Source organism: Jaculus jaculus, chromosome 11 (genome assembly GCF_020740685.1).
Source record: "Jaculus jaculus isolate mJacJac1 chromosome 11, mJacJac1.mat.Y.cur, whole genome shotgun sequence".
NCBI lineage: Eukaryota > Metazoa > Chordata > Mammalia > Rodentia > Dipodidae > Jaculus > Jaculus jaculus.
The window spans coordinates 67,158,414-67,302,592 of record NC_059112.1 but is presented as its reverse complement, the minus strand read 5'-3'; the positions used below and the strand labels follow the sequence as shown (position 1 = coordinate 67,302,592).

The window sequence follows — 144,179 nt, the reverse complement described above, 5'->3', positions numbered from 1 at the left end:
GATTAAAAAGAATGTTCTTGGGCTGGAAAGATGGCTTAGCAGTTAAGGCACATGCCTGCAAAGCCTAAGGACCCCAGTTCGATTCTCCAGGTCCCAAGTTAGCCAGATGCACAAGGGGGTACATGCATCTGGAGTTCATTTGCAGTGGCTGGAGGTACTGGCATGCCCATATTCTCTCTCTCTCTCTCTCTCTCTCTCTCTCTCTCTCTCTCTCTCTCTCTCCCTCCCTCCCTCTCTTTGTCTCTAATTAATAATAAAAGTAAAATATTTTTAAAAGTTATTTTAAAAAAGAATGTCTACCAGGACCCTCTGTTCTAAAACAAAAACTAAAAATGAGTGGAGTGAGCTAAAGAGGAAGCAGGCCTTATGGAGAGAGGCAAGTGTTACATAGCTTGTGTAGTGCCTGGGAAACTCTAAGGAGATAGCCCTGCATAGACCCTGTATTCCCAGGGTTCTAACTCCCTTGTTTATCATCTTCATGTTCCTGAAATGTACCAGTGATATGCCCACATTAACCTGGCTGCCTTTGTTTGGCACCTTCCATACAAACACCCAGAGATGAAAAAGATGGCTTTCCGGCACCTCACTGGCAACACCTTAAACCAGAGCTTCTTGAATGCTGGCTCACAGACCTCGACCATCACCATCAGGATTACTGGGAGCCTTGCCAGAAATGCGTGATCTCAACCCATGCCAGACCCAGTGACTTAATACACAGAGTTGAGCCTGGCAGTCTTGTAACCAGCATGGTATGAAGAAAGATATTCTAAAGAGACACTTTTGTCCTTCTTTGGCTACTCTACTTACTAAAACAATGAGCCCCTAGAAGTTGAAATTTCCTTAGGAAACTCATGCTGTAAGAAAGAAAAGGCCAAATCTTGGGGCCCATGTAAAAGGAAACTTATCTCCCTCCAGAAAGGCATTCCACAGTGCTTACAACTTGTCAGACCGCCTTGCAGATGAGACTAGAGCCCAGACAGAGATGGAGATGACGATACTTTGGCCAGGACTCTTAGCTTTGCACATCTCTGGCTCTCTACTTAAACCTAAATCTCATGCCAGGACCCTGAAGATGGACTTGAGGGGATCTCCACACCTTTTTGAATCTTTATAATGTGGTCACATTGAATAAATCTCCTTTTTTATGTTTTTAATTATTTCTTTTAATTGGCATATTGAGGATGGATAGCTGAGCCTGGTATGTTAGTCCTGTTAGATACAGGCTCTGACCTAAACTCCAGAAACAGCCTGTGCTTTTTAAATGACTCTGGTGCACATTCAAGTCTGAGAAACACCAGCTGAGATCTATGTCTTATTTGCAGAAAAACATACAATAAAAGTAACAATTTCTGTGGCCTTCTAACACATAGCACAAAAAATATCAAATCCAATAGAAACGTAAACCAGTCTTCTGAATTCTCTAATGTCTGTTGTGTTCAGAAACAGCTTAGCATGTGAGAAAAATTAAGAAAATTGTCCACATGCCTGCAATTACACTTTTATCTTTCCATTGTAATCATGACATCCTTTCTATCTGCCCTAAAGGATATCACAAGACAAGACTTATGACAGCTATTGCAGCATGTTGGACACCAGAGATGCACTTGAGAGGCGAGTGGCAGACACCAAAAGACTGAGAGGAGAACCTAATGGAAACAGCAACATAGTCTGCACATGTGCTCTTTGTGCAAACTCAGCTGAAGGAGCACAAGAAGCACCCAGATGTTCCATTTCACTTCTCAGGGTTTCAGAAAATTCTGGAAAGAAGTACTTAGTAAGATGAAGACCTCATCTGCTAGAAAAAGTGAAATTGTTTAAGGGCTACAGGGAATGCAAAAGTAAAAGTATGGAGTGTCCTTGAGCTTGTAAGGAAGAATCCATTTTGTCTTTTCTTCTCTCTTTCTCTTTAAAGACCTCACCAGAGGATGTGAATAGATGCCTAAACATATGCATGGGGCCTGGTCATATATAAAGAATGTAAAGGGATTACTCCCTTTCCTGAATACCTGGCAGCACCTAGACATCTGGTGTCAGGACTGGACTAACCAGTTCAGTCCCCATCCAGTAAACTCCAATGAAATATACCCAATCTAGGTCCTGAGGTGGGCTTTTCTATTTTCAGGACCGAAAGAGTGAGGACATGAGACATCAGGGCCTCCTGCCACTGCAAACGAATTCCAGGTTCATGTGCCACTTTATGCAGGTGCTGGGGATTTAAATCTTGGCCACCATGCTTTATAAGCAAGCACCTTTAACCACTGAACCATCTCTCCAGCCCCGTATCTCCTCTCCATCTCTCCATAACTATCTCTTGCCCTCTATTTAAACATACCTCTCAAGTCAATACCAAAAAATGGACTTGGGGGATCACTGGGCCTCTTCATTTGTTCCTATTACCAGTGTGCTCACATGGAATAAATTATCTTTTCTCTTCTTTTCACTATTATTTGTCTCTTTAATTGTTATGTGTGGGACAGGTGGCTGAACCTAGCTTGCCCGAGCTTTCAGAGACAAGGCTCAACTCCAATAACAATATGCCATGCTTTAATAGCAGGTAAGCAGAAGCAAGTATGTCAGTACTAGCCAAGAACTTTAAGAACATAATCATGATTTGCTAATTTTTTGTCCCTGGGTCATAGCAATGAGCTATGCCCCAGAAAAATCTGTTCCATCAGCCTGCCCCATAAAATCAGAATCATGATAATGCTAAATACAATAAAGCCTCCAGCCAACATGTAGCCTTTGTTATTAAGCCCTATGCATAGACACTGTTGTTACTGCAGTATATCCTAGCTTGCCCTGACTCACATCCATTTTTTCAATTTAAAATATGAGTCATATCATTTAGCAACTTTGTAACATTCATAGTTTTATTTAGTTCAAACAGTAGACATATCAAGCTATTGTCCTTTTTACATTTGGAATTTTAAAGACTTAAATTATTTGCTAATGAAGCAATGTATGGTACCTGCATGGTGGTAGGAGGACTCAAGCTTCTTTTGAAAAAGAAGAGAGGTTGTCACGAAAGTACTTCAGTGAAAGCCAAGCTCTCTACAGTGGATAAGCACAGCTAAAGGAAGACGTTCCCTCCAGTTATTATGTAGTCCATCCCACACCCGTTATTTTGCACAGAAGAGACAGAGGCATTTTGAAAAACTAAGCTGGGACTAGAATCCATTCCTTCTGGTGCTTAAACCAGAACTCTTTGCACTGTGCCATACTTATTTCTTTAAGAATTAAAAGACAGGGTTTAATTTTACAATAGTCTTTACAATGATTCTTCCTTATAATAGCTTTTCTTATCCTAATTCCATCATATATAAAGGAAACACTTTTCATTACCCTTCATTTTAACAGTAATAATAATATAAAATAATTTTCACAGCATCCAGTTCATCTTGAGCCCTTTTCAGCCCCATATGCAGAAACTTCTAAAACACCAATAAGAGCAAGTGGCCATGGTGGGGTTTGGATTTCTTTTATCTTTTATTTACCCTCAGAAAGCCAACACCACCATTCTAGTCAAATTCTACTTAGTATTTCTTATAATTCATTCTCTTAGACCACCCTTCAGCCTGGAAGCTCTTGTTTTTCTCATAACTCACTGCTTCTTCTGAACCCCTATAAATCCAGCTTTGCTTGATTAGCTCCCTGAGTGTGTAGTAAGGGAGAGACCCACCCATGGCACCATTACATTCCAAGGAACTCAACCAACTACCATTTGCATGTTTTCGTGTTTTAAGTCACCTAGGAGACTGTGTTATCTACTTATCATTCAGGGTGATTTTCTTATCAGCACTGAATTTTATTCTATCATATGCATGTCCTGTCAGGCACCCAGTGGAAAGAATGGCAAGAAGCAGAAAAACAGACTGTGGGGTTTCTAAACCATTGTCCTATTATCTAGGTCACAGTATGTAGGCAGTGACTTTCTCTGTGGCATGAGGAGTTGGCTTTGGTTTGCCTTGATAACATGTGATGCAAATTTGACTGATATGTGCTAAATGTATAGAGAATTTCTCAAATCAAACAGTCTAGGAAGCTTGTAGCATACAAATATTAGCAATTGTTAATGGACTTTTTCTTTGAAATATTCTTTGAGGAATTTAAAATTCTAAGTGCTAGTACCAGAACAAAATAAAATCCTGTATTTATCTTTGTAATGAACATAATGATGGAGAATTGGAGCAAGATAGCTTTTCATAGGCAGTCAGGACAGAGGCCTAAGGAGATGCCATCTTGCCTGACCTGTAAGTACTCAAACCCATCTCCAATACTGTCTCATGCAAGATGGCTTAATTTTTTTTCTTTTTTTTATTTTATTGGCAATTTGTACACCTGTTTATGATGTATTTTTCAAAATTTATTTATTTACTTTTATTAGAAACATTGTTGTATGGACAAATCATGTGTTGGTCCCATTCCCCTCCTCCCTTCCTCCATTACACTGAGGGTCCTCCTCAGTGGTAGTACTATTACTGATATTCACCACGGGCTTGTGGGTTGTAAGTTGGGACAGCAGCAGTCAGTCATTGTGGGGGTGGGCAATGCCTCTGGATACTCCTTCCTGCCCTGTGGCTCTTACAATCTCTCCACTCCTTCTTCCACAATGTTCCCTGAGCCTTGGTGGACAGGTCATAAGTCTACTTTAGTGTTAAGCTCTCAGCAACTTCTGGATTTCTGCTTTGATACATTTTGAGTGTTCTCAGTGTCTATTACCATCTCCCTGGTGCAGGTTGTCAGGCTCACTGTGAGAGCAGCACTCATGCTGTCTTCCTAATTCCTCTGTGGTGTCACCTGGATCCTGGCTGAAGCTCAGCAGTGCTTCTTGCTTCTTCAAATTTTCATGCCTGTGGCCTGGACCCTTCTTAGTCAGCCTCTTGAGTCCAACAACCAATCACATCTCTCTCTCTCCCTTACTACATACCTGAATGTGATGATGAGACTCATTGTAATTGGATGTTTAATCCATAAAAGGAGCCTAAACACATGTGTAAATCTTTCTTCATTCTTCCAGCCTCTGATTCTACTGGTATTTGTTTTGATAATATTTGTTTTGATAAGCTCTACCACTTTCCAGCCATATTGGGAAATGAATCAGGATTTGAGGGTTCAGGAAGGGTCCCCCAAGTTTATGAACCTTTGGGTCCTATTATATTTTTAACAAAAAATTGATTTAAAAAATGAACTCAAGAAGTATAATGAATTATTAAGTTTATTTAGGGAGAAATCAAAATTTGTAGGGATATTAGGATCTAGGAAGAAGACTAGAGCAGAATCATAAGCACATGGGGAGCAGGAAACACACTCATGTGGAAAACAGCACAGTCCATGAGATTCATTTAAGAGAAATTGGTGATTTTTGGAATAAACATGTGGAAGAGAAAATTTAGGTGCTTATGTAGGGAGATTTAGAAGGAACACTCATAGCATCCACTCTGACTGTCCCCATGGAAGAAAGTTAAAAGAGAAAATTGTAGTGGCTTAAAGAAGAATATCAGAGAGAAAATATTCACATGAGTAATGAGTAGTAAAGAGTGTTGTACCCATGGTTACCCCAAGTTTAGAGTACTTACGCAGGTAACAGGTCTAGAATTACAGAAAGCATTCGTAGGGTAGATCTAGAGTGTAGGGAAAATATTCATGTGTTAGATTCAGTGAGCAGAGGAAAATCACACATGTAATTAAACTGAGAAGTTACCCTAAACTATAAAGCAGAGGCAAGCAGAAAAACCATCCAGACCAAGAAGCAGTATTCTGTTCTCTCCCCCTGGGTGAGTGAAGTAGCCACTAATATACTCCTGTGTATCTAAGCAGAGATGAGAAAGAATCCAGAGAAAGCAACAGAAAGAAGGCCACAGCCTTTGTAGTATATAAAAATGTATTTTTTCATCAGACTCAGATTTGTAAGAGAAATACCTGATTAGTTTGTAGATTTGGAGGGCAGATCCCAAGGCCCTCTCACCAGGGCCATCTATCTAGGCAATGTGCTACACTGTGGACCTCAGGGGGCCCTATAGATCAGTCTTGATCAGACAGGAATTTAATTCCTGCCAAGAGGTCCATTCTTGTGCCAAGGTGAGGTAGTGTGTGGGGTGGCATCTCCTGTTTCTCTCTGGGCCTCAATTTCTAACTGAAACCATCGTATTAATCAAAGAAGGAGGAGGAGGAGAAGGAGGGGAAGGAGGAGAAGAAGAAGAGACTTTTATTCAAGTTCTACTTAAATAGTCTTTGATTAGAAAATTGAAGCAGTTCTAATTTATAATTTATTTGACATTTTGGTTCATAGATGGCCAAGAATAATGTTAATTAATTATTGGCACAGAGAATGCCCTACCTTAAGTGACTGATGGAAAACCAAATACAATGCCAAACTCAACACAAGTGTTTAATTAAGCTATAAAGACATGTATTCTTAACTACAATGACATGCCAAAAGTGAGGGCTAACTTTGGAAAATTATACAGTCTGACACAGAAGGGGCTTAATATTTCCATTTAATTTCATTTGAAAAATAAAAGCTTCTTTTAGCAACTATACTTCAAAATGGGTCTATCTCACCTCTGTAAGAGAAGCAGTTTTTAAAATCCATATCACTTAAATTACATTTCACTTCAAATATGAATTGTTAAAATATATATATATATATATATATATATATATATATATATATATATATATATGAATTGTTTCAGGGCCTGGGGAGATATCTGAATGGTTACAAGTGCTTGTTTGCAAAGCCTGCCAATCCAGGTTTGTTTCCCCAGTACCCACACAAACCCAGAAGCACAAAGTGGCACATGCATCTGGAGTTTGTGTGCAGTGGCAAGATGTCTTGGCATGTCCACAACCTCTACCCCTCCCCATTGTAAATAAATAAAATTATTTTTAGAAAGGAATTGGGTCTGAAGAGATTGCTCAGAGGTTAAGGCACTTGCCTGCAAAGCCTGATGATCCAAGTTTGATTCCCCAGTATCCACGTAAAGCCAGATGCACGAGGTTGCACATTTCTGGAGTTCGTTTGCTATGGTTAGAGGCCCTGGCATGGCCATTCTCCGTCTTCCTTTCTTCTATTTTTCTCTGCTTCTGAACAAATAAATAAAAATACTTTAAAAAAATATGTAAAAGCATTGGCTGGGTGTGGTGGTGCACACCTTTAATCCCAGCCCTGAGAAGGCAGAAGTAGGAGGATCACTGTGAATTTGAGGCCAGCCTGAGACTACATAGTAAATTCCAGGTCAGCCTGGGCTATAGTGAGACCCCACCTCAAAAAAAGAAAATGGGCTGGAGAGATGACTTAGCAGTTAAGGCACTTTCCTGAAAAACCTAAGGACCCAGGTTTAATTCCCCAGTACTCATGCAAGCCAGATGTACAAGGTGGGGCATGCATTAGAGTTCATTTGCAGTGGCTGGAGGCCCTGGCATGCCCCCGCCTCTCTCTCTCTCATAGATAAGTAAAATAAAATAAAATAAATATTAAAGAAATAAGCAAAAAAGTATTGTTTTGCACACACAGCTAAGTGAAGCAGAAAATCACCTAAAGTTCTATGGATCTGTTTGCGTTTAGTAATAACTCCACAGCAAAAACAGTATAGAGAGACCTTCTCCATGGGGTACTTTTGCTAACAATCAATATTGGGGTTGGAAGATAATCTGAATATAGGAAAGTTGATGTTTTCATCTTCCACAGAAGCCACCTCTGGTTAGTCCAATGCAACTCACAATATCCTAAGGGTCATGCTCTTGAGGTGAGGAGGCCTCATGAAGATGTGAAATCTAGGCACACTTGTTACCAAGTACTTGACCCAGTATTTCTAAGTGTCCCAGAACTCTCTCCCTGTCCTAATGTCCCCTAATGGCCACCATACTCTAACTAGGCCAAAGGTTCTGGAACTACCTCCTGTTGTGATAATTTGAATTTCCCAAAGAGAATTACCTTTCCCTTCCTCAGGTGTACACTCAGACTAGGTTTGGGATGTCAGAATGTCTATCTATTGTCATGGTAATTGACTAAGCCTTTCTGCACCGGAGCTGAGAGGAAAACTTCCTCCCAGCCACCTACTATTAACTCTTCCCCAAAAGAGTTCAATAGATTGTCAGCCGATTGGATAGTTCCATAGATTGACTGCTTCCAACCTGGCTGAAGCAGCCAACCAGCCCCCACCCCAAGCAATACAATGTGGGATCTTCCACCTTTCCTTCCTTCTCCCAAAGGGCTTGAAAATCTTTGCCTTCTACTAGCCAGCTTAGAGTTTTCTTCTTCCTTCCACCTTTCTCTTTGCTTCCTCTGGTTCATAGTTTTTTTCTGGTTTGAGGTATCTTTGGGAGTGATGGAGCTTTCCTCTACTCTTGGGTAGGCAGTAACTCAAGAGCTAGGCTGCCAGGCACTCAGGGACACACAAAGCCTCCACTGAATTAGTGGTTTCTGGATACTTATTTTATGGATTTCCATGAATGAAACCCACAGACCAGAGGATAAAGTTTAGGAAGATTTTATTATATAACTTATAGAAAGAGATGTTATAGTGCTTAAGAAATGAAAAGAATGTAGAACTCCTGATGAAGAGAAAAGGCAGGAGGAGGGCTCCCAGAAATGAAAAGACCTACCTGGAGATACAGATTGGGATTTTTCATGGGAGGTTACAGGATGGGGACAGAATTGGTTGGTCCAGCCCTGACTCCCGATGTCCAGGTGCCACCAGGTTTTCATCTCTTGAGAAGGGAAAACTAGATTCCTCCTTACATCTGAGTTTTCTTATTATTAATTAGTTTTTCACTCAGCGAATACAGTCAATTTGATACCATTGTTAGGCTCATCCATGACCTGCCCCCTCCCCCTGACCCCTCCTTGTTGAAGTATATGGGTCGTGCAAGCCCACATTTATGGGTAGGATAAATGTCTCTGCATATCATGACCCCACATGTGGCTCTGACATTCTTTCCACCCTATCTTCCACAAAAAACATTTGAATTTTTAAGAAAGTGGAAGTAGCAAGAACTTTGTGGGGAGGAGACAAGGAAGAGCCAGCATCTCTGATATAGGCTCAAGGACATTTATCACTTTTACTTTTGGGGACCTGTGAATTCCCCAGTGAGCCGCAAATATTTTCATGGCAAAGACTGGGGGGGGGGCGTATATTTTTAAAAAGCTATTGGCTCTTTTAAGTAGGGTTGTTGCTTCTCTATAAGCAGCAAGTGCCTTCCTACAGGAGTTTTGGGACAGATACTATAGGCTAGGAACACAGTATAAAAATGTGTGCATGGGACTTCCGGTTAAGATGGCGGCATAGGTACCACACGAAAGCAGCCTGGGGGGGATAAAAGACCATAAAACCTCAGCAAAATACACACTTTTACTAAAAAGTGAGCTGTATAGGAAACTGAAGCGGCAGCGGAGAAGTAGGAGAGATCCAGAGCATCCAGAGCACGCACAGGCCGGCAAAAGCAGCCCCGGCAGCTCTGCCAACCGCGGCGGCAGCGGGGCGCACCAGAAAGCCACCAGACTCAGCTCTAGCCGCAGGAAAAGCCAGGTGCGGGATTTTCCCCTCACTCCGCGCTCTCCGCAACTCAGGAAATGTGAAGGGAGAGCAGCAGTGAGCAGCGGAGGAGCAGACCACGAGGTAGAAGAACACGTGGAGCAGCGAGAGAACCGGAGCAGCCGCGGCACCCTCCCCTCCCCCACTGCCTGAGCCCAGCTCCAGCGAACAGAGCAGCGTCCCGGGACCGGCCACGCCAACTTGACCCGACAGCGGGACCCAAGCAGGAGCAGAGTTCGGCAGCAATATCAGGGCCTCCGGAACCGGTACCAGCGGCCCCAGCAGCAGCAGACCCAGGAGCGGCAAAAACAGCAGACCCAGAAGCAGCAGCAGTTCCAGCAGCGGGGGTGCTGATCTGCAGGGTCACAGTTGCCAGGCTTGGTTTGCCCCACACGAAAAGCCAGTGCCCAGCTCCAGAAATCAGAACAGCAGCCCGACGACCCAGGCAGCAACTTGACTGAGACCAAACTCATCCAAGGTAACTGGGTTTGCACCAGGGAAGGGTCTCACTTGGTCACAAGCTGACTGAGACCCCTCAACAGACCAGAATCTTAACCTCTGTGTTGATAGAGGATCTGGTTGTTATAATAACTACTCTGGCATACATACTTGGGGCTGTTTTTGACTGAATGGGTACAATGTTTAGTTAACTTTTAGAATCTACCGGTGTTTTATTCCACTCAGCCTACTTGAATACTCCCATAGCAGGGAAACTCAACCCCTAGGAGCACCTTTGTAGATACTCTCAGAGTCTTAAAAGCCACATCTAACACCTTAAGCTCCTACCCTTAAAATATATAACATCAAATCAATTGATACAGCTAGAATACCCAGCTAGCTAGAAAATCCAAGCATTAACTTACTCCAAGATGCAAAAATATATACATTATAACACAACAAACACTAAAAAGCAGGATGATATAAATTCACCTAAAAGTATTAATGCATCAGAAATGATCTCCACTGAGAACGAGTTAGAGGAAGTGCCTGAAAAAGATTTCAAAACAATGATTGTGAATATGTTCAAAGAAGTCAGAGAACAAATCAAAGGAGTCAAAGAGGAACTTAAAGAGGAAATCAAAGGAATCAAAGAAGATGCAGGACACCAATTTCATGAAATAAAGAAGGCAATACAAGACATAAATAAGGAAATAGAAATAATAAAGAAAAACCAGTCAGAATTACTAGCAATGAAGAACACAGTTAATGAAATAAAAAACTCTGTAGAAAATCTCACCAGTAGAATAGATGAAAGAGGACAGAATATCTAAGCTAGAAGACTAGGTGGTAGATCTAATATAGGCCAACAAAGAGAAAGACAAATTTATAGAAAAGTATGAGTGGGAATTTCAAGATATTCGGGACACTATGAAAAGATCAAATGTGAGAATTCAGGGCATAGTAGAAGGAGAAGATTTTCACTCAAAAGGCATAGTAGGTGTCTTCAACAAAATCACAGAAGAAAATTTCCCCCAAATTGGGAAAGAGGTGCCAATACAGATACAGGAAGCCTTTAGAACCCCAGCCAGACAAAACCTGGAAAGAACCTCTCCTCGCCATATTATAATCAAACTTCCAAGCACACACACCAAAGAAAAAATATTAAAAGCAGTTAGAGAGAAAAATCAAGTTGCCTACAAAAGTAAGCCCATCAGGATTACAGCAGATTATTCAACACAAACTTTTAAAGCCAGAAGGGCTTGGGGTGATATATTCCAAGTTCTGAAAGATAACAACTGTCAACCAAGGTTACTTTACCCTGCAAAGTTATCCATTCAAATAGACAGAGGAATAAGGACATTCCATGACAAAAGCAGGCTAAAGGAGTATTTGAAGACAAAACCAGCTCTACAGAAAATACTTGATAGAATCCTCCATGCTGAAGAAAAGGAAAAGCACACATATAAGGAACCTAGAAAAAACAAGCAATACTCAAAGACTAGTTAACAGAAGAGAGCACAGGTAGACCAGAACCACAAAAAATAAAAAATAAAAAAAATAAAAAATGGCAAACATAAATACACACCTTTCAATAATCTCTCTTAATATCAATGGCCTCAATGCCCCAACGAAAAGACATAGATTCGCAGACTGGGTTAAAAAGCAGGATCCTACAATTTGTTGTCTCCAAGAAACTCACCTTTCTACAAAGGATAGACATTACCTTAGGGTGAAAGGTTGGAAGACGGTGTTTCAAGCAAATGGGCCTAGAAAACAAGCAGGGGTTGCTATCCTAATATTGGACAGGGTAGACTTTAGTCCAACGTTAGTTAAGAAAGAAAAAGAAGGTCACTTTATATTGATTAAGGGCACACTCCAACAGGAGGACATTACAATCCTAAACATATATGCACCTAACGTGGGGGCTCCCAAATTCATCAAACAAACACTATTAGAACTAAGGTCACAGATAACACCAAACACAGTGGTGGTGGGTGACTTTAACACCCCACTCTCATCAACTGACAGGTCATCCTGGGAAAAAATAAACAGAGAGGCATCTGGACTAAATGAGGTCATAGAAGGAATGGACCTAACAGATATATACAGGACATTTCATCTAAAGGCTGAGAATATACATTCTTTTCAGCAGCACATGGAACATTCTCTAAAATAGACCATATATTAGGACACAAAGCAAATCTTAACAAATTCAGGAAAATTGAAATAATTCCTTGCATTCTATCTGACCACAATGGAATTAAACTACAAATCAGTAGCAAGAAAGGCTATAGAGCATACACAAAATCATGGAAACTAAACAATACAATACTAAATGATGAATGGGTCAATGAAGAAATCAAAAAGTAAATCAAAAAATTTAAGGAGTCAAATGATAATGAGGATACAACATACCAAAATCTCTGGGACACAATGAAGGCAGTTCTAAGAGTTAAATTTATAGCCTTAAGTGCCTATATTAAGAAATTAGAAAGGTCACAAGTAAACGACCTAATGCTTCGCCTTAAAGCCTTGGAAAAAGAAAAACAAGGCAAACCAAAAATCAGTAGACGGGAAGAAATAATAAAGATTAGGGCAGAAATTAATGAAATAGAAACAAAAAGAACAATCCAAAGAATTAATGAAACAAAGAGTTGGTTCTTTGAAAGGATAAACAAGATTGATAAACCCTTAGCAAATCTGACCAAAAGAAAGAGAGAAGAGACACAAATTAATAAAATCAGAGATAAACAAGGTAACATCACAACAGATTCCAGAGAAATTCAAAAAATCATAGGGACATACTATAAAAGCATATACTCCACAAAGTATGAAAATCTGAAAGAAATGGATGATTTCCTTGATCTATATGACCTACCTAAATTAAACCAAAATGAGATTAATCACTTAAATAGACCTATAACAAACATGGAGATCCGAACGGTTATCAATAATCTCCCAACTAAAAAAAGCCCAGGCCCGGATGGATTCACTGCTGCATTTTACCAAACTTTTAAGAAAGAGCTAACACCATTGCTTCTTAAGCTCTTCCAGGAAATAGAAAAAGAAGGAATTCTACCAAACTCCTTCTATGAGGCCAGCATCACCCTGATACCAAAACCAGGCAAAGATAGAACAAAAAAAGAAAATTACAGACCAATCTCCCTCATGAACATAGATGCAAAAATTCTCAACAAAATATTGGCAAACAGAATACAAGAGTATATCAAAAAAATCATTCACCCTGACCAAGTAGGCTTTATCCCAGAGATGCAGGGATGGTTCAACATACGCAAATCTATAAATGTAATACATTACATAAATGGGTTGAAGGACAAAAATCACATGATCATCTCATTAGATGCAGAGAAAGCATTTGACAAAATCCAACATCCCTTCATGATAAAAGTCCTACAGAGACTGGGAATAGAAGGAACATATCTCAATATAATAAAGGCTATTTATGACAAGCCTACAGCCAACATATTACTAAATGGGGAAAAACTGGAAGCTTTTCCACTAAAATCAGGAACAAGACAAGGGTGTCCACTGTCTCCACTTCTATTTAATATAGTTTTGGAAGTCTTAGCCATAGCAATAAGGCAAGAGACACACATAAAAGGGATACAAATTGGAAAGGAAGAAATCAAGTTATCATTATTTGCAGATGACATGATTCTATACATAAAGGACCCTAAAGACTCTACTAGCAAGCTGTCAGAGCTGATCAAAACCTACAGCAATGTAGCAGGATACAAAATAAATACACAGAAATCAGTAGTCTTCATATATGCTAACAACAAACACACAGAGGATGAAATCAGAGAATCACTCCCGTACACAATTGCATCAAAAAAAATAAAGTACCTTGGAATAAACCTAACCAAGGAAGTAAAGAATCTCTACAATGAGAACTTTAAAACACTCAAGCGAGAAATTGCAGAAGACACTAGAAAGTGGAGAAACATCCCTTGTTCCTGGATTGGAAGAATCAATATGAAAATGGCAATCTTACCAAAAGCAATGTACACATTTAATGCAATCCCTATCAAAATTCCAAAGGCTTTCTTCATGGAAATAGAAGAAACAATCCAAAAATTCATTTGGAATCACAAAAAACCTTGAATATCTAAAATAATACTGAGCAACAAAAATGAGGCTGGTGGTATCACCATACCTGATTTTAACCTATACTACAGAGCCATAGTAACAAAAAAAGCATGGTACTGGCACAAAAACAGACATGTAGATCAGTGGAACAGAATAGAGGACCCAGATGTAAGCCCAAGTAGCTATAGCCACCTGACTTTCGATAAAAATGCCAAAAATACTCATTGGAGAAGAGACAGCCTCTTCAGCAAATGGTGTTTTGAAAACTGGATATATATCTGCAGAAGGATGAAAATAGATTCTTCTCTCTCACCATGCACAAGAATTAAGTCCAAATGGATTAAAGACCTTAACATCAGACCTGAAACTCTGAAACTGCTAGAGGAAAAAGTAGGAGAAACCCTTCAACATATTGGTCTTGGCAAAGACTTTCTGAATACAACCCCAATTGCTCAGGCAATAAAACCACATATTAATCACTGAGACCTCATGAAATTACAAAGATTTTGTACTGCAAAGGACACAGTGAAAAAAGCAAAGAGGCAACCTACAGAATGGGAAAAAATCGTTGCCAGCTATATATCTGATAGAGGATTAATATCTAGGATATACAAAGAACTCAAAAAGTTAAATAATAAGGAATCAAACAAGCCAATCAAAAAATGGGCCATGGAGCTAAACAGAGAGTTCTCAAAGGAAGAAATACGAATGGCATATAAGCATCTAAAAAAATGTTCCACGTCACTAGTCATCAGGGAAATGCAGATTAAAACTACATTGAGATTCCATCTCACTCCTGTCAGATTGGCCACCATCATGAAAACAAATGATCATAAATGTTGGTGGGGATGTGGAAAAAAAGGAACCCTTCTGCACTGCTGGTGGGAATGCAATCTGGTCCAGCCATTGTGGAAAACAGTGTGGAGGTTCCTAAAACAGCTAAATATTGATTTACCATATGACCCAGCTATAGCACTCTTAGGCATATATCCAAAGGACTCATCTCATTTCCTTAGAAGTACATGCTCAACCATGTTTATTGCTGCTCAATTTATAATAGCTGGGAAATGGAACCAGCCTAGATGTCCCTCAACAGATGAGTGGATAATGAAGATGTGGCACATTTATACAATGGAGTTCTACTCAGTGGTAAAGAAAAATGAAGTTATGAAATTTGCAGAATAATGGATGGACCTGGAAAGGATTATACTAAGTGAGGTAACCCAGGCCCAGAAAGCCAAGCGCCACATGTTCTCTCTCATATGTGGATCCTAGCTACAGATGACTGGGCTTCTGCATGAGAATGAAAATACTTAGTAGCAGAGGCCAGTAAGGTAAAAAGGAGACATAAAGGGTAGAGAAAGGAAGGGGGAGGATACTTGTTAGGTTGATATTGTATATATGTAATTACAATGATTGTAATGGGGAGGTAATATGATGGGGAATGGAATTTCAAATGGGAAAGTGTGGGGTTGGGGAGGGAGGGAATTACCATGGGATATATTTTATAATCATGGAAAATGTTAATAATAATTAATGAAAAAAATGTGTGCATGCCCAAGTGTGAAAGTTAATCTCTGATTATCAACTTGACGGAATTTAAAATCACCATGGAAACAAATTTCTTGGTATGTCTAAATGCGGCAGTTTGATTCAGATGTCCCCAATAAACTTGTGTTCTGAATGCTTAGATCCCCAGCTCGTGGTAATTTGGAAATTGAAGCCTTCTGCAGGTAGTGTGTTGTTGGGGGCTGGCTTATGGGTGTTAGAGCTAGCTTCCCCTTGTCACTGCTTGGCACACTTTCCTGTTGCCATTGTCTGCCAGATGTTGACCAGGAAGTGATGTCCACCCTCTGCTCAAGCCATCATTTTCCCCTGCCTTCATAGAACTTCTCTTCAAGTATGTAACCTAAAATAAACCCTTTCCTCCCACAAGCTGCTCTTGGTCAGGTGTTTTCTGCCAGCAATGTGAAGTTGAATACAACAGTCTATTAGGGATTTCCTAGGTTAGGTTAAATAAAGTGTGAGGGCTCACTCTAACTATAAGCTGTGCCATTCCATAATGTGGGGGGACAAGTCCTAGGCTGTATAAAAAGGAGAGGGATAACTGAACACCAGCTTTCATCATCCTTCCCTCACAGAATGTGACCAGTTTCTCCCTGCTCCTGCTACTATGCCTTCCCCACCATGATGGACTCTATCACTACGAACTATAAGCTGAAATAAACCCTTCCATCCTTAAGTTTCTCTTGTTAGGCATTTGGTCAGTGCAATGAGAAAGTAACATATAACAGGGTCTAACCTAAACAAACACTAAGTTCCCTTTGAACATGTGAGATACAAGCCCATATAATCAGGTGAAGTGCATACGTGTCCTTGGTTCCAGAGAACTTAAAAAAGTTTATCTCCATTCTGTCTGAGCATTGGCTAATTAACTTTCTTTTGACACAAAGCTTTATTTATTCATTCATTTTTATGAGAGAGAGGGAGAAAGAATTGGTGCGCCAGGGCCTCCAACCACTGCAATCAAATTCCAGATGCATGCAGCATCTTGTGTGCATATGTGACCTTACATTGCATCATCTTGCATGTCTGGCTTATGTAGGACCTGGATAGTTGAACATGGGTCCTTAGGCTTCACAGGCAAGTACCTTAATGGCTAAGCCATCTCTCCAACCCTGGCTAATTAACTTTCTATAGTAAAGGCTGGATTATCTGAATTTTTTGTGCCAACTTACCTATCTTCACTTTTGCAAGAGGAAGAAGCCAAAAGTGAATATAGATTTATGTATGTCTTAATTGCTAATATCTCTTATTAATTTGAGATCCATCTGACTCTGCTATGAAGGTATTTAGTGCCATATATTTTCCTCTCAGGACTGCCTTCATTGTGTCTCATAAGTTTTGATATGTTGTACTTTCATTATCATTCAGTTCAAGAAATTTTACAACTTCCTTTTTGATTTCTTCCACACTCCATCATTTTTTGGGAGTATGTTATTCAGTCTCCATTAAAAACATGAAACAATAAATATTGAACCTCAAAATGAAAACACAATCAGCTATGTGAACCTGATGAAGTGAACTTGAAGCAAATCATCAAAAGAAAAAAATATGGGCTGGATAGATGGCTTAGAAGTTAAGGCACTTTCTTGTGAATCCTAAAGAGCCAGGTTCAATTCCCCAGTACCCATATAAAGCCAGATGCGCAGCATGACACATGAATCTACTGGAGGCCTTGGTGTGCTCATTAACTCACTCTCTCTCTCTCTCTCTCTCTCTTTTTCTCTCCATCTATCAAATAAATGAACAAAATATTTTTAAATAATTCATTATTTAAAAAAACAACAATTGCATAAACAAAATTGAGCAGAATCATTTCTCACAGCACACACCTTTGATCAATAGGATTAACTTAATTGAAGAAAACCAGAGACCTCAAAAGACAGATAAATGAATTGAAGGTGAGTCAACAAATAAAGGATCTCAATACCAGCTGACTAAGCTTAATAAAGACGTGATCAAATGGAAGAATGAATTCTAGGAAGTATCAAGAAACTCAAACCTCAAACTGAAATGCAACCTCAAAAAAGAGATGAACAGACTTCCGGTTAAGATGGCGGCGTAGGTACCACGCCAAAATAGCCTGGGGGGGGAAGACCAAAAAAAACTCAGCAAAATACACACTTATACTAAAAAGTGAGGTGTATAGGAAGTTGAGGCGGCAGCGGAGAAGTGGAAGAGTTATAGAGCATCCGGAGCCTGCACAGGCGGGAACAGCGGCCCGGGGCGGCTCAGCTACCCGCCACAACCGCGGAGCGGCAGAAAACCGCCAGACTCTTGGCTCGAGCCGCAGGACAAGCCAGGTGCGGGAATTTCCCCTCACACCGCGCTCTCCGCAACTCGGGAAACGTGAGGGGAGAGTGGCAGTGAGCAACGGAGGGAGGAGCAGACCGCGAGGTAAAAGCACACGATACAACCAGAACAGCCGCGGCTCCCTCCCCTCCCCTGCCGCCTGAACCCAGCTCCAGCGAACACAGCAGCGGCCCGGGACCCGGCCACGCCAACTTGGGCTGACGGCGGGACCCAAGCAGGAGCAGAATTTGGCAGCAACTTCAGCGGCTCCAGCACCGGTACCAGTGGCCCCAGCAGCAGCGGACCCAGGAGAGCAGCGGCTTCGGGGTGAGCAGCAGCGGTGGACACGACAACGGCAGCTTCAGCAGTGGTGGGGGCTCCGGCGGTGACACCTACAACAGCTGCAGAGGCGGCGGCAGCGACTCAGTTTGCCCCGTAGGAAAAGCAAGTGCCCAGCTCCAGAAATCAGAACAGCAGCCCGACGACCCAGGCAGCAACTTGACTGAGACCACAATCACCCAAGGTAACTGGGATTGCACCAGGGAAGGGTCTCACCTGGTCACAAGCTGACTTGGATACCTCAACAGACCAGAAATCTAAACCTCTTTGTTGATAGAGGATCTGGTCATTATAATAACTACTCTTGCATACATACTCGGGGCTGTTGTTGATGGAATGGGTACAGTGTTTAGCTAAATTTTAGAATCTACCAGTATATTATTCCACTCAGCCTGCTTGAATACTCCTATAGCAGGGAAACTCAACCCCTAAGAACATCTTTGTAGATACTCTGAGAGTCTTAAGAGCCACACCTAATACCTTAAGGTCCTACCCTGAAAATATTTTACACCAAATCAATTGATACAGCTAAGAATACACAGCTAGCTAGAAAATCCAAGCATTAACTTAATCCAAGATGCAAAAATATATACATTATAACACAAGAAACACTAAAAAGCAAGACGATATAAATCTACCTAAAAGTATTAATGCATCAGAAATGTCCTCCAGTGAGAAAGAGTTAGAGGAAATGCCTGAGAAAGAGTTCAAAAGAATAATTATAAATATGTTCAAAGAGGTCAAAGAACACATGAAAACAATCAAAGAAGAAATCAAAGAGGAAATCAAAGAGGAAATCAAAGGAATCAAAGAAGAGGCAGGACACCAATTTAATGAAATAAAGAAGGCAATACAAGACATAAATAGAGAAATAGAAATAATAAAGAAAAACCAGTCAGAATTACTAGCAATGAAGAACACAGTTAATGAAATAAAAAACTCTGTAGAAAATCTCACCAGTAGGATGGATGAGGGAGAGGACAGAATATCTAAGCTAGAAGATCAGGTGGCAGACCTAATGCAGTCCAACAAAGAGAAAAACAAACTTATAGAAAAGTATGAGTGGGAATTTCAAGATATTCGGGACACTATGAAAAGATCCAATATAAGAATTCAGGGCATAGTAGAAGGAGAAGAATTCCACTCCAGAGGCATAGTAGGCATCTTCAACAAAATCATAGAGGAAAATTTTCCCCAAATTGGGAAAGAGGTGCCAATACAGATACAGGAAGCCTTTAGAACCCCAGCCAGACAAAACCCAGAAAGAAACTCTCCTCGCCACATTATACTCAAACTTCCAAACACACAAACCAAAGAAAAAATATTGAAAGCAGTTAGAGAGAAAAATCAAGTTACCTACAAAAGCAAGCCCATCAGGATTACAGCAGATTATTCAACACAAACTTTTAAAGCCAGAAGGGCCTGGAGTGATATATTCCAAGTTCTGAAAGATAACAACTGTCAACCAAGGTTACTTTATCCTGCAAAGTTATCCATCCAAATAGATGGAGAAATAAAGACATTCCATGACAAAAGCAGGTTAAAGGAATATCTGAAGACAAAACCAGCTCTACAGAAAATACTTGATAGAATCCTCCATGCTGAACAAAAGGAAAAGCACACATATAAGGAACCTAGAAAAAACCAGCCATACTCAAATACCAGTTAACAGAAGAGAGCACAGGTAGAACCAGTAACACACACACACACACACAAAAATGGCAAACATAAATACACACATTTCAATAATATCTCTTAATATCAACGGTCTCAATGCCCCAACGAAAAGACATAGATTTGCAGACTGGGTTAAAAAGCAGGATCCTACAATTTGTTGTCTTCAAGAAACTCACCTTTCTACAAAGGATAGACATTATCTTAGGGTGAAAGGTTGGAAGACGGTGTTTCAAGCAAATGGGCCTAGAAAACAAGCAGGGGTTGCTATCCTAATATCAGACAGGGTGGACTTTAGTCCGAAGTTAGTCAAAAAAGATAAGGAAGGTCACTTTATATTGATTAAGGGCACACTCCAACAGGAGGACATTACAATCCTAAACATATATGCACCTAACATGGGGGCTCCCAAATTCGTCAAACAAACACTATTAGAACTAAGGTCACAGATAACACCAAACACGGTGGTGGTGGGTGACTTTAACACCCCACTCTCATCAATTGACAGGTCATCCAGGGAAAGAATAAACAGAGAGGCATCTGGACTAAATGAGGTCATAGAAGATATGGACCTAACAGATATATACAGGACATTTCATCCAAAGGCTGCAGAATATACATTCTTTTCAGCAGCACATGGAACATTCTCTAAAATAGACCATATATTAGGACACAAAGCAAATCTTAACAAATTCAGGAAAATTGAAATAATTCCTTGCATTCTATCTGACCACAATGGAATTAAACTACAAATCAGTAGCAAGAAAGGCTATAGAGCATACACAAAATCATGGAAGCTAAACAATACACTACTAAATGATGAGTGGGTCAATGAAGAAATCAAAAAGGAAATCAAAAAATTTATAGAGTCAAATGATAATGAGAACACAACATACCAAAATCTCTGGGACACAATGAAGGCAGTTCTAAGAGGTAAATTTATAGCCTTAAGTGCCTATATTAAGAAATTAGAAAGGTCACAGGTAAACGACCTAATGCTTCGTCTTAAAGCCTTGGAAAAAGAAGAACAAGGCAAACCAAAAAGTAGTAGACGGGAAGAAATAATAAAGATTAGGGCAGAAATTAATGAAATAGAAACAAAAAGAACAATCCAAAGAATTAATGAAACAAAGAGTTGGTTCTTTGAAAGGATAAACAAGATTGATAAACCCTTAGCAAATCTGACCAAAAGAAAGAGAGAAGAGACACAAATTAATAAAATCAGAGATGAACAAGGTAACATCACAACAGATTCCAGAGAAATTCAAAAAATTATAGGGACATACTATAAAAGCATATACTCCACCAAGTATGAAAATCTGAAAGAAATGGATGATTTCCTTGATCTATATGACCTACCTAAATTAAATCAAAATGAGATTAATCACTTAAATAGACCTATAACAAACATGGAGATCCGAGCAGTTATCAATAATCTCCCAACTAAAAAAAGCCCAGGCCTGGATGGATTCACTGCTGAATTTTACCAGACTTTTAAGGAAGAGCTAACACCATTGCTTCTTAAGCTTTTCCAGGAAATAGAAAAAGAAGGAATCCTACCAAACTCCTTCTATGAGGCCAGCATCACCCTGATACCAAAACCAGGCAAAGATAGAACAAAAAAAGAAAATTACAGACCAATCTCCCTCATGAACATAGATGCAAAAATTCTCAACAAAATATTGGCAAACAGAATACAAGAGTATATCAAAAAGATCATTCACCCTGACCAAGTAGGCTTTATCCCAGAGATGCAGGGATGGTTCAACATACGCAAATCTATAAATGTAATACATTACATAAATGGGTTGAAGGACAAAAATCACATGATCATCTCATTAGATGCAGAGAAAGCATTTGACAAAATCCAACATCCCTTCATGATAAAAGTCCTACAGAGACTGGGAATAGAAGGAACATATCTCAATATAATAAAGGCTATTTATGACAAGCCTACAGCCAACATATTACTAAATGGGGAAAAACTGGAAGCTTTTCCACTAAAATCAGGAACAAGACAAGGGTGTCCACTGTCTCCACTTCTATTTAATATAGTTTTGGAAGTCTTAGCCATAGCAATAAGGCAAGAGACACACATAAAAGGGATACAAATTGGAAAGGAAGAAATCAAGCTATCATTATTTGCAGATGACATGATTCTATACATAAAGGACCCTAAAGACTCTACTAGCAAGCTGTTAGAGCTAATCAAAACCTACAGCAATGTAGCAGGATACAAAATAAATACACAGAAATCAGTAGCCTTCATATATGCTAACAACAAACACACAGAGGATGAAATCAGAGAATCACTCCCATTCACAATTGCATCAAAAAAAATAAAATACCTTGGAATAAACCTAACTAAGGAAGTAAAGAATCTATACAATGAGAACTTTAAGACACTCAAGCGAGAAATTGCAGAAGACACTAGAAAGTGGAGAAACATCCCTTGTTCCTGGCTTGGAAGAATCAATATAGTGAAAATGGCAATCTTACCTAAAGCAATCTACACATTTAATGCAATCCCTATCAAAATTCCAAAGGCTTTCTTCATGGAAATAGAAAAAACAATCCAAAAATTCATTTGGAATCATAAAAAACCTCGAATATCTAAAATAATACTGAGCAACAAAAAAGAGGCTGGTGGTAACACCATACCTGATTTTAACCTATACTACAGAGCCATAGTAACAAAAACAGCATGGTACTGGCACAAAAACAGACATGTAGATCAGTGGAACAGAATAGAGGACCCAGATGTAAGCCCAAGTAGCTATAGCCACCTGATATTCGATAAAAATGCCAAAAATACTCATTGGAGAAGAGACAGCCTCTTCAGCAAATGGTGTTTTGAAAACTGGATAAATATCTGCAGAAGGATGAAAATAGATTCTTCTCTCTCGCCATGCACAAGAATTAAGTCCAAATGGATTAAAGACCTTAACATCAGACCGGAAACTTTGAAACTGCTAGAGGAAAAAGTTGGGGAAACCCTCCAACATATTGGTCTTGGCAAAGACTTTCTAAATACAACCCCAATTGCTCAGGCAATAAAACCACAGATTAACCACTGGGACCTAATGAAATTACAAAGATTTTGCACCGCAAAGGACACAGTGAAAAAAGCAAAGAGGCAACCTACAGAATGGGAAAAAATCTTCGCCAGCTATATATCTGATAAAGGATTAATATCTAGGATATACAAAGAACTCAAAAAGATATCTAATAAGGAATCAAACAGGCCAATCAAAAAATGGGCTAAGGAGCTAAATAGAGAGTTCTCAAAGGAAGAAATACGAATGGCATATAAGCACCTAAAAAAATGTTCTACGTCACTAGTCATCAGGGAAATGCAGATTAAAACTACATTGAGATTCCATCTCACTCCTGTCAGATTGGCCACCATCATGAAAACAAATGATCATAAATGTTGGCGGGGATGTGGAAAAAAAGGAACCCTTCTGCACTGCTGGTGGGAATGCAATCTGGTCCAGCCATTGTGGAAAACAGTGTGGAGGTTCCTAAAGCAGCTAGAGATTGATCTACCATATGACCCAGCTATAGCACTCCTAGGCATATATCCAAAGGATTCATCTCATTTCCTTAGAAGTACATGCTCAACCATGTTTATTGCTGCTCAATTTATAATAGCTGGGAAATGGAACCAGCCTAGATGTCCCTCAACAGATGAGTGGATAATGAAGATGTGGTACATTTATACAATGGAGTTCTACTCAGTGGTAAAGAAAAATGAAGTTATGAAATTTGCAGAAAAATGGATGGACCTGGAAAGTATTATACTAAGTCAGGTAACCCAGGCCCAGAAAGCCAAGCGCCACATGTTCTCCCTCATATGGGGATCCTAGCTACAGATGACTGGGCTTCTGTGTGAGAATGAAAATACTTAGTAGCAGAGGCCAGTAAGTTGAAAAGGAGACATAAAGGGTGGAGAAAGGAAGGGAGGAGGATACTTAATAGGTTGATATTGTATATATGTAATTACAATGATTGTAATGGGGAGGTAATATGATTGAGAATGGAATTTCAAACGGGAAAGTGTGGGGGTGGGGAGGGAGGGAATTACCATGGGATATATTTTATAATCATGGAAAATGTTAATAAAAATTAAAAAAAAAAAAAAAAAAAAAAGAGATGAACACAATGCAGTAGCTCTATCACACCTTCCAAGGCTCAAGGTCCATTGCAGAAGAAGTGGTAAAAAGAATATAAGAGACAAAGGAATGGTAGGACTCCTTACAACATATTCCCCCAAGACACAAAATGACCTGGACATCCATGACCTCACAGTGCCTGACACTACCTACACAATACCATCATAAGAGGAGGAAAAGATCATGACATCAAAATAAAAGAGGCTGATTGAGATGGGGAGGGGATATGATGGAGATGGAGTTTCAAAGGGGAAAGTGGGAGGAGGGAGGGTATTACCATGGGATATTTTTTATAATCATGGAATTTGTTAATAAAAATTTGAGAAAAAAGGGCCCTGGAGAAGGTGGATTGAAGCCTCACCCTAAAACATTTGGCTTTGGCTTGTAACTCTCCAGTAGCAGAAATTGGTAACAATCCACATTGAGCTGTTGATTGGAGAGACTTACAAGATCCCCCAAACAAGACATATTTTTGTCAAAGTACTTGATTACCTGCCTGCGGTAAAAGGTTAAGACCCTGTTGCTGAAGACACCACATGTTGCCCACAAAGGACATCAAGAGATCTGGATGGAATCTGGAAGGAAGCCAGTTCCCAGATGGTCTGCCACATAGTGCTGGAAAATGCTACATGAGCTGCTGAGGGAAAATAGCCAATAACCTTGTGTACTAACAGGGGACACTGCTATACAAATTTTGTGTAAGAGGGGGTGGAAAGACTGTAAGAACCACAGAATGGAAGGGAATACCCAGAGGCATTGCCCCCATCTCTTATATAGACTGACTGATGCTCTCACATCTATAACCCACAAAGCTAGGGGGTATACAAGCAATCCCACTGAGGAGGGCTCTCAGCAGAATGGGAACAGTGATGAGGGAAATGATGGTACCAACACATGATGTATCCATATAACTTTCTACTTAATTAGAAAAGAAAGCCTCAGAAATGTGGCTGACAAAATGGTCAGAGAGGCAAGATTAAAGTCTGAAATGATTGACTACCTTGTTTCCCCCTTCCCTATAAAGCCTGCCAGTTGGATATCCAGATGGCAGGTAGTTTTTTAACTCACTACCTTCTCAGATCACTGTCTCTCTGAATACAGCACAACTTATAAGATTCAATTCCTGTCTCTACTCATTGGCAGTTATGGTGACAGAGGCGTCAAGAGATCCAGCATTCTGGTTACAATAGAAGTTATTTTCTCTCTTTTCTAATAATTGATATTACTTTGTTTTCTAGATGTTCATGTGGGTGTTTATGCTGGTGAGTCCAGGGACAGAGAGAGGAGAAAATTTTGAAGTATGGATGATGGGTGCTTGGGCCTTGGCGCAATATTCCACCCACCCCAGTGATTCTGTTGTCTCCTCTGGGTTAGAACTACCAGCCCTGATTAGGGTAAAAGTCTCTATCTTAGGGTTCCTCTTCCTTCCTCAGGGTCTTCTTTTTCCTCTCCACCCCGGTGCTGCACTTCTTACAGCCTTATAGAGGGGAAATACCATCTGCACAGCTAAGTGATGGTACTAATGGGGAACAGAGAGTTGGTCAAGCTAGGTACCATCTCTTTGCACTGGGGATGTGGCCTGTCCTAAACCTTGTGGCTACTGATGCTCTACAGCACCTGGAGTTGCTGAATAAGAATGCCTACTTTCTAGCCGGGCTGTGATCTCCAGTCAGTGGTGTCTAATAATGTAGTGTACCCAAGGCAGGAGGCAACTATGATGTTCCCAGACCATTTGGCATCCCCCAGATTTCAGTATAAGCAGAGTCCAAAATAGCCTTATATCACTACTAATAGTAACTTTCTTTGGTAATCCATTAGAAACTTATAATTACGTAATTACACTCAACAAAGTTGGCTTCAAAAATAAAGTTGGTATTCAGAAATGTGGCAGGTTTTAGGGTGGTCCTGATGAAGGAATTGACAATCCCAAAGATCTGGTTTCTTTCTGCTGTGATATGTGCTGTGTGCACAGGGGGTTAGGAGAGAGATAGCAAGAAAGCTTCTTTCCAACTGCCCCCCAACAGTTCCTCATAATTTATCCACACAGGATCTTGAACCTCCATGTTGACCTTGAAGGAAGGAGTGAGGCATGAACTGTGGGCCCAGTCAATATCCCTAGAGTGTGTGACAAGTGAGTGTTAGGGAGGGAATGGGAAAGTGAGAATCAGAGCAGCAGCACTAGCATGGAGAGGACACAGCTGTCTGGGATCCCACTGACATCATCACTCTTTGTAGATTCTCAGGGCTTGGCTGAGGACGCATGGTCCCACTATCTCATGGGTCCTGTTACACCCTGTAGTAGTTACTTTCTTGTTGCTAGGACAAAATATCCAACTAGAAGCAGCTTATAAAAGGAAAGGGCTTATTTGAGCTTATAGTTTTGAAGGGAATTTTCTATGATGGTGGGGAAAATATGGCAGGAGAAGACAGCCAGCAGCACATCATCACATTAGCATGGAAGAGGAAGTAGAAAGGCTAAAAAGTGCCAAGTGGGGCTGGACTATAACACTGCAAGACCATCCCCAGTGAGACTTTCTTCAGCAAAGGTCAACCTCCTAAAGGTTCCACAGACTTCCCAAATAGCACCCCCAATTGGGGAATAAATATTCAAATGCATGAGTTTGTGGGGGATATTCTGCATTCAAATTACCACTTAGGGGTGGCCAGAGATATCTGGGGTTAGCTAGTATGGCAAGGTCACCATGGCTTTCTTTCTCCACATAGCACTACCTGTGCTCTTAGGTTTCCAGCAGCATCAGGGACAGAGAAGGCAAAAAATACTTTAGGAAGTTTTTGGTATGTAACTAACTACAAGGAAGACATCTCCCAGCCCCTGTGGTGAGGAAGAATGCTATGGAATTAATTAGATACCTCTCAAATTCATATGTTGGTTGAGGCTTTAACCATCAGTACAATGGTATTTGAATGTGGGGATTTGAGAGAGAATTAGGTTTACATTAGGCCATGAGGGAAAGGTTCCTCTAATGGGATGAGTGTCCTTATAAGATACCAGAACTTGCTACCTCCTCCTCCTGATAGAGGATGTGTAAAGTCAAGCCAAGAAGAGGGCCCTCAACAGGAAGGAAATCAGCAGGTACTTTGACATCAAACTTCCCAGGTTCCAATCTGTGGAAGAAAAAGAATGTGTTGCTTCAAAGAGCTGAGACTTCTCAAAGTCCCCCCAACCCATCCACCCACACTCTGCTGTCTGGCCCTGCTGTGTGCTCTAGGGGGTGGGTGGGGAAGGAGGAGAAGATAAAGACCTTCAGGGCTGCTGGATGCCTCTGCTTACCACGTTGTAGCTGCTCAAGCCTACAATCCATTCAGTCTAAACTCAGGTCTCTTGAAGCCTCCTCAGCTTGTCTCTACTTAAATGGAAATGTGCTAGGAGGAGCAACTCAATGTGCTCCAGCAGTCCATTATGCTGCCACAGGAATTAAATCATCAGCTCTTTCTCTGAACACTTTCATATGACGTATGGCCAAAGAAGAGTGTGGAAAGGCATGGTTAGGAGGGAGGGAGAAAAGCTTAAATGGTTGGGCCAATAAAAGCAGACTTGCTGGAGCCATCCCTAATAACAGATTTTACTAGACGCTGTAGAAGTAGTGTGTCTTCTTTCCACAGGGGACACCCCAGAGGTACATTCAGAGATGGTGCTCATTTCTTTACCTAGAATAGATAATGAGAAGGTGGGAGTGAGGTCAACACCTGTATCTCTTCCACTTCTGTCTCCTGTCCCCTGGCTGTCAATGTCTTGTGAAGCCACTCTTTGCATATTTTATTCATGCATGTCTAAATATTTGTTTTTAGAAAAACATCACAAGGTATTATTTATCTCATTGTACATAGCCACACATGTGAGCACCCCCCCACACACACACACATATACCCATGGCTGAGCAATAACTAGGGAACTAGGGGTTGTGGCATAAATCTGAAATGTCTCCCAAAGGCTCAGATGTTGAAGGCTTGGTCTCCAGGTAGTTCTGACATATTAGGAAACACTAAGAAGTAGGAAGTGAGGCCTAACTGGAGAAGTAGGTCATGGGGGGTGAGGGAAGTAACTGTAAAGGTACATGTTGTCCCCAGGCCTTTCCTACCCCTCTTGCTCTTTGCCTCGCATAGTGCTCCCTGCCATGACACTCCCTCACCATGCACAGGGCCCAGAAGCAATGGAGCCCAGTGACCATGGGCTGTGAAGCCTCTTCATGAAGGAGACAGATCTTTTCTCCTTTTAAATTATTCCCCTCAGGTATCAGTCACACACAGTGTCAAAAGGCTTAGAAAAACATGTCATGTTGGACACGTGGGGATACATTCCCACAGGCAGGCTGGAGGGCAGACCCTGCAGGCTGAGACTTTTTTCCTGTCCTGTATGGGGGTCAGTTTTCAGACAACTGTTCTGAGCTGCAAGTGATTGGTGACTTACATCAGGTGCTGTGCAATTAACATCACCTCACATGTGATATTTGGCAATAACAATCTGTACACACCAACACAGTATCCTGAAGAAAATAGTCCCCCACACAAGGACCAAAGTCACATTTCCCTAGTCCTGGAAGAGGTTCTACAAGTCAGTCAGGAATCCAGCGACCCCAGATAAGTAAGAAAGAATATGAACAAGGCTCTCAATGAACTACTCTGTTTTAGAAAAATCGCTATTTATACAGAGAAAACTATTTTTTTTTGTTTTTTAAGAAAGCTGTAATTTTAAAAACTAAAGAAATGTGTATTACCAGTGAGCATTAATCTATCCTGATGTCTACAAATAAGACACCATGTAACAGTTCAGTGAGCTCACAGGGCAGGCCCTGTTCCCCTGGCTTTTCTGGGAAACATCCTGGTTTGGACAATTTTCACCAACTCTTAAGTAGTAGTAGTAGTGACATGTGACCTACTACACAGAGCTCTGGTGTCCCTATCAGCCATGCCCAGGCTCCCCTGCCTCAGTGCTAGAGAGTGTTGCTTGCTTTCCACTGTCTACCAGCCCTGTGGGAACCCACAGGGGCTTAGCATAGATCCCTGGACCCCTCTGCACTCTGTCCCCACAACTTGAAATACTGTGCTTTCAACCTGAGGTTCTTGCCAATCTTGTTATGGGGCTATTCTTGTAAGCCTTTGTACCCCCTTAGAGAATGCCTAAAGTACCTGGTATTGCCAAGGGTGACCTTAGCCAATGATGGATAACTAAGTAAGTTCATCTGGAGATGGACACAACTCTGAGGAGTGACTCATAGTCTGGAACTCCCCTTTGTATCAGGAAGAGGGAGTGGTAAGATTGTAAGAGCCATAGGTTGAGATATCTCACTCAGAGGCATTCCCTCCCCCACACAAAGTAACTGCTGACTACTGCTCCCACAAGGCATAAACCACAAACCTGTGGGGAACACCTACAACTCCACTGAGGAGCATCCCCAACAGAATGGAGGCAGGGACTAGGGAAAACAGGGTACCAACATATGATGTATCCATACAAAAATACGTTGTTAATAGTAATAAAAGGAAAAAGTCACTTTAACAAAGACATAAGGGAATGTCAATCTTCACAAAACCTAGAGGTGAATTCTCAGGGCACTTACTTCCCTGTCACCCTGGAAAGAAAACTAGGAGATAATTGCCTGCATAAGGCTGACTGGGGGCAAGAAATAAACTTCAGCTAACAAGGCTGAGCAATAAGAAATGAGCTTCAGGCTGGAGAGATGGCTTAGCGATTTAGCACTTGCCTATGAAGCCTAAGGACCCCGGTTCAAGGCTCGATTCTCCAGGACCCACGTTAGCCAGATGCACAAGGGGGCGCAGGCATCTGGAGTTCATTTGCAGTGGCCAGAGGCCCTAGTGCGCCCATTCTGTCTCTCTCTATCTGCCTCTTTCTCTCTCTGTGTCCATCTCTTTCAAATAAATAAAAATATAAATATAAAAACAAAAAACTAAAAAAAGAAATGAGCTTCCAGATCAGGTGACCTGGGTGTCAATGATGTCCTCAGTAACCCAGAGTCCTCCCTTCTTTGTACTCTGCAAGTCTTTAGATGTGTTTATTCTTAGAGTGCAAGACAAATCTCTGGTGCCCATTCGGGTGACCAGGGGGCATGCTCTCTCTCTCTTTTGCCCTCAGCTATGCTCGTTTGCTTGTCTGTGGGCATGACCTGTGGACCTCGTCTCTCAGCCTCTGCACTTGCTCCTCGCCTCCTCTTCTTGCACAATTGGCCCCCTCTCTCCTCCGTGAGCTCCTGACTCAAATATCACCTTCCCACTTAGGTCCTTTCTGACTACACTACTGATGATAATAGCCACCTCCCAGCTCCCTGTCCCTGTGTGCCTTCGTTTGTCTGTGTGGCATCCAACTGCACCCAGTACAGGACATTCTCTTGCCTTCATTACTGGGGCCCCACCTACAAGGTGTGCTCCAGGAGGCCAGATTTATCTGACTGCTCACCCTCATCCCACCAAAGCGGAGTAGATGCTTCACAAATATCTTCAGAAGGAAAGACAGTGACGCTGGGGAGATGGACACCAGAGAGAGATTCGTGAGGGGGATGTTTTCAGAGACTGCCCTCACCATCATCCTCTGCCTTCCCACAGTGTCTTATCCAAAACTGGGCCAGCTTGGTCTCAATGGGTTCTCTGGCCCTTCAATGTGTGTGTGTAAAGGAGGCTGGGCAGCGACAGGTGTTGGGGAATGGTAGACTCTAGAGCACGTAGTTTTGTATACATTATCTCCGGTTCTCCTAAGTTCTCTCTCTCTTGTGGCTTAGTCAGCACCTCATCCCTTCACTGCTAAGCGTTGCCCCAGAGTTGCTAACTCTCTGCTTCCAAGTCCCTAATGCCCCAACCCTGCCTCACCTGGCTGGCATCTGACTCCCAGGACTTCAGTCTGCCTCACACCAGATCCAAAGTGACCTACTCGCGCCTCCAGCCCTAGCCTCGCGGTCCTGCTGCCCCACGTGCTCCGCCAGCGGCACTCCTCCGCAGCCCCCCCGCCCGGTCCCTGCCGCTCCCCTGGCGGGCCCTCGGGCGGCCTTCCACTGCGCGGCTGCGGCTCACCGCGGCCCTCCAACAAAGCCACTGCAGCCGCCCCGTCCGCCCGCTGGGAAATCGCAGCGCGACTCCGAGCGCGGGTGGACTCGCGGTCGCCGCCCGCCAGCAGCCCCGGGTCGGTGGGGCGCACCCAGGGGAGGCGTCCCGCTGCCCTCCCCGCCCCGCGCAAGGCTCCGCGACCGACGGTCGGACCGACGGACGGCCCGGCTCGGCTCCGCGCCCCGAAGGCGCGGGGTCGGGGAAGGGCGGCGGGCCGCGGGCTGCGGGTGGGAAGGGCGCGGCCGAGCGACCAGCCGGGCTCCCGCCACTGGACGCCGGGGGCGGAGGGAGGGGCCGCCGCGGCCTTATTTCCGCAGCGCCCGCCGCCCGCCCGCCCGCCTCAGCCCGGCTGCGAGGAGCACCAGCTCGCCCGCGCCCATGCCGCTCCCCCGGCCGCCGCGACCCGCGGCCCCGCTGCTCGCGCTGCTGCTGCTCCGGGCGTGGGCGCCGGCGTCGGCGGAGCCCGAGGACCTGCCTTCCGCGGGCGCGGGGCTCCCGCGCGGGATCCTGCGGCAGGCGGCGCGCGCCGCGCTGCACTTCTTCAACTTCCGCTCCGGCTCGCCCAGCGCGCTGCGAGTGCTGGCCGCCGTGCTCGAGGGCCGCGCGCGGGTGAGTGGCCGCCGTGCGGCGGGAAGCCGGGGACCCCGCCCGAGCGCCTCCGCGGCCGCCCCGCGGGCCGGGCCGGCCTTAGGCTGTCGTTGTTCCCTTAGGTCCGGGCTCCGGGCACCGCCCACGCCTGGGAGAGGAAAGGTGCTTGGGAGAATTGAGAAAAGGGCTCCACGGACCACACCCCATAGCCCTGTCCGGGATACCCAGAGTGTTTCTGTGACCTACTGGCTAAAGTCTGAGGCTGGATTTCCAAGGCCCAAACCAGCTCTCAGGACCACTGACAACAATGGATTGTGAATTGCTGGTCACTGTGCAGGGGCTCCAGGATAAGGAGGTTGACTGATGTTTACTGTTAGGCCTGCTCTGGGATGGCCTTCTGGCTTTGGCATCTACCTAATCCAAGGAGAGTGAGTGAACCCGCAGTTTTCACATGACCAGAACACACGAGAGCTTTATAACCGGTCGGTTGCTTGCTGGTCTCAGAGCCCTGACTGTGGGTATGGAGGAGTGGGTGTGTGTGAAGCTGCACTTTCTCCATCAACCCAGGTTGTGCCAAGGCACTACTGCTTCTAGCAGCCGCCTAATCTCCACAAAACTTCAAAGAATGTAAAAATGACTTAGGATCTAAATCAGAGGGGTTTAAAAGAGCCGAGGCGAAATAGGGTTTTTATTTCACATGGTCCTCCTGGGTCAGATGACTGAGAAACAAAGACCTTTTGGACTGTGATTAAATTGAATTGAGCCGGGCGTATGGTGGTGCATGCCTTTAATCCCAGCACTTGGGAGGCAGAAGTAGGAGGATCACCATGAGTTCGAGGCCACCCTGAGATTACATAATGAATTCCAGGTCAGTCTGGGCTACAGTGAGACCCTACCTCGAAAAACAAAAACAAAACAAAACAAAACAAAAAAAAAAAATGAATTGAGTTGCTCCCTCTCAGAAAGACTGAAGATTTGCACCATCTTTATCTGGGGGAAGGTTCCCTTTAAAAAAAAAAAAAAAAAAAAAAAAGCTGGGATTGCTAAAGTACACCAATTTTCAAATGCCAGGAACTTCTTTCCAAATTTATTTTTTGAAAATCGTAAAGCCGCTTGTATTTTCATGCTATTAGTCACACCTTGAGAAGAGAAAATACTTCATATCTTCTTATCTTTTACAGAATAAACTAGCTTGAAAGCCTGATCTAGTTAAGAGCAATCTATTTTCCTTCTCTTCCATACAGATCTCTGGTAGTTTCTCATCTGTTATAGTGTAAGGATCCTGAACTTTCAAGTTTATAGGGTAAAAAGGAAGAAAGGGAGATAGGGAGGGAGGGAAAGCTAGTTGTTAATTACGCAGGCAAGTATGACTGAGAGGGAAGAGGACTGGAAAAGTAGAATGTGAGTCAGGTGGGCATAGTGGCATAAGACTTTAATCCCAGCACTTGGGAGGCAGAGGTAGGAGGATTGCCCTGAGTTCAAGGCCACTCTGAGACTACATAGTGAATTCCAGGTCAGCCTGGCCTAGAGTGAAACCCCACCTTGGGGAAAAAAAAAAAAAAAAAAAAGCCAGCCTGGGTCTACAGACTGATTTTTAGTTCAGCCTGGACTAGTTAAGACTCTACCTTAAAAAATCCACCCCTAAAAAAGGAAAAAAAGAAAAGAAAATGTAGAATCCATGACATTGGCCTTGAGAAACAATACCCTATTATCTGATTTTCCCTTACACATCCTTAGTTTAGTTTAGTTTAGTTTTGTTTTGTTTTAGTTTTTCGAGGTAAGATCTCACTCTAGCTCGGGCTGACCTGGAATTCACTATGTAGTCTCAGGGTGGCATTGAATTCATGGTGATCCTTCTACCTCTGCCTCTCAAGTGCTAGGATTAAAGGTGTGTGCCACCACACCCGGCATCCTAATTTTATTTTTAAAATATTTATTTGGTTTTGAGAGAGAGGAGAGAGTGTGTGTGAGTGAGTTAGGGCACACCAGGACCTTTTGCTGCTGTCAGTGAACTCCCCACACATGTCACTTTGTACATCTGACTTTACTTAGGTACTGGGGAATCAAAACTAGGCCACCAGACTTTGCAGACAAGCACCTTTAACTATTGAGCCATTTCTCCAGCCCCTCACTTTCTGATTTCAAATCATTTATACTTTTATGTGAGCCAGGGAAAAGTCAATGCCAAGAATCTTTGTGAACCAGAATGGTTTCAATTTCTCCTGCGAATTCAGTAAAATTGTTTTTCTTCATTTGTCTCTCTACGAAAATCATCACTATAAACAACACTTGTAAGGCTGAGGCAGGAGGATCACCTTAAGTTTAAGACCAACCTAGGCTTCAGAGTAAGTTCTAAGTCAAACTGGATGAGAGACCCTGCCTCAAAAAAAGAAAGAAAGGAGAGAGAGAAAGAGTGAAAGAAAGGAAGCCAGCCAGCCAGGCATGGTGGCACCAGCCTGGACTAGAGTGAGACCCTACCTCGAAAAACCAAACAGAAAAATAAAAAAAAGATCACCAGTATAGAAAGGCTCACCTCCAAGAACAACCAAGTCAACCATGTCAGGTGACAAGGATATGCCAAGGTGGTGAGAGTGGCAGAAATACAAGGGGAAGGCTGGGAAGGGATGCTTATTCCACTGGGGATTGCCTTGAGCCAGTTTTCTGTAACCTGGGGAAACAGCTGCTAGGTTGTCATAAAGACATCACCTGGACTCCTGCTTTGCTGTCAAGAAACCATACAACCTGGAGACTCACATACAAGCCTCCTCTGCCTAGTTCCCCATGGAGGATGGAAGTCATTTACATTTTGGCAACAATGCCAGTGTTGTAGAGTTTGCCAACTATATCACACACATATATATGTATATGTGTGTATATAGCCATATGTATACATATCCATATATATTTTTTGATACGTCACATTGATACATACATATATATATATATATATATATATATATATTTACATATATATGTGTGTGTGTATCAATGTGACGTATCAAAATGTGAGTTACCATCACATCATCCAAGGGCAACACTTTATCCAGCAGTCCATTATGTCCATTAACCTCTTATAGCAAGGATGTTACATCTCCAGTTCTAGTAGATACTTCTTTGGCACATACATTAGGCAAGATTTTGTGTCCCAGATTCAGATTTGGGGTAGCAGTATTAGGCAAGACCTCTTTGGAGACTCTCAGTTTTGAAACATTCAGCTCCTAAGAGAGCAGTACAGACATGGCCTGTGTGGGTGCAGCTGTGCATGGCTGAAGGGATTTCTGCTCCAATGACAAAAGCAGCCACAGCACTGGCCAGAAGAAAGACCTGTAGCCCAGTGTCTTGGATTATACTCTCATCTCATGGGCCCTTTGCTAGAGCGATGCTCAGTTGTGTACAGCTTACATCCTTCACACAGGACTGAGGCTGGGGAACAGGTGGATATGGGGGAGATGAGTGTAATTTGTGGGGATCCCACTTCATTCTAAGGGTTGGTATACTCATTTGTAAAATGAAGAGCTGAAACTGAACCAATTTCTCAAACTAAGGGCCCACTCATGAGCTACAAAATTAATTTAGTAGGGTCCAGTTGTTTTGGTTTTTGGTGCTAAGGATTGAACCCACAGCCTCATACATGCTAGGCACACGCTATACAATTGATCTACATCCCAAATTTTGTTTAATAAAATGTCTTGGAGTGCATACCATGAGAATGGTGTTTAAAATGTGCTTCAAACATATATCATTGAGGTTGTGATGAGGGATGCAAGTCTTTTATTTGTGTTTATTTATTTGAGAGTGACAGAGAGAGAGAGGGAGAGAGTGGGTGCATCAAGGCCTCCAGCTACTGCAAACGAAATCCAGATGCATATGCCACTTTGTGCATCTGGCTTACGTGGGTACTAGGGAATCAAGCCTCAAACCAGGATCCTTAAGCTTCACAGGGAGGTGCTAAGCCATCTCTCCAGCCCCAGAGGGATGAAATTCTTAAAGTGGACTTCAGTTTAAAAAAAATGTGGGTAGAGAAAGGAAGGGAGGAGGATACTTAATAGGTTGATATTGTATATATGTAATTACAATGATTGTAATGGGGAGGTAATATGATGGAGAATGGAATTTCAAATGGGAAAGTGTGGGGGTGGGGAGGGAGGGAATTACCATGGGATATATTTTATAATCATGGAAAATGTTAATAAAAAATTAAAAAAAAAGAAAATAAATAAATAAATAATATTTTTAAGAAAAATAAAAAAATAAAATCACAAGAAAAAAAAATGTGAAAATGAGGCAGAAGGGATTGCTTAGTCAGTGGTTAAGGCATTTGCCTGCAAAGCCAAAGGACCCAGGTTCGATTCCCTAGAATCTACATAAGCCACATACACAAAATGGTACATGCATAGGAGTTCGTTTGCAATGGCTGGAGGCCCTGATATATGTATATGTGTGTATGTATTTATATATATATAGAGAGAAAGACACACACACACACACACACACACACACACACACACCAGGAATTCAATATGTAGTCTCAGACTAGCCTCACTCACATTGATCCTCCTATCTCGACCTCCCTAGTGCTGGGTCAACGACGTACACCACCACACACCCGGCCTCAGCCTCTTTTTCTCTCTCAAATAAATAAAAATAAAATATAAAAAATGTAGCCGGGCATGGTGGTGCACGCCTTTAATCCCAGCACTTGGGAGGCAGAGGTAGGAGGAATACTGTGAGTTTGAGGTCACCCTGAGACTACATAGTGAATTCCAAGTCAGCCTGGGCTAGAATGAGACCCTACCTCGGGGGAAAAAAAAAAAAGTGAACGTGGACTGAAAGATTTTTAAGGCTTCTTCTGTAGTTCTTGATTCTGATGTCACGTCTCTGCAAGAGCTCTCGTTTTAGAAACACTGTTGCCCTCTAGTGGTGCACTGTGGAAATCACTGTGTGTTAGTAAACGTCCTTGAGGAAAGCGCTGGTGGTGGGGAGTGGAGTCTGTTTTCAGTTTCCTGATTGCACGCTAGAATCAGAACACCCTGTATTCTCTTGCCTCCCCTGTCTGATGTTAAAATCTATACCTTTTTTCCGGTCTTACAATGGTAGCATGGCACAGGCGTGGTGGTGTAGCAGAGATTGTCGATGGTGTTGGACTGCTTATGCTATTCGGAGTGTCCTGAACTAGCTCCACGAACTAGCTTATGCTATTCGGAGTGTCCTGAACTAGCTCTACTGGGGATGTCACTTTTACTGAGTCACGTCTCTTGTCACAAATTCTGGATCCCACTCCCACCCCCTAGCTCCTTAGTTATTGCTCTCCAGGACATTCAGGAACTGGATGAAGTTTTTCCATTCACATACTTTGTGAAAAAGTCAACTCATTTAAAAATCAGCTGGTTGGAAATTTGTCACTTAAGGTTCCTGTTCCTTATACAGGACCGGTAGTTGGAGGTATAATTCAGACAGCTGAACAAACTGTATGCGCCCATATCTTGTTTGCATTTAAATTAAAATCAGCAAGTGTAAATATATTCCCTTTACTTTGATATAGGACCAGGGTAGTTAAATTGGAACTATATGCAGTCTTTCTAGCAAGAAAACACACCCACAGGGTTTGGTTTTCCAGGCTGAGGCACCCGATGTGAGATTAGCACTTGATGTGATACACCACCATCCTATACTCTCACTGATTTTCTCTTTTCTTCCTCAATCTCAACTCACACCCAAGTCAACAGCAAGAGTTTTAGAGACTGAACCTTATCAGTTCTTTCTAGAGCAATTTAGTTTAGATTTTGTGGACGTTGCCCAATTTTTGTATCCATCCTTCACCAGCTTGTGTACCATTTGCTCCTGCCATCGGGAAGTAAGTGTGCCTGGCACAGCAGATCTGTACACAAAGCAGCACCAGCTTTTGGTAAGCACCGGGCCACCTTCTCATGCCACTTGCAGGGTTCCTGCTGTGGTGGAGCTTGTCCCCTGGGCCACTGGCAATTAAGAGAACACCCACTCCAGTAAGAAAAACTTCAGCTTTGTTCAGTCTATAATGCATTTTAATACAATATTGTTCACCACTCTTCTTGAAGTCTTCTCTCCACTAATGTCAATAATTCAGAGACGATCACTCAGAATAGGAAACAGCACATTATGTAGGCTATGGCAACACAAATTGGAGAATTAAGGAGGGAGTCATGCATATGCAGGAGGAAAAATATTGCAGGAGTAAAGTGAAGTCTTTCACTTAAGGAATTTCCTTAAGTGCTCCCAGAGCCATCATGAGAGAGAAGCTGGGAGTGGTTATTGGCAAAAGGACCACACAGTCTTCAGACTAGCACACAGCCTGAGGTTGGGGGAGATCTCACAGAGAGAGCACTCTCCTACCCAGCGCTGCTCCTATGAAAGGGTGCAGGCTCACCACAGTCTATCACTATCCACCCTGCTTCCAGGAGCACACAGACTAGCGTTGGGTGGGGAATGCCACAGGTCCTGCAGATAAAACTGTGGCTTGGCTCCCTATGCACTTTGCCAAGTCACCCAGGTGAGCTAGCAAATGGGAATGTTTTCACAAACATTTATGTTTTTCTCAGTCTGCAACATTTTCCTTTTGGCTTTCAACACAGCACTTGCCCCAGTAAAGACTACTTTGCCACTTGCAAGGAATCTAGTATGAATGCTCCCTTTAAGGTGCTGGAGTGGTTCTTTTGAAAATTGAATGCAAATACTCTTGCCCCCAAATTCTTATGTTCACAAGGTGTAGAATTTTAAATATGCTCACACACACACACATCCCAAATTCAGAGTGACCCCTGGTCTCAGTGACTATTAAGCAGTGAGTCACCCATGCCTGTATACACACATTTGCCTCCAAGGCATGTATTTGCATGCACGTAATACCTAAGCCAAAGAGTGTTTAGAAAGCCAAACTACTGTGACTGGGGATAGCAGCCATGAGAAGTATCCATGCTGGATCTTGTTGTGGCTGCTCAGGGTTTCTCTAGCCAGTAAAGCCAAGTTATGGAAGAATTGTGTGCATAGTTACAAGATGTATGTGCATCCACAATCATGCCAAAGGTACCTGTCTGCATAGGACCTAATACTGGCATCATAAGCAGTTCTGGATCTGCACATTCCTTCTTAGTAAAACAGTTCTGGAGACCAGAAGTGTGAAGTGGGTCACACTGGGCTAAAAGGCAAGTGTCACGGGTATCATTGATCCAGATGCTCCTGGGAACTCCATCTTGCCTTTTCCACACTCTAGAGAACAGCTGCACCTCTTGATGCATGGCTCTGCCCTCCCCCCTTCCCATCCTCAAAGGCTTCTTTTAAGGACTTCTGGATGACCTTGAACTCACAGGGATAATCCAGGACAATCTCACTGTTCCATGATCATTGGCTGAATTACTTTGCCAAAATCCTGTTATTGTTCCCCTACCATACCCACTTTGCTCCTTCAAGTACTTCCCATACTGTTGATGTGGGTGGTTCTCAGAAAGCAGTTGATCTAGCTCCCATCACTAATCTTGTGTACCTTGGTAATCTCACTGCATGCCATCTGTCCCCAACCTTAGGACTGGGCCATAGGCTGCCTTAGCCTGGCTTTATGTTCACTTTGCAGGTGTTTCTGCCTGCCCTGGATTCCATGAGAAGCTTTACAGGCTGTGAAGCATCATGTCTATTTAGCTTCTGGGTTGCACTAGCACAAAGCATTGCTGAAGACAAATTTCAAATGTTTGTTAAATAAAATAAAAGCAGTCAGAAAGGTGCTGTTACCATTGGAATATATGGAGGAGGAGGAAGAAGGGGGAGGAGAAGGAAAAAGAGAAGACCAGGAGCCATTCTACACCTTCCCAGAAGGGAAGAGGAGACCTAGCAATTTATGTTCCCCTTATATCTAGTCTTTCCTGACTAGTTTCACCCTTGGACCAGAAATGCAGAGAAGGGAGCTGCGTTTAGCTTCATACCCCAAGTCAAGAACTCATACTCAGATTTAATCAAACAGGTTAACACACAGTGTTCTGTCTTAGTCTGTTAACTCATCGTATTAATTCGAAATGTGTACAGCTCAACATCTCTTTGTACTCTACTGGCTGAGGCCTGAGCTATAAGTAACTGACTTTTATAACACACTCTGTTCATTTTATCTGGCCATGCCTGAAAGAAAGAAGATGCAGTAAGATAATTCCAGGTTAATGTAATGTACTCTGTCTATTTAGAACATAAGAATGGCACAGCAATTTTTATTCACAAAAGAGTTGTTTGTCTCTGACTAAGTCTGGCTCATATGAGTAACCTTATAAAATGAAGGAGTTTGCTTTTTCTGCAATAGCTTGACATTTATGATTGCTTAGCAGATGTTCTAGACAGCTTTAGGTTCACTGAGATAAACTTACAGACTATGCACAGTTATGAAGAAAGGGATTTATTGAAGCTTACAGATCCAGGAGAAGTTCCATAATGGCAGAAGAAGCTGGCCTGCTTTCATAGGTCCAAGCAGAGAGACAGAGAGAAAGCCACAAGCCAAAATCCCAAAAGCCACCAGCACACTTCAGGAACTCCAGGTGGAACTAGGCACTTTGCATATCTTTAGATTGGAATTTAAAACACACCACCACTTCTTAAGATCTGCCCAGTGACACCTCCTCCAGCCAGTGGCTGCAGATCCAAACTACAAAGTAATGAAACACTGAAAATATTGGGGGGCCATCTATTCAAACTACCCTAACAGATAAGAAGCTAAAGGAGACATGTAGAAGCAGAATGTTATACCAGTGGGTCCTAGTGTGGCAAGCTCTTGATAGTATAGACTGGCCATCACTTGTCCACCCCCTCTCAGGCTGAAAACATGAAAAATACTCACATATAGCCCCAAGATAATAGGAGAGGAGCAGCACTTAGCAACCTGCCACAGAGAGAGGAAATAGAAAGGAATGTTGTCCCAGTGCACAGGGCTTCCTTTCCACTCCTGGGCTTTGGGTAGAATCAGTTCAGAGGTGTTTCTGTGGCCTCACTGTGACAGCACTGCAGGGATTCTCTAGGACATCATCAAGTTCTAGTGTTGTGAGTGAGTTTAAGGGGAGCTAGATTTGTAAAATGTGCTCTTAGGATGAATATCTCTTTTGATGCCCTTCTCCTAGTTCCCTGGTTTAATTTTGATACACTTTTGTTCGGGTCTGAGAATCCCTGAAGAAAGACCCCAGACTTAATTAGTATGTAAAAGCAAAGAGCATTTATTCTGTAGAATCAGCCAGCATGTGGGGGTCAACCATTTAATGAAGAGCTCGCAGGCTTCTTTAAGCATAACTAAGGAAGGTTTTGGAGGGCAATTAGTTCTACAGTTTGATTGGCTAATTTGAACAAGGGTTGTATTTGATTGGTTCTAAGATCTTCCAGCCTGGGTTTTAAGGAGAATTTCAAGTAGGTGAGGTAACCCTTATTATGACTGGTCTACAGTTACATCTGTACATCCTTGATTGGTTGGGGCCAAGAAGCCTTGAATTTTCAGGAAGTGACTCAGCTTTCCTCTGGCCAGGAGAGTCATTGATTAATGATTTATCTATTTCTGGCCCTTTGTTCTAATTTTAGGCCTATCCTGGGAGGTGTTTGCTGAAGCCTATCATGGTGTCAATTTAGTCTTTCACTTTGTATTTCAATAATTTATTCAATGTATCAAAAACAAAGCAAAACCTGAGCCTGGATAGTGCCTAATATAAAGATATGCCTCTAGCTACTGGAGGAAAATACTCTTTGATCCATTAATGTAAAAATAACTTTGTGGTTTATGATAAACAGCTTTATACTGGAAATAAAACATGAATTTGTAGAGCTGCCCTTAGATGCACTTGTTGATGCATACATAACTATCATTATATAGCACGCTGTCTCCCCACCACCACCATGGTTTTTCTTTTTGTGGTGTGTCGCCTGTGTCAATAGCTAACTCTTAAATGGAAAATTCCAGAAATAGATAAATCATTAAGTTTTAAATTGCAAGCTAGTTTAAAAATATTTTTATTTATTTGTAAGGAGAGAGAGGGGAAATGTCACACCAGGGCCACCTGCCACTGTAAATGAACTATGAACTCCAGATGCATATGCCACTTAGTGCATCTGGCTTTACAAGGGGGTACTGGGAATTTGAACCCAGGCCAGCAGGATTTGTAGCAAGTGCCTTCAATAGCTGAGCCATCTCTCCTGCCCCACAAGCTAGTTTGATAGTTTGTAATTTCATGCCATCTCGCTATCTCATCCCGAGTGTGAATCATCCCACTACTAGTCACTTGGTAGCCATCTGGTTATCAGGCCACAGTGTCACAGTACTTGTGTTGAAGCAACCATTAGTGGCCCCAGCATAAGTTTTTGTTATATTATGTTGGTACATGTGTTCTATTTTTTAAAATTAGTATTGTTATTATACTAGGGCTTTCCAAAGGAACAGAACCAATAGAATCTACGAATAATGATAAGGGTATTTATTGGATTATCTCACATAGTCAGAGATAGGATAGTCTCACAATGGCACCAGCAAGCTTCCCGGTCTGTGTCTTTTCCTATGTGGACCTCCAGCCTATTAGATCCACAGTGAGGGTGGGTCCTCTGCACACAGCTCACTGAACACATACTGATTGTCTCTAGAAAATTCCTCTCAGACATGCCAGAAGTATGCTTTGACAATTTTGTAGGCATTTCTCAATCCAATCAAGTTCATGACCAAGCTTACCCAACAATCTATTACTATGCCTAGCCTAGTTCATTAGCTTTGTCATGGGCATGTATTTATAGGAGAAAATGGTGAATATGGGGTTGGCTACAACTGTGGTTTCAGGCATCCATTGGAGGTCTTAGAACACTGTACTTCATCAAAGCGGAGATGATAGCAAAGTACTTATCTATGTAACAGGATGCAAGGAGTAGGTTTTCTTCAAAAAATATTTTAGTCCCTACTACCTTCTCCAAAGATCCTTTGTTGGAGAATGGCCCATGCCAAGTGCCAGGGTGTCTACCACTTGCACTGGCTGAAACAGAGGGTAGCCCTACCAACTTTGCTTTCTGAGTTATCAAACCCAGTGCTTCATAGACTCCAGGTTCTAATGTCAACCACACTTTGAAATAATGTTCCTCCGTTTCAGTGGCACTGATGACACTCAGACCTCTTGAGAGAATTCATTGTCCTGTCATTAATTTCCCTTTTGGTGGTTTGGTGACTGTCATTGAAGCCTTTTCTCACTTCTTACCCCTCAGAACTTCAGTGGTTCCACTCAGCAGCTAGAAGTTCTCAGATGTGATCCCCGGACCAGCCCAATCAATGTCAGCTGGAATTTGTTAAAATGCCAGTTCTCAGACCCCATTCCAGGCTTATTGGATTAATACTCTGTGGGTGGGCCCAGTAGGTTGTGTTTAAGGATGACTTTTAGGACATTCTGCTAAACACCCATGTTTGAGACTAACTGTTCTAGAAAAAGGCCCTGTAAGACACCTCTAATCTACCTCTGTCAACCATTGTACCCCATCCCCAAGTGTACCCCACATTATTGTCTGATCCCCATGCTGGGCTGCCTCCTGTGCCCTGGTCTTCCCTGTGTCTTGGCTTCTCTCAGTCAGCCTCAGTCTCTTGCATTGAACATCTTGTTGCTGGCACAAAGCATCTAGCCAAAAGCAGCTGATAGGAGGAAAGGTTTTTATTTGGCTTACAGCTTCAAGGGGAAGCTTCATGATGGCAGGGAAAAGATGGTAAAGTAGAGGCTGGACATCACCTCAGGTGGACAACAGGAGTAGGAGAGTGACCCAAGCCCTAGCAAAGAGGAGCTAGCTATAATACCCCTAAACCTACCCCACCAACAACACACCCCCTCCAGCAAGACTCAACCACCCAAATTGCCATCAGCTAAGGACCAAGCATTCAAAACACATGAGTTTATGGAGGACACCTGATTCAAACAACCACAAGGTCCTTCCTATAACTTTTCCCACCTCACCCAGGTCATGCTTCTACTTATAACTTGTGTATAATGATCTGCACCCAGGCCTTCTTCTATAGTCTCAGATCATCCTTAGTTTCATGCTCTCATAGTTTGCATTATGTCCTCCAAAACTATATGTTGAAGTCCTAACCCTGAGAGCCAATGAATGCCCCCTAATTTACAGAGTCTCTGAAGATGTGGTCAGGGAAGATGAGGTCATTTCAGATTAGTATGGGGCTGGGAGATAGCTCAGCAGTTAAAGGTGCTTGCTTGGATTAACATGGGCCTTAAATCCAATGACTGGTGTCCTTATAAAAGAGCCATGTGAAGATTCAGGCAGACAGAGGCAAGAACAGTGCTTAAAGGCAAAGGAGTAACTTATTGGAGTGATGTAGTTGTAGGCCATGAATCAAAATCCGAAACTAGAAAAAAAATATGAAACTAGCCAGGCATGGTGGCACATGCCTTTAATCCCAGCATTCAGGAGCCATGAGTTTGAGGCCACCCTGAGACTGTTTAGTGAATTCCAGGTCAGCCTGGGCTACAGAAAGACCCTACCTCAAAATAACCAAAAGAAAAAAAAAATCTGGGCCTAGAATGAAGCAAAGAAGGGTTCCACCTGGAGTCTCAATGGAGTCTTGCTGACACTGGACTTCCAGCCTTTAAAACTGAGAAGCCGGGGTGTGGTGGCGCACGCCTTTAATCCCAGCACTCGGGAGGCAGAGGTAGGAGGATCGCTGAGAGATCGAGCCCACCCTGAGACTACAGAGTGAATTTCAAGTCAGCCTGAGCCAGAGTGAGACCCTACCTTGAAAAACAAAACAAAACACAAAAAAAAAAAAAAAAAAAAAACTGTGAGAGGGGTGTGCAGTGGAGTAAGTAGAACAGAACTCCAGGTTTGTTCCCCACCTCTTAGTTCCCTTGTTCCAGTATATGTGCTCCTTCTTGGAGTGGCCTGAATCCTATATGCATGCTATAGAAATAGGTCTTTTGCTCCACCTTCCTGATTGAACTGGTCAAGGGTCCCCAATTCCTGGATCCTCTGCTCCTGAAGGTGCACACATGGAGAGCAAGTAGGCCAGAGCTCGTTCCCCACCTCCCAGTTTCCTGGTCCCTGTATCCTTGCTGCTTGCTTGGGGCAGACTAGGCCTTGTGTGTGCATGGTGCAGAAGTAGGCCTTTTGCTCTGGCTTCCTGGTTTACTGGCTCCTGGATCCCCAACTCCCTGTTCCCCTGAGCTTGAGGGTGCATGGGCCACTTTGGGAGCTGGCTTCTTGCTCCTGGATTCTGGTTCCCCAATCCCCAGCTCCCCTGTGCTACAGAGTGCACACAAGCAGAGTAGGCATGCGCTCCCAGTTCCCCAAATCCCAGTTCCCCAGGTAACCTTGAGGCACTTGCAACCACCACAATCTGCACATTGAAGTTATAATCCCATCCTACTCCAATATGACCCACATTTAAAACAGAACACTAACTGAAGAAACTACAAGGACAAATACTTGCTTTCTTACCTATAAAATAAGACTTTTCCCTGATATTGGTAGATCACAATGCAAAATATCCAATGAAAGTCAGAAAACTGACAGATACCCACCAAAGATATCTATTTCCACAATGGAAGCCTCTGATGAAAACATAGAGAAAATAACAGAAATTGGATCCCAAAATGAAAATACAACAAGCTATGTGACCCTGATCAAGTGAATTGCTGAACTGGAAACAAGCCATCAAAAAACCAACAATCACATAAATGAAATTGAGCATAATCATTTCTCACAGCATACATCTTTGTAACCCGGCTTAACTTAATTGAAGAAAACCAGAGAGGCTTCAAAAGAGAAATAAATAAAATGAAGGTGAGTCAACAAATAGAGGATCTAAATACCACCTGATTAAGCTTTATGAAGACATCATTAAATGCAAGAATGAATTCCAGGAAGTATCAAGAAAATCAGACCTCTAACTGAAATCCTACTTCCAAAGAAGAAAACAAAAATTGAATAGAGCTTTAAAACCTTCTCTCTAGAACCCCTCACTCACAGGGTCAACCATGTGGAGGACAGAACCTCTGAGCTGGAAGACAAGAGAAATCAACTGGGAGGCCAAAATTTTTGTTAAGATGAAAAAAAGCATACAAACAATACAAGGGAATTGTGGGATACCCTAAACCAACCAAACATCCAGATCATGAGTATACCAGTAGGAGAGGAAATCCAGGACAGAGTCATAGAAAACATATTCAACAAAATTATTGAAGAAAATTTTCCCAAGCTTGCAAGAGAGAGGTCCATTCAGGTACAAGAAGCTCACAAAACACCAAACATATAGGACCAAAGAAGAAACTCTCCAATGCTAAAAGCAGCAAGAGAGAAATAACTCACTACTTACAAAGGCAATCCCACCAGAATTACCTCAGATTTCTCAAGGGAAATCCTGAAAACCAGAAGGGCCTGGAATGGAGCATTTCAAAGTCTAAAAAACTATGGCTTCCAACCCAAACTACTATACCCAGTGAAAGTATCCCTCATAATAGATGGTGAAAAGAAAAGTTTCCATGAAAAAAGTCAGCTGTATGATTATATGAACACGAAGCCAAACCTATAGAAGATACTTTAGGGACTACTCCACACAGAAGAGTCAAACAACCAATCTCAAGAGCAAACAAGAATATCACAATAACCAAAACTAGATCAGGCTCAAAAAAGTACAAAGTTCAAGAAAGCACCACCCCCACAAAGCACTCCATCATGGGGGAGATTAAATTGAGCCCCACAGTTATAACCTTAAACATTAATGGTCTTTAACTCACTCATAAAAAGACACAAGGTAACAGAGTGGATCAGAAAAATGGACCCTTCTTGGGCTGGAGAGATGGCTTAGCGGTTAAGCGCTTGCCTGTGAAGCCTAAGGACCCCGGTTCGAGGCTCGGTTCCCCAGGTCCCACGTTAGCCAGATGCACAAGGGGGTGCACGCGTCTGGAGTTCGTTTGCAGAGGCTGGAAGCCCTGGCACACCCGTTCTCTCTCTCTCCCTCTATCTGTCTTTCTCTCTGTGTCTGTCACTCTCAAATAAATAACTAAATAATTTAAAAAAAAAAAAAAAGAAAAATGGACCCTTCCATCTACTACCTTCAAAAGATCCACCTCACCTCTAAAGATAGACACCTCCTCAGGGTGAAAGGATGGACAATGATATTCCAAGCAAATGGAAGTAAGAAAAAAACTGGTGTTGCTATATTGATATCCGATAAAGACAGACTTTAAACCAAAAGTGCCTTAAAAAAGGAGCAAGAAGGCCACTTCTTACTCATCAAGGGAACGATCCAACATGAGGACAGCACAATCATAAATCTATATAAACCAAACACAGGTGCACTACAGTTTATAAAACAAAACCTTGAATTTCAAAGGGGAAAGTGCCAGTGGGGGGGAGGTATTACCATGGGATATTTTTTATAATTATGGAAATGTTAATAAAAATTGTGAAAATCTAAAAAATAATAAATAAAAAAAAAACTACTTGACAACAAACCAGAAATAAACACCAACACCATCATAGTTGGAGACTTAAGTACTCCACTATAAATAAACAGATTATACAAGCAGAAGATCAACAGGGAAATAATAGATCTTAAAAACACCATAGATTAACTAGGCTTAAAAAACACCTACAGAACATTCCATCCCAATTCTACATAGTACATATTCTTCTTAGCAGCCCATAGAACCTTCTCTAAAATAGATCATATATTAGGACATAGACCATACCTGCGTAAATTCAGAAAAATTGAAGTAATTTCCTGCGTCATATCAGATCACAATACTTTAAAGCTAGAAATGAACAAGAGACATAACAGGAATTCCACAAGCTCCTGGAGACTGATCAACACACTTTAAAATTAAGTGGGTTGTGAAAGAAATCAAAAAAGAAATTTTAAAATTTCTAGAGTTAAATGATAATGAAAACACAACTTACCAAAACTTATGGCATATGATAAAGACAGTCCTAAGGTGAAAATTCATAACACTAAATGCCTTAAAAATGAAGAGAGACCCCAAATTAATAACCTAACCATTCACCTAAAGGCATTGGAAAAACAAGAATCCAACCCTAACAGCTCCAGATGGAAAGATATAATCAAGATGATGGCAGAAATTAATGAATTAGAAATTAAGAAAATCAATGAAACAAATTGCTGATTCTTTGAAAAAAATAACAAGATTGATAAACCCTTGGCCAATTTGATTTTTTAAAAAAAGAAGTCTCATATTAACCAAATAAAAAATGAAGAGAGGGCTGGAGAGATGGCTTAGTCACTAAGCACTTGTCTGTGAAGCCTAATAACCCCAATTTGAGGCTCGATTCCCCAGGACCCATGTTAGCCAGATGCACAAGAGGCACATGCCCCAGGAGTTCGTTTGCAGTGGCTGGAGGCCCTGGCACACACATTCTTTCTCTCTTTCTCCTCCCCCCCTCCCTCTTTCTCTCTCTCTCTCTCTCTCTCTCTCTCTCTCTCTCTCTCTCTCTCTGTGTCACTCTCAAATAAATAAAAATAAACAAAAAAAAATGAAGAGAGGTCACAACAGACATCAATGAAATTGAAAGAATCATCAGGAATACTTGCAAACATCTACTCCATAAAACTGGAAAATCTGGAAGAAATGGATAAATTCTTGGACACATACCATCTACCAAAATTAAAGTCAGATCAGATTAATCTCCTAAACAAACCTATCTCTCCCATAGAGATTGAAAAGGTAATTGAAAACCTCCCCAGAAAGAAGAGCCCAGGACCAGATGACTTCTTAGCTGAATTCTATCAAACCTTCATGGAAGAACTGAAACCAATATTTCTCAAACTGTTTCACATAGTCAGAGAATAGGAAATGTTGCCCTACTCCTTTTATCCTAATACCAAAACCAGACAGATACAACAATAAAACTATAGGCCTATATTCCTGATGAATTTAGATCCTGAACAAAATCTTCACAGACTGAATTCAACAACATGTGGAAATTGGTCAAAAGAATACCCCACATAAATAAATGCAATCACAAGAACCACATGATCACTTCAATACATGGAGAGAAGGCCTTTGGCAAAATACAATACCGCTCCATGATCAAAATGCCAGAAAGAATAAGCATGGGCAGTTTATATCTCAACACAATAAAAGCTATATGTAAAGTACCTAAAGGCTGAATAATACTTAGTGGGGAAAGGCTCAAGAAGTTCCCATTGAGGTCAGGAATAAGACAGGGGTGCCCACTCTCACCTTTGCTCTTCATCATAGGACTAGAAGTCCTAGCCCAAGCAAAGAGAGAGGAGAAAGAAATAAAGTGGATACAAGTTGGAAAAGAAGTCAAATTAGCCCTACACATAAATGACCCAAAGGTCTTCACCTCAAAACTTAAAAAGGTGGTTAATTTCTTCATCAATGTGCAGGATAGAAAATCAACACATAAAAATCAGTAGCTTTCTATATGCAAAGGAGAAATATACAGAAAAAGAAATCAGCAAGGCTGTCCCATTTTCAGTAGTCCCCCAAAAATGTATACCTTGGAATAATTAATCAAGGATGTGAAAGACCTATAAAATGAAAACATTAAAAAAAAAAAACCTCAATAAAGAAACTGAGGGTCCCCGCGGGCAGGGTGAGGGACGGCCATATTTGCCGGTGCCGCTCGGGGGATGTCTTATGAGCCGAACTGGACTGCGCACATGCCCAACACCGCAGGAAGCGTCCACTCACCTTCTTCTAGCATGGCGACATCCTCGCAGTACTGTCAGCTGTAGAGTGACTATGGGCCACCATCGCTAGGCTATACCCAGGGGACCTGGAACAGCCAGGTGCCTCGGAGCAAATATGCTGAGCTGCTAGCCATCATTGAAGAACTGGGAAAGAAGATCAGACCCACATTTGCAGGGAGCAAGAGCCCCATGGAGTGGCTCAAACGAGGCATCCTCCACGCCTAAGGGCTGGTTCTGGAGTGCTTGGCTGAGACAGGACGCAATGCCAGATCCTAGTCTCATTAGATCTCAAGGTCCTGTCTTTCTACAAGATGGGAGGTTACAGTTCATCTCTCCTGTTGAGACAAAACTCTGTTTTCAAAATGGTAACAGTTTAGTTTTTTCTACCATGGTTCACTAAGCTCTATACCTACACCCTCAAAGATTGGGAAAAGATCTTGCAGTAAAATTTGCATTTTAAGTCATTAGGATGACCCAAGGTTTTTTTAAATTTTATTATTTTTAGCATTGACTTAAAGATGCATGTGACATTACTTTACAGAAAAGTGTCCTAAAGCCAGTGTCTCCCTTTAACCTTCTTTTGAACACATTTGCATCACCTGAATTGGTCTGCTCCTTTTCTTGTCCTTGCTTGTCTGACTCTGAGGACTCGTTGTGCACACTGACAGCGCGCTTCACTCCTAGCTGGCTCACCTGCCACACCGCAGATCCTGCTCAACAGAGCTTTGCTTAAGCATGGCATGACTGAGTGCTTTGAAGTCAATCTTAAAGATGCACAAGTTATAAATATGAAGAAAGAGCAATCTACCAAACCTGACAAGCACCCTGAACATTTTCATACTAAGAGTGTATATTTCAGTTCTATGTTTATTGTAAGTTGATCAACACATCTGGAAGAAAGTGACTAACATTGTTTGCATCTTTGTATGTATTTATTACTTGATGTAATAAAGCTTATTTTCATTAACAACAACAACAAAAAAAAGAAACTGAGGACTTGAGAGGATGGAAAGACCTCCCATGCTCCTGGATAGGCCAAATTAATATTGTGAAAATGTCAATCCTACCAAAAGTAAAATACAGATTTAATATAATACCAATAAAATTTCCAGCATCATTCTTCACAAAGATAGAAAGAAAAAAAAAAGATCTCTTAAATTCATATGGAATGGTAGCAGACCTCGGATATCCAAACATATTCTCAGCGAAAGAAACACCTTTGGAGTTGCTGGCGTACTGGATAGGCAACTTGAGGCTCAGACAATGAGGATGGAAGGGTTTAGGGAAGGGGAGGTTGGGGGGAAATAAACACAAAACTAAACCCACAATAAGCTGGTACTATAGAAACCTTTTTCCTTGAAGGTAGACTAAAAGATATAACCCTCAACAGGACTATAGGGGCAGTGCCCAAAAAGAAGAGCACTGGGGGGGGGGTGAAGCTGAACCTTAAAAAATTTTGGCTCTGATCTATAACTCCCAGCACCAGAAATAGGTGCTACCGACATTGAGCTGTTGATTGGAGAGACCTACAAGGGCCCCAAAACCAGTTAGTCTTCTGTCAAAGCACTTGATCACCCACCTGAGGTAAAAACGAAGACACTATTGCTGAAGACACCATATGCTGCTGACACAGAACATGGAGAGACCGGGCTGGAATTTGTAGGAAAGACAGTTTGCAGACAGCATGAGCTTCTGGGGTAAAGTGGCCAGCAATGGTGTGAGCAAGCAGGGGTCTAAACTACTCGAAGCACCAATCTGACAAAATATGCCCACCAGTGCAATGAAGGTACACAACCTTGATGGGTAACCAATGGCTTTCTGATTGGCTAAGAGATCCAATCAGTGGAAAGGAACCCATATCTGGAGCTGTGAACCAGCTCTGAATCCTATAGAGACAAAGATTATGCTCTCCTGTGTCAAGCTCCTATGCTTATCCAATTTAACCTATGCTGACTTCACTTTGGAGAATTCTGTTTTTCTTTTTCAGATGGTAGGAGGAAATAAATCATCCTTTGCATCTCAGTCAAGGCTCAGGTGAAACCACAAAGGAATTGGGGAGACTGGCAAGAGTGCTGCTTCCATGGTGAGCCTGATAATCAGCACCAGGGTGTAGGAGACAGACCCTGAGGATACTCAACAGCTACCAAAGCAGAGATCCAGAGGTTCCTAAGATGTTATCACTGAAGTAGACTTAAAACTCACCCACCAAGGCTCGGGGAATTTTGCAGAAAAGAAGGTGAAAAGACTGTAAGAGCCACAGGTTGGCACGTCATACCCAGAAGCAGTGCCTCCCCCCCAACAACTGACTGCTGCTCCCACAATGCATAACCAGAAGCAGTGCCCCCCCAACAACTGACTGCTGCTCCCACAATGCATAACCTACAGCTCCCTGGGGAATGCCAGCAACCTACCTGAGGAGGATCCCCTGTGGAAGGGGGACAGAAAGGAGGGAAAAGATGGTACCAACACATGATGTTTCCATACAAAGTATGTTCTAAATAAAAAAACAATAAGAGGAAAAATACCCATTATTTTGTCACCCAGTTTGTTGTCCTTTGTTATACAATCCTAGCACACTAGCACATATGCCCTCCCAGAAGAAGGTTGTCATGTTTCTCATCCACAAGACCCCAGTTATGAGCCTAGCATAAAACCCTTGCTGTAAAAGCCAAGGGCTCATTCTGTCTTCCATCTTACAGCTATGCCAGAAGCTAGTTTGCTTTTTACCTTCTCTTAGAAGGGGTTTTGAGCCCTGTTTTTGCAGCCTTTATGCAGCATGGGGAGGAATGGACTCTGGAGGCAGTCCTTTCTACTACCGACTAGCCTGTGCCTTGGACAAATTTTTTTTTAACATTTTATTTTTATTTATTTATTAGAGAAGAGAGACAAAGAGAGAGAATGGGCATCCCAGGGCCTCCAGTCACTGCAGAAGAACTCCAGATGGATGTGCCCCCATGTGTATCTGGCTTATGTGGGTTCTGGGGAGTCAATCCTAGGTGCCTAGGCCTTGCAGGCATGCTTTAACCACTAAGCCATCTCTCCACCTGACAATCTTTTTTTTTTTTTTTTTTTTTTTGGTTTTTGAGGTAGGGTCTCACTCTAGGCCAGGCTGACCTGGGATTCACTATGGAGTCTCAGGGAGGCCTCAAACTCATGGCAATCATCGTACTTCTGCCTCCTCAGTGCCATGATTGAAAGCATGCACCACCACATCTGGCTCTGACAATTCTTTTATTTGGGGCAAGTTACCTCAACTTTTTTCCCCCTTGAAATAGCAAGAAGAATACTTACCAGGAAGGTTTTTTGGAAAAAAATGTTTATTTATTGGAGAGAAAAATAAAGAATGGGTGCACCAGGACCTCCTACCTCTGCAAATGAACTCCAGATACATGGGCCACTTTCTGCAACTGGCTTTACATGGGTACTGGGTACTGGGTACTTGAACTCAGGCCATTCAGCTTTATAATTAAGTGCCTTTAACCATTTAGCCATCTCTCCAGCCTCCATAAAGGCTTTTGTGACATAGTAAATCTTTACTGACAACTTTGTCATCAGGTGAGGCCCATGGAATTATATAAAGAGATAGATATAGATGGCATAGATAATAGATAAGTGGATATAATCTTTGGTCATGAGTCCCTCCTAGTGCTTTACAAGATGCTTTATACATAAGCACTACATGAACACTTGATCTGATTTGATAATGATTTAAGGAACAGGTTTTTTTTAATTTTTTTTTTTTTTTAAATTTTAGAGAGAGAGAGGGAGGGAGAGAGAATTGGCATGCCAGGGACTCATCCACTGTAATAGAACTCCAGACACTTGTGCCACCTGGTGGGCATGTGTAACCTTGTACTTGCCTCACCTTTGTTGCTTCTGGCTTACACTGGATCTGGACAGTCGAACATGAGTCCTTAGTCTCCACAGGCAAGTACCTTAACCACTAAGCAAGCTCTCCAGCCCAGGAACAGTTTTGTTACAAAAAAAAAAAAAAAAATCTATTTAGTGGTGTAATGAATCCAGTTATCCAGACTTTTTTTTTTTTTTTCATATAAGGTCTCATATATCCCAGCTGGCCTCAAATTTTCTATGTCGCTGAGGATGACACTGACCTTCTGATCCACCCAAGTGCTGAGATTACAGTCATATGCCACCACGCTGAGTTTATGGGGTACTGAGAATTGAACCCAGGACTTCGTGCATGCTAGATTGCTAGGCAAGCACTCTACCACCTAAGCTACATCCCCAGTCTGACTCCAGTTTTCTTTTTAAAAAATATTTGTATTTATTTATTTGTTGCAGAGAGAAAGAGAGGGAAGAAGGACAGTAGAGGGAGGAAGAGAGAGAGAAAGTGACAATAAAAAAAAAGGACTACACCAGAGCCTCTTGACATTACAAATAAACTCCAGACATATGTGCCACGTTGTGCATCTGGGTTTATGTGGGTACTGAGGAACTGCACCCAGGCTGCCAGGCTTTGCAAACAAGCACCTTTTAACCACTTTGTTATCTCCCCAACCCCACAAATCCAGTTTTCTGAAGGCATTCTGTACTTTCTCAAACAGGACTGTGAAAGCGGCCGGCCTCTCTCCTTCCCAAATTGACTGCAAATCAAACCCAAAATCAAAGTGCTGATAAGTCCTTAGAAGCCCAAATGGGGAAGGATGCCCAATACATATATCAGGGATCATGGTAGGCACAGCTCTTTTCATGGACCACAGGAGCAAAAAAAAAGAAATCTATAAATAAAATGCACAAAGCCAGATTCAAACATTGTAAGGCATTTAGTTCTAGACTATAGCACAAAAAATGCTCTTTTACACATAATTAAAAAGAAGTCTCCAGCAAGCAGCTACTAATACCTTCATATTATACAGCCACAAAATCACTTGCTTTGTTTGGCTTTCTTAGCCAGGAGCCTTTTTCTGGACCTTGCGAGAACAACAGGCTCAGCCTCTGGCTGTGGCTTAAGAACAAGCTGCAGCTTCCTTGTCTGCTTTGCAGATGGTATTTTTGGGTAGGGTGGGATGCTGGGTACTAAGGCATTGTGGCCTTTACCACAGCCTATTCTCTGTGCTGGGAAAGCCAGGGCTGTCTCACCTTCCCCAGTGTTACATTCAACTCTTTAAAAATGAATTTTGGAGCCAGGCATGGTGGCTCATGCCTTTAATCCCAGCACTTGGGAGGCAGAGGTGATGTGAGTTTGAGGCCTGCCTAGGATTACAGAGTGAGTTCAAAGTCAGCCTAGGCTAGAGTGAGACACTGCCTTGAAAAAAATATCTGGGGCTGGGCAGATGGCTCAGTGGTTAAAGGTGATTGGTTTATTGGTCTGGATTTAATTCCCCTGCCACCTACAGAAAGCTATACAGCCATTTGTTTTCAGTTGTAATAGACTCTGCCACCCCTCTCCCACTGCAGCATATGCAAATAAATTTTTAAAAATTAAAAATAAAATGACTTTCATGAATTTACTTTGCACTATGCAATGTAGCAACTTCTTATATAGGTCACAGAGGGATGTCTAGTAGGCAAGAGGGGCTAACTGACTCTGAGATGCTAACCTAGGGTCTGAGAATTGAGCTTCTATATTCAAAACTGTTATTTATCACACCCCTCAAATCTCATCAAACTAACTATGGGAAAATGAGATATGGGATGAGACATTCATAGCCAGTTACTTTGGGCTGGATTAACATTTTTCAAATGTTTTCACTTCATGTCTTTTTCAATGCCTGCCTGTGAGTTTGTTTGTGCCAGTTACCAAGGGCTGGTGGAGAAACACCTGCCTGGTTCAGGGTCTATGTTTGGTCTTGTTTGGTGGAGGGTGTGTGTTGTGTGTGTCTCCTGCCAGCTCGCCTTTGTCAACTATTGTATAACGTGAGCTTATTACCCTATTTGTAACTGTCCTTTTCAAAACTATTAAATCGTGTCAGATTTTATTGTTTCTGTTTTCACCAACAGCATTTTAGGATCTGTCCATGCTGCTTTGTGATTATTTAGTTCCTTTGACTCCATGTACTCATCCCTGTTTTGTCTGCCTACTCCCTAGGGTGAACCCCTAACTGTCTCCAGTACCTCCACACTACCCAAGATAGCTTACAGTGAATCCACATTATCAAACTGTGATGGTTAATTTCTACTGTCAGCTTGACAGGATTTAGAATTACCCAGGAAACAAATCTCTAGACCTGTCTGCAAGAGGTTCTAGATGAGGTTAACTGAGAGTAGAAGACCACCCTGTGGTTTGAACTGTCATATGGGCTGGCACCCCAAGCTGAATGAAAAGGACAAAGCCAGCTGAGCACCAACATGCATCACTCTTTGCTTCTTGTCCTAACCTTGAACATGACCAGTTGCTTCTTATTCCTGCCACCACACCTTCTCCACCATGCTGGCTTGCAGCACCTCAAACTGTGAGCCAAAATAAACTCTTCCTCTTGTCAATTGCTTCTTGTCAGGCATTCTGTTGAAGCAACAGGAAAAGTAACCAACACAGAAAGTTGGTGCTAGAAGTGGTCACTGTTATGATAAACCTGACCATGTGGTTCATAGGACTTTGGAATTGGCTTGCAGGAGGAATGTGGAAGAGTTCGGAACTTTGGGCAGTAAGCAGAGCTTAATGGGCCAGTCTGATGGGAATTGGAAGACCAGAATGCTAAGAGACATGCAACTGGGCTAGTGGCCACTGCAGTTAAATTCTGGCAAAGAATCTGGAAGCATTCTGACTGTGTCCTGAGACCTTGGATGAGGGTGACTTCAAAACTAATAGACCTGGGCTGGAGAGATGGCTTAGCGGTTAAGCGCTTGCCTGTGAAGCCTAAGGACCCTGGTTTGAGGCTCGGTTCCCCAGGTCCCACGTTAGCCAGATGCACAAGGGGCGCATGTGTCTGGAGTTCGTTTGCAGAGGCTGGAAGCCCTGGCGCGCCCATTCTCTCTCTCCCTCTATCTGTCTTTCTCTCTGTGTCTGTCGCTCTCAAATTAAAAAAAAAAAAACAAAAAAAAAAAAACTAATAGACCAGTTGTTTGGTGGAAGAAATCCCAAGACAGGATAGCATTCAGACTGTGACATAACTACCACTGATGTTTTGGTTTTATTTTTTTAATGTTTTAATTTTTTATGAATTTATTTATTTGAGACAGAGAGAGAGAATAGGCATGCCAGGGCTTCTAGATGCTGTAAACAAACTCCAGACACATGTGCCACCTTGTGCATCTGGCTTATGTGGGTACTGGGGAATCAAACCTGGGTTCCTAGGCTTTGCAGGCAAGCATCTTAACTGCTAAGCCATCTCTCCAGCTCCACCACTGACTGCTTTGATCCAGGTCTACAGTGAATGTACAACAAATGGAGCAGACAGATCTAAAAAATATGCAATTTGGCCATGAAAAAGGTGTGAGCCAGTTTAAAGTAGCTATAATTGTTAAAGAGATTATTTTCATTAACATGAAACCTCATTTTCTGCATTAGGACAGCAGGAAAGGTGTCCTGAGGATAAGACCCTATCAATCAAAGGCTCCCTGCTGTGAAAATACAAATTTATTTGAAAGGAAAGTTCCTGAGCAGAGAATGCTGCCAGAGGGGGTTCCCTGCCTCAATAAATTTCCTCACCATGATAGACTATATCCTCTTGAAGTATACACTGAAATAAACCCATCCTTAAGTTGCTTCTTGTCAGGTTATTTTGTCACAGCAACAAGGAAAGTAACTAATACAAATTGTAATCCATGGCACACTCCTACCCCCACAGTCTGGCCAATACTTGTACTGTACATGCATGTGCTATGTTTTATACATTAGTCTCTACCAGCACCTGAGTAACATACTGTATATGTTATAGCAGCTATTTGTCTCTAGGTAACAGGAATTTTACAGCTCCATGGTAATCTTATAGCATCATGGCATACATATAGTCTAGATGTCACCTCCCAAGTCTCTAGACTAGAGCAGTTATTCAGTCAGACTTTCAAAGTATATAAGTCAACTCTAATCAAGTAACCCAGCCCAGGAGTGGTGTATAGTCTGTCCCCTCCTTCGGCTTCCTGAGGGCAGATAATGCAACTGTTTTGCCGCTGTTTCTTGCACCTCGCGTAGTACTTGAAATACAGTGGAGACTTCATCAGTACTGAGTAGGTACTTTTGAACAGCACAGCCTCCTTACTGGAGGATTTTAAATCATGGACGGCCAGGGTTATACACAATCCTCAAACCACAGAGCAGAGCACGAGGCTCTGCATTCAAATGATGATAGTCCTGCTTTGTGCAGACTCCTGGGGCTTATCTCAGCCAAGCCAGCAAGACAGACTCAGAACTTGTGACTTAGCGGGAGGAGGAGGGGATAAGCCTTTGGAGAGATGATAACAAGAACGTGCACAGATCTTGATATGGGATAAGTAAAGTACAACCAAAAATACAAAAATCCCATTTTGGATGGAATCCAGACTTCAAGAGTATTTAGTGAAAATAAGCATATGAAATCAGCAAAGAAAAAAACCTCTTTAAAGAGACAAACTGACTTAGCTTAGAGTTTTGTTTAATGCAGTTGTTCCCATCTCCCCCCCCCCCACACTCATCATGAAAAATAGGTTCCTGGTACTTCACTTTCTTTCATGTATTTCAAAGGAAAAAATACAACTGGTAATCTAAATAACATCTTCAGTTCTATATTTAAAATATGCTCAGTTGTATCAAGAATAAGGAAGACCTTTGTGGGTTGGAGAGATGGCTTAGCAGTTAAGGCCCTTGGCTGCAAACCAAAGGATCCCGGTTTGATTCCCCAGGACCCACCCATGTACACCAGATGCACAAGGGGGCTCCTGCATCTGGAGTTCATTTGCAGTGGCTGGAGCCCTGGGGTGCGCATTCTCTTTCTCCCTCTCTGTCTTGCTCTTGCAGTCTTTACCTCTTTCTCTCTCAAATAAATAAAATATATTAAATTTTTTTAAAAAAAGAATAAGGGGCTGGAGAGATGGCTTAGCGGTTAAGCGCTTGCCTGTGAAGCCTAAGGACCCCGATTCGAGGCTCGGTTCCCCAGGTCCCACGTTAGCCAGATGCACAAGGGGGCACACGCATCTGGAGTTCGTTTGCAGAGGCTGGAAGCCCTGGCGCACCCGTTCTCTCTCTCTCCCTCTATCTGTCTTTCTCTCTGTGTCTGTCGCTCTCAAATAAATAAATTAAAAAAAAAAAAAAAGATACTACATTCTGGAGCCGAATACAAGAAAACACAGATTCAGATTTCCTTAAATAGCATGTTCTCATGTGGTAATAATTCCATGAAATATTTGTACTAACTAAACAAAATAAAGTCATAAATTAAGACATTAAAAAAAAAAAGAATAAGGAAGACCTTTGTGAATGCTTGTAGCTGATTTACTGACATGAAGGTTGATCCTCTCATTCTAGACATCATTCCTGGAGGGTCACATCCACTTCCACAGCTCCAGCCACCTCTGCTGCATCCACCTACATAACACCGCCCCCTGGACATCCTAGATGTCCCCTGCACCAAACTGAACCCATCCAGCTGTTTATTTCCTCTCTTCTCCTGCATGGCTTCCCTTCCTACCATGCCTATGATAATTTGAATTCATGTCCCCATAGATTCAGGTGTTTTATTGAAGCATGTAACTTGGATTTCCAGTTGCCTGGCTGGAGATGTCACTAGGGGCAGATCCTGGGGTCCAGCCCTAAGGTATGTGTGGGGTTATCTGGTTTCCAGGCAAAAGGTATGCAGAGCAGTCAGAGCTCTGCCCAGGTTCCTACTGTTGCTGCCAGACTTGTGCTTGTCATGTTTGCTCTTTGCTGGCTAGTGATGGTTTCTCTCTGACTGGAGGTATGTAGGCAGCTTCTTCCACCACTGATGGGATTTCCACCCTGGATCTGAAAGCTTGAAATAAGCCACTTCCTCCCCTAAATTGTGCCTGGTTTGGATGTCCATCCCAGCAACGTGGAGCTGATTACGACAGTGCCCAGTTCAGCTGGACACCTGAGAGAGTGCTGGCCCTAGTGGAGGAGGGAACACGTGGGACCCAAAGCCGGCTCCAAGGGCTGAGTCAAAAGCCTTTCAAGGCCTAGACCCGCGGGCAAGCAGGTGTTACCTTCTATGATTATTTGTTGCGGCATCACTGTGGTGCAGGGTGTCAAAGGCAAGGCCCACCATTCTGTGATTTTCTGTGGGCCAGCAGCAAAGACACTGAACTTCAGCAGTCTTTTAGAAAAGAACTTGAAACTCTTCTCCAGTCATTGTCATGCATATCTCATTGAAAGCCTCTGAGTGTTTACTGGGTGGTTAAGGAGTAAGGAAGGTAAGCAACCACTCTGGTTTGGGTTGTGAATGTCCCAGGAAGGCTCATGTGTTGAAGGTGGGGTTGCTATCTGTGGCACTGCTGGGAGGTGTGTAAGCAAGCAGGTGGAAGTTAGGTCACTGTGAGTGTGCCTTGAACTCTTACTTTTCCTTCTTCTCTTGCCGCCCCTCTCCCATGAAGTGGACGGACCCCCCTCTACCTCAGGCCCCCATCACCATGAATACCTCACCTTAGAGGCATCAAGAGCAAGTCATCATGGACTGAAGTGTCTGGCTTGGAATAAGTATTTCCTCACATTTTGTCACAGTGATAGAAAGCCAGTTAACACAGGAATCTTCATGAGTGTCCACAGTCCCCTTCTTTTCTACCCTTGCTTTTGGGCCAGACTCTGGCTTCCAGCAGTTTCTCATACTCAGGACCATAGATTTCAATGTAATAACTACTTTTTGTCTGTTCATGGTTTGAGACAAGGGGCCTTGAGTTCACAAATGATAAACCCCATACCTCAGCCTCCCTAGGGCTGGGATATTAGGTGTGTGTTACCATACTCCACTCTTCTACAGACTTCAATAATGAAAATAGTGACACTGCCTCCCATGTGCTGGGATTAAAGGCGTGTGCCACCATACCCAGCTAAGCCCTCTTAAAAATAATTTATTTATTTGGAAGAAGAGAGAGAATTCCAAGGCCTCTGGCTGCTGCAAATGGATTCCAGATGAATGAATGCATCACTTTATGCATCTGGCTTTACTTAGGTACTGGGGAAATGAACACAGGTCATTAGGCTCTGCAGGTAAGCACCTTTACGGCTAAGCTATCTCTCCAGCCCGTAAGCCACTTTTATTTCTCACCCTACTCTTCATAGTACCTTACATGCTATAGCTAGTTATGAATAATGTGGTTTCCATGGACTCTGGGATTAAGTTTTAATGCTTCTTCAATAAAAACAAAGTTTAAGACTGGGAAGATGAAGCCAGGCGTGGTGGCGCATGCCTTTAATCCCAGCACTCGGGAGTCAGAGGTAGGAGGATTGCCATGAGTTCAAGGCCACCCTGAGATGACAGAGTTAATTCCAAGTCAGCCTGGACCAGAGTGACACCCTACCTCGAAAAACCAAAAAAAAAAAAAAAAAAAAAAAAGACTGGGAAGATGACTATTAAAGATGCTGGTTTACAAGCCTTCTGACCTAATTTAATCATTCTCAGTGCTCATGTAAAGCTGGATGCAAAAGTGGCACATGTGTCTATAATCCCAACACACCTACAAACAATGGGTGGTGAAGCCAGGAGAATCTAGAAGCTCATACACAGTAGCAAAAACAAGAAAAAAAAACCTGTCTCAAAAGGTGGTGAAAGGAGAGGAAAAATACAAGATTGTCCTCTGACCGCTATATATATATGCCCTGGCATATATGCATCCATACATATACACATCAAAAACATACACAAAGGGCTGGAGAGATTGTTCAGTGCATAAGGCACTTGCCTGAAAAACCTAATGAGCCAGGTTCAATTCCTCAGTACCCATGTAGAGCCAGATGTACAAAGTGGTATGTGCATCTGGACTTCATTTGCAATCACTGGAGGCCCCAACTTGCCCACTCTCTCTGTCTGTCTCTTTTCTTTTTATCTCTTTCTGCTTGCAAATAAATAAAGAAACCCTCACACCTTTGCCTGGTCAGCCCCAACCCAAGAGTTAGTTCATGCTTTACTTGCTCTAGACAGACTTTCCTAAACTTAGGCCCTACACACGGGCTTCCTTCAGCCATCTTGATCAGCTGCATAGCCCACCTGTTTATTCTCATACTCTCACACTAGAAGTAGATTCCCAGCAAGGCCAGCCAGGATGGTCCATCTTTTTGTATCTCTCACTCTGGGCACAGGAGGTGGCCAAGAGGGAATAGGTGAAAAGACAGACTTTTGCATGTGTATTTGTTGGGGACTAGGGGAATGGAGAGATAGCTCATCTGCTAAAGGTGCTTGCTTGCAAAGCCTAATAGCCCAGGTTCAATTCTCCAGTACCCACATAAAGCCAGATGCACAAAGTAGTGCATGTGTCTGGATTGGCAGAAGGCCCTGGTGCATCCATACTTACTCTCTGTGTTGTCTCTTTCTCTCTGTGTCTCAAATAAATTCAATAAATACATAAAAATATTTTTACAAAATGAGAGCAGGGGAGATGACTTAGTGGATAAAGCACTTGTCATGCAAGCATGAGTACCTAACTTTGGATTCCTTGAACCCACATAGAAAGCAAGACACTATGGTGGGCTTCTGTAATCCCAGTGTGCCTTTGGCAAGAAGAGAGACTGAGAGAACTTCCCAGAAGATAGAGGGCCAGCTTTCCTAGAGAGCACAGCCATGGGGAAAAAAAAAATGAGAACAACAAGCCCTGCATCAAACAAGGTGGAAGGCAAGGACAGGCAACTGAAGTTATCCTCTGACCACCACACTCACCCTAGAACAGGTGCACCCATGCTTTTACACATGAACATCACATCAACAGAATAAAAAGAACCATGAACAAACAGCTGTTTGAGGAGCTTGCAGACATTACCCTTTTCTTCCAGCAAAATCTGTACATTCAGGGTCTGGCGTGCTGGTGCACCCCTTCAATCCCAGCACTTAGGAGGCAGAGGTAGGAGGATAACCATGAGTTTGAGGCCAGCCTGAGACTACATACTGAATTCCAGGTCAGCCTGGGCTAGAGTGAGAACTTACCTTGAAAAACAACAACAACAAAAACTATACATTCAGTTATTTAAATATTTCTATGTAATAATTAGCACTTAATTCTGTCCTTCCTTTTTTTTTCTGTTTTATTTATTTATTTGAGAGGCACAGAGAGAGAATGAGGCTGATAGAGAGAGAGAGAGAGAGAGAGAGAGAGAGAGAGAGAGACTAAGAGAGAGAGAGAGAGAGAATGGGCGTGCCAGGGCCCCCAGCCACTGCAAATGAACTCCAGACGCGTGCACCCCCTTGTGCATCTGGCTAAGGTGGGTCCTGGGGAATCGAGCCTCAAACCAGGGTCCTTAGGCTTCACAGGCAAGTGCTTAACTGCTAAGCCATCTCTCCAGCCCTGTCCCTCCTTTTTTTTGGTCATAGGAATGGATGATATCTGGTCTACTTAAAATAAGACAATTCTACTTGGTTATTATGTTCTTGGACCAAATTTAAAGGAAATTGATGTTTATGGAAACTAATCAAGCTTGTGTGAAATAACTTTAGTTTCATGCCACAAAGTTTCCTTTCTTCTCTAGACAGTATTCTTTTTTTTTTTTTTAATTAATTAATTTATTTGAGAGCAACAGACACAGAGAGAAAGACAGATAGAGGGGGAGAGAGAGAATGGGCGCGCCAGGGCTTCCAGCCTCTGCAAACGAACTCCAGATGCATGCGCCCCCTTGTGCATCTGGCTAACGTGGGACATGGGGAACTGAGCCTCGAACCAGGATCCTTAGGCTTCACAGGCAAGCGCTTAACCGCTAAGCCATCTCTCCAGCCTGACAGTATTCTTTTAACTGGACGTTTTGCTCTTTTTTTCAAAAAGTTATGGCAAGAAATACAAAGTTCTTCCAAATAGCTTATAGTCCAGAAATAGGCATTGGAATCAATTCAAAAGTTTAAAAAAGCTAAATATGCCTATCAAAAGCTTAAAAAGTATGTGTGCCTGTGAAAACTACAAGGAAGAGACTGTTAATCAGTTTTCTGTTACTGTCACAAATGCCTGAGATAATCAACTTATAAAATGTCAGAAGTTTTGTTTTGATTCAGTTTTGAAGTTCCAGTACATGATGTCACATTGCAGCTGGGCTTTGGTGAGAGCAAGCATCATGATGGCAGCATGTGACAGAGCAAAACTGTTCCTGCATGGCGGTAAAGAAAAGAGAGAGGAAGAGAGTAGGGTCTCACAATCCACTATAAGCACATGCACCCAATAACCTAAAGACTTCCTGCTAGGCCCCTTAAAAGTTACAACTCTGAGCCAGGCATGGTGGCACACACCTTTAATCCCAGCACTTGAGAGGCAGAGGTAGGAGGATCACCATGAGTTCAAGGCCACCCTGAGACTACATAGTGAATTCCAGGTCAGCCTGGCCTAGAGTGAAACCCTACCTCAAAAAACTAAAAATAATAATATTAATGAAGTTACATCTCTGGATGGCTTAGTGGTTAAGGTGCTTGTCTGCCAAGCATAAAGACCAAGATTTGATTCCACCCACGTAAAAGCCAGATGCACATGGTGACTCATGTGACTGGAGTTCATTTGCAGTGGCTGGAGGCCCTGTGATGCCCATTCTCCTTCTATCTTCCTCTTTCTCTCTCTCCCCCTCCCACTCTCAAGATAAATAAATAAATAAATAAATACATAATTTTTTTAAGTTACATCTCTGAGAGGACAATGAGTTAGCTCATGGATATTGGGAACACTGAATAACCAGACTATAGCAGGGTCACAACATGAGGAAGGTAGGAACTGGCTTTGAAGGGATGTTGAAAATGTCATCCTGGACAGGTACGGTAGTGCATGCCTTTAATCCCAGAATTTAGGAGGCTGAGGTAGTAGTATTGCTGTGAATTCAAGGCCATCCTGAGACTACATAGACAATTGCAGGTAAGCCTGGGCTAGCGTAAGACCCTACAAGAAAGAAAGAAAGAAAAAAAGAAAGAAAGGAAGGAAGGAAGGAAGGAAGGAAGGAAGGAAGGAAGGAAGGAAGGAAGGAAGGAAAGAAAGAGGGAAGGAAGGAAGGAAGGAAGGAAGGAAGGAAGGAAGGAAGGAAGGAAGGAAGGAAGGAAGGAAGAAAGGAAAAGGAAAGGAAAGGAAAGGAAAGGAAAGGAAGGAAGGAAGGAAGGAAGGAAGGAAGGAAGGAAGGAAGGAAGGAAGGAAGGAAGGAGGAAGGAAGGAAGGAAGGAAGGAAGGAAGGAAGGAAGGAAGGAAGGAAAGGAAAGGAAAGGAAAGAAAAGAAAAAAGAAAAGAAAAAAGAAAAGAAAAGAAAAGAAAAGAAAAGAAAAGAAAAGAAAAGAAAAGAAAAGAAAAGAAAAGAAAAAAGACAGAAAATGGCATCCTGTCACAGGCTGAAGCTATGCCTTCAGGGTATGTCCCCACCTCCCACCCCGGGTGTGGTTCTTCAGCTGCCTTGTTCCGGGCACCTCCCTTGACCACTACTCTTACTTCTCTTACCCCCTCCTTAAAATGCATTCTTTATTATGCATTGCTGCCCCTGTTTGACCCAGAATGGCATATGGGAGACCCTTGCCTCTTTACTGACATGACTCTAGTACCCAGATCAGGGTACCTGTGGACAGAGGAATTCACTCCATCCCCTATACATACCTGTCTGTTTCTCATTTAGCTGCTCTTGTAAAAGTCAGCTTCCAGCCTGGGCATACTGTGTCCCCTTCTCAGCCTCCCTTTTTTTGAGTAGGAATCTGTTGCAGTCTGGTTCACATTGCTGGTAGAAATCACCCAACCAAGAGCAGTTTCTGGGAAAAAGAGGTTTATTTTGGCTTACAGGCTCGAGGGGAAGCTCCACGATGGCAGGGGAAAACGATGGCATGAGCAGAGGGTGGACATCACCCCCTGGCCAACATAAGGTAGACAATAGCAACAGGAGAGTGTGTCAAACACTGGCAAGGGGAAACTGGCTATAACACCCATAAGCCCACCCCCCAACAATACACTCCCTCCAGGAGGTGTTGTTTCCCAAATCTCCATCAGCTGGGAATCTAGTATCCAGAATACCTAAATTTAAAGGGGCACCTGAATCAAACTGCCACAGTATCAAACCACAAAAAGAGCAGCATCACCAGACCAAAGTTTGAGATCTCTCCTTCTGAAAAGTCACCAGATTTATTGGGGTATAAATGTAGTAGCGTCCAATGACATGCACAGCTCCCCAAGAACATGATTCTTGGATTTGGGAATGTTCATGGAGCTTCCAGTATGCTAACACCCAGTTTCTGGTTTTGTTTGTTTTGTTTGGTTTTTTAGGTTGACCCAAAAAAGGGATGTGAAGTGGACCTGGTATTTAGCACAGAGCACTACAACCCAGAGGTATGATGCCACAATTAGGGGCATATCCTATTGGCAATGCGCATGAATACAGCTCTTCACAAAAAAAAAAAAAAAAAAATCTTAACTGAATCCTGGAGATTTTCTGACTTTGTCACATTTTGTTTTCAGTTTGTTCTTAAGAGAACAGAGCCAGCAAGAGTCTAGATCTAACTTCTTCACCTTTAGCCTTATGCAGCTGCCGGGAATTCACAGCTCCTTTCCATGTCTCTCCTCACACTTCAGAGTCATAGGATGACTCACTTTCAAATGCCAGTGTGTTCTTTTTCTTGTCAGTCAGCTGGTGACATTTCTGGTTAGCAGGCTGCATAGCATGAGGCCAATTCCACAATCTCCCGTATGGAGAGGCACTATGTAAAATAGAGCTGTACCCATACATGCTACAGGCATTATTCACCTCTCTGCAGCTCCCACTGAACAGCTCTTGTTTTGCCAAGCTGCATTCACCCTGCTTTCAGAAGAGAGTAAACATAAAACTTATGTAGCAATTACAGCCAGATGGACTTTGTGTGTTGGGCTAAGTTAGGAGGCAGCAACCAGAACATGAGTGCAGAGACCAGCCCGGGCAGGCAGCCGTAGTGATGTTCTGAGGCTCAGCATCCTGGGAGGAGCAGTCAGTGCCCGCATTTATGGGTCTCGGGGAGGGAGAGCCGTCAGAAGGGAAGCATGATATCTTCTGTCCATTGCCTGTGGAAGAATGCAGATGCAAGTCAGTGTACTCTGACTTTGCTTATTAACCTTGGAATTAAAATTTTCTGAAAGGATTAAGAAGATGCCTTTGATTTCGAGTGTTGCAAACTGAAAGCATTAGATTAAAGCTAAAGGGAAAACAATTACAAGTTTTGTTTTTTTTTTTTTCTGACCAACAGCCCATTCCTCTGGAGAGGCTGTTGTGGGTACATTAAGAGCTCAGATAGCTAATTGAAGAACTCCATTTCCAGAGGTGAAGGACAGTCTTTCATCTTCAGGCGGCTGCTTTGATCCTGTGCTGTTCAGCAGGGAGCAAAACAAAGGGGCCAACACAAACCCTGATTCCTTTTCTCTTCCCTGGAAATGGCTGACATCAAAGGAGACCAGGAGGAGCCATCTGAAAGGAGCTGCCAATCATATGCCTCTTCCTGAAAGCACTCTTACCTTTTTTCTAGGTTGCACCAATAATTAATATGTTAATACACTCCAGAAATCCCCTCCCACTCAAAACTGGCACTCCCCTGGGAAAGTCACCCACTGGAAAGCCCAATTCAGTTTTCTGAGCTAGTTCAGAAACACACTTATTAAGCAGATCTAACTTTGATTACAATTTATTTCCCTGTGGGCTTCTCCTTTTAAGTTTATTTCTAATAGCCATCTTCACTAAGACCCACCCCACCTAAACAGCTACAGTTCAACAGGATACCTTAACAAGGGACCCATGGCTGGGTTTAGATGGGGCTGTGACTAGTGGTCATAAACTCCTTCTCATTCTAGGCCTAGCTTGAGATACACAGTAGGCTCCCTTTTAAACTCCGTTACTTTGGCCTTTAAAATTGTAGTGAGGAGAGAACCTAGCCCATAAGACAGCATTGAGATGATGCTATTTGTATTAAAAGGAGTCACTCTTGTAGTTTAAGTTAATCAGCTCTTAGTATCTAACTAACTACTGTGCTAGACCAAAGAAGAGAGTGAAGCATCCACTGTCCTAGGTGTGTCAGGGTCTCCAGACACTGCAAACAAACTCCAGATGCATGTGTCACTTTGTGCATCTGGATTTATATGGGCACTAGGGAATCAAACCCAGATCATTAGGCTTTGCAGGCAAGCAAGCACCTTAACTGCTGAGCCATCTCTGTAGCCCCCAAATCACTTAAAAAAATATATTTTGTTTGAGAGAGAAAGAATGGGCATGCCAGGCCTGTAGCCACTACAAATGAAGTACAGATGCATGCACCACTTTGTGCATCTGGCTTATGTGTGTACTGGAGAATCAACCCTGGCTCCTTAGGCTTCACAGGCAAGTGCCTTAACAACTAAGCCATCTCTCCCAAAAATCACTTTTTAAAGTGTGTGTGATTGTTCATGGTGAGCATGTGGAGGTCAGAGGACAACTTCTGGGTCAGTCCTTGCCTTCTATCTCATTTAAGTTATAGTTTCTCATTGCTCATGGCTCCATTGGCCAGATTAGCTGGCCCATAGCTTTTGGAAAATTTTCCTATCTCTGCTGAAGAGAGGAGATGATGGGATTACAGAGGCCAAAGCTTCTAGCTTTATATGAGGTCTGGGGATCCAAACCTAGGTACTCAAATGAAAGAGCCTTATCTACTGAGCAATCTCCACAGCACCCCTCCTCAAATCACTTTCTAGAACCCCCTCCTAACTCACTTTCTAGAAAGTGAAAACTACATCTGCAGATGGCAGAGAAATGCTCTTGTGTGTGTTTGTGTGCACTGGTGTAGGAAAGGGTCATATGGAACCTTCCTGCTGACTTCCAAAATTTTTACTTCAGGAAGGTGAGGAACATTTGGGCAAATGTTCTGCTCGAGTTCTTTTCAAGAACCACAAATCCAGACCAGCTATCAATGTAACCTGCACACAGCTCATTGAGCAAATAAAGAGACAAAAAGAGGATGGCCTGCTCTACAAGCAGATGAAGCAACTGAGGAACCCTTTGAACATCGTCAGCATCCCTGGTATGAATCAGTAGCTGGAATTTCTTTCTCTTTTTTTTTTTTTTCAAGGTAGGGTTTCACTGTAGCTCAGGCTGACCTGGAATTCACTATGTAGTCTCAGGGTGGCCTCAAATTTATGGCAATCCTCCTACCTCTGCCTCCCAAGGGTTGGGATTAAAGGCGTGCACCACCACGCCCAGCAGTAGCTGGAATTTCTTTACTTAGGAATGTGTGTCAGTCCTGTCTTCAGTAGAATGGTTATTTCCATGTGTATCCCAGGAATGGTGCTTTAGTTCAGCCATAAATTGTGATGTGCCTCTTGTATTATCTGGACCAAGCTCAGAGGCATCGTCTTCTGTTCTTCATGTCTACTGATATAGACTTACTCCACCAAAAGCTATGAGTGTGCCCATTTTATATCCTAGAACGAGGGCAGCAAGAGCTGAAGCTCCAAGTAAAAGAAAGGTTTTTGCACCAGGACATGCAGCTTTCAGGATCCAGACCTGAGGGTGATATTTCCAGGGAGTTTTGGTTGGTGGCCTTGGGAGATTTAGCTGACCAGATACCCTCCATGCCTGTACTTTATCCCTCTGTCCCAGAGCCAGCTTAGAGACTGTCTGGTGGGCCATTCTGGGCTGCTGCAGTGGGGTCATGTTCATCTGATTTCGGGTCAGTGGCTAATAGGCAATGGTGGCATCTCTGACAGTTGGGCCATGCCCTCTGCAGTGACTCAGCTGGAGTGCATCTGTAGAGATTTGTCTTGGCACTCAACAGAGTGTGTGGGCAGTGGTAGATATTCAGCACTTACTGGCAAATCCAATTTCCAAAACCACAAAAGTCATCTCTGGACTGGCACTTGGGTATTAAGCTTGACATGTGACCACCACAGCACTCTCCATTCCATATTTGCTCACAGCTTGTGCACTTGCCCAAATACCCTGAGATTCTGTGACAAATCCACATCAACACCTGAGGACTGTTGTATCTGTCCCCCATTTACTGACATCGACTAAATGTCAGGAAGTGAATACTGCATCTTTCATTTCAAAGCCTTGGGTGATTCTCACCTACTACTTAATTTTTTTTGACAATTCACACCAAATCCTGAGTGAAAGAATTCTGAGAATTCAGAAGACTCCTATACTTAGTACTACTTGAATAAGTGATGTAATGACCAATGCTTAGAAACATTTACGAACATATTTTATTTTTAAATTTTATTTATTTATTTTATAAGGAGAGAGAGAGAGAATGAATGAGAATGGGCACATCAGGGTCCCCAGCCACTGCAAACAAACTCCAGATGCATGTGCCACTTTGTGCATGTGGCTTTTACATGGGTACTGGGGAAGTGAACCCAGGTCATTGGGCTTTGCAGGCAAGCTCCTTAACTACTGAACCATCTCTTCAGCCTCCACCTTTTTTTAGTTGGGAAACTAGGGCTCATCTCTTCTTAAGGCACAGTGTTGAAACCTTATAGGATGTTTTCTTTCCAGATTGGAACCCATTTTGATTACACAGGTTAACTGGATCTTATTTAATCAGTCCTGTGTATTCTTAGGGACCATTCTATAACAGTCTTAATCTGGTTTAATTTACTCTGACTTCTATGCAACTTCAAAAAAAAATATTAGTAGAGCCAGCTGTGGTGGCACTTGCCTTTAGTCCCAGCACTCATGAAGCAGAAGTAGTAGGATCGCTTAGAATTTGAGTCTAACCTGAGACTACATAGTGAATTTCAGGTTAGCCTGAGTTAGAGTGAGACCCTACCTTGAAAAAACAAATACAATCTTAGTAGTGGGCACATTTTCATTAACAAAATGTAAGCATTCTGTTCTCACTATAAATTCAGAGACAATGGTGTTAGTGATTATGATATATACAAAATTATATACTGAAAATCAAAAAGGCTTGATTTAGACTGAATCCAAACTATGGAGATAGGCCTGGAGTGGCCAGTTCAAGTTTTAGCAGATTTTATTCAGTATTTAAGTAAGGTATAGAACTTTCATAGTTAATTAATAAGGGATATTGTTTTAAAAAGTTTAAAAAAAGGTTCACTGTCTCTAGTGAGCTCATAAACTTCCCATAGATGGCTCCAAGCTTCATACAAAGAAAGACTCTGAACAATGAGCCAGCAAGACTGCCTGGAAGACTGTCCTTCAAGTGTCCTCACTAGTGACCAGATTTAGTGTAACTCATTTATCTGCAAGGGCAATGAATTTGGATCTCACAAATCTAAACTCATAGTAGCACAGTAAAGGGAGTGATTGTGAGTTCAATGAAAGAAGTTTCCAATCAATGGAAATGAGGAGGAGGATTCAAAACCCTGTAAGAGTAATTCAATGTGTTGACTTCAGAGTCCTGTGTTACATAATGTTTTGAAATACTAACAATTCAGCTGCTTACATCAAGGAGAAACAACATTTCATTCATAAGTTGCTAAAAATCATGTTAGTAAATAGAAGCCTCAAACTTTCCTACAATAACGTAGCTAAAAATAAAGTCATAGTTCCTTGTGGATTGGCATATGCCAGCAGAAGAATGGTGACCAGGTGAGTTACCCATAGAAGTCTGCAGAGTATTACAGAGGTCAGTTCTCAGTATGAAGATGTTGGGTGTTAATTAACAGTATCATGGGGTCAGAAAACTTCCAGGAATCACAAAACAGTGAATGATGGCAGCGTGGGAAAAGCAATACCTTTCTGCTTTATTCTCCTCAGTCTTTTCTTCTCACACCATTCTCCCTCTGTGCTGCGGTTGCCCTTGCTGCACTGGGCCGCGCTGCTGTGTGGAGGCTTCCCTCTCTGCAGGCACAGCCCCCAGGCCTCTGCCTTTTGCAGGAGAGTTTGCCTTCTGCTTCACCGAGGATGGGACATTAGCTTCTGTGACTTCTTTGGGCCCCACAAAATGTCTTCCCCAATTCCCTCCTTTATCCTAATACTTGTTTTTCTTTTTATTTTTTGTTTGTTTTTGTTTTTTGAAGTAGGGTCTCACTTTAGCCCAGGCTGACCTGGAATTCACTATGTAATCTCAGGGTAGCCTCAAGTTTACAGCGATCCATCTACCTCTGCCTCCCAAGTGCTGGGATTAAAGGCATGTGCCACCATACCCGGCTTTTCTTTTTCTTAATATACCCTTGATTCTGGCTTCTCTGTCTTCTCCTACATTTTGTCCATCAATGTACTCTTCACCTCTGGCGCCTTCTCCCACTTCTGGTCTCACCCCAGTACTCGTAGTCCCATCGGTCCTCTCCTTCCTCAGTCTGTTCCCTCTTCCCAAAAGGAGATTGTATTCACTCACTGCCCAGCCTCACCCTAAGCCATCTTTTATACATAACTCTACAGACTAACCAAATCACTTCAACCAAAAAAGAGGATTTATGCTAAAAATCATTTTATGAAGAATCAGTTTCCTTGAAGGGCTGGAGAGATGATCTGCTCAGTGGTTGAAGGCACTTCTTTGAAAAACCTGATGACTTGGGTTTGATTACCCAATGCCCACATAATATGTGGTGCACAAAGTGGCAAATGTGTCTGAAGTTTATTTACAGTGGCAAGAGGCCCAGCACTCTCATTCTCTCTCTCTCTCTCTATCCTGTCTCTCTCTGTGTCTCTGTTTGAAAATAAATGAATAAATAAATAAAAATGTTAATTTTTTTAAATAATTAGTTTCCTTGAGAAAACTAACCAGGAAGGACTATTTTGAAGGAGGAGGGTCTGAGTGGAATAGGGATGGGGAAGAAGGGGCAAAAGAAGATAATGTGATGGAACATGACCAAATTACAGTATGTTTGTGTATTAAAGTTACCAATAAAGACTATAAAAAAGTAAAAAAGTCATTAAAATTAGTATTAATTAGACATTTTAAAAAGTTGCTTTTACAAGTACTCAGGAAGTTGAAGCAGGAGGATCACTATGCAGTAAGAGCCTATCTTAAAAAGCATGGGTTGAGATTGGCTCAGTGTGTAAAGGGTATCATACAAGCATGAGGACCTCAGTTTGGATCCCTAGAACCACATCAAAATACCAGGCATAGTGGTGTATACCTATAATCCCAGTGCTAGGGAGGCAGAGATAGGTGGATCACCAGAGTTTACTGGCTATCTTGTCTAGCCTAGTCCATGAACTCTGGGTTCATTGAGACACTCCATCTAAAAAAAAAAAAGGAAGGAAGGAAGGGGAAACAAATACAAAGAAATCACAAGTCTGATTTCATGTATTCCTGTGAGGATGATCTGATATGATTAAACTTCTGATTTCATTGCTGAAGCTTCTCAAATTTTGTCTTAAACATTCTTCAGTAAAAATGTGCTTGTTTTCTTCTCAGATAGCCATGGGCATATTGATCCCTCATTGAGACCCATCTGGAACTTGGCTTTCCTTGGCAGCTCTTATGTGATGTGGAAGAAGACAACCCAGTTTTTGCACTACTACTTGGTCCAGCTCAGTAGTGTAAAACAGTGGGTAAGAGCCTAAAACTTAATTGGGGCCAGAAGCTTCACAACCAAGTGTGAACTGACTTTCAACTGCATAGCAAGAATTTTTTTAAATATTTTTTTTAATTTTTAATTTTTATTTATTTATTTGAGAGTGACAGACACAGAGAGAGGCAGAGAGAGAAAGGGGGGGGGAGAATGGGCACACCAGGGCCTCCAGCCACTGCAAACGAACTCCAGATGCATGTGCCCCCTTGTGCATCTGGCTAACGTGGGTCCTGGGGAATCAAGCCTCGAACCGGGGTCCTTAGGCTTCACAGGCAAGTGCTTAACCGCTAAGCCATCTCCCCAGCCTGCAAGAATTTTTTTACTTTTTTTATTGAGAGCTTCTACAATTATAGACAATAACCAATGGTAATTCCCTTTCTTTCCCCACTTCCCTCTGTGAAATTCCACTCTCTATAATACCCCTTCTTCCTCTCAATTAGTCTCTCTTTTATTTTGATATCATCTTTTCCTCCTGTTATGATGGTCTTATGTAGGTAGTGTCAGGTACTGTGAGATCATGGATATCCGGGCCACTTTTTTGTCTGGAGGAGCATATTGTAAGGAGTCCTACACTTCCTTTGGCTCTTACATTCTTTCCACCAGCTCTTCCACAATGGACCTGAGCCTTGGAAGATGTGTTAGAGATATTTTAGTGCTGAGCACTCCTCTGTCACTTCTCAGCACCAAGGTGCTTTCTGAATCATTCCAAGGTCACCTCCATCTGAAAAGATAAGCTTCTCTAACCAAGAGTGAGAGTAGCATTAATCTATGAGTGTGAACATTAAGAGAAGTACTTATCAGGCAGTTTGGTGAGCATACTATATACATTTAGCCAGACACCAGCAGATGTTATACCCCTAGGGCTCATGACTACCCCATTGTAGGTTTTCAGTATCAGGGATGTATTCCCTCCCATGGATGGGCCTCCAGTCCAATTAAAGAGCAGTTAGTTTCCCATAACAGACATGCCACTATTTTACCTGTTGGCTCATTTAGCCTGGCTGGCCAAATTTAAGCCTTGCAGTGTCCACTGTTGAGTATCTCCACTGGTGATTTTTCTCTCTCTCCCCTTGATCTGCATGCAATGTAGCTATTTCAAGATTTTTATCAGCTGGTCTACACAGAAGGGGTTTTCAGCTCAGCTCCAGAAGGATTTTTCAGTGGCCTTGCAGCCCAAGTATGTGAAGTCTTCAGCAATAGGCAATGGCCTATAATGTTTTGAGGGCATCAGGGACCTCCTGGCCAACAACTCACTGGAAGGTAGTCCACCCCTGGCACTGAAAAATTTTAGTAACAATCTATGGGTTCTGGGTGTTCCAATGTCCAGAAAAGTAGGTTTCCATATAACTTATTCATACCCTCTTAGATTTTTATTGCCCCCCCCCCGCCACCTTTCCTTTACTCAATCTCTTTCCTTGACCTCACTTAGGCCTTTCCACCCCACTAATCTGTTCTTTTACATACATATATATATATACACAATATATCCTATTAAATCTCCCTCCTTCCCTTTCTATTCACTGTATATACCTTTCTAGCTAACTGGCCTCTGTTACTGTGTTTTATTCCAATTCACATAGAAGTCCAATCATTTGTAGCTAGGATCCACATATGAGAGAGAACATGTAACAACATTTGACTTTTGGGGCCTGGGTTACCTCACTAAGTATAATCCATTCCAGATCTATCCATTTTCCTGAAAATTTCATAATTTCATTTTTCTTTACCACTGAGTAGAACTCCATTGTATAAATGTGCCATATTTTCATTATCTACTCATCAGTTGAGGGACATCTAGGCTACTTCCATTTCCTAGTTATTGTGAATAGAGCAGTAATAAACATTGTTGGGCATGTACTTCTAAGGAAATGAGATGAGTCCTTAGGATATATGCCTAGAAGTGCTATATTTGGGTCATATGGTAAATCTATTTTTAGCTGTCTCAGGAACCTCCACACTGATTTCCACAATGGGTGGACCAGATTGCATTCCCACTAAGAGTGTAGAAGGGTTCCTCTTTTCTCATATCCTTGCCATCATTTATTGGAATTTGTTTTCATAATGGTAGCCATTCTGACAGGAGTGAGATGGAATCTCAAAGTAGTTTTAATTTGTAGTTCTCTGATGGCTAGGGATGTAGAACATTTTTTAGATGTTTATATGCCATCTGTATTTCTTCTTTTGAGAACTCTCTATTTAGTTCCATAGCCCATTTTTTTTAATCGGGTTGTTTGAGTTCTTACAATTTACTTTTTTGAGTTCATTGTATGCCCTGGATATTTATCCTCTGCCAGATGTATAGCTGGCAAAGATTTTTCTCCCATTCTGTAGGTTGCCTCTTCATTCTATTCAGTGTCCTTTGCTGCACAAAAGCTTTGGATGACGCCCCAGCAGTTGATCAGTGGTTTTATTTCCTGAGCAACTGAAGTTATACTCAGAAAGTCTTTGCCATGTTGAAGGGTTTCCCCTACTTTTTCCTCTAGCAGTTTCAGAGTGTCAGGTCTGATATTAAGGTCTTTGACGCATTTGGACTTAACTCTTGTGCATGGAGAAAGGATCTATTTTCATCCTTTTACATACAGATAGCCAGTTTTCCCACTACCATTTGTTGAAGAGGCTCTTTTATCCAATCAGTATCTTTGGCATTTTTTGTCAAAGATCAGTTGGCTGTAGCTGCCCGGATTTACATCTGGGTCCTCTATTCTGTTCTATTGATCTACATGTCTGTTTTTGTGCCAGTACCATGCTGTTTTTGTAACTGTGGCTCTGTAATATAGGTTAAAATACGGTATGGTGATACCACCAGCCTTTTTTTTTTTCTTTGGTTTTTCAAGGTAGGGTCTCACTCTAGCCCATGCTGACCTGGAATTCACTATGGAGTCTGGCCTCGAGTTCACAGGGATCTTCCTACCTCTGCCTCCTGAGTGCTGGGATTAAAGGTGTGCACACCACGTCTGGCCTTTTGTTTAATATATATATATATATATATATATATATGGAGAGAGAGAGAGAGAGGGAGGGAGGGGAGGGAGGGAGGGGGGACTTTGAGTGTTTTTTTTTAATATATTTTTAAATATTTTTTAATATTTCATATTTTTAATATTTCATTATTTATTTTACAGAGAAATGGGAAGAGAGAGAACAAGAGGGAGAGAGATATTGGGCACACCAGGGCCTCCAGCCACTGCAAGCAAACTCCAGATGTGTGTGCCCCCTTGTGCTTCTGGCTAATGGGGCCCTGGGGAATTGAACATGGGTTCTTTGGCCTTGCAGGCAAATGCCTTAACCGCTAAGTCATCCCTACAGCCACACCAGCAGGTTTAATTTTGTTGCTCAAAATTGTTTTAGATATGGTGCTTCCAAATGAATTTTAAGATTGTTTTTTCTATTTCCATGAAAAATGCCATTGGAATTTTGATAGGGTTTGTATTAGATATGTAGATTGATTTTGGTAGATTGCCATTTTTGCAATATTGATTCTTCCAATCCAAGAACAAGGGATGTCTTTCCATTTCCTAGTGTCTTCTGCAATTTCTTGCTTGAGAGCTTTGAAGTTTTCATTCCAGATCTTTTTCACTTCCTTGGGTAGGTTTATTCCAAGGTACTTTATATTATTTTTGATGCAATTGTGAATGGGAGTGACTCCCTGATTTCATCCTCTGTGTGTTAGCATATAAGAAGGCTACTGATTTCTGTGTGTTTATTTTGTATCCTGCTACATAGCTATGTGTTTATCAGCTCTAACAGTTTGCTGGTGGAGTCTTTAGGGTCCTTTATGTATAGAATCATATCATCTGCAAATGATAATTTGATCTCTTCCTTTCCATAAGTGTTTCTCTTGCCTTATTGCTATAGCGAAGACTTCCAGTGCTATATTAAATAAAAGTGGGGATATTGAACACCCTTGTCTTCTTACTGATTTTAGTGGAAAAGATTTAGTTTTTCCTCCATTTAGTATTATGTTGGCTGTAGGCTTGTCATAAATAGCCTTTATGATGTTGAGGTATGTTCCTTCTATTCCCAGTTTCTGTAGGACATTTATCATGAAGGGATGTTGGATTTTGTCAAATGCTTTTTCTGCATCTACTGAGATGATCATGTTATTTTTGTCCTTCAGTCCATTTATATGGTGTATTATATTTATCGATTTGTATATTTTGAACTATCCCTGCATCTCTGGGATAAAGCCTATTTGGTCAGGGTGAATGATCTTTCTGACATATTCTTGTATTCTGTTTGCCAATATTTTGTTGAAAATTTTGGCATCTATGTTCATGAGGTAGATTGGTCTGTTATTTTCTTTTGTTCTGCCTTTTGTCTAATTTTGGTATCAAGGTGATGCTGACTTCATAGAAAGTTTGGTAGCATTCCTTCCTTTTTCTATTTTATGGAAACGTTTGAGAAACACTGGAGTTAATTCTTCCATGGTCTTGTAAAATTCACCAGTGAATCCATCTGGGCCTGGACCTTTTTTTAGTAGGGAGATGTCTTATAACTGCTTGGATCTCCATACTTATTATAGGTCTATTTAAGTGATTATAAATCAAGGAAATCTTCCATTTCTTTCAGATTTCCAAACTATAGTAGAGTATATGTTCTTATAGTATGTCCCTATGATATTTTCATTTCTCTGGTATATGTTGTGATGGTGTCTCTTTTTTCTTTTGGTTAGATTTGCTAAGGGTTTATCAATCTTGTTTATCCTTTCAAAAAATCAATTCTTTGTTTCATTTATTCTTTGGATTTTTTTGTTTTGTTTCTATTTCATTAATTTCTGCCCTAATCTTTATTTCTTCCAGTCTCCTGATATTTGATTTGCCTTGTTCTTTTTCCAAGGCTTCAAGGTGAATCATTAAGTTGTTTACATGCCACCTTTGTAATTTCTTAATATAGGCACTTAATATAGTTATAAATTTCTCTTAGGACTGCCTTCATTGTGTCCCAAAGATTTTGGTATGTTGTGATCTTGTTATCATTTGATTCTATGAATCTTTTTATTTCCTTCTTGATTTCATCATTGGCCCATTCATTATTTAGTAATGTATTGTTTAGTTTCCATGATATTGTTTATGCTCTGTAGCTTAATCCCATTGTGATCAGACTGCAAGGAATTATTTCAATTTTCCTGTATTTGTTAAGATTTGCTTTGTATCCTAATATATGGTCTATTTTAGAAAATTTCCATGTGCTGCGGAAAAAGAATGTGTATTCTTCAGCATTTGGTTGAAATATTCTGTAGATATCTATTAGGTCCATTTGTTCTAAGACCTCATTTAATCCAGATGCATTTGTTTACTTTTTGCCAGGATAACCTGTCAATTGATAAAAGTGGGGTGTTGAAGTCACCCAATACAATTGTTTGGTGTTATCTGTGACCTTAGTTCTAATAGTGTTTGATGAAATTGGGAGCCCCCATGTTAGGTGCATATATGTGTAGGATTGTAATTTTCTCCTGTTGGGAGTGTTGCTTTAATTAATGTAAAATGACCTTCTTTATCTTTTCTAACTAATGTTGGTCTGAAGTCTACCATGTCCGATATTAGGATAGTGACACCTGCTTGTTTTCTAGGCCCATTTGCTTGAAACACCATTTTCCAACCTTCCACATTAAGGCAGTGTACCTCTTTTGTGGAAAGGTGAGTTTCTTGGAGGCAACAAATTGAAGGATCCTGTTTTATAAACCAGTCTGCAAACCCATGCTTTTGGTTGGGCCACTGATATTGAGAGTTATTACTGAAAAATGTGTATTTATTTTTGCCATTTTTCTTGTTTTGTAGTTACTCCAATTTTACCTTTGGTCTCTTGTATTACATATTTGAGTATGGTTTGTTTTTTCCAGGTTTCTTATGTGTGTGCTTTTTATTCTCTTCAGCATGGAGGATCCTTAAGTATTTTCTGTAGAGCCGTTTGGTCTTCATATATTCCTTTAGCCTGCTTCTGTTGTGAAATGTCCTTATTTCTCTGTCTATTTAAATGGATAGCTTTGCAGGATAATCTTAGTTGACAGCTGTTATCTTTTAGAACTTGGACATCATTCCAAGCCCTTCTAGCTTTTAAAGTTTGTGTTGAGTAATCTGCTGTTATCCTCATATAGGCTTGCCTTTATATGTAACTTGATTTTTCTAACTGTTTTCAATATATTTCCTTTGGTTTGTGTGTTTTGTAGTTTAATTATGACAGTAAGAGGTTCCTTCCTGATTTTGTCTGTTTGGCATTCTATAGGCTTCTTGTATCTGTACTAGCATCACTTTCCCTACTTGAGGGAAGTTTTCTCCTGATTTTGTTGAAAATACCTGTTGTGCCTTTGAAGTGAATTTCTTCTCCTTCTACCCTGACTTGTTTCATAGCAAAAATTTTAATTACATTTCATCCATCCAGGAAATATATTTAATTAAAAATATTTATTTAATTATTTGCAAGCAGAGAGAGTGAGAGAGACAAGAGAGAATGACCCACCAGGGCCTCTAGCCACTGCAAATGGACTCCCGATGCACACACTTGCCACTCTGTGCACCTGGCTTTACCTGGTTACTGAGGAACTGAACTCAAGATCATTAGGCTCTACAGGCAAGCACCTTAGCTTTTGAGCCATTTCTCCAGACCCATTTCTTTTTTTTTTTTTTTGTAGTTGTTCATTTTTATTTATTTATTTGAGAGTGACAGAGAGAGAAAGTGGCAGATAGAGAGAGAGAATGGGCGCGCCAAGGCTTCCAGCCACTGCAAACCAACTCCAGACACGTGAGCCCCTTTATGCATCTGGCTAACGTGGGTCCTGGAGAATCAAGCCTCAAACTGGGGTCCTTAGGCTTCACAGGCAAATGCTTAACTGTTAAGCCATGTCTCCAGCCCATCCAGACCCATTTCTCTATTTTTTTTTTTTTGATATTTTATTTATTTCCAAGCAGAGAGAATAAGAATGAATTGCCATAGCAGGGCCTCTAGCCACTGCAAATGAACTCCAGATACATGCCTAACTTCATGCATCTGGCTTTATGTGGGTACTGGGAAATCAAACCCTGGTCATTAGGCATTGTAGGCAAATGCCTTAACCACTGAGCTATCTCTCCAGCCACTCATTCAGAAAATATTTGAGTGCCTACAATGGACCAGGAATTTTTTTAAGAACTGAGGGTATAACCATGAGCATAGAAACACAACACTGTAGACCTCACACAGATAATTCTAGTGAGAGATGTTAAGAAAGACAGTGAGCTACTAAACTAGGAAGCATGTGTCCAAGGTGAGAAGTGCAATAGAGGGAACTAAAGCAGGAACAAGAGGATCGCCTGGATAGAATGATCACTTACCTAGTCCCACGCAGAGGTATCCAAACTTTTGGTTTTTCTGAGACACATTAATGGAGAATTGTCTTTGATTACACATGAAATAGTAAACTAATATGAGCAAAGGTGACACGGAAACAGAATCTAGATGGCATTAAGAGTGAACTGTCTCTGTAAAAGGGTTTTAGAGGAAAGTGAGGCAGCAATGTAGATGATGGGTTTGGAAAGGGGAATGACGCTATGTGACTAGAGTAGACAAAGGGACTGTACTAGGAAATGAGATGAAATGGCAGGCAAGTGGAGGGCATCCATTCATGTAATGCCCTTGGAGGCTATCAGAAGGGTGTTGTCTTTATTCTTTTAGAAGGTTTTTAATAGGCATGACATGATGTGACTTACATGGAATTGTTACAGCTGCCTAGTTGAGCAGACTTTAGGGAGATGAGGGAGGAAGCAGGAGGACCAGGGAAGCAGCGATGTGTGCAAGGCCTGCTGGTAGCAGCAGTGGAGGGGATGATTGTGTTTTGATTCTGGTAGACTTGAAAATGTGTGCTCATGGATTGGATACTGATATCATATTAGAAAATGATGAACTGAGGACAAGTCAGGATGTGGGTCTGAACCTACAAAAAAATTTTCTTGGCTTGTGTGCCTGCATGTGTGTGTTGAGGGGGCAAGCCTGGGCTTCTTGCCACTTTTCGCATCAGGCTTTTGGGGTTGGCTTAGGAACTGAAGCTGGGTTGGCAGGCTTTTCAAGCAAACAGCTTTAACCTTTGAACCATTTCCCTAGCCCCTAGAAATAGTTTTCATCAGTTGATTTGAGAATACCACAAGGGAAACAAATTTAGAAAAAAACTGTCTTCATGCTGGGCTGGAATCATGCCTGTGTGGACGGTGTTCAAAGCCACTAAGTGGGAAAAATCACAAGTCATGGTACAGACAGAGGAAAAAATGTGTAAGGATTGAAGCCTGTGCACTTGTAACTAGATCTCAGACCAGAGTATAGTTCACCTGGAGGGAAAGCAGTAAACAGCCCATGGGTAGATGTCCATGTAGGTTTTCTCACTGAAAGAAATGTAGTCATCATCTCAAAGTGAGGGTAAGAAACAGTATTGAGGGTTGGAGAAATGGCTCAGTGGTTACAAGTGCTTGCCTGCAAAGCCTGGTGCTTTAACCACTCCAGCCCCAAGTTTGAGTTTTTAGGTAAGTAAAGTATTAATATCCAACTGCCTTGATGGCACTTGAAGTAAATCAATTTATCTCCTACTGCTTATTAAATGAGGACTGGTAAATCCATGGAAGCCCTTGAAAATACCATAAACTTGAATCACAGATGCAGTGAGGAATCCAGTTGCAAGTTCCACAGCTTAGAGTTCTCTTTAAAGTTTACTTATGCAATTTGCAGATATTCACATTTTCAAATTCTTCTGTTCAGTGGCCACCAGAGATTTCCATGATCGTTAGTAAAGTAATAGAAACAATGTAAGCAACAGGTAGAACAAGCAATGGTCTTTAAGTCATGAAGAGCAGGTCTGAGAAGTATTCTGGAGACCAACAACGGGGTGGAAGGGCTGATAAATCCAAGATAGCTTGAAGCACAGGGGTTCAACTTTCCCGAAAACTTTGGGGGTTAGGGAAGAGCTATGATCTTTATACTCAGGGTTGAACTCTCCTTTTTGGGGGGTGGGGGAACTTGAGGTAGGGTTTCATTCTAGCCCAGGCTGACCTGGAAGTCATTAAGTAGTCTCAGGATGGCCTCAAACTCATAGCGATTCTCATACCTCTGCCTCCCTAGTGCTGGGATTAAAGGTGTGAGCCACCAAGCCTGGCTTGCAGTCACCATTTAACATAATTGGTACGGAAGTACAAGCGTATAAACTCATATCCATCAATAAAAAAAGTCTGTCAGAAAAGTGGATCAAGGGAAAAAGGACCGAGTTTCAATTCCCTGCGCTTAGCCTTTAGAATGACCCAAAAGAAGCAAAACTATCTGCTGCTGCTTAAACTCTGATCATCAGTGCTAGATTCTGTAAACTCTCTAAATCTTTGAGCAGCAGCAGGTCACTGTCACACCTTGTCCCAACTTAAGCTCTTAACTAGTCATAAGAACATTACAGGAATTCTCTCTGCTCCACCTATTCTACCCAGCCTCCCCTAATGTTTGCTAGTGTATATTAACAACTTAGGTCTGTGCTGTCTTTGGTGGTGAAGGTAGGAGGGTGGGTCTGAAGCAAAAGGGAACAAACAGAAGAGTTCACGCTGTATCCAGGAAGATGAAAGCAATTAGTTACCAAAATAAATAAATAATCACCATCAACTTGGACTACCAGGATTTGGCATTTGTGATGGTTTGAATGAAGCCAAAAAGATCATTTCTGAATATTAGAAGTGATGAATTCCTTGGCATAGCTTGACCTGGTGAGGGCAGACCAGACTGGAAGGTGGGCTGTCCTCTTCTGCAGTTCTGCACTGTGATGTGCTTTCTGGATGGTTTTAAGGCCCCCTCCTCCTAGAAGAAGGATCTGTATATAAGAAATGATATAAGGGGCTGGAGAGATGGCTTAGCAGTTAAGCGCTTGCCTGTGAAGTCCCTGGTTCAAGGCTTGATTCCCCAGGACCCACGTTTGCCAGATGCACAAGGGGCACATGTGTCTGGAGTTCATTTGCAGTGGCTGGAGGCCCTGGCAGGACCATTCTCTCTTTCTTTGTCACTTTCAAATAAACAAATTTTAAAAATTTAAAAAAAAAGAAACAATGTAAGGTCCCTTTCAATAACTTTGTTAAGGATGGTCAAACGGTACAGGGTTCCCATGTGTTATACTAATTACTTTTGCATTACAAATGGGAACCACTCTGTTTATAGCAGAATCATTTGTCATCTGGAGTGGGAGCTAAGCTGTTTCTTTGTCTAAAATCTGGAGATTGCTAGAGTTTCCTTCAGAAATGCTGCGTTCAAAGCTAGGTGTGGTGACACATACTTATAATCCCAGAACTTGGGAGGTAGTGGCAGGAAGATCAGGGGTTCAAGAGCAGCCTAAGTTACATAGTATTCAAGGCCAGTTTACATGAGACTCTGTCTCAAAAAACTTCATAAAGTTCTTGTCATACAATCATGAAGATCTGAGTTTGGGGCTGTAGAGATGGCTCAGAAGTTAAAGGCATTTGTTTGCAAAGCCTAACAGCCCAGGTTTGATTCCCTAATTTCCATGTAAAGTCAGATACACAAAGTGGTACATCTGGAATATGTTAGCAGTGGCAATGGACCCTTGTGTACCCATTCTTAGTCATCTTGTAAAAAAAAAATTTTTTTTTTAAATCTGAGTTTGGACCCTCCATATCCATATAAAAGCCAGTCAGGTACAGTGGTACCGGTCATCTCAGCACTAGGGAGGTAGAGACAGGAGGATCCCTAGTATTTTCTGGCAAGTTAGTCTTGCAGAGTAAATAAGCTACAGGTTTCAAAAACTAAGCTGGAATGTAACTGAGGAAGACAGTCAGTGTTACCTCTGGCCTTCACACACGTACACCTACACACATTCATACATCCATACCAATATGAGCATGCATGCACATACAAAATAGGGTTGTAAGTAAACTCAGTTTTTGAATTTTAAGACTACAGGCCAACATACACATAGACAGCAAAGTTTCAGACAATTAAATTAATCCAACACCAGCCAGCTGCTGTGGATTATCTTGGGACAGATAACCCTTCCTTCCCAACATCAAGAGTCACCAAATGAAGGTCAACCAAGACCAATACACCCTCTAACATAATTTCAGACTGGTAATAGTCACCCTCTCACATTTGTTGGGAATTGGTTCTAACAAATACTTCAGTCACTTATATAAAATTGCATAGTATTTGCATATAAGCTCCACACTTCTGTATACTGTAAATCATTTATAGATTACCTACTTACAATGCAAATACTATGTAAGTAGTTCATTTTTATTGACGAGACGAATGTCCCTACATTTCCAGTACAATTTGTGAAAAAAAAAAAAAGTTTTCTAATCCTGGTTGGTTGCATACACTGCTTGTAAAGGGCTGTTACTGAAAGCTCAGGTAACTCTTGTAAAGGAGACACTAAATTTTCTCTGACAATTCTCTTACTTGAAGGCTTATGCCCTAAACATTTGAACATTCATGTATACTGCCAGGCAGGAGAGAAGCCCACCAAACAATGTAAGAAAGGTACCACACAATAGGTAGTCAAGTCTACTTCTGACTCATCACCTTCTTGTATCTTCTTCCTGCAGCACATCCTTGTTATGGGAGGTTTTAGGCTCACAGCCTGGGTCCTCATAAGTCATAACATGTTAGGTGTGGATACCCATCCACAATAGCTGAATTAAAAACACAATAGTGAAAAGGAGAAAAAGGTAGCTTATTCAATGTGGCCACACTGGAAAGAGGAACAAAAAGGTCCAGTGATCCACCTCCAACTAGTGCATTTTCAGGGTCCATATAGAAGTTTAAATTTGAATTAACAGGGCAAAGGATGGCTTAGTGGTTACAGGTACTTGCTTGCAAAACTTGCCTGCCTTGGGTTCAGCTCCTCAGTCACCCAAATAGAGCTGGATGCAAAAAGTGGTACAAGAGCCTGGCATTAATTTGCAGTGACCATGGTGTGGAAGTACACACACACACACACACACACTCACTCTCTCTCTCTTCTCTCTCTCAAATAAACACATTAAACTATCTGGGCTTCAGCCTCCCCTGTAAGATGTAAGCTGTTATAATGAACAAAATCTCTTTCTAGGAGACAAGCTCTCCCTTTCTAGCTGCTATCAGGGCCTCTGCCTTTTCTTCTAGCAAAAGACTCCTGGGAAAAGTCATTTATTGGGGGTCCATTGTTTCAAGTCTGATAGCATAACTGCTTCTAGGATGTCTTCACTCCTGCCAGGTCATCACATCCTCACTTATTACACATTTCCTGGCTTGTGAAGATCTCTACCATGTGGAAAAAGAGAAGACAAAAGCCAACATCAAGTTATTTTTGGCTCATTTTGCTTTTTAAAATTCTTTAGGCGGGCTGGAGAGATGGCCTAGCGGTTAAGCGCTTGCCTGTGAAGCCTAAGGACCCCGGTTCCAGGCTCGGTTCCCCAGGTCCCACATTAGCCAGATGCACAAGGGGGCGCACGCGTCTGGAGTTCGTTTGCAGAGGCTGGAAGCCCTGGCGCGCCCATTCTCTCTCCCTCTATCTGTCTTTCTCTCTGTGTCTGTCGCTCTCAAATAAATTAAAAAAAAAAAAAAATTCTTTAGGAGTCCCATTGAAAACCTGGTATACAGCTAAAAGTATATCTCAAACTGGGTTAAAAAATATTATTAAAGAGAAATCACCCTAACATATAACAAAATAAGGAAATATTAAGAAGAAAATAGAAAACGGATGTAGTTACTAACAAAATTTACAGAAATCAGAAAAAGAAGTGAGGACAATTATTGCCTTCCAAAGCATCTATCAAATTAGCTAATGCCAGGCAGTAGAAACATTACAGCAGAGCTTCATGTCATATGAATGTACACTGTGGGGTTAGGCAGGTCTGGGTCTGCCATTTGTCACATGCTAGCTGTGTACCTCAACTCACCTCTCCAGTCAAATCAGCTTGTGAGATGCACAGGAGAATCACACAGGTATAGGTATCAAGTGCCTAGCACATAGCCTTTCCCCTAATCTTGTTTATCTGCCTAGTATTGTAGGGCTAACAATTAGAAGTGCTTTACAGACTTTAGATTCTAAGGTTGCTGACAGGTTATCCCTATTTTCACTGACTTCAGCCTCCCTAAACAAACTATAAATATCAGAGAGAAAAGGTATAAGATATCCAGCCATAGAACTGAGTGATAAAACCAAAAGAAGAATCCACTTCTAGTTGAAGCAGAATGCTATCAAAGTGAGGCTGCAATCTAACATGCAGCAGGAGAGCTGTGGCACCTCCCATAAGAACATGTAGGGCTCAGGCTTCCAAATTCTGAACACATATAATGCAACCATAGTATGCATTATTTTAACACTTATTTTCTTCCTGTAGAAAACTAATGATGGTGCAATTGATTTTGATTATACTGCTCTACTTCATGAATTCTCAACACAGGTAAAATATAAAATTGCATGTCTAATTGTTTTTACCTTCAGTTTTTACAGGTTGTAATATTTAGAACTTTACTTTCTAGGAAATCATTCCTTGTCGTATTCACTTGGTCTGGTACCCTGGCAAACCACTGAAAGTGAAGTATCATTGTCAAGAGCTACAAGCTCCAGAAGCTTCTGGAACTGAGGAAGGATCAGCTATGCCACCAACAACAAACTTAGTAACTTCTAAAAGAAAAAAAAAAAAGGTTTGGGGCTGGAGATATGGCTTAGCAGTTAAAGCGCTTGCCTTCAAAGCCAAGGGACCCAGGTTTGATTCCCCAGGACTCACATAAGCACAAGGGTATACACATGCATCTGGAATTTATCTTCAGTGACTGGAGGTCCTGGCGTGCCCATTCTATCCCTCACTTCCACTCAGCTCTTCTTTGCTTTCAAATAAAAATAAAAGCTTTAAAAAGGAAAAGATCTGCTTGTGTATATATGACAACACAGAGTAACCCTGTGTGTGTGTGTCTGTGTATGTATATATTCTAGACAAAATGACTATGTGACTAATGTCTATATTCTAGACAAAATGACTCTATTAGACAAGGTCACGACTATAGCATGAGCACAAAGGTCTAGGCATTGCAGTAACATAAGAAAGCCTGGGATTCAATATGTGATAGCTGTTTTTCAATTATATGTGTTCAGCTGAGTATGTGGATGTCAAATTGTCCAAGGCTGAGCAGTCCACGCATGGTCCTTAGAATTTCCATCCTGACCTGTAAAATCCATCAATCAGTTCATGCTGCAGATAAACCAGGAACTGCTGTTCAAATCAAAAAAGGGACTGGGACTGGATACATGGCTTAGCAGTTAAGGCACTTGCCTGCGAAGCCTAAGAACCTATGTTCGACTCCCCAGATCCCAGGTAAGCCAGAAGATGCACAAAGATGAGGTAAGTGCAAGGTTGCAAGTGTCTAGAGTTTAACTGCAATGGCTGAGGCCCAATTCTCTCTTTCTAAAATAAAAAAGGGGGGGGGCTGGGCTCTGAATTTTTATTTCTCATTATCCTGAACATATTATAGCTAATTTTATTGAGAAATTGTTCCTACTTACTATGTCAACAAACATACCTAAGGAAAGTAAGTTGTAGCAAATTACTGTTTTAAGGAATTTTACTATATTTTATTATTTTAAGCAAGTATTCCTTTTTACCTTGATATTAACTTTAAAATAAGTATTTCTAAAAATTAAGACATGCTTGTAAACCTTTGTATGGATAGACAAAATTTGTGCTGAGCCAGAATTAAATTTTACACTGTGCTGAGTTCCCACAGACAATCGAGTCTCACATCACAAAGCTTCTGCATATGGCATTAAGGGAAATACCAATGCAACTGAAAGGGTAGTCCACCTTTACAAGTTTTATTTATAAGACAGGCTGGACCCAGCTTTGGCCCAAGGAGTCTATAAAAGCCAACAGTCTATGTACCATAATCCATTTCAGTGACGTACCTTTTCAAAGCAGGAAAAATTGATCCAGGAAATGCTGCCATCATTTGCCTCTCAAAATTATAATGTCACGAAACACATATGTCAGTGTCCCTTGACCAGGAATGGACTAGGGAGCATAAATCTTTAAATAGTACACTGATGTGCCCTGACTTTTAGTGGGGTGATGTCACATTAAGCCCATCCTGAGTTGAAAATACTGAAGGCTAAAAATGCAGTTACTATAAGATACCCAACACCCCAGTTTAGCAATGCTACAGTGCCTTGCTGTTGTTACCTCAAAACTTCCATACACAGTGTACTGCTCCATATAGTTTCTCTGGAAGACAAAAGTAACTACACAGGTGGCGGCTATGATTTCATCTGCACTGTTAGATCACTGGAAAAGCTTAAAAAGAATTTAGACAGGGATTCTTACAAAATTAAAAACAGATCAAATTATTTATTTTTCTATTTACAACAACACTGCTGGGCTGGAGTGATGGCTTAGTGGTTTAAGACACTTGCCTGTGAAGCCAAGGACCCAGGTCCAATTCCCTAGGACCCACATAAGCCAGATGCACAGGGTGGCACATGTGTGTGGAGGTCATTTACAGCAGGTGGAAGCCCTGACACACCCATTCTCTCTCTCCTCCTCCCTCCCCCCTCACTCTCTTTGCCTCTCTCTCAAAAAAAAAAAAAAAAAAACAACCAAAATAAAGCGAAATTCTTCTAGTTGAAGTTCCCTAAAGGATCTTTGAAAATAGGTCCCAGGATGGGGCTAGGGAAATGACTCACTGGGTAAAATGCTTGTTATGCAAGCGTGAGTACTTGAGCTTGGAACTCCATCACCCCTAGAAAAACAACCAGACACCAGTGGAAGACATTTCTAATTCCAGTCAGAGGCAGGAGAATCTGCCACAAGTCCTGAGGCTAGTGGGCCTGGTGCAAGTAGAAGTGAAGACATTGAGATTATGCCTCAAAGCAGGAACATGAGGACTGACATGTGAAAGTTGTGTTCTGACCTCCTCACATGCACTGCCTGCATTCACACACACACGAAAACATACACAACAAAAATAGAGCATTAGTAAAGCACACTCAGTATCCTTTATTCTTTAATAACATTACAAACTAGAAAAGGACCTTTACAGTGTTTCAGCTTCTCTAAGATCTTATTCTCAAGAAGGCATTTGCTACTTGTGAAGTTAAGCTCACAAATGTGACCATAATTCTAAGTAACCCTTAGGCTTATTTCAGCATGACAGATTATGAAGAATTACATACAAACAGTACACAAAATTATCTAATCTATAAGACCACCAAAGTTAAAACTAAAAGTTGTTCAATCACATTATTAGAACACCACAACTCTTAACACTGCTAACTTGATTTTATTGACATTGATTTCCCTAGCTAACAAAAGAGCAAGCATTTTATCTGTCTTGGCATGGAATGTAAAACTAAATTCCCTAAATCCTCTTTTCGTTACCCTGACAGTTAATCTGAGGCACTTTATCTCATTCTGGCTCTGCTATTCCTGCTAAGAGCTGATGGATAATTCTCTGGTCTCCCTTTATCACACTAACTTTTCTTAGTTTGGAAACTTCTTATTCTGTGTCCTGTGACCTTTCTAACTTTCAAAGTATAATTGCCACCTAATATCCTCCCTGGTACATATGTAAAGGGATAAATAAAGAAAAGCTACATACAGTTTCTGTGAAAACAGTTAACTTATTCAATGATGCATTGCTGTGTTATTAATCTGAAGACTACTTCCCAATTTAGTTTTAGCAATGCAAATAACCATCTTCTACAAGGAACACATTCCAACACGTCATAATTTACTCCTTCCTGGGCTGCCAAACTTAAGACTAATAAATATTTGAGAAACATTAAAATAAATACTAAATTTCAGATCTAAATTAAAAAAAAATTATGTATTTGAGAGAGAGAAAGAGTCTGAGAGAGAGAATGGGCACACAAGGGACTCTAGCCACTGCAAACAAACTCCAGACTCATATGCCACCTTGTGCAAGTGGCTTATGTGGGTCCTGGGGAATCAAACCTGGCTCCTTACACTTTGCAGTCAAGCACCTTAACCACTGAGCAATCCCTTCAGCCCTAGAACTATCTAAATTTTATTGATTTCACAAACTATAATCTAAGAGTAAGCAGAGAGGAAAAATAGAAAACTTGACTTTGTAAACATTTATTTATATTTTATATTTATTTATTTATTCACAAGAGGAAGAGGGAATGAATGGGTGTGTCAGGGCCTCTAGCCACTGCAAATGAACTAAAGATATGCCACCATGTGCATCTGGCTTACATGGGTTCTGGAGAATTGAATCTGGGTCCTTAGGCTTTGAAGGCAAGCACCTTAAGGTACCTTAAGCTATCTTTCCAGCACAGAAAACTTGATGTCTTTAAAACCAGTCATCATTTGAAGAGCCAACATGACATGAGACATGTGAGCTGCAGACATCATTAATTTCCTCTCCTAGGTCTCATGCAGTAAGACCTCAGTGATCTTTAACACTGAGTATATGCTGGAACCACCTGCAAGCATTTTAGTGGATATGACTATCTAGAAGTTGAAATGGGCAACTCTTTTGCATGTGTGGTGCATGGGCATGCAGATGCATGGGCTCTGTGCATGCCTGTGTGGAGGCTAGACGGGAACACTGGATGTCCTCTATGCTCATATGCGTGTTTCCTGTGGCAGGTGGAAGGGGGAAGGACATCATTGCTGATGAAATGCTGATAATAGATACATAGAATCTTTCTTGACGCTGTAACTTTATAGCCAGAATATTCAACAAATTCAAACATGTCCAAATTTATTATTTTGTTTATTTTTTTAAAATTTGTTTATTTGAGGGAGAATGGGCATGCTAGGACCTCTAGCCCCTGCAAATGAACTCCAGATGCATGTGATACCTTGTGCATCTGGCTTATGTGGGTAATGGGGAATCGAACCTGGGTCCTTTGGCTTCACATGCAAATGCCTTAAATGCTAAGCTATCTGAGGCCTTGATTATTCTTAATAGCCAAATTGACTGCTAAATTTTATGAAAATATTTTCTCCTAGAATCCTTAAATTATAAAGTAAAATCTATAAATCAAGAAAACAAAGAGCTGGACTTGAAAGATAAGAAGAAAAGAGAAAACGAAAAAAAATTAAAATAATTTATTTCTATCATCTAGTACAGGTAATACACTAAGGGAAGCTAAGATATGAATATGGCATCACATACTTTTTTTGGATGAAGAAATTTGAAAAAAGATGATAGGACAGCAGGAAAAAATCTAACTTCTGAACACAAAAGCTTAACAGCTGTCCTTTCACAATTTCAAAGAATACAATACATGATAAATTCTAATAGACTCAAATTCAACAATCATCATTTACCATGTAAATGAACCAATTGGGCAGCAATAATATATGTATATACATATTTAAACTTATTTATTGACAACTTTCATAATTATAATCAACCATAATTCTCTCCCCTCCCCCTATTTCCCCTTCACAAATTCACTTTCCATCATATCCTCTCCCCCTCTCAATTCGTTTCTCTTTTATTTTGATGTTATCATCTTTTCCTCCTATTATGAGGTTCTTGTGAAGGTAGTGCTAGGCACTGTGTGGTCATGGATATCAAAAGCAATTTGTATCTGACCGACTATATCATAAGCGGTCATACCCTTCCTTTGGCTCTTACTTTCTTCCTGCCACCTCTTCTGCGATGGTTCCTGAGCCTTGGAAGAAATGACAGAGATGTTTCAGTGCTGAATACTCCTCTGTCACTTCTTGGCACTGCAGTGCCTTTTAGGTTATCCCAGTAGTCACCACCCATCTGAAAAGAGAAGCTTCTCAAACCAAAAGTGATAGAAGTATTAATATATGGGAATGAACTTTATAGGGCATTTGACCATACAAGAGCAGGAGTTATACTTCTTCGGCCCATGATCACCCCTGCCATAGGCTTTAAATTAGGCTTTCAGCAACAGACATGTATTCCCTCCCAGGAAACAGGCTTGCTTCCCAGTCCAATTAGAGAGTGGTTGGTTTCCCCCATAACAGACTTGCCACTATTGCACTCATTCAGTCATCTGGCCTGGCTGGACAAACTTAAGGTTAAGCAATTATATTTTATCAGACTATGAACACAAATAAGAACAGTGTATTTAAGAATTTTTTATATAACATAAGGCTGTGAATAACAGTACTCCTAAATAGAGTATAAATTTGCAGAAGCCATAAATGGGCAATCAGCCATAGATGTGAGCTAGAAATGTAGCTAGTATTTAACATTCCAATGAAGATCTAGAAATATCACAAGGATTCCACTGTTAAACAGAAAAGCCTGCTCATTGACACTCCAAGCAATGTCATGTTCTTCTAAGACAATGTATGAGACACAGACTGTAGCAAATTATTTGATAAACGGACTGTTATAAAATTGTTTACTGTATTCTTATACTGTTTCCCCAACTCTTCTCTATTGGAAATCCTCATGATAAAAAAATAAAATAACTGGGCACTTCGGCATGGTGCTGCCCACGCGTAATTCCAGCACTCAGCAGGAGGATCGTGAGTATGGCTAGCCTCAGCTACACAGCCAGACCCTGACTCTAACAATTTGGAAAGTAAATCTATACACATTCTAAACTGAAATTAGTCTTTCTTCCCTTAAATAAATATTAGATGCATTTCAGTAACGATCTTATTTTACTTTTAAGTCTTTCAATAAACTATAAAAATGGCAAATACAATTGAAATATACATAGAATTATTTTTATATATATATATTTGTAAAATAGTAGGACTTCCAAAATGTTTTTCAGGACTCTTAATTCACTTCTATCACTTGCAGATTCTATTATAGGGACTTCAATAAGTAAAGTCAGTTCTTAGCTTTTCCTTTTTTTACAGGAAGTTGACCTGTAGCTTCCAAATACTTATTAATGAGGTCATCTTGTGTGGATGGTAAACACGGCTGATATCTGCAATATTCCATAGTGTATTCTCCCTTTCCCTAGTTCAAAAGAAAAACAAGGAGAGATACTTGTTTACAACTAGCAAGTTATATAGAGCCAGGATTTCACAAACTCAATTATTTTACAGGGTGTTCTTTTGAAAAGTACTATACTGAAGTTCAGATTCCATTTTAAGGTTGCTTACCTCTGTGCAAGATCTAAGTTCAGTGGAATAACCAAACATCTCATTTAGAGGAACCTAAAAAAACAGAGATATTTCAGCACTATTTGTTGAGATATTTGAGAAAAACACAGGGATGTATTAGCCATTTAGTGCCTTAGATTTAGATTTCTATGGACAACTTTATGTTCAAAACAATTAAAATCACTTGTGTATTATTCCACTTGAAATCATATTTGAAAATTATCTCCTTTGACAGACACATCTAGAAAACAAATCTTTCAGGTTCACAGAGCAGACAACATTGATAGCCTTCCCTCCTCATCCCCACACTGCTTTCTACCATTCAAAAATGTTTTCTACAATAATATTAATATGAGTTTCCACTAAATACTATTTTCCCTTTGGTGGTATTGGGGACTGAGCCCTGGAAGCAATCGTGCTGTGTAGTGCTGGGTGGCACCAGCCCTCTGGGTATTTTACTGATGGCAGTGTCTTGTTGGGGGTGCTGTGTAATGTGATCACATCAAGACAGGTACAGGTAAGGGAATTAAACGCCATCCTTGTTAATTAGAGATAACATGATAAAGCGGCTATACAAACAAAGCTAAAATGAAAAAGAAAAATAACTTTATCTAAGAAAATAGCAAATGCACAGAAGGACAAGATACAGTGAATCTGATTTTTAGCCTTTGCACATAAGGGTTGATCTAAGCAAATTACAGACACTGCCACAAAAATAGGAACGATAAACTTAAAAAGGCAAAATGTGTCAATTTGCGTTACAATTTTCAAAAGCAAAAGCTTACTTACTGCCTTCCTTTAAAGGAGAAAAAAAAAGTAAGGCACATCTGTAATTCCAGCAATCCGAAGGCAGAACCAAAAGGATTGTGGTGAGTTCAAGGTCAATATGGACTACATACTGAGTTCAAGGCAAGCATTAGCTACAGTGTAAGACCTTGTCTCAAAAGCAATCAAACAGGGCTGGAGAGATGGCTTAAGTGGTTAAGTGCATGCCTATGAGGACTAAGGACCCCAGTTCAATGCTTGATTCCCCAGGACGTGCGTTGTCCCTGATGCACAAGGTAGCACATGTGTATGGAGTTCGTTTGCAGCGGCTGGAGGCCCTGGTACACCCATTCTCTCATTCTCTCTACCAGCCTCTTTCTGTTGCTCTCAAATAAATAAACAAAAAAAGCAAGCAAGCAAACAAACAGTACCAAATAAAAACAAAAAATAAGCACAAGGCTTTTACATAACCAACAGTACTTACATCTGCATACAGTGTAAAATAGTCCTCAATTCCATCTTGCCCTGTGATGACCCCATGGCGCCGATTAATACCTGCAATTACTGGTCCCTGAAATTCATTTGGGGCTATAACTTCCACAGACATAATAGGTTCAAGAATACATAATGTGGCATTTGCCAAGGCTGGGTTTAAAAGCAAAACAAAACAAAAAAGAAAAGTTAAGTTTATTAGTTAAATATAAACATTCTCCTTTACAGCTCTATGGGAGGGAGGGATGGGTGGATAGACAGATGGATGGGGGCTATTCCAAAAGTATATACACAAATGATAAGCTTAAAAAATTTCATCTGGACTCACTTGTCTGGTAGCAGCAGCAACAGATAAGTTAGAAGAACAAGGTAGGCTTTGCTTTTGGCAAGAAATAAAATGTAGTAGTGTACCCTCACTTCAACTCGATCCATACTTGTCTGTTACTGTATCCCCTGGCTGTGGTACCCAGTGCTCTGGGTAGAGATTAAAAACAGCACTGCCCTCTGAATCTCTCAGGGTCTAACAGGAAAAACAGATCTGGCGGGTGCCAGGAGGACACAGCATACCTTGTTTAAGAGCACCTTCTCCAGCTCGGATGAAAGAGATTTCATTGGAATCAACCATGTGATGTGCTCCATCTTGCAGCACAAATCGGAGCCCAGAGAGCTTGTGACCAGAAAGAGGGCCCTTCTCACAGGCATCCAAAAACCCCTATTAACAAATGAGCACAACTTCTGCAATGAGTAGAATCACTTACAGAGCAACAGCCACAATGCCCAATCAGTTCATTGTTCAGAAGTGTACTGTTCTTGTGATACATGCTGTCTATGTCATCCCTCAAAGAATTTTGAAGCAGTTCAGTATTTTTCCTATATAAGTTTCATTACAGTGACATCTAGGTGAGTAATTCCCTAGAAGTATATTATTACCTAAAGGTGTAGGCCAGCTGGAGGCTAAGAGTGCTGATAAAATAATCACTTGTCTATAACCTCAGTGTCAGGAATGACTTAGCTCTAATAATTACATTACAGAGGCAGTGTGATTTTAATTTCATAGTGAGGAAACAGGAAAGGCAAAATTATGGTATGTCCTAAGAAAAAACCATATCCCAGAATCTTACTAACATGCCCATCAATGCTGCTTTGCTTCATTGGCAGGTCACTATAGTATACAACCAACTAGAAGTTAAAAGGAATTTCATTCTTCCAAATGCAATTCAGTTTTAAAAGACAGCTTCAGTAAGGAATAACCGATAGAATAAACTGCACAGATCTGAAGAGTACAGTTTGAAAGTTCACACTTCATTTTCATTCATATGGAACTCCTACAATCCAGTCATAGCTGCATATATAGTACTTTCTATTTCTGACATTTCAAAACTACAAATTATGTATGAAAAAAAATATGTAGGTTCTCCTTCCTCTTCATGAAATGTGGAGACACAAGATATTAAGTGTGTGGGCAGCAAGGTGTTGTCTTAAAATAAGAACATTACCCACCTCTGAAACCACAATCATAACCTGTTGTCCACAAAAACAATCAATTGCTCATAATGTTCAACAGCCCCAATGAAGCAAACACTACCTTTTTACATATGCAATGGCATTCAGAATTTCCCAAGTAAATGCCTTGCAATCTTGTCTGACTTCAAGTTTTTGAAGGGTGCAGGTCTACATGTTTTACTCTAAGTTTATAAATTAAAAACTAGTTCTGAACCTTCATTTACCAAGTATATTAATCAGTTACAAAAGTGACAACTGTACCCAGGTGTTGGGAATCTTAATGATCATTCTGCTACAAAAGTACACACCTAAAATTCTCAAAACCCTAAGGCTGCCTATGCATTTGAACAGCTGATTATAATCAATCCAGTCCTTTTAATTCATGACTATGAGAATAACTTCCCATCATGATCATATTATTGATCGTGTACTAATAACTCTTGAACTTAACTGAAGATTCTAAATTAGTAGAAAGCTTAACAGTTAAAAGAATCAGGACAGTGACAATGTGATAAAAACATAATATAGTATCAAACAATTGATTTAAAATGAGTAAAAATACAACAAAACACTGATAAAATTTACCTTTTCTACAGCAGGCACAAACTGTTTTGGAACATTTGCCCCAAATGTTTCATCAGAAAACTCTAATTTGGTGTAGTTCTCTGGGTCCAGGGGCTCCAGCACGCCTATCACCTTTCCAAACTGGCCTGCACCACCTGACTGTTTTTTGTGTGTAAACTCAAACCTGCATGGTAAAACCAACAAAGCAATGAAGGAACTCCTAATTTAACCAATATTCATATTTCATATTTTTTTACTTTTTCCTTTGAATATGATAGCTATAGTATAAAATTCCATCATATAAGTTATATTAAAAAGAATCCTCTTTTCTGTTCTTTCTTCAGGATGACACTGATACATACTATCAAAGCAATACATAGTTTAAATTCTGCTAGTTCTGGATTTCTAAATAACAAAGTCAGGTAATTAAGACAGAAGGTTCAGAAGTCTGGAGAGATGGTTCAGCAGTTAAGGCTCTTGTCTCCAAAGCCTAATGACCTGAGTTCAATTCCCCAATATTCATGTAAAGCCAGATGCACAAAGTGACATAGGCATCTGGAGTCCATTTGCAGAGCTGGAGGCACTGGCATGCCCACTCTTTCTGTCTGCCTCTCTTCTATCTCTCTCTACTTGCAAATAAATAAATGTAAAGAAAGATGGAAAGTTCAGTCTAAGACTCCTTTGGGAATGCCTCCTTCACTGTTATACAGTGTACTAACCAAGGACATAACTTTAAAATAGGGTTCTGATTACTTCAGTTGATTTATTCAGATACAGTCTATTTGATTTTACTAGCTGAGAATTCTAGACTCAGATGATACAACAATTAACACTTGATAATGATTAATGGCAAGACGATAGCAAGAAGCCTAAAAATGTCATTCAAAAAGGTATGCACAGGAGCTGGGGAAGCAGCTCAGTTGAGTTGGTAGTGTTTGTCTCTCACACACAAGGACCTGACTTTGGTCCCCAGGACCCATGTAACTGCTGGGCCTGTAATCCCAATGCTGGTGAGGCAGAGACGGGTGAATCCCTGGAGCTTGCTAACCACCCATTCTAATCTAATCTATGAGCTCCAGGCCAGTGAGAAGCTTTGTCTCAAAGAATTGTCCTCTGGTCTCCACCTGCATGTGCAAATATGTACCCACCCATAAACACACACACCCCCACACAAAAATACATGCAGACTCAGGTCAGTGTTGGCTTCAAATCACCAAAGGAGAAAATAACTTCGTTAAAAATATTTTGTGTATGTGTGTGCATGTGTTAGTCAGAGGACAACTTTTAGGCTGTTTCTTCCTTTTCCAACTCATGTGAGGTGGAGTTTCTCTCTAGATCTCACTCTGCTGCTGTTCTTCTCTGCTGTCCTTGTGATGCGCTTCTGGGAAATTCTAATCTCAGCCTCCCATGTCACTATCAGCCTCCCATGTCACTATCAGCATGTGGGCATTACAGAAACCCTCCACAGCTTTCCACTTTTTATATGAGATCTGGAATTGACCTCAAGTACTCAGGCTTAAGTGGTGAGCACTTACTATCTGCTGAGCCATCTCCCCAGTCCCAAGAATAACTATTTTACACACATATTAAACATCTAGACAAAGGTTCACAGGCACTTCATAGGGAAAATATGTCATGATTCAATACAGTTTGCAAGGCATTTCTTTCATTAATTTGAAACCTTAAGATGGAAGAGGGCAGTGGCTTTCAAAAGTATCTACAGATAGGGTTGGAGAGATGACTCAGTGGTTAAGGCGCTTGCCTGTGAAGCCTAAGGACCCAGGTTCGATTTCCCAGGACCCACATAAGCCAGATGCACAAGGTGGTACATGTGTTTGGAGTTCATTTGCAGTGGTTGAGGCCCTGGTGCACCCATCCTCTCTCTACCTGCCTACTTTTCTCTGTCTCTCTAATAAATAAGTAAAAATTAAAAAAAAACTTAAAAGTATCTACAAATAATTGCTGACTAACGAACGTTAGTGGCACGTGTGTCCCTACATATAGGTTTGAAAGTGATAGATGTGAGCCTGGGATAGGCAGTGTTCTAAAGAGCCCAAGTGTAAATGTGTCTGATTTACTGCTTTTTCTTTTTTGGTTTTTGAAGGTAGGGTTTCACTATGTAATTTAAGGGCAGCCTTGAATTCAGGGTGATCCTCTGCCTCCCTAGTGCTGAGATAAAAGGTGTGCACCACCATGGTGCCCAGCTTGATGCACTGCTTTCTAATAATCTCCCTGTGGCCAAGAGCTTCAGGATGGCTTAGTGGTTAAGGTGTTGGCCTGCAAAGCCTAAGGATCCAGGTTCAATTCCCCAGGATACATGTTAGCCAGATGAACAAGGTGGCACACATGTCTGGAGTTCATTTGCATTGGTTGGAGGCCCTGGTGCGCCCATTCTCTCTCTGCGTCTCTCCCCCTCTTTCTCTGTGAAATAAATAAATAAAATATCAAAATGGAGAAAAGCTTAATTCTCCTAGGAGGAGAACCAAGAGAAGAAAAGCAGAAGGGGAAACAGGTGCCAAAAATTACCACAGAATTATTCTGAAGGGATTTTTTTAAAACTGCAGAACACTGGCATACTGTCAGGTACACAAAGTTCTCTATGAGACAGTTTAAAACTGGTTTTCAATCTAATAAGAATATAATAAAGTCTAGTTGGGTACTGTCTATATGGCAATAGCTAATCATGGATAGACCTAATCAAAATTAAATTAAATTAAATAACTTCAGTTACTCTTGCACTACTCAAGTGCTTGTTTAAGGATATGGACACGGGCAGCACAGTGACCACTGTCTTGCACAGGACAGGCCTTCCACCACAGCTGAGTTCTACACAGCACTGCTGTGGAAGACCACTCATAGCCAAGGAACCCCCAGTTTGAGAACACGTCTGAATTTATGATTGACATGGAGGCAAATAATGGACCATTAACTGTCAAGCTTTATGTGGACTGTCTTCCCTATTTTTCACCCAGCAGTTCTGATTGTAAGCATTTACAGAGAAAGCTAAGGGCCAGAGAGGCTGAGTAACTTGGCCAACATGACACAGCTAGTACATCAAAGCCAAGACTTGTAAAACAAAAGCAATGCTCTTAATCAACCATTTCTTTTTCCTAGACTGCTAATGAGGAAAGAACACAGAGTGACTTCACTCATGAGTGATGTATTCCATGGATGCTCTCAGTGGGCCTTGCATGACAGACTTTGCAGAAGTTCTGACAATGAAGACTGCTCAGGCAGTGGCACATGCTAGAGGCAAAAGCAGCTCTGCCCAGGAATCAGAACACTGTTATATACTGTACAAGGCAATTCTGACAAAACATCTAGTCACACTAAATTTAAGGAGATTTGTTGTTTATCTCTGATTTGTACATTTATTTTTATTTTATAGAAATGCTAATTATATGCTGTAGGCATTTTTACTTCATTTTATGTTCGTAGTTATGTAAAATTACAGATTACTTGATCTCAGACAACCCACAATAACGTTCAAGATAATCTATACATTATTGAAATATGAGGATAATGGACTATTGTAGTATATAACCAAGATTTCAAAGACCCAAAGATAGCAACTAGGTTCTTGTAATTCAGTATCTACACAAGTGTATAAGGTTCTTTTTATGTTAATAATTAGCTTTCTGGGTTTTTTCTGTTTTGTTCTTTTGAGGTAGGATTTCACTCTAGCTGGAGCTAGGCTAGCCTTGAACTCACACTGACCTCTGGTTCCCCAGTGACTGGACTGAAAGTGTACATCACCACACCTGGCTCTTAATGTAATAATTAGTTTTAAGAGAACCTAAGTTGGTATGGCTATGGCAAATGCCTTTATGCCACAATCTTTGCTTTTAGCTTTGATCTCTGACTGAATTTAGGAGGCTTCAAATGGCAACTTTGGGCAGCTCACTCTCCACTACTCACTGATCTGACCTGGAATACATTGCATTGCAGTAGCTGTCACTAAGAACTTGTAAAACTTAAAGTTTCATTACCAGCAAGAAGTGCTTTTGTGATTAGAATATAATTAGAATATTACAATATATTAGAATATAATTAGCCACTCTTTTTAGGACACCATCCAAAGAACACTAACATCAATAAATTAACACAAACACTAACTTAAATGCTCAAGGGGTGTGATGGGGGTGCTGGATAATTTTACAAATTTCCTCTAAGCCGGGTGTGGTTGTGCATACTTTTAACCCTGAGGTTAATGGATCAATGTGTGTTCCATGCCAACCTGAAATCAGAGTGTGGTCCAGGTCGGCCTGCACTGAGTGAGACTTCCACCCCCATCCCCTACAAATCCCTCTGATCCGAACTATACTCCCCAATTCAGTATCAGTTTTCAGGTTCTCCCATCTGGATTCAAGCAGAACAGACTCCACAGGAGACCTGGATGAGCATGCAAGAGTCCTGTGCTCACAATGGGAAGGGGAAGGGGTGACTCACACTAGAGCGCCTTGCACCTTGCCCTGTGTGAGGCTATTTGATGGAGATCAAAGCTGTGCTGTCTACAAGAGAAGTAGCCAGCCTGGCCTCAAGAGGCCCAACAAACGACAAGGCAGACAGCCCTGCCCCGCGCTTCCGCACAGCCAGAGGCCGGCCTCCCACACCTGCAGGGAGCCTGACTGGAGGCAGCTGGGAGTGGCCCTAGCCTGGAGTCGTTGGCGGCAGTGGCTGGCGGGCGGGTGGGGCGGGGCCCAGTCCAGCAGAGGCTTTCTGAGCCGGAGGAGGAAGAGGGCGGGAAGGAGCTGGATCGCGCACGCCCAGCCCCAGCCAGGCGTGCCAGCCTTTCCGCCTGCCTGCCTCGCTCCGGAGCAGGCGAGCAGGCGCCAGCTGCACGGACAGCGGTCCCTGAGCCACAGAAGCCTGGCCCCAGCACTATGGAAATGGAGATCCCTCCAACCCACTATGCAGCCTCTCGGGCGGCCTCGGTGGCTGAAAACTGCATCAACTACCAGCAAGGGACCCCCCATAAGGTGTTTCAGGTGCAGACCGTCCAGCAGGCCAGCAAGGAGGTGAGTCGGCAGCAGGCAAAGGGCGCGGGCCGGGGCCGGGAGCCGCCCCAGAGATTAGCATTCCTGGGGAACATTTACACTGTGGCCTCCAGATGGCCCAGAACTGATGTTTCCATCCCAAGGCACACTATTTCAAGGAAATGGGAAAGTAAACAGGGTGAGCGTTTTACAGTTCCCCAGTGAGACGTCTAGGAGCCATTCTATGAGGTCTTGAAACTGCTATAGTCACATCTATTACTACAGTCTTGACCCAGGATAGATAGCTCGCGTTTCCCAACAACTCTCCACTGCCCCAAATTTAAGACCAATCCTTCCTAGACCATTTGCCCCAACAGCCTGGAGAAACAAAAGAGAAACTGGTTTCCAAAGTCAGATTATAAAAGCACTGTGGGCTGCTGCCAGCTTTAATCACCAGACCAGCTGCCTCAGTGAGAGCCTCAAATGCCCTGCTCCCAGGCTCAAACCCTGGCTTAGATGTTTAAAGGCCTCAGCAATCCAACGTATACTGAATTTGACAGCAACCCTTATTTTATCTGATACAAGCTTAACTTCTAACAGTCTTTAATAATGGACAGGGAGTAGTTTCTTTTGAAACTGAACCAGATAACATAATTAAGTGAAAATCCCAATTTATTAATTTTGATGCAAAGTGGAAAAAATCTGCCTCAAAACAGGTTAGTCAAAGCTATTTGGAGGGTACACTGGGCTTTGAAAAGGCTTTTCGGAGGTATATCCTGTTTGTCATTTTTAGAATTAAAAGCTGCTTCAAAATTTCTTATATACAGACTTTGATCTAAAGTGTGATGATTATAAGAAGTGAACTATGCCCATCTTATTTGTATGATTCCATCCCACACCCCTTTTATCTAAATCCAAAATCAGACATGCTAAATTAGATGCTATACATTTGGTGACATGGCCTTTTCAAGGTGTAAGCCTTGTGGGAGAGGCAATGAGATGTTAAATGATACAACTATATGTATGAAAATGTCATAATGAAACCTATTATTACACCAAAAATATTTAACACTTTATTCATTTCCTCCCACCAGTCACCTTTCCAACCAACAATGGTCTCCTAACTAGAAATATTTGTTCTATTTTCTTCTACCACTTCTCTTAATTTTAGGATATTCCTGGAAGAGGAAACAAGTATCATCTTAAATTTTCTGTGGAAGAAATTATCCAAAAAGTAAGTAAAATGTCTTTTATAGTAAATAAAATTTGATTACAAATATCCCAGATCATCTTTGTTCAAGGATTTGATCTTGAACTAAGCTGTAAAATTTGATTCTGAAGAAACCCTTGTCCATATATAGACAAAGCTTAGGAGAGTCAATGTTGACTGTACAACAAACAGTCCTTACTTCTGTTCAAACGGATTACCCTGAAGATGTTTCTTCTATACTCAGAACAGTGTGAACTTATGGCTAATTTGACTGAATTCATGTTCATTGTCTTGTGCCTGCCTTTCTCCTTCGGCTTTGATTGGGTATTTAAAGAAAGTCAGTGCTTTCAGACTTTCATGAGCAATTGGAATGGCCAATTACTATCACTATTTAGGATCTGTCAGTAATGAATCAGGGTTTTTCAAATTACATACCTGTCAACTTATTGATAAGACATATTTGAGGAAGAACTGCAATTTGTACCAAGACCATCCTGAAATCGTAGAGAGTTGCCCTCTGAGTATGAGTCAGATGAGTAACAGGCCAACTTACACAAGGCAACTATCTAAAGGCACTTGAGCTCCTCTATAGCCATCTTTATATAGCATAACCCGGTACCACAATATTTCACTTTTACATCTAGACACAGACTACTTTATCCATTTAGAAAAAGAAAAATCAGTGATTGCTGGAGCAGAGTGCAAGTAATGGGAAAACAAACGGAACCAGTCTTGATTTAGTATATAAAGTCAAACTAAATCTGACACCCCATCAGTAGTGAAACATACTCAAAATGCTAGGATTGTAATTAACAAGATTCTAAACCTAGTTTATTTGGCATCTTTAGAAAATAAGACTGGGCCCCATCAGCCTCTGAAACTAAGGTGCTCTGAAATAATACCATTGTGCTGATGCTTTAAATCCTACCTTAGAAAATAATAAGTAAAGATCTTCTTTAAAAATGTTTCAAATAGCAAATTGCAGTGAATTGTAGAGCTGAAGTTCTTTACCCTCAAATGGGACAAGCTACTGCACCAGAAGTCAACTTCACATTTGAAGGAGAAATTGGGAAGAACCCAGATGAGGAAGACAACACATTTTATCATAAACTCAAGTCCATGAAGGAACCACTAGAAGTACAGAATATTCCAGGTATGCCCGCAGGGCATGAATCTTTTTAACTTTTAAGAATTATTTCAATTATTTATGTTCAGAATCATTTGATGTTAACCATATTGAAAATATGTTGGTTTTTGCAAAAATATTAATTTCAAATCTAATCCAACACCCAAAAAAGAGGACGGAAATTTCATACACCCATGGTTTAATTAAGTTAGTTTCTGTACATATATGATAATCACTAAGATATGACTTAGATTTTGATGTGTCTTAATCTAAAAAGGTTACTACTGTATATGCATAAAATAATTACATTTAACATATAAATGTTTCCCCTCCAGACAGTTTTGGAAATGTGTCTCCACAAATGAAGCCAGTTCAGCACCTAGCCTTGGTAGCCTGTGGTTATATAATGTGGCAGAATTCAACTGAAGACACATGGTATAAAATGGTAAAAATTCAAACTGTCAAGCAAGTGGTAAGTAGTCTTCATAAAGTACATTGCTAACAGAGTTAATAGCCATTTTTGCATTACTGAACCTGCTAGTTTGAAGGTAATGTCAGTCACAAGACCAGTGAAGGGCAAGAGTTGTAAACCTCACGTGGCTTAGCTACAAGCAAACCACAGGCTTCCTACGTATCCAGTCTGTCTTCCCAACAACTGCGTTGGGTTAATGTGCTTTCCCTGGGCACATGCTTATAGGGAAGCCTAATACTAGCAAGGCAAAACTAAGTGCTTCCATAAGGCACTTTTTTTTTCAATTAAAAAATATTTATTTGAGACAGAGAGAGAGAGAGAAAGAAAGAGGCAGATAAAGAGAAAGAAAGAATAGGCACACCAGGGCTTCTAGCCACTACAAATGAACTCCAGATGCACATGCCCCCTTGTGCATCTAGCTTACGTGGGTATTGGGGAATCAAACCGGGGTCCATAGGTTTCACAGGCAAATGCCTTAACCGCTAAGCCATTTCCCCAGCCCCCATAAGGCACTTTCATTTATGAGCAGTTATCAAGACCTGACCCCTCACAAGGTACATAGTGATGATGCTTCCATATCAGGCACACCAGAGTTAATCACTGTGATGCTTTACTCAGAACCTTTTCTTGAACAGAAAGCTTCTGAGCTTTAGTTATACAGACAATATAATATACTTTCAATGATGCTCATCTTTCTTATCTGCTAAAGACCACTTCCTATGACAACTACAAGTGAAGCTGTACTTCCCAAACTGTGAAGTCTTGAGTTAAAACTTGGTACTTTTTGTACTCAGTTTAATTCAGATTATTTCCCTCAGCAACAAAATTTCGTATTCAAATTGCAATCTTCATGTAGCACTGAAACTAATTCTGCATTTTTTCTCCACTGAATGGTGTCGCCTCAGTTACTTAGAGACGTGACTGGCATTTTGCCTCTAGGGATCAGTCTGAAGAACAGTAGCATTGCTTTGTGATGCTTGAACTAGCTCTACTAAACTAGTCAGTTCTTAGCTTGGGATAAATCATGTTCTTTTACAGTCCTTCTAGTCATGGTCTATAACCTCACATCTTAAGTTTGAGGTGACAGCTATATAGAAGTGCATCTTTCTAGGACATGACTATGTCGTAAGTTCTTTGATTTTAGCTTTAAGAGGTTAAAAAAGGGAAAATAGAATCTAATGAAATCAAGAAAGGCTGAGTGCAAAGAAACATTTTTAGTTAACTCCTTTAGAAAAAGGACTTCCTGCTGACCTGTTTCAGCTTGTTGGCAACAGTCTGTGAAGCAGCTGGAACAACATCTCTCCATAGGCATTTGTAACTACTCGCTAGATACCCATCAATACTGTAACATTTTGGAAAGACTGCAGATGAATGTCAGACTGCCCATGCCTTTATGGCTCCACCTCCCATTATCCTAGGCACTTTGGGATCATGGATGCATGTGTCACTTTACATCCAGCTTTAAGTGGGTGGTAGGGAAATCCAGGCTAGCGTGGCTTGTGGGTTGAGGATTAAGCTCAGGTCCTTTGCCGGCTGATCTATTTCCCCAGGCCCCATATTGTAAACTTTCTAAAAGAAAATTGTCTGTTTTTTTTTATAATGCAAATGCTCATTGCCACATGTTACTTTTTTTTTTTTTTTTTTTTTTTGGTTTTTTTCGAGGTAGGGTCTCACTCTGATCCAGGCTGACCTGGAATTAACTCTGTAGTCTCAGGGTGGCCTTGAACTCACCGCGATCCTCCTACCTCTGCCTCCCGAGTGCTGGGATTTAAGGCGTGCGCCACCACGCCCGGCCACATGTTACTTCTTAAATGACAACTTTCTCAACAATAAGCAGTAAGGACTCTTACATAACCAGCTAGCCAGTCATGTTCCTCAGCAGCTACCACAGTGAAGAGTTGACAGATAAGCATTGTTAAGAATAACAAATTACAGGCTGGAGAAATGGCTTAGCAGTTAAGATGCATGCCTGCAAAGCCAAAGGACCATGGTTCATCCCCCAGAATCCACATAAGCCAGATGCACAATGTGGCACATGCATCTGGAATTTGTTTGCAGCAGCTGGAGGCTCTGGCGTGCCCATTCTCTCTTCCTATCTGCCCCCGCTCAAATAAATAATAAACAAATATTTTTAAAAAAGAATAACAGGGCTGGAGATATGGCTTAGCGGTTAAGCCCTTACCTATGAAGCCTAAGGACCCCGGTTCGAGGCTCGATTCCCCAGGACCCACGTTAGCCAGATGCACAAGGGGGTGCACACATCTGGAGTTCGTTTGCAGTGGCTGGAGGCCCTGGCACGCCCATTCTCTCTCTCTCTCTCTCTCTCTCTCTCTCTCTCTCTCTCTGCCTCTTTCTCTTTCTGTCACTCTCAAATAAATAAAAACAAACAAAAAATATTTAAAAAAAAAAGAATAACAAATACAAAAAAAGATTTTAAATGTAGCTTGAAGGAAAGAGTTATTCAAATAAGAAAATAGCTTTCTGTCAGGATAAACATAAGTAAATTGATAAGTCAATTTTTATTTTTGCCTAATTGAGTATTTAAAATCACTTACTAATCAAAGCTAATTTAAAAAATGAAAATGTCATTTTTACCATAGTACTGTTTTAAACACCAGGTTTTCTCCCCCATAGCAAAGAAATGATGACTTTATCGAATTAGACTATACTGTTCTACTTCATGACATTGCATCACAGGTAAGGCATGATTTACCATTATATGATGATGCTGTGAAAACCAAGAGCACTTATGTGGCTGCTTTGCTGTATTAGTTTTGACTCTAACACAGAACTAATATAAATTCAAATGGCTATCAGAATGAAGTATATTGTCTTTGTAGCAACTAAATTTGTTTGGTGCTATTGCTTATGAAGACTGCTTTACCTCCAACAAAATATAAACCCTACTATGTTATTATTTTCTGAATCTCATCTTGGCATTAACTCCCTTTCCTTTGTAGGAGGTCATTCCTTGGCAAATGCAAGTTCTTTGGCACCCACAATATGGTACGAAAGTAAAACATAATAGTCGTCTCCCAAAGGAAGTACAACTGGAATAAACCAAGACCCTACCACTGATGAAATGAAGTGCTTGTCACTGATGTGTGTGGTATGCCAGTCCTCATTGGTATCTAGCCTAAAGAGCCAACACATCCCAAACTATTACTTTGTGTCATGTTTTGAATACAGTACAAAGTTGCCATAAGAGTCTCAGTACATAAAAACAAAAATGTCTTTGTAACGTAACAATACTATGAATATCCCATAATAAAACATTGCAGTTTCAGCATTATGTCTAATTGCATTGCATACTTACGGGACAGGGGCAGTAATGGTCTCTCTAAAGGCAACTTTAGGCTTTCCTATGATACAAGGACAGCCATATTCTCTTTCCATTCTCTAAAATGAATGGGGAAGATTGTGTTATTAATTTAGAAAAATAAAATGAAAGAAAAATCCTAAATATCTTACGTACCTCAGTACCAATCAACAAAACAGAGTAGCTAACTGAATAATAAATCTTAAATCATTTTAGTATCTCATAATGACCATGTGTGTCATATTATAATAATTCAAACTATATTTACAAACTTGATATTAAAGAATTCCATGTTATTTATTATTTTTATTGTTTTCCAGTTAGGGTCTAACTCTAGCTCAGGCTGACCTGGAACTCACTCTGTGGTCAGTCCCAGGTTGGCCCTGAACTCACAGTAATCTTCCTACCTCTGCCTCTTTGAATGTTGGGATTAAAGGTGTGAGCCACCATGCTCCATGAATACTAATTTAGACAAGTAAGTTTACACTAGCATCAATTACTCTATGTACTCAAACTTCAGCACAGTTCCATACTGTTACATAATTCACTGAGATAATATATACATTTGTCATTAGGATTCCTATCCTAATTTCAGAGGTGCAATCATGTTAGCATTTCTAGTCACATATCTTTTGTTTACATTTGATTGTACCTAGAACACCCTTTCTTTTATCTACATTAAAATGAGCTTCATGAGTTGACTTGAGAAGAAAAGGCCTTACAACTTAGTAAGCAGGTTGTCTCCCTAAACCCAGCCTGTTATGGCTTGGGGATGGATGACAGTCTTGTTGCAAATCCCCTTAGCTTAGATTCTAGCTAGCAGTCCACAATGAACAAAAAACTTGGAGATCAAAATTAATTTCTAACACAATGGATGGAGGAAGTAGTCCATCATATTTGCAAATAAGCCAGAGTAAAGCTTGAAGGTGCACTGTTAGTTTACTCATCAGACTAGTATTATGACTTTGCAGCAGGGTCTCATGTAGCCTGGGCTGGTCTTTACCTCACTATGAAAATGACTTGAAATCCTACTCCTCCTTCTGGCTCAGCAGGCCAGTGGTGAGATTAGAGATGTAAGCCACCATGCCTAGCTACATCATTGACTTTAAACAAAACACATAGTAATAAATTTAATTGAACTTAACTTACTGTTACCTGAGCATAGATTTCCAGGTGTAATTCTCCCATTCCAGATACAATTGTCTCTTTGCTCTCAGTGTCAAAGTGGACTTTAAATGTTGGATCTTCTCTTGTAAACCGGCCAATACCTTTTGAAAATTTTTCCAGATCATTCTTCAAAAGAAGAAAAAAAGAAAAGTCATTATACATTTTGCTAAGCATGAAAAACACTGGTACTTTTGAAAGAACTTTAGTGAATGAAATCAAACACATCAGCAATAAAGAAATAAAGGTGAGGGCTGGAAGATGGCTTAGTGGTTAAGCGCTTGCCTGTGAAGCCTAAGGACCACGGTTCGAGGCTCGATTCCCCAGGTCCCACATTAGCCAGATGCACAAGGGAGCGCACGCATCTGGAGTTCGTTTGCAGAGGCTGCAAGCCCTGGCGCACCCATTCTCTCTCCCTCTCTGTCTTTCTCTCTGTGTCTGTCGCTCTCAAATAAATAAATTAAAAACAAAAATTAAAAAAAAAAAAGAAATAAAGGTGAGCCACACTTAGTTCTACCAACAACTTTATTAGAAGAAAAACAAGCTTAGACCCCATCCCCAGGAGAGCAGAAAATAGCTTGCTGAATAGGATTTTCTCTCCATACCAAGATAGAAAACAGAGTCCAAGAATTATCTCTTGCTTTTTCCTACATCCCTGACAAACCTGTCTATTTGTGGGAAACTTCCTACTAAGTGGAAAGAGGAGTCTGTTACATTTTGGTAATACTATATATAAACAGCATTTTTACCAAGAGTTAAGATTCAAGAGGATTAACTACTATTGAAACTAATAGTAAGGCAAACACTACCCTAAGATGTTTCCCTTTCAAAACAACCTCCTTGGATATGGTCTGAAAAACCTTTCTTACATACACACATACACAGACATACTAAGTAAGGTAACATACACATCATATATATTTATGTAAAACAGGATAATCTCCCCCAAAGAAGTCCCAATCCTATTCTGTGATTGTTATTTTACATGATAAAGGGATGTCACAGAGTGCTCAAAGTTACAGATCGTAAATAGAAAGATTCCCATGAACTGTCAATGTGATAAGGGACCTACTGAAACAGGGAAGAAAAGTGAGTAGAAAGGTACAAGGGTAGAGTAAGCAGGAGAAATAAGCATGAGAACAATTCAAGCCCCCTGTTGCCAGCATTACAAATGGTGTGTGGGGTGGGGTGCCGCAATGGAGAGATGGCTTAGCAGTTAAGGCACTTGCCTGCGAAACCTAAGGACACATGTTTGACTCTTCAGATCCCACCTAGGCCAGAAGCACAAAAGTGAGGCAAGCGCAAGGCCACACACTAAGTGGTGTAAGGGTCCAGAGTTCAATTTCAGTAGCTGAGGCCCAGGTGCACCAATTATCTCTCCCTGTCACTCTCGCTAACTTGTTCTCTCTACAGATTTTTAAAAAATTTTTTTAAATGGCACAAAGGGCCATTAGCTAATGGGCACCGTCTGTAAGCTAGGAATGGCCCACGGGTGATAGTGAGGAAACAAAGACATCAATCATATACCCACGGTAGCTGAATTCTGCCAACAATATGAAGAAGCAATGACATGTCACCTTGAAACCTCTAGAAAAGAATACAACTCTGCTTGACCAAGTTAGCTCATAGTGAACTTTGTCTCTGACCTACTCACCTACAAAATATCTAATTTGTATTGTTTCTGGCCATTCAGTTTATGGCAGTTTCTTACAGTGGCCACAAGCATCACTAGTATGAAAAGCTACTACAACCACATGCTTGGAGCTATAGAACATATTCTGTATATATTATTTCAAATTTAACCACAAAAGCTACTAGGAAGAATCATTCACATTACAGGTGAGGGAACTATGTGAGGAGTGGTTAAGAACTTGCTCAAGACCATTGTGCTCATGCACATACAGGGGTGGTCAGCTTCTAGGTTAATGACTTTAGATCAGTCTTCTGCCTTTTCCCTGCAGTACCCACACACTCTCCATTGAGCTCAAGCATTATCCCTGTCTTCACTATGAACACTTAAGGCTTTATTAACAGACTTCATTATCTGATTCAAATTAATCTGCTTTACGAGAAGACAAAATGTATAGGCAGCCTAAGGACACCAAAATCCAGATGCATTTGAACGTCTTCCATTATCGTGAATTAGGAACGAGCAGGTATAACACCTTTCATTTCTAACCCTGCCAGAAATCTTAAACAACCACTTGAAATAAGCAACCTCATCTTCCTGAATTAAGATGCAAAAATCTGTCCTTCCATAAATTTATGAGAAGATGGAATGATTTAATGTTTCTTATAACCCTAACTTTCTCATTCCTATGCCAGGAAATGATCTGGAATAATCTCTAAGTTCCTCAAAATAGATGGAGTAGCAGCTACTAATCATGCATTCACTGGATGATTTATGCCAGTATGTTCTATAAATGATAGTTCTCACAAGACAGTATGTCAAAAATTCTTCACCCAATGCATGAATGAGTGAGTGCCAGTAAGCCAAGTTAACAGACACAGGCAGCTTAGGGACTAAACAATCAGGGCTCATGCATGACTAGATTGATTCTAGTGGCAAGCAAATGAATATAGAGCATTCGAGCAGTTTAGGCTTTGTAAAATGCTAAATAATACCAAACTCAATTACAAAACTGTAGCAGTTTTGAGCTGAAAAGCCTAAATATAAAACTGTATTTGGAATAAGCTTTCAATGTTACAATCAGTGTTTACTTTGTGACAACCCCAAAATCTGAAGATGTATTATAATCTACAAAGCCATGGTTAATCATCCAACATTGTGAAGTACTTTATAGTGGAGTTTCACTACAACTTGGGACAAACAACCTTATCTTTTCAAAAAAAGTCACTTACCATTTCAGAAAATACATTTACCATTCAGGGGCCAATGATATATACAAGAACTACAAAGTGCTATATGGTGACTATTAAAATACTATTAATTTCCTCTAATATATTTTTTTCATAAACTGTCTTTCCTTTATATTTATGATAAGAAACAAAAGCTCAGCACTGTTCTCTAATATATTAAGGATTTATTATTACTAGGATCAACTGGCAAATTTGAAAAGGTACTCTCAGTATCACAGAAACCACATGAAGCATGGAGTTGGATGAAAGAGTTTGTTAAACCAAACTCTTACCTTGTTAGAAGGCTTCATTGCTACTGAAATGACAGGTTCAGGAACATGAATTGATTCCTAAAAAATATTTTTCAAAAGCACAGAATTCAAAACCAGCATCATATATACCAGGGATGGGCTTATGTGCTACAACACAACAATATTTACCTTGGTCTGTTTTGCATTAAATAAGACATTAATGGAATATACTAATAAATTATGTGATCTCCTTCCCCCAGAAAAGTGACTTATCTGCTTATTTACTTAGCTATTTAATATGATCACTACAGTGAATCCAAATGCTGACGCTTGAAGTGTGTATCACCTGTGGCTACACTGGCTACTACCATCTCCTTATAAGCTACTTTAGTTAATAAAAATATACAATGATAAGGGAAACAGAAAATCTCTACAATCTTCATACATGTATCTATTTGATCAATCACAGCTCTGAAAACCAGGAACTATCTCTATTTTACAAGTAAAGTTACTAAAGTCTTGAAAAGATGATATATAAATAAGTTGGCCAAGGGACAGGAGGTAGTATAAGACAGACCTGTTTTCTTCAATGCCTACGTGAGCACATCCTACAATAACAAATCACGTCATACTGCTAATGAAAAGTATTTAGAGGCCTTATGTAGACTAGGAAATGTCCTTACCTAGATGTCAAAAGCTGGGGTGAGGGAGAGCCAGAACCACAGTCCAGGTGTGTGTTAGTGAAGATTCTTCCTTTGCATTAAACTTGGGAGGTGTGTGGAAAAACCAGGCAAGTTAGCCTACACAGGTCCTTGTCTAATCTATATTCTAAGAGTTATAACCAACTAAGGGCCATGATGAAAACTATCTAGCTTTTCTTCTCTAACACTAAACACACAATATAAAAGCAGACTTTTGAAATTCAAGTGATAAATAGGCCCAGCTTTGTAATTCAACACCTTACCATAGAAAGGCCACTGTTATCTTTGTTTGTGAATGTGTCTCCACTAGCACAGTCAATGCCAAACAAGGCACAGATGTCTCCAGCATATACTACTTCAACATCCTACATAAAGAAATGATACCAGTTATACTACCAAGTAACATAAACCAAGGCACAGTATGAAGTAATTGCATAACAAACACATTATACACAAACAATGCTGAATTTCTCCAGGTTAATTCTACAGAGAATAAACCAGTGAAAACCTACAACCAACCATGCCAAGAGGATGTATCAACAACAGAATGCATAAACCACTGTCTCCCAACAGACAAGATTTTACACTCAATGGAAGATTTGAGGTGTTAAAACTTTCCTCACAGTTCTAAAGTTAGTTCTATGGAATCAAAAAGCATATAGTATACTATGTTGCCATAGTTAAAGACAATGAGATTGTGTACGACAGACATATTAAAGGAAAGCCTAGAAAGGAAGTTTTGAAACAGAGGTAAAGGAATGGAGGCCATTGTACTAAAATATTTTTAATTTCTCACAGATGGAAGCAGTAAGAAAACACAAGAAAGCTGAAAACAAAGCATCAAGGCCTCCAAGCCTCCTAGTTATTGTCCTTCCTTATTCACAGCTCATTCCTAACAGCTGTGGTGTTGAGTGAGCAAGCAAGCGTCTGGCTTTAATTGTTACACATTATTTCCTTGCATCTGGCCAATGAAATGGCTGAAACGATCACTAAACCCTCTAGCTTGCCCCTGCTGTGAATTTTACAAAGCAGCAAGGCTGCCCAGTTTTGAGGTTTCCTGCTTATTTTCCAAGAGACCAATTTTGGGTGTGTCCACCCAAAATTCCCGAGACTTTGCTAAGACATAAGCTTCTGGAATACAGAGCTGGACTGGGGAAGAAAAGGAGCAGGAATAACCTCACTCACTAGGATTCTTGCCAGCCTAGCTGCAGACTACAGAACTCTGGGGCAGAGTCAGAACCAATCCATGCCCTAAATCAAAGACTAAGATGATTCCCTTGAGAAGCTTTAAATTTCAGGTGGATTCAAGAGTCTATATAGTCCTGCAAAGAGTTCTACAACAAGAACAGAAAGTCTAGTCTTGGGCTGGAGAAATGGCTTAGCAGTTAAGATGCTTGCCTACAAAGCACAAGGACTCATGTTCATTCCTCCAGAATAAGCTATATACACCTGATGGCACATGCATCTGGAATTTGTTTGCAGTAGCTAGACGCCCTGCTGTGCCCATATTCTCTCATACTCTCTAATAAATAAAAGTTTAAAAAATATTTTAAAGAGAAAGTCTAGTCTATAAAAATTATTTATTTATGAGAGAAAGAGGCAGATAGAGAAAGGGTGTGCCAAGGCCTCTAGCCACTGCTAATGAATTCCATATGTATGTGCCACCCTGTGCATCTGGCTTTATATAGGTACTAGGGGACTCAAAACCCAGGTCCTTACTTAGGCTCTGAAAGCAAATAACCTAACACCTGAACCATCTCTCCAGCCCTGAAAGCCTATTTTAAACAGGCCTTGCAAACTGCTATTTTCCAGAAAGTTCACTGAACCATATGAAAAATTATGTGCAAATTTAACCACAGTTCTCTCCTAATGCATATTACACTTTGTAGCTTTTTTATTTCATTTTTTACTCCCACACAGGGTTCCATTATGCAGTCCAGGCTGGACCTGTGAACCTGCCTCAGCCTTCTGAGTGCTGAGAATATGGGCAGGCACCATCATAGCCAGCATCTTTGTAGCTCCTGGGAAAGTGCTGAATCTTCTGTCAAGTCCATGGGAATTCACTGTCCTTTTCCTTGAACCTTAGCTACTGAGGAAATATAACTACTTACAACCAATTGGAAAAAAGAGTTCTTAACATCTGCCAATCTTTTTAACCTACAGCAAAGTGCTAGGTTAGAATTACAATACACTTAAATACAAAGGAATCCAGGAAACCACATATGTTCAGCCAGAAGTCATTTTCTGAGGCTGGGGAAATGGCTCAGTGGGTACAGCACTTTCAGCCCAAGTCCGATAACCTGAGTTTGTATCCTCAGAAGCCACATAAAGCTAGACGTGGTGGTGCCAGTACCTGGAATCCTGGTGTACCTACATCAAGAAGGGATGTGGAGATTGGACAATGCTGAAGCTGGTGGGCTAGCTAGCCTGGTGTATGCAGTGGCAAACAAGACAGACTCTGCTTCAAAAATAAGTTGGGCTGGAGTGATGGCTTAAGACACTTGCCTATGGAGCCTAAGGACCCAATTTCGATTCCCCAGTACTTACGTAAGCCAGATTCACAAGGTGGTGCATGCTCCTGGAGTTCAATTGCAGTGGCTGGAGACCCTGGCACACCTATTCTCCCTCTCCTTCTCTGCCTCTTTCTCTCTCTCAAATAAATAAAATATTTACAAAATGGGGGGGGTGCAGAAGGCAAGGACTACAGTCAAGGCTATCTACTGACCTCCTCACATATGACATGATGCACATGCTTGCATTCACAAACACACACAAACACAATTCAGAAAACAAAAACAAACAAAAAGCAAAAACATCAAGCAGTAATTTTCTAGTGGAACTCAGGGTACCAAAAGGTATACTTGCTTCCCATGCACCTATGACTTCACAGGAACAGATACTTGCCTCCATCATGTCTGCATGCATGCGAACAAGCCGCTGCACCCGTACTTTCTTTCCTGTCCTTGTGTTGTAGATGGTGTCACCCTTCTTAAGCTCTCCCTGATAATTGCGGACATAAGTTAACTGTCCAAAACGTCCTGCCTAAAAATAAAGATTGGGTACAGAAGAAAGAATAACAAAAAAAACACAAGAACTGATTTTGAAAGGAAAACTTCTCCAAGCCATGTTAGCAGTCCATCTTACATACATGCTTCAGTTTTCCAAAAGCTATAATATTATCTGTGAATACAAGTAAGGTATGTTCAATGGATACTGCTGATCCATCCTTTTGAGTCTCACAGTCCTGGATATTCCTTGTCCTTTTAAAAAATGTTAATTTTTTTCTTTGCAAACATAATGAATTATCATTTTGCCTCATAATATTATTTTTTCAGTTCAGTTTAATAGAATATGACATGTAACAAAAGTAAGATATAATTATGAAGTCAACAAGAATACCATTCAAAGTGATAAGAATATCTCATATGCCTAAAGTTACCTTTGGTAATCATGTGGAAAACAGTACAAATAAGAGTTCTGTGAAGTAACTAACAACAGGAAATACATGGAACTTAACATAATCTATTATGTTAAGAAAACAAGCCAGACTCAAAGATAGATAGTACATATTTTGTCTCATATGCTGAATCTAGATTTAAAAGATATACATAAGACATGAAAGTAAATGTAAGACTATTTGGGAAGATGAAGGAGAGCAGAGGGTAACGGAGATGTGAATATGATAAAAGTATCCAACAGACATGTATAAAAACATCATGGGGGGCTGGAGATACATAGCTTAGCAGTTAAAGCACTTGCCTACGAAGCCTAAGGACACATGCGTCTGGAGTTTGTTTTCAGTGGCTAGAGGCCTTGGCACACCCATTCTCCCTCCCTCTCCCCCCTCAAGTAAATAAATAAAATATGAAAAAAAATCATAGGAAAACCCATTATTTTGTACAATATATGCTAATAAAAGAAAAAAGTTATAAAAACTTGCATTAACAACAAATCAGATGTAACAGTTCCTAAGAATATACTATAAGTACTCCAAGTTTAAAATACATTTGTTAGTAGATGGTAAAGCACACTAACCAACAGAATAGAATTATTTTGGTAATGAGCAACTGATTTTGTAATTGGAGGCAAAAGAGATCCAAGTTCACACAAACACCAAAACAAACTTCACCTGGAGTAGAGAAAGAAGCACATATTAACAAAACATATAAAGAATGCCCAAAGTTAAAATGAAAGAATGACCAAAGAAAAAGACGGATATACTGGACTATAAATTTTAAACTAATTTTGTAAATTAATTTATTATAGAAAGCTAGGATAAATAAGATACCTTGACCCTAAGAACAACAACCAAAAAAGACAAAAGATTTACAAAGATAATTATAACTGTGGTATAGATTTTTGGGATATATTTTCCTTCTTAGGCATTAAGAATATTATGTATGGGGCTGGAGAATGGTTCAGTGGTTAAAGGCTCCTGCTTGCAAAACCTGCTGGCCTGGACTTGACTCTCCAGTACCCATGTAAAGCCAGACAAACAAGGTGGTGCATATGTCTGGAGTTCATTTGCAGTGGCAAGAGGACCTGGCATGCCCAATCTCAATCTCTCTCTTTCTTAAATAAAAATAATATGGACTTTTACTTGTACCAGCAATAATTTTTACATAATCCAGTACTAATAAAGATTCATAGAAATAATCCTGAGAATTCTGAGAACTGTAAGACTGCCAATATAATGGGACACCTCTCAGGAACTTGTTGGTCAGGCAGACTCCTGCACCCCCAGAACAACACAGGTTATTGCTTTGCTCTTTGTTGACCACCAGAACTATTGTAAAAGACATCCCATTCTTTAGTTGCAGAATACAGAAAAGACAACCTGGAACTTGTAGGCGTTCAAGAATCATTGAAGAAAGACTCCAGACTCAAACAGTATGTAAAAGCAAAGAGCATTTATTCTGCAAAATCAGCCAGCATGGGGTGGGGGTCAACCATTCATACAAAATGGCAACCCCAAGAGGAGTGCACAGGCTCCTTTTAAGCACAGCTAGAGGAATTTAGCGAGCTTAGTCTTTTCTAACATGATTGGCTAATTTGAACAGTAACTGTACTTGTATTTTTTTGATTGTTCTTAAGGTTCAAGCAGGTTAGGTAATCTTTAAAATGATTGGCTAGGCAAGCAGCAGTTACAGTTGTGCATCTCTGATTGGTTGGGGCAGAAGGTACCCAAGGGACATGTCTGGGCATGTCCAGGAACTGACTCGGCCTCTGTGTGGCTATTTTCCCCGCCACATGTCAGGGCAGGCCCTTTCCAGAAGTCCTGCCTGCCTTTCTGGGAAACTGAAACTTAGGCCTAGTTAGAGTGGTGCCTTACTGAAGCCTGTCATGGCATCAGTTTGGTCCCTTCAGAACTGACCTATTTTCCCTTGCTGATTTTAGTAGACAGCTTCACGTTTGCTGAGATGAATTTCCAGACCAGGGACAGTTATGGAGGGATATTTATTGACGCTTACAGATCCAGGGGAAGTTCCATAATGGCAGAAGAAGCTGTCTGCTTTCACAGGACCAAACACAGAGAGAAGCACAAGCCAAAAAGCCAAAACCACACAGCACAGCACATTTCAGGAACTCCAGCTAGGCACACTTTGCTATCTTTAGATTGAAATCTCAAACCCACCACCACACCTAAGATCCACCCAGTTACACTGCCTCCAGCCAGGTGGTTGCAGATCCAAACTATAAACTAACAAAACACTGAATATATTGGGGCCATATATTCAAACTACCACACTGATTAACTGTCATAGGAAGGTGTTATGTAGGCTGCTGGGAACAAAAGTTATCAACAGTCTTATACCTTGCAGTGGACCCTACATACTACACAACTTACTGGTCAGGTAACATGTGCCCACTGGTACAGTATCTGTATGAATACTAGCTACAGAGTAGCCTATTCTCTGAGCTAGAATGGAGGGAATTCATGCCTGGTACTGGAAATCTAGTCAAAAGGACAGGGAAGGTCATAACTCATAAAAGGCGGAAAAGCTACTACTGACTGTTGTTTGGCTAAATGTATATGTTGTATCCACCAAAGTAGCCTCTAAATACTTGTTTATGCTCACAGATCAGTGTTGCTCTCAATCTTGCTCAGAGAAGTTTTTATTTGTCAGTTGGCAGTGGCTACTGGGAAGACTCAAAACGAGTAAAAGTACTGAGAATGATATTGAGTGCTCAGTACTAGACATCTATATTATCCCTCCAAGGCAAAGGGAACATTGTGGAAATAGGGGCACCAAGAATCACCAAAGGAAAGGGAGAAATCTGTGCTGTTATATTTATGAGCCCATAGAGCCTATGGTCTAAGTGAGACCATGTACTGCTGCTGTGTGTGATAAGACATGATGGAACATCCCTTGTGCAAATTCCAGGGTGACTATCTTCCCTTATGTGATATTGGACAGCATGCCTCCTTGATGAATGTAGCCTGCCACATGAGTAGAGGCATGCCCTTACTCCAAACAGCTGATTGGCTAAGGAATATATTGCAATCCTTGAAAGTAGCATGAATGAGATCAGAAAGTAATGGGTTGCGATGGCAACTGTGTGACCTGTGCTGTGTGTGATAAGACATGAAGCTGAGGCTCAGCTGTCTGCCCAGAAAGAAACTGCCCACTATAGGGAGGAATTACAAGAAGAAAAAGACATGAGAATACTATCTTCCACATCAGTCTGTGATTTAGCAGGAAAAGTGGAAAGAAAGGGAATACAAGAAGGAGGTATCTGATAGCTGGCAGAAAGGGTACAAATTAGAACCTGGAGGAACCTTTCCTGGGATCTATGAGAGAACTGGACAGTAAGAGGGGAGTTAAGATTGAAGATGCCTCTCAGGTTGGACCTTTGAATACAGAGGAAGAAAAAAATCGGCAACTCAGCATGGAGTCAGAACCCTCACTGGCCCAGTACAGGAAACTCTGATAATCTTGGTATGCTATCTCTGAAGTTTGTTTGCAGCAGCCAGAGGCTCTGGCATGCTTATTCTCTCTCTATCAACCTCTTTCTGTCTCTCTCTCAAATAAATAAATAATTTTTTTTCATTTAAAAAATATAAATGCCCAATAATTAGAAAATGCTAAGTAAATTATACTATACTTACTTGATACAATATTATACTTCCACTGAAAACATTTAAAGTAAGCAGAGCATGGTAGCAAATACCTATAATTTCAACAAACAGGAGGATTACAATTTTATGGTAAGCCTGAACTACACTGCAAGACAGCCTCAAAAAATAAAAACAGGGGCTGGAGAGATGGCTTAGCAGTTACGTGCTTGCCTGTGAAGCCTAAGGACCCTGGTTTGAAGTGCAAATCCCCAGTACCCACATAAGCCAGATGCACAAAGGGGCGCATGCATCTGGAGTTCGTTTGCAGTGGCTGGAGGCCCTTTCTCTCTCTCTCTCAAATAAATAAATTTAAATAAATTTAAAAAATTAAAAAAACAAATAAATGGAATGTTCAAAACTATTTATTGAAAATAGATCATATCTGTAATGATATTAAATGAAAAAAGCAAGATGGGGCTGGGGACATGGCTTAGCAGTTAAAGGCACTTGCTTTCAAAGCCTGCCAGCTTGGGAGTGTACATCCCCAGTACCCACAAAAAACCAGATACACAAAGTGACGCATGAGTCTGGACGATGGCTCTGTGGATAAAGCATTTGCCACTCAAGCAGGAGGACCTCAGGTTTTGGATCTTCCCAGCACCTATGTTAAAGTACAGTGGGATGGTAGCCTGGCTGAATTCCAGTGCTTAGGAGGCAACTCTGAGTTCGAGAGAGGCCCTGCCTCTGTACACAGGCTAGAGAGCAAGTAAGGACACCAATATAAACCTTGGGCCTTCATATACCACACACGTGCACATGCACCCACACACATGCTCATGCACACACACTGAACACACAAAGAATGATTTATGTGAATTTTTTTAACTTTAAAACAGCAAAGAGAAGAGAAGTCTTCTAACAAGTAGCTGTCAACCCACTGTGAAGACTCTGGGAATTCGTTCTCTACCTTCCCTATTTTCCAAATCTTTCACAAGGGGAACAAAGTCATTTGATAATAGGAATAAAAATCTTAAAGTAAAGAACATTTCTAAAGACAGTAAATACAATGGATAGCAACTTACCTCCAATTTAAAAGCAAGTCCTACAAATGAGTGGGAACTGTCTCTTTTGGAGTTCATTAAGATTTTGGTTTTCTCTTTTGAGTCACTTAAAAATAATAAATAAAAAATATATATAAATCTATGAGACACAGTATTTAATATTTCTCCTATCAATGAGTACTATATGAGAAAAAAATTGTTTGCAAAACATTTCTGACCTTACACACAAGTAAGCTTTCACTGAAAGAGAACAATGAGAGTACGTTCTAAGGCTTTGTGACTACATAGTGACTATATAGCAAGAACTACCTGGTGAAGAAGAGAAATAAAAATAATCAATGAGAGCTTCAAAAATCAAGTTTGAGCCTGGCATGGTGGCGCACATCTTTAATCCCAGCACTTGGGAGGCAGAGGTAGGAGGATCACTGAGAATTTGAGGCCACCCTGAGACTACATAGTTAATTCCAGGTCAGCCTGGACCAGAGTTAGACGCTACCTCAAAAAACCAAAAACATAAAATAAAATAAAATCAAGTTTCCTTAAAAGGTTAAAAATCTATATATACATGAAAACAGCTAGTCCTAAGTAAAAAAAAATTTCTAATGCTAGCCTTGAGAGACAGTAAAACAAATCATACTTCTAAGTAACAAATATGATACAGGAACTGACAGAGTAAATATTTTTTCTTTATAACAAAACTGTTATCCAACTACAAATGTTAACTGATTTTTGTAAATAAGGGGAAAAAATAACATAACTAGAAGAACAATCTTTAAATGGCTATAAAATGTATGTGTTAAAGTATTTTTGCATAAAGTAAGATTCAGTGGACAAGACTTACTCCAGACTAAGTACAGCATAATTGTGAACTTCAGATGGATTTGGGAGGTATTCTAAAACAGCATCTAAAAGAGGCTGGACGCCCTTGTTCTTCAATGCACTTCCCAATAGCACAGGAGTAAATGATCTATTCAGAGTAACTCTTCGGATTGCAAGCTGCAAAAATGGTAAATAAAAAATTGAAAGTTAATGATCCATGCTAAACATTACATTATGTGTTTCAGGTTAATTAAAAACCAACCAATGCAACCAATTGGCACTGTCTGGATTGTTCTAGTGGAGAGATAAACTAAGGTTCCACTCACTCAAGTCAAAACAATGAGACTAAAAAATAAATTCCTTTTACACAAATAGGAAGTGACAGATTCCACAACTGTTTTTTTTTTTTAAATTTTATTTATTTTGAGAAAGAGGTAGATAAAAGAAAATGGGTGTGCCAGGCCTCTAGCCACTCAAACAAGCTCCAGATGCATGTAACCCCTTGTGCATCTGGTTTATGTAGGTACTGGAGAACTGAACCTGGGTCCTCAGCCCTTGCAGGCAAATACCTTTACCACAAAGCCATCTCTTTAGCCCGTACAACTGTTTTCTGACACTTCTGGAAGCACTGATTTTCAATCTGGCAAAAAGTGTTTCCACATACATATATATATAAAATACATGTGCATACATACAAACTGTATGCTAATAATTGTGTAAAATGGAGGGAAAAGTGCACCCCCACACTGTCTCTCTCTCAAATTAATATATTTTAAAAAATGTTTAACTTGTATTTCTTTAAGAATATAAAGAAAACCAAACAACACCAATCATGCATAAATTAAAGGACACAACAGTAGGAGCCTTTTATGACAGCCCCATCAATGTGTTCTGCGATCTGTGTGACCCGATAGTTTTCATACCCAGAAGAGGTTAGTCAAAGTCAAGTGGTCAAAACTTGTCACTGCAGAAATATGAAGTTAGCATATTATTTATAGTCTCCCCCAGAAAACAGAAAATTGACCTCAAAAAGTTTAAGGAAGACAGGGAATATAATATAGCTCAGTGAAGAGCATTTGCCTAACACGTGGAATGCCTTGGATTTAATTTAATATGTAGTGATCACTCAGGACTGTAGGAGGTACTGAATGGACGTAGAGTTTTAGTATGGGATGATAAAAGTTTTGAATATGGATTGTGTTAATGGAAGACTTATTTTGAGAGCACTTGCCTTTAACTCAGAAACTGAGGGGATTTTTTCTTCCAAGAACAGCTCCCCAAGCTGATCGTCTGAATTGGCAACACATTCAATCAGCTCCTGCCGGTGTTCAGCAGCTGCCGCCCTCAGTTCAGCTGGAATTTCATCATATCGAACAATCTGACTAAGACAAGAAATTCTTTATTTCCATCTAGGAATATTCAGTTAGAAATATAATACACCACTCAAGAATGTTTTCTTTCTTTTTTTTTTTAAAGAAAGAATTCTGAGGGTTAAGAAGATGGCTCAGTAGTTAAAAGTACTAGTTTGCAAAGGCTGCTGGCCCAGGTTCCATTTCGCATTACCCATGTAAAGCCAGATACACAAAGTGGTGCAAATATCTAGAATTTGTTCACAGTGACAAGAGGCCCTGGCACACCCAGATTCTTTCTCTCTCTTAAACACACACACACACTCTCAAATAATTTTTTTTTTTAGAGTGCTAGCCAGGCATGGTGGGGCACGCCTTTATTCCCTGCATTCTGCAGACCAAGATAGGAGGAGTGAGTTCAAGGACACATAGTAAATTCCAGGTCAGCCTGAGCTAGAGTGAGAGCCTACCTTGAAATACTAAAAGAGTGCTAACATGCTAACATATTTACACTCAAATGGTATTTAAAACAGAATAAAAATCTCTACAAAACAGGGGCTAGGAAGATGACTTAGTATATATAGATCTCACTACTCAAGCTGGAGTATCTGAGTTCAATCCCCGGGTCCCATGTAAAAAGACAGCTGTAGCAAGCTTCTGTAATCCCAGCACACTGCTGGAACCAGATGGAAGGCAAATATAGGAGAATTTCTCAGAAGCTCATGGTGAGGGCAGCAACGAATAGCAGAGTGAGAAACCTCACCTAAATGAGTTATCACTGGGTGTTTTCCTCAATGCCCTCATCTTTTTTGAGACAGTGTCTCTCACTAAACCCAGAGCTCAATTTTGGCTATATGAGAGCTAGCCAGCAAGCCAGTGGAATTCTCCTGTCATTGACTCCCCAACCCTGGGATTACAGGGCATGTAGCACCACACCTGGCATTCATATGGGTGTTGAGAAGTTGAACTCTAGTCCTCATGGCTGCATGGCAAACACTTTGCTGAATCAGCCATCCCTCCAGCCCTAAAAATATTTTTTGAGTCCTTATTAGATACTAGGAAATACAAGGGACTGTAAGACAAAGAAGTGAATCAATCAGAAAAACAAAATAAAAACCTGCCCTTACATTCTAAGCTGTGATTGATAGATAAATGTCTATTCTCAGATGCCAGGTAAAAGGTGAGACAAAACACTTCATCTGATAAGATACTCTGAAGATAAGTTCTACAGTTCATAGATCACACCACCATTAAATCCTGTCAGACCTGGAATTCCAATTCTAAAATAGAAGCAGGAATTCCTTCAGGAAGTACCTTTGGAGAAACTTTCAGGCTACTGGGGTCATTTTTCAGAATAAAGGGTCCTTCGTGAGTTCCTACACTATCTAGACCAGTGTCACTCAAACTGTAATTTGTAGATATGCAGAATGTACATTACCTGGGAACTTCCCCAAAAGACAAATTACAGTCCCTACCTTAGATTTACTGAATCAGAATCCTGCAGGATGAGGTGCTGTTTATGAGGCTGAGATTTGATAAGCACTCGGGAATTAGAGTATTAATATGAGGAAGTCACTCAAAAGTCAATAAACAATTACCATGTCAAGTAACAATCCCCCCTCCCCCCCCCACACACACAGGCACATGGGTGCCACGGCACTTGTGTGGAGATCAGAGTACAACCTCCCTCTTGTTTGAGAAAGGGTTTCTCTTTTTGTTTGCCACTGCAATGCCAGACTAGCCAGCCCATAAGCTTTGGGATTCTCCTGAGTACACTCTTCATTGCCATTGATGTGTTGGGATCACAGCTGCATCTGCTTGTTATTTATTTAGTTTTGCTTCTTCAAGGCAGGGTCTCACGCTAGTCCAGGCTGACCAAGAACTCATTTTGTAGTTCCAGGTTGGCCTTGAATTCACAGCAATTGTACCTCAGCCTTGCAGGTACTGGGATTAAAGGCATATGCCACCATACATGACTTTGCATCTGTCTTTCTTCCCTAAAAAAATTATATTGGCAATCAGACAGAGAGAGATTGAGAGGGAGAGAGAAAGGGGGGAGGGTATGGGGGTGCAAGAACCTCTCTCTCTCTAGCCACTGCAAACTCCAGATGCATGTACAACTTTGTGCATCTGGCTTTACATGAGTACAGGGAAGTCTAACTCTATCATTCGGCTTTGCAGGAAAGCGCCTTAAGCACTGAGCCAACTCTCCTGTCCCTTAAAATTGTTTTAATGACTTAAATACTTGTTCTCTTAGTATTTATTATGAGGAAGAATATATTACTTTTTGAGTAATATACTGTTGAGTTTGAGGCCACACTGAGATTAAATAATTTCAGGTTAGCTACAGCAAGATCCTACCTGAAAAAATAAAAAATAAAGTTCTCATGAAATTCCAACTGTGTGCCAATCTATGCATACTTTACAGATACCATCCTCCAAGTCTCATCCACACTTACACAGCAGGGACTGAGGCTGCAAAGGCCCATGTCCAAGGTCACATTGTAGGAGGTAGCAGATCCAATGCTGCCACAAAAACTGATTAACTGTGCCCACGCTCCCTCCCCCCTTTTTTTGAAGAAATGTCTTACTCCAGCCCAGACTGTCCAGGAATTCACTATGTAGTCTCAGGTTGGCCTCAACCTCACAGTGATCCTCCTACCTCTGCCTCCCGAGTGCTGGGATTAAAGTGTGCCACCACACCCAGCTTTATGAGCTGTGTTCTTGGGCTAGAGAAATGACTTAGTGGTTAAGGTGCTGGCATGCAAAACCTAAGGACCCAGGTTCGATTCTCTAGGTCCCACATGGTGCATGCATCTGGAGTTCACTTGCAGTGGCTAGAGCCCTGGTGCATCCATTCTCTCTCTCTCTACCCCCCTTCTAATAAACACATTTAAAAAAAAAGAGCTGTGCTCTTTATTCCATACCCTGAGTCTTCTCCTCCTTCTACCTTCCAGAGGCTTCTCTGAAGGTTAACCTACACAGAACACCAGGTCTTCTTTCTTTTTCTCTCCCTTATCTTCTAGCAACCAGGGGTAAAGTTAAGCTCACTGGAGGGACTGATACACTTGAAAGGGGAAAAAAGAAATGAAAAACTTCCTCAGTTGGGGAGAGAGTGGGCAAAGCTACGTAAAAAAAGCCAGTAAGACATCACTCCCAGGAGAGAAAAAACAAAAACAGCCTGGAAGGAGGGGCTGTGGGAAGGAAAGCAGCACTGTCTCCAACTGGACGGAGAAGTAAGGGTCATGGGCTTTCTTCTCAGCCCTCCTGTGCAGCCCAAGTTTTCTCCCTGCTATTGCTGGATGCTACTTGGATTTTGTGTGTGGAGGAAGGGGAGGTTGATTAAAAAAAAAAAAGCCATGCACTGGGCCCCTGGGGTTGTTTCAGCTGTTATGACCCTGCAGTTAGTAATTCCCCAGCAATCAAATTGATGATGAGATGACAATATTTGAGTTTCTATTTTTTCTTTTAGGTGTTAACTACCTGCTGAATGAACACATGCACACATGCATGCATGAACGAAAGAATGGGTGAGTGAAGAATGAAGACACAAACTCTCTTCAGGAGTCAGGGAGAACTAGTTCTGCCCACAGGCTTCCATGATCAGCTGACATGATAACTAGTTCCCCACAAGATCTTCTTCCTCAGCTGCATTAGAACTCTAGAAAACCAGTTTCCTGGGGCTGGAGGGGTATCTCGGTGGTTAAAGGTGCTTGTCTGCAAAGCCTGACAACCTCAGTTCAATTCCCCAGTCCCCACATAAAGTCAGTTGCACAGAGTGGTGCATGCACCTGGATTCATTCACAGCAGCAGCAGGAGGTCCCAGTGCACTCGTTCTCTCTCTCCTTCCTCCCCTCTCCATCAAATAAATAAACAAATAAAAATATTAAGAAGAAAAAAAAAAGCTAGAGAGATGGCTCAGCAGTTAAGGTGAGTGCCTGCAAAGCTTAACAATTGGGGTTTGCTTCCCCAGGACCCATGTAAAGCTAGATGCACAAAGTGGCACGTGCATATGGAATGCATCTGCAGTGGCCCAAGGACCTAGTGCATACTCTCTCGTTTTCTTTCTCTTTCTGCTTAAGAAATAAATAAAAATACTGGAGATGGCTTAGCTGTTAAGGGGCTTGCCTGTGAAGCCTAAAGACCCAGATTCAATTCCCCAGAACCCATATAAGCCAGATGCACAAGGTGGTGCATGCATCTGGAGTTTGTTTACAGTGGCTGGAAGCCCTGGCGTGCCCTTTCTCTCTCTCTCTTTCTCTCTCTCAATAAATAAAAATCTGCTTCATTTAAAAAATATTCTTTTTTTTTTTAAAAAAGCAAGCTTTCACACCTTTAATCCCAGAACTTGGGAGTCAGAGTTAAGAGGATGGCTATGAGTTCAAGGCCACCCTGAGACTACATAATAAATTCCAGGTCAGCTTGAGCTAGAGAAAGACCCTACTTTGCAAAAAGAAAAAAAAGAACTTATCTCATTGGGTGTGGTGGCCCACACTTTTAATCTTGGAAGGCTGAAGTAGGAGTCTAGGCCTGAGATTGAAGCCAGCCTATGCTAAAATGAGACTCTGCCTAGAAAAACAAAACAAACAAACAAAAAACTTAACCCTTTCCTTTTCTTTTAAAATATAAAATTTTAGGCTGGAGAAATGGCTTAGCAGTTAAGGCCTAGGTTTGATTCCTTTGAACCCACATAAGCCAGACGTACATGCATCTGGAGTTTGTTTGCAGTGGGTGGAGGCCTTGGCATGCCTATTCTCTATCTGCCCCCACACCCTGCTTTTTTCCCTCTCTCAAATAAATATTTATTTTAAAATATAAAATTTTAAGGGCTTGTGCGTAGTGGCACATGCCTTTAATTCCAGCATTTGGGAGGCAAAGGTAGTAGAATTGTTGTGAGTTCAAGGCCAGCCTAAGGCTACATAAAACATAAAATTTTAGGAGTAAATTTTGAGCACTTACCCAAAGTCTCCATCAAAGTAGACAGCTCGTTCTTCAATAAGATCTATAACACCTTTAAAATTGCCCTCCAAACCAATGGGCATTTGCACAAATGCTGCATTATGACTCAGTTTAGACCTAAAAACAAAGACACACTTGTTTGCCTCTTTTCTCAAAATTCTTTTGAAATGACAAATGTATATATAGACATAAGCAATGGCAGACATCATAGACGTGAGAAGGGTGTTACCAGCATGTCAAAAGACTAAGATGCAAAGCAGCTGAGGAGAGACTTAAAACCAATTTCAAGGAGCTTAAGAAGCTACAACCCCGTTTAGACAGCAAAACAAAATCCAGGTAAAATTTCCCGTCAGATCCCCTGAATATTCTCTATCAAGAGGAGGAGGAAGAACAAGTTAATGGGTGGCTGGCCAGTAAATTAAGACAATGGAGGAGCAGAACCCACCTCTCATCCATCAACCAGCTACTAGCAAGAGCTATCTGAAGGAATTTCTATAGGGAAATCTTAGGCATTATTCAGACATTTCTTCGACAATGTGTAACTAGACATAAACATCAAAAAGAAACTTGCCTTACCCTCAAAGTCACTCACTGGAGAAGAGTATGTTCTAGTTGGCACTAGTCTAAACTAGAGAGTGCATATGTTACTAGAGCAAGAATTCCCAGTACTTGAAGGAAACCAGTTGATTATGAGAGAAGTTTAAGCTCAAAAAACAATGCACTAGGCTGGACATGGGGGCGGCGCATGCCTTTAATCCCAGCACTTGGGAGGCAGAGGTAGGAGGATTGCCATGAGTTTGAGGCCACCCTGGAACAGAGTAAGACCCTACCTCAAAAAACTAAAACAATGCACTAATGTCCAAGGACAGAGTTCACCAGAGAAAAGAAAAAAATAATAAATTTAGATGTCAAATTTTTTAATTAGCTAATTATGCAGTGCTGGGAAGTGAACCCAGGGCCTGGTACATGCTAGGCAAAGGTTCTATCACTGAGCTATACCACCAGCTCAAATTTAAAGATTTGAAAAGTAAATACCTTTATTAAAACAGATGTTGCAATAAATAGTCTATGGCAATTAACTATGTGAAATTATTGACTATTTCATGTGTGTTTAGGCATGTTCATGTGTTGCTTGTGTCTGTGTGCATGCACACATGTGCACGCCTAAGGAGCACAGGTGACATGCTTGGGTGTTGTTTCCATGTGATCCACCTTGTTATGAGACAGTCTTTCACTGCTCACCAAATAGGCTAGATTGGCTGGGCAGTAATCCAACTGCCTCTCCCTCCAGCATTGGGATTACAAGCATGCTAGTTTTGTTTTTTTTCTTAATTTACTTATTTGAGAGAACAGAGAGAGAGATAAACAGAATGGGTGCACCAGGGCCTCCTAGCAATTGCAAACTCCAGACGCATGTGCTACCTTGTGCATCTGGCTTTACATGGGTACTGGGGAGTTGAACCTGGGTCCTTTGGCTTTGCTGGTAAGTGCCTTAACCGTTAAGCCATCTCTCCAGCCCCATGTTTTTGTTTTTGTTGTTTTTAACGTGGGTTCTGAGGACCCAACACAGGTCCTCATGTTTGCACAGCAAGTACTTTACCAAATGAGCTATCTGCCCAGCCCACTGAAGAATATTTTTAAAAAGCTTAGTAACAGAAGAGTAAATATCAAACTCATGAGCCAGAAGATTAACCTCAAGAGTTAGTCCATAACCCAGTAGAAAATGAAGGAAATATGATAAAAGACATGGAGTCCAGACCCGTAAGTTCCCAAATCTGCTTAATGAAAGTTACAAAATAAACAGAGATAAAAGTGAAACCAAAAAAAGTAATCAGATCATGTTCAAGGAGAATTTTCTAGGAATACAGACAAAGACTTGGTGGAAAGAGTTCCTCTATTGCCAAGCATGAGTAAAATAATGACAAAAATGAAAAATGATACTTTTGCCTTCTCAAATATGTCTTGTCAGATTTGCTTGTCATCAGACATATCACTCACCTTACCACTACCACAAAGATTACAGTCTAAACCCAAACATACCAACTCCACCATGTCAAATCCAAGCGGAAAGCTTCAGCTACATTTGCATGACCACTTTAAAAGGCGAGAACCTTCAGAAAGACCAGCTGGAAGACATGAAGAGCTCTGGGCTGCATCAGGTACAAGAGGAAGTACTGCTGCTCTAACAGCAAACATCGCCATCTGAAAGCAAGATTTCTATCACAGGGGCATAAGTAAAAGTCAAAATGGAAAACATTCCCATAGGTTTATCTAAATTAAATGCAAAGTATTTCTGGTATCTGCTCTAGATTATAACTTCTCTAATCACAGCCAACAGCATAAATTTCTAGAGTGTTTGCTGAATGTACCCATTCACTCTCTATAGAGCAGAGAAGCTGATAAGATCACATCATAAACTAAACTACTAAATTCAGTGTTCCACTTACTAAGGTTCATAGAAACACAAGGAAGCCTAAAGAATAAAGTTTAGTCAATTAATCATACTTCTGGATGTAAGCATTTCTGGCCCTATCAGCACACCCGTTCTTTCTGAAGGAATTTCATCTCTATGGTATACTGCTTGGGGCTGGGGAGATGCTCAGTGGTTAAATGCACTTGCTTCCAAAGCCTGATGGCCAGCATTCAATTCTCCAGTACCCATGTAAAGCCAGATGCATGAAGTGGTGCTGCATCTGGAGTTTGTTTGCAGCAGTTAAGAGGCCCTGGGGTGCCCACCCACTGGCTTGTGCATGTGAGCTTTATCTCTCAAACAAATAAAAGTAATTTTTCTTAAAAAAAAAAAAAAAGTTAGAGACCTCTGGGTAAGATGGTAGCATAGGACCACACCAAGCCAGCCTAGGGAGAGATTTAAGCAAAACCCCAGCAAAATACACTCTTCTTCTGAAAAGTGAAGGAGTATAAGTTATTCTTAGACGCAGCAGAGAAGCTGGAGACCAAGACCCACCAGAAAGAGGAAAAACGGTCAGAACCCCACTGAGGCGCTTGCAGCCCACAATCCATAAACCGCCCGGCACCACCCGCCAGGTGTGCAAGGCAGCAGCAGCAGCAGCAACAGCAGAGACCAAGCAACAGATTTTTCAACTTCAGCAGCCTTCTTGCAAAGTTACGAAAGGAAAGACAGCTGAGATGAACTAAAGAGCTACTGAAAGTGCAAGCAACTCCAGAAGTCGAACTCTCATCATCCACCATTAGAAGCGGGAACCTCCAGCATTCCGCCCCAAGTGGCAACACAGCCAGCAGAGCAGATCAGAGGTACAGCTGCACAGCACGACAGGGAGGGAAGGAGGTGCACACTCACCACTGGTGAGACAGGGAGTCAACCCAAAAGGTATGAGGCCGACTGACCAAAAAAAAAAAAAAAAAAAAAAAAACAACAAAAAAAACAGGTACACAGGCCTGCACTGCAAAACCTTATCTCTCCTCGTCAGGGCAGACTACAGCATATATATTCTGGGTTGGCTTTACCATTTTCAAATAACCTGTATTCGTTGGTTGAATATTGTTGCCTTTGGTGCTTTCATATATATATATAGGGCCTTTGGTTTTTGCTTCTGTCATTAGTGGGGGCAGGGTCTGATCCAGATCCAGGTTGACCTGGAACCCAACTCAGAACAGAAATCTCTACCTCCCAGCTGACAAGATTAAGGGTGTAGAACAACACACACCCTTATAGATTTTGACTTCTCTTTGTTTTAACCCCCACAATTTCATAGTTTGTGCTGGTTTTTATTGATTGTGTATGTTATTCAGGTGAGTTTTAAAATTTGCCAGTAAATTATTCCACCCAGTCCACTCTAGAATACTTGCTTAGCAAGCAAACTCAACACCTAGGATTACAACTGTCTGGACAGAATTTTGCCTTGATATCCAAGACCTCGCAGTGCCTAGCAGTACCTACACAAGACCCTCATAATAGAAGGAAAGGATGATGACATCAAATTTAAAAAGAGACTAATGGAGAGAAGAGTTATGTAGGGGAAAGTGGGGGAGGGGAGGTATTACCATGGTTTGTTGTCTATAAGTATAGATGTTGTCAATAAAACATATATTTAAAAATAAAATTAAAATGGAGGCTGCAAAGATGGCTCAGTGGTTACGGCACTTGCCTGCAAAGCCTCATCACCTGGGTTCAATTCCCTAGCACCCACGTAAATCCAGATGCGTTAAGTGGCACATGCATCTGGAGATAGCCCTGGTGCACGCATTCTCTCTCTCTTCTGTTTGCAAATAAATAAGTAAGTTAACATGGAAAATCTTATTTTTATGAAATAGAATGGTTTAAGAATTAGACCTATCACCACTGGGGAGATGGCTCAGCAGTTAAACGTACCTGTTTACAAAGCCTACTGGCTTAGCTTCAATTTCCCCAGTATACATACAAAGCCTAATACAAAGTAGCACATGCATATGGTGTTCATTTGCAGTGGCAAGAGAACTAGACTTATCTGAAAATTGTGTAAATTAACTCTAGTTCCATTTCAGTAAAAGATTTCTTTCTTTCTTGGGAGGCAGGGACAGAAAAGTACCTCATCTGCTGTAAGGCCCTGGCTGGGTTGGAGCCCAATCGGTCCAGTTTGTTAATGAAAGTTAAAAATGGAACATCGTAGCGCTTCATCTGACGATTGACAGTCATGGTCTGGCACTGCACCCCTCCAACAGCACAGAGAACAAGGACTGCACCATCCAACACTCGGAGGGCCCTTTCCACTTCTATTGTGAAGTCCACATGGCCTACAGAAGACAAAGCAGCCAGGGAAAGTTTTACAGAGCAGTCTGGACCTTTTTTTTTTTTTTTTTGGTTTTTCAAGGTAGTGTTTCACTCTAGCCCAGGCTGACCTGGAATTCACTATGTAGACACAGGGTGGCCTTGAACTCACAGTGATCCTCCTACTTCTGCCTACCGAGTGCTGGGATTATGCCCAGCTTGGAATTTTTTCTTAACAGACACACTACTCAAAGTACTATCACTGCTCTTTATACGTATCTTCAAGTTAAATGTAGATGCCTTGCCTCACCAATTTCATTCACCCAGCATCAGGTACAGAGCCAAATGAGATTACTTCAGGGGATATTAGGAAACGGGCAACTTGGGAATGAGCTGGAATATGTAAAAGCCTATATATGTGTGTGTGTGTATATGTATATATATACACACACACTTGCAATAGTGAGTAAGTTTAAGGAATCCACATAAAGTCAAATGCTTGAGTCCTACATTCAACAGAGCTCAACTCACCAGGAGTGTCTATAATGTTGATATTGACATCTTTCCACATGGTATAGGTGGCTGCCGACTGAATAGTGATTCCTCTTTGTCTCTCCAGTTCCATGGAATCCATGACAGCGCCAACTCCATCTTTACCTTTCACCTAAAAACAAGCATAACAAGTCAGACTTTTCTATGCTAGCAACCCAAGAAAGAAAGAAATCTATATGGAAATGGAACAAGAATTAGCTTACACAATATTCAGGTAAGTATAATTCTCAAGCTCTATTATTCATAAAATAAATCACTGATGGCAGGGTTTCCCTGTCATAACTGCCAGACTACTTTTTCAAAACCTCCACAAACTGGGCGTGGTGGCGCACGCCTTTAATCCCAGCACTCTGGAAGCAGAGGTAGGAGGATTGCCGTGAGTTCGAGGCCACCTTGAGAATGCAGAGTGAATTCCAGGTCAGCCTGAGCTAGAGTGAGACCCTACCTTAAAAAACCAAAACAAACAAACCCTCCTCTGCTACCTTGAGCAATTTCAAAGCATTCAGTGCAATTATCCAGTCTTAGGATCACCCTGGTTCCCGGTGCTGTTCCTGCTTATTGGACTTGTAGTAGTTCATAAACTGATAGAGAGCAATTTTTTCCCAGGTCTGTTCCGTGTGGATTTTGAGGCATAAGTAATTAGAATTAAGCATTTAAAGTATAGGACTTAGGGCTGGAGAGATGGCTTAGCGGTTAAGCGCTTGCCTGTGAAGCCTAAGGACCCCGGTTCAAGGCTCGGTTTCCCAGGTCCCACGTTAGCCAGATGCACAAGGGGGCGCACACGTCTGGAGTTCGTTTGCAGAGGCTGGAGGCCCTGGTGCGCCCATTCTCTCTTTCTCTCCCTCTGTCTTTCTCTCTGTGTCTGTCGCTGTCAAATAAAAAATTTTTTAAAAAATTAAAAAAAAAATAAAGTATAGGACTTAAAGTTGGGTGTGGTGACACACACCTTTAATCCCAGCACTTGGTAAGCAGAGGTAGGAGGAGGATCACTGTGAGTTTCAGGACATCCTGGGCTATAGTGAGAACCTACCTCAAAAAGAGAAGAAAAGGAAAAGGAAAGGAAAGGGGAAAAAGGAAAGGAGAAAGGAAAGGAAATGAGACTTACCAAGGACATTTACCTGAAATGTACTTCAAAAAAGTTAAGGTACTCAATGATATGGTAGTATCTTCAGGAAGGTGAAGACTTTTTAATTTTTGGTTTTTTGGAGGTGGTAGGGTCTCACTCTAGCTCAAACTGACCTGGAATTCACTATGTAGTCTCAGGGTGGCCTTAAACTCACAGTGATCCTCCTACCTCAGCCTCCTAAGTGTTGGGATTAAAGGCGTGCACCACCACACCAGACCATTTGAAGATCTTTTTTTTTTTAAAAAAAATTATTTATTTATTTGACAGAGGGAGGGAGAGAGAATGGGCGTGCCAGGGCCATCTGCCACTGCAAACTCCAGCTGCATGCACCACCTCATGTATCTGGCTTATATGAGTACTAGGAAATTGAATGTGGGTTCTTAGGTTTTGCAGGCAAGTGCCTTGACCGTTAAGCTAGGTCTCCAGCCCTGAAGACCTTTTCAATAACTTTTTTAAGCAGGTATTTTGTGAACTACTGAAGGTAGACTCACCATCTTCTTAAATCCACTTTCTATTCTGCATTGCAAGCATTTATCTTTTTTTTTTTTTTTTTTTACCAAGGTAGGGATTCACTCTAGCCCAGGATGACCTGGAATTCACTATGTAGTTTCAGGGTGGCTTCAAACTCACAGTGATCCTCCTACCTCTACCTGTCAAGTGCTGGAATTAAAGGAGTGAGCCACCACACCCGGCACATTTATCTGTCTTTAAGAATTATGTTAAAACTGTTTTAGCAGCCACTCGAGAGTACAGCATACTGACTTAGGATAGTCACAGTGATCATCTCTGGACAGATTCAAGCTAACTTGTTATTCCCTCTGTACATATGACTGACTAAAGATCCACCATTCCCATGTTTTAACCTTTAAGCAAGGTTTTGTAAGTTATACTACAAAATGAAATCAAGCTCCCACTACTCAGGAATCAATCATTAACCACATACCTCATGCATCTGTGCAATTCTTCCAGTGTAGTAAAGCACCCTTTCTGTTAATGTAGTTTTCCCAGAATCAATGTGAGCTGAGATTCCAATATTTCTTATTTTTTCATTAGGAACTACCCTTGATGAACACCATCGACAGGCCTTCCAATTAGTCTGAAGAAGATTTAAAAAAAAAACATGTAATGCACCTTTTGTAAGAGATAACAGGCAACTGTTTGGCCAGGTGTGGTGGCAAAAGCCTTTAATCCCAGCACTTGGGAGACAGAGGTGGGAGTATTGTTGTGAGTTCAAGGCCACCGTGAGCTGGAGCGAGATCCTACCTCAAAAGCAAAACAAACAAAAAGCAAGTGTGGACAATTTTTTTGTTTTTCGAGGTAGGGTTTCACTCTAGTCCAGGCTGACCTGGAATTCACTATGTAGTCTCAGGGTGGCCTCCACCTCATAGCGATCCTCCTACCTCTGCCTCCCAAGTGCTACGATTAAAGGAGTGCGCCACCATGCCAGGATTGCAGTGAGTTCGACGCTATCCTGAGACTACGCAGTGAATTCTAGGTCAGTCTAGACTACACGAGACCCTACCTCGAAAAAAAAAAATTAACTAATAAATACAAATTCACTTTGTCCTAAAATCAGAACCACAGCTCTCAAGACCTAAAAAAATACAAGTTTTAGCTTAAATTTCACCTGAGTTTTCTTTCTTTCCTCTTACTGTAGTTCACTGCATTGGAGGGTATTTGGGGACTTATATCATGTATACAGTGGTAGCAACAGCTCCAAGACAGACCCAAAAATTTCATGTACACAAAAACAATGAAGTACTTTTTTCATTAACTATACTGGGGGGAGGGTCCTTTTATGAAATCAAGATATAATAAAAACCATTCTACAGAACTGCACACACAAATCACTGCAATCACTTCTGGGAAGAGGAAAACAAAAGAATGTGGAAAGGGGTTAAGATATTTTAGATATGACAGTGACAAGCACTTGGTTAATTATTAATTAAACCCTTAGCAGTACCTGAGAGCACAAAAAATGCGTGATGGAAAGGGCTCCACATCTACCAAACGTACAAGACTTTTTGCCCGCCCTTTAAGTTTGATCTTCGGGCGGCGTCGGTGGCTCACGCCTTTAATCTCAGCACTCCGGAGGCAGAGGTAGGGGGATCGCCGTGAGTTCGAGGCCACCCTGAGACTTCGTAGTGAACTCCAAGCCAGCCTGGGCTAGCGTGAGACCCTACCTCGATCCCCCTCCCCCAAAAGTTCAATCTCCTATACACCTAATAACAAACATGACCAAGGCAACCAAGACGGAAACCGCGGAGAAAAAGGACATCAGCCCGCGGGCACCCGTCGTGCTAACGCAAGTCCGACGTGCAGACCTGGAGCCCCGGGACACGAGTTTCTCCGCGAGACACGTCACCGGGCACTTGGCCGTGAAGAGCCGAGAGCCCAGTGCGCTGAGCGCTCCGCCCGGGCGGCCCGCCACGACCACCCAGGAAGGGCCAGGCCGCGGCGGGGTCACTGCCCGGCGTCTCCCGGCACCTGTACCTGCTTCCTCGGCCGGCCCAGCACGGCAGGGATCCGTAGCAGTGGCCTGCGCCCCAGAGCCGCGGCGACACCCAGCAGCTTCATGGCAAGCCAGTAAGAACAGCGTCCGTCCGACCCCGATCTGCACCGAGGGCACACTGCACAGAAAACCGCTCAAAGTCACGCCGGCAGCCAGGGCCGGAAGAGTGCTTCCGGGGCGAAGGGCGCGAGCGCCGCAGAGAGCAAGGCGAAAGTAAAGGAGCTTCCCTAAGGAAGCGTGCGGCGCGCCCTCTGCCGTTCAGGAGGAGACAGCGCAGTACTTTGCGTAACTAATTGTCCCAGGAAAGTGACACTATTGAACAGAAAGAGGCGAGTTCCTTAGCCTTTTCCAAAAAATATTTAAAAATTCAAGCTTCAAAGATGGATTATGCCTGCATAGCAATATGAGATTTTTTGTAAATATAAAGAATCCGACTTGTCTACATTACTGTGCTTTTGAACAATGTAGAAAACAGTAAACTATCCACTAAATAAAAATAATAAACCGCTGGGCGTGGTGGCGCACGTCTTTAATCCCAGCGCTCAGGATGCAAAGGTAGAAAGATCGCCATGAATTCGAGGTCACCCTGAAACTACATAGTGAATTCCAGGTCAGCGTGGGCTAGAGGGAGACCCGACCTCGAAAAAACAGATGATAATAATAATAGACTATCAATTACAAATAATTTTTCTTACTTAAAAATATTCTTTGGCTAGCGAGCGTGGTGGCACATACCATTAATCCCAGCACTTGGGAGGCAGACGTACAAGGATTGCAGAGTGTTCGAGGCCACCCTGAGACTACATAGTCAATTCCAGGTCAGCCTGAGCTAGAGTGAGACCCTGCCTAGGAAAAAAAAAAAAAAAAAATTCCTTGGGGCTGGAGAGATGGCTTACCTGTTAAGGCGCTTGCTTGTGAAGCCTAAGGACCCAGGTTAGATTCCCCACGACCCACATAAGCCAGATGCACAAGGTGGTGCATGCATCTGGAGTTTGTTTGCAGTGGCTGGAAGCCCTATTGTGCCCACTCTCTATCTGCCTTTCCCCCCTCCTCTCAAATAAATAATAAAATATTTTTAAATATACTTTGGTTTAAGGAGTTTGAGATCAGACTCATCTTGGAAAACAAACCCAGTCTTATACTAGAGCAATAAATTCTTTTAAAAATAATTCTGTAGGGCTGGAGAGATGGCTCAGGTGTTAAAAGCACTTTGTTGCAAAGCCTGAGAGCCCAGATTTGATTCTCCCAGTACCCACATAAAGACAGATGCACAAGGTGGCATATGCAGCTCCTCTCTCTCTCTCTTCCCCTGAAAATATATTATAAATGTTCTTTAAGCAAGCTATGCTGTTGCACAACTTTAATTCCACCACTCAGGAGACTAAGGTAAGAGGATCACCATGAATTCGTGGCCAGGTTGGGCTACAGAATGAGTTCTAGGTCATTCTGGCCTAGCGTGAGACCCTGAATCAAAACAACATAAACAAAAAAAATGATCTTCAATTTTTGATTTTCTTTTGGGTGGGGAGAGTGAGTAGGATATGTGGTATGGAGTGTGTATTGTGTGCATGTGTGTATGTGTGTATGCCACTGGGTGTCCTCCTCTACCTCTGTTTCCTTGAGACAGTCTCTCACTCAACCTGGACCTGTCTTTTTGTAGGTCAAATTGGTTGACTAGCAAGCCCCAAGGATTCTTCAATTTTTCTGACTTTGTTCCCCACAAGGCTGGGATTACAGGCTTTTGTGGCCACACTCAGCTATTTACCTGGGTGCCTGGAACTGAAACTGAGACACTCCTAGTCCCTTTCAGAGCCTCATGCTGGCATGGGAAGTGCCTTTACCTGCTGAGCCATCTCCCCTGAAAATGTTCTTCATTGTTCAGTCATACTAGCTATCTATTTCTTGTGTGAACTAAAGCTGCTGAAAATTGCTACAACTGCTTCAGAACTCCTATAATAATACAGAGAAAATGTGGCAGTATCAGAGCCAAATTACATTGAGCCATCTTTAGCTTCTTCAGTAGTCATTTATTGCTCATCTTTGTGTCTGACCTAGTATCCTTGTGACTATCAGGTCACAAGATCTCATCTTTTTGGAAAGATCCCCAGCTTCCACAAACCCAAAGGCTAAGAATGTCATCAGAGCATCTGAAGCCTGGGGTGGAGATGTTCCCTGCTTTGCTGTAACTGCCTCACCTCCCCATGTTTTAACCAAGGTATTTGTAAAGTGACTGGTTTATGAATTTCTCTTGCTCTATAACAATAGAAACTTCATGGACTTGTTAACATGTTGGAATATGGAATTTGCAATAACCTGAATCTGTGTTCCTGGGCCATGGTCATTCATATTTAGCTCCAGAGTAACCAAGCTTTTCTCCTCGTTGAGGTGACAGCTGCATCTTTTGTGCTGACATCTGCATGAAGAAGACTGTGGCCTTAATGTTTTCTCTTGGATATTGGGGGGTAGGGTATCTCAAACTTGATACTTCAAAACAGAGCTTCTTTGATCTTCTCCAAACCTTCCCCCCCAGTCTCCACCTTAACAACTCGATTCTTCAGTTGTGCTAGCCAAAATATGGCAGTCACTTTGACATCACTTATTGACACATCTGTATGGCCAACATATCCTATACCTATGCTTACCACCATATATCCAGAGTGTCACCATTTTTCAAATGATAGCCATGTCTTTAAGGGAACTGTAGTGATAACCTCTGAGAGGTTATTGCATTTGTCCTTGGAACAAATCCTTTTAAAGTTAACCATATTGTCTCTGTACTAAACATAATGGTGTGAATTTAGTAATGTGATTTCAGTAACAATAGTAATATTGTTATCACTGCTTTGGCAAGTTCCATTTTTTTCATAACAATGAAATTTTAAAGAGAACCTGACATACTTTCTCTGGACCTCATGGTAAGATCCTTCAGGGCTCTGCTTGAGCCCCAACCTTGCTTCTTTCACTGTAGTCACATTGTTCTCCTTGGTAACCCTCATCTTACTAGAGCCATTGTGGAGCTAATATCTGTATGGTTCCTTCCTTCCCATCCTTCTTTTTTTTTTTTTTTTATTTAAGAGAAAGAGAGAGAGAGAGAGAGAGAGAGAGAGAGAGAGAGAGAACTGGCATACCAGGGCCATAGCCACTGCAAACAGAACTCCAGATGCCAACTTATATTCATGTGTCATCTTGTGCCCACCTTGGGACATGTGTTACTGACTTGTGTGGGTTCTGGGGAGTACAAACTGGGTCTTTAGGCTTCACAGTCAAGCACCTTAACCCCTAAGCCATCTCTCCAGCCCCCTTCTCATTTTTCAAATATCCTATCTCAGTGAAACATTCTCTGCTCAGCCCTGTATCATTTACTTCAGAGCATTTCTTAGAGGCATTCACTTTAAAAGTTTTTTTATTGTCTGACTGGCCAAAAGAAGATATGAACAATTATAACTTTAGTGAAGACATGGGCCTTAGAAACTGTACAAGTATTACATTTTTGGAAAATGGAAAGCTCCTTATGAGACATCTAGATTATAACTTTGTCAAAATATCATTTTGTACATTCTAAGCTTAAATAGTAGTCAGTAATAATGAATTAAATCCATAAGACAAATTTAGAAAACCTACATTATTTCACATCATGAAATTTTCAAACTAAGTTTGTGAAAATAAGATGACTACCACTGAGGTTTTCAGAATGCTAGGTTCCCAGCTGATGGAGATTTGGGAATTAACACCTCCTGGAGGCAGTGTATTGTTGGGGAGTGGGCTTATGGGTGTTATAATCAGTTTCCCCATGCCAGAGTTTGGCACACTCTTCTGTTCCTATTGTCCACCTTATGTGGGCCAGGGGGTGATGTCCACCCTCTGCTTATGCCATCGTTTCCCCCTGCCATCATGGAGCTTCCCCTTGAGCCTATAAGCCAGAATAAACCTCTTATTCCCACAAGCTCCTCATGGTTGGGTGATTTCTAACAGCAATGTGAACTTGACTACAATAACTGGTAAGCCATCTCTCCAGCCCCTAGTTTTATTTTATTTTATTTATTTGTTTGTTTATTTTGGTTTTTCAAGGTAGGGTCTCGCTCTAGCCCAGGCTGACCTGGAATTCACTATGTAGTCTCAGGGTGGCCTTGAACTCACGGCGATCCTCCTATCTCTGCCTCCCCAGTGCTAGGATTAAAGGTGTGCACCACCATGCCTGGCTTAGTTTTATTTTTTGATGTGGGGTCTCACCCTGGCTCAGGCTGACCTGGAATTCACTATGTAGCCTCAGGGTGGCCATCCTCCTACTTCTGCCTCTTGAGTTCTGGGATTAAAGGTGTATACCATGTTTGGCTCTAGAAGGCCTTTAATAGACACAATTTTTCCATTTAGCCAAAAAACTGAAAGCTTCCATCTGGGATGTTGTAGCAGTTTGAATATGAATGTTTGTCCCTCATAGCCTCAGGAAATTGATTAAGGTTAAGCTTCCATCTTTTGTGGAAAGGTGAGTTTCTTGGAGGCAACAAATTGAAGGATTCTGCTTTTTAACCCAGTCTGCAAACCTGTGTCTTTTGGTTGTGGCATTGAGGCCATTGATATTAAGAGTTATTATTGAAACGTGTGTATTTATTTTTGTTATTTTTCTTGGTTTTTTTTTTTTTTTTTTTAGTTCTTCTGGTTTTACCTTTGCTTTCCTGTATTAACTAGTATTTGAGTATGGTTTGTTTCTTCCAGGTTCCTTATATGTGTGCTTTTCTTTCTGTTCAGCATAGAGGATCCTTTCAAGTATTTTCTGTAGAGCTGGTTTTATCTGCATATGTTTCTTTAGCCTCCTTCTGTTGTGGAATGTTCTTATTTCCCATCTATTTCAATAGATATAGCTTTGCAGAATAAAGTAATCTTGGTTGACAATTGTTATCCTTCAGAACTTGAAATACATCATTCCAAGCCTTTCTGGCTTTTAAAGTATGTGTTGAATAGAATCTGCTGTTATCCTGATGGGCTTATGTTTGTATGTAACTTGATTTTACTCTCTTAACTGCTTTCAATATATTTTCTTTGGCTGTGTGTTTTGTAGTTTAAGTATAATATGATAAAGAGAGGTCCTTTCCTGATTTCATCTGTTTGGCATTCTATAGGCTTCTAGTATGTGTAATTGGCATCACTTTCCCTACTTGGAGGAAGTTCTCCTCTATGATTTTGTTGAAAATACCTGCTATGACTTTGCATTGAATTTTTTCTCCTTCTACTATTCTCTGAATTGTTATGTTTGATCTCTTCATGGTGCTCCAAATGTCTTGAAATTCTCATTCATGTCTTTCTATTGGTTTGTCTTTCTTTCTGTTGTCCTGTTGTGGTGGTTTGATTCAGGTGTCCCCCATGAACTTAGGTGTTCCAAATGATAGGTTCCCAGCTGATGGATATTTGGGAATTAATGCCTCCTGGAGGGAGTGTATTGTTGAGGGCGGGCTTATGGGTGTTATAGCCAGTTTCCCCTTGCCAGTGTTTGGCACACCCTCCTGTTGCTATTGTCCACCTTATGTTGGCCAGGGGGTGATGTCCACCCTCTACTTATGCCATCGTTTTTCCCTGCCATCATGGAGCTTCCCCTAGAGCCTGTAAGCCAAAATAAACCTTTTTTTTTTTTTTTCCCAGAAGCTGCTCTTGGTTGGGTGATTTCTACCAGCAATGAGCTGGACTGCAACACCCATATTAGATATGCCACCTGGTCTTCTAATTTAAATAGTCTGTCCTCTCTTTGATCCATTCTGCTAGTGAGACTTTCTACAGAGTTTTTTTTAAATTTGACTTACTCTGTTTATTTCTAGTGTTTCTGATTGGTATTTTCCCATTATTTCTATTTCCTTACACATGTTTTATATTGACCTACTTATTTCATTAAGTTGGGTTCTTGTGTTTTTTTAGGATTCCTTCAGGAGTTGGTTTTCTTCTTTTATTCCTTTTATTTCTTTTTTTTAATTAATTAGTTTTGTATTCAGCAAATACAGTCAATTTGGTACCATTGTTAGGCTCATCCATGTCCTACCCCCTCCCCCTGGCCCCTCCTTGTTGAGGTACATAGGCCATGCATTCTGGAGTTAGCCCACACTTATGGGTAAGATAAATGTCTCTGCATAACATAACCTAACATGTGGCTCTGACATTCTTTCTGCCCCCTCTTCTGCAAAATTTCCCTGAGCCATGTTGGGTTCATTTTTGGTCTGCTTTAGTGATGAGGTGTGGGGAGCCTCTGGGCCTCTGGATATCTGATATGGTAGGAGTTTATTTTTCTCTGTGTTGATCTCCCTTACCCTTGTGCTGGTACCTGGTTCACCAAGAAAACAACACCCTTGCTTGTTTCGCCAATTGTTCTTAGTTTCAGCTGGGGCCCTTTTGAGGTAAGATGGAGTGGCTCTCTCCTTAGGATCTACATCTATCTAAAATAGAGAAGCAGATTCTCCAATGGAGAGTAAGTTAGCACCAGACAAATGAGATAACCCTTACTTTTTTATAGAGAATTTAACAGGTGTAGGCCCTCTTGTAGACCACAATTGCTGGTAGCTTGATAATGGAGAGCAGGCTTATGTTTGGATATGGTTCTGACTTGTTTCCCAGCTCTAGCTATGGGACCTGTACCACTGAGGGTATCAGTTAGCCAAATCAAAAGCAGTTGGTTCCCCACCATGGCTGTGTGCCACTATTGCACTTCTGTGGGCATCACAACAGAGTATTTGCTACTAAGTAGGTTAGACCATGAGTTGCTTAGACAAATATTGGTCATTTTCCTCCAGTCGCCCATGTAGCACCTTCTGGCACTAGACATGTTGACTGTCTGGGGACTGACTCCCTCTAGCTTCCAGCCATGCCATTCCATTTTACGTGTCAACCACATAAGGTGTCTTCAGCAGTAGGGTCTTACCACTAACATTTGGTGGGTCATCAAGTACTCTGACAGAAATCTGTCTGTCTTTTAGGAAACCTTGTAAGTCTCTCTGATCAAAAGCCCATTGTGGATGATAGCCACATGCTGGTACTGGGTATTCAGAATATCTTGAATTTTGATTCGCCTTCCCCCACCCTTTTTATACTTAATCTCTTCCCCTGACCTCACTTAGGCCTTTCCACCCCCAATAATCTGTTCTTCTACTTGCATATATACAATACCATCCACTTAAATCTTCCCCCTCCTCCATCCCTTATGGCCTTTTCCTTTTTTTCAAATTTTTATTAACTTCCATGATTATAAAAAGTATCCCATGGTAATACCCTCCCTCCCCCCACTTTCCCCTTTGAAACTCCATTCTCCATCATATCCCCTCCCCATCTCAATCAGTCTCTCTTTTATTTTGATGTCATCATCTTTTCCTCCTCTTATGATGGTCTTATGCAGGTAGTGTCAGGCACTGTGAGGTCATGGATGTGCAGCCATTTTGTGTCTGGGGGGAGCACATTGTAAGGAGTCCTACCTTTCCTTTGGCTCTTACATTCTTTCTGCCACGTCTTCCGCATTAGACCCTGAGCCTTGGAAGGTGTGATAGAGATATTACAGTACCAAGCACTCCAGTCACTTCTTTCCAGCACTATGATA

The 144,179-nt window shown here is 41.3% G+C and overlaps 3 protein-coding genes, 1 long non-coding RNA gene and 1 pseudogene across 5 annotated transcripts; 3 read left to right on the top strand and 2 right to left on the bottom strand.

The window, feature by feature from the left end:
- Positions 1-27,180: 27,180 nt before the first annotated feature.
- On the bottom strand, positions 27,181-31,089 carry LOC123464396. The gene is made up of 3 exons (XR_006639573.1): positions 30,971-31,089; positions 27,423-27,799; positions 27,181-27,256 (listed from the first exon to the last, which is right to left on the bottom strand). It is a non-coding gene; the product is annotated as an uncharacterized LOC123464396 (long non-coding RNA).
- A 493-nt stretch (positions 31,090-31,582) lies between these two features.
- On the top strand, positions 31,583-86,725 carry Rarres1 (retinoic acid receptor responder 1). Its single transcript, XM_045161269.1, has 6 exons — positions 31,583-31,813; positions 65,781-65,843; positions 68,344-68,527; positions 72,836-72,972; positions 86,318-86,380; positions 86,460-86,725. The coding sequence occupies exons 1-6, from the start codon at positions 31,583-31,585 to the stop codon at positions 86,709-86,711; spliced, it is 930 nt and encodes a 309-aa protein (XP_045017204.1). The 3' UTR covers positions 86,712-86,725.
- Positions 49,428-49,763, top strand: LOC101614165 (annotated as a pseudogene).
- Positions 86,726-91,033: 4,308 nt separating the features above from the next.
- Positions 91,034-136,773, bottom strand: Gfm1 (G elongation factor mitochondrial 1). 2 transcript variants are annotated; one of them, XM_004652394.2, is made up of 18 exons: positions 136,594-136,773; positions 135,044-135,196; positions 132,954-133,086; positions 132,244-132,448; positions 127,697-127,813; positions 122,620-122,770; positions 121,411-121,565; positions 120,591-120,675; positions 115,353-115,490; positions 112,712-112,813; positions 111,790-111,846; positions 108,629-108,766; positions 107,471-107,553; positions 96,392-96,554; positions 94,871-95,015; positions 94,296-94,456; positions 93,047-93,100; positions 91,034-92,900 (listed from the first exon to the last, which is right to left on the bottom strand). In XM_004652394.2, the coding sequence occupies exons 1-18, from the start codon at positions 136,675-136,677 to the stop codon at positions 92,769-92,771; spliced, it is 2,256 nt and encodes a 751-aa protein (XP_004652451.1). In that variant the 5' UTR covers positions 136,678-136,773; the 3' UTR covers positions 91,034-92,768. The 2 variants fall into 2 exon arrangements, with proteins under 2 accessions (XP_004652451.1, XP_045017332.1); XM_045161397.1 differs by lacking the exon at positions 136,594-136,773 and adding an exon at positions 136,064-136,244.
- On the top strand, positions 101,158-107,446 carry Lxn (latexin). The gene is made up of 6 exons (XM_004652393.2): positions 101,158-101,388; positions 102,518-102,580; positions 103,532-103,709; positions 104,018-104,154; positions 106,789-106,851; positions 107,115-107,446. Exons 1-6 carry the CDS (start codon positions 101,254-101,256, stop codon positions 107,211-107,213), a joined length of 675 nt encoding a protein of 224 aa, XP_004652450.1. The 5' UTR covers positions 101,158-101,253; the 3' UTR covers positions 107,214-107,446.
- Positions 136,774-144,179: the final 7,406 nt, after the last annotated feature.

Excerpts from the sequence above, each read along its gene's own strand:
- Rarres1 (XM_045161269.1), top strand. The coding sequence starts at position 31,583 with ATGCCGCTCCCCCGGCCGCCGCGACCCGCGGCCCCGCTGCTCGCGCTG. Across the intron at positions 31,814-65,780 it reads TGCTCGAGGGCCGCGCGCGG|GTTGACCCAAAAAAGGGATG; the intron begins GTGAGTGGCCGC and ends TTGGTTTTTTAG. Across the intron at positions 65,844-68,343 it reads CAGAGCACTACAACCCAGAG|GAAGGTGAGGAACATTTGGG; the intron begins GTATGATGCCAC and ends TTTTTACTTCAG.
- Gfm1 (XM_004652394.2), bottom strand. The coding sequence starts at position 136,677 with ATGAAGCTGCTGGGTGTCGCCGCGGCTCTGGGGCGCAGGCCACTGCTA. Across the intron at positions 132,449-132,953 it reads CAACATTATAGACACTCCTG|GCCATGTGGACTTCACAATA; the intron begins GTGAGTTGAGCT and ends TGTCTTCTGTAG. Across the intron at positions 108,767-111,789 it reads CAATGAAGCCTTCTAACAAG|AATGATCTGGAAAAATTTTC; the intron begins GTAAGAGTTTGG and ends CTTCTTTTGAAG.
- Lxn (XM_004652393.2), top strand. The coding sequence starts at position 101,254 with ATGGAAATGGAGATCCCTCCAACCCACTATGCAGCCTCTCGGGCGGCC. Across the intron at positions 104,155-106,788 it reads TTCAAACTGTCAAGCAAGTG|CAAAGAAATGATGACTTTAT; the intron begins GTAAGTAGTCTT and ends TCTCCCCCATAG. Across the intron at positions 106,852-107,114 it reads TTCATGACATTGCATCACAG|GAGGTCATTCCTTGGCAAAT; the intron begins GTAAGGCATGAT and ends TTTCCTTTGTAG.